The sequence below is a fragment of the Rhinatrema bivittatum genome, chromosome 16, assembly GCF_901001135.1.
Source record: "Rhinatrema bivittatum chromosome 16, aRhiBiv1.1, whole genome shotgun sequence".
NCBI classification, from domain to species: domain Eukaryota; kingdom Metazoa; phylum Chordata; class Amphibia; order Gymnophiona; family Rhinatrematidae; genus Rhinatrema; species Rhinatrema bivittatum.
In genome coordinates, this window is record NC_042630.1 from 7,052,526 (window position 1) to 7,187,514 (window position 134,989).

The window sequence follows — 134,989 nt, forward strand, 5'->3', positions numbered from 1 at the left end:
AGGCTGACGTGGTGGCATTTACTGACAACTCAGGAAAACCTGACCCAGCTGTTGTGAGCGACAGGAGCAATGCAGGAATTAAGGCATTCAATGACTTTCATTTGTTAAAATCGTTTATTTAAATACAAAAAGAGAATTTTGGACCTGATCGTAGGGGGCTCTATGGCCAGGGCGGCCATCTTGATTCAAACTGCCTACCAGCAGCTTGACCCCGCCCACCTGACCCCCTCTGGTGGCAGGGGGACTGGTAGCCATTTTGAATGAGGTGCATGCTCTCTCACACACTCACACACACATTAAATAGAGCAAAGAGAGAAAAACCTGTGTAAAATATATATTAATCAGTATGTTAACTGTATAAAATCTTTTATATCTTAGGCCTATTAAAGGGCAAACACAAGAGACTAGGTTATGAGGCCCCTTTAGCACTGTGGCAGTATAACTAAAGCTTGCACACCGTCTGCCTTGGGGGTCACTTGTTATTATGGAGGATCTGAGGTTTCCTCTTCTTTCACAGCGTTTTACTGCAGAATCTAGGAATGTGTTTGCTTTTCAACCTCTGCATTTTTGCTTTTGCCTTTCAAACTTCAGCTTTTGTCTGCGGTTTACTGGGGTCACTGCATGGGGGCGGGGAAGAGCCTGTTCCAGGGCTTGCAGGAATACACTTCTGCTTCTTATCCAGTCCACTTTCGGTTCTTCTTTTGTCTTCAGCTTTTTTTGATGATCGTACTGTACTCTGAAGTGCCTCCTACCTAGCACCACTCCCAAAGAATCTCACTGACCTCCTCCCAACTAACTCCACTCCCAAACCTCCTTCCAGCGCCTCCTGCCACTCAAGCAATCCCACCAAGCTATTCCATCTCCCACCTAGCACTATTCGAATCCCACCAACCTCCTGCCAGCTCCTCCCACCTAACGCCACTCCAATCCCACCCTACTATCCCAGAATATGCCATTAACCCCCCCCCCCCCCCACCTAATGCCAGTCCTGAAGAATCCCACCAACCTATCCCAGCACCTCCCACCTACAGCTGCTTCCAAAGAGTTAAAATAACCTCTTCCCAGCGCCTTCTGCCTTGGGCCACTCTCAAATAATCCCACTAACCTCCTCTCAGTGCCTTCTACCCAGGGCCACTCCCAAAGAATCCCACTAACCTCCTACCAGCGCCTTCTACCCAGGGCCACTCTCAAAGAATCCCACTAACCTCCTACCAGCGCCTTCTACCCAGGGCCACTCTCAAAGAATCCCACTAACCTCCTACCAGCGACTTCTACCTAGGGCCACTCCCAAAGAATCCCACCAACCTCCTGCCAGCTCCTCCCACCTAATGCCACTCCAATCCCACCCTACTATCCCAGAATATGCCATTAACCCCCCCCCCCACACACACACACACACACACACACACCTAATGCCAGTCCTGAAGAATCCCACCAGTCCACTCCCAGCACCTCCCACCTACAGCTGCTTCCAAAGAGTTAAAATAACCTCTTCCCAGCACCTTCTGCCTTGGGCCACTCTCAAATAATCCCACTAACCTCCTCCCAGCGCCTTCCACCCAGGGCCACTCTCAAAGAATCGCACTAACCTCCTCCCAGCACTTTCCACCAAGGGCCACTCTCAAAGAATCCCACTAACCTCCTACCAGTGCCTTCCACCCAGGGCCACTCTCAAATAATCCCACTAACCTCCTACCAGTGCCTTCCACCCAGGGCCACTTTCAAAGAATCCCACTAACCTCCTACCAGTGCCTTCCACCTAGGGCCACTCTCAAAGAATCCCACTAACCTCCTACCAGCACCTTCCACCCAGGGCCACTCTCAAAGAATCCCACTAACCTCCTCCCTGTGCCTTCCACCTAGGGCCACTCTCAAAGAATCCCACTAACCTCCTACCAGTGCCTTCCACCCAGGGCCACTCTCAAAGAATCCCACTAACCTCCTACCAGTGCCTTCCACCCAGGGTCACTCTCAAAGAATCCCACTAACCTCCTACCAGCGCCTTCCACCCAGGGCCACTCTCAAAGAATCCCACTAACCTCCTACCAGTGCCTTCTACCTAGGGCCACTCCCAAAGAATCCCACTAACCTCCTCCTAGTGCCTTCCACCCAGGGCCACTCTCAAAGAATCCCACTAACCTCCTACCAGTGCCTTCCACCCAGGGCCACTCTCAAAGAATCCCACTAACCTCCTCTCAGCGTATCCATTTTAATTTACCTCCTCTCTGCACTCGCTGAGATCATATCAGTGCAAAAAGTTGGAAGGTGAGGCATTGTCAGGAATAATATGGTGTGCACTTGCTACCCCGTCAGGTGGGGATGAGGGGAAATAGGTGAATACAGCTTGGGCAAGCATCATAAATTGGCATATATGACCCTGCCTCCAAATCACCACCGATAGTCATCGGTGCCCACGCATTTCCATGCTTCAAACCTCACACGCACGTAACACGCCTGGCACTTCATGTGTGAAGCCACACCACGCTATGGGAACATCTGAACTGTATTATCTGTCTCTCATGATCTTGAGGGGAATAACCCCTCTGCCCCTTCCACCACCAAATCTCTGAGACTCAATATGAGTGGACAATACGTCTTCCCCTGTGCTTCATTGTTATGAAGTTTGCATCACCGGAGCACAAAAGTGAGAATGAGGTGGGACCCATCCATTGAGGGTCCTCACCTTCAAGGGACAGTGGGCCCTTTTTTTTTTTTTTATAATGAACTCACCAGGAGACCAAGAACAGGTGTTACAGCAAAGCCTTCAGCGGAGCAGGCTGCGACCACCATTAATAAACATTGTTACATGAACAAGGCTTTGCGACGTAAGGGTCTGCAGGACACCTCTGGGAGACCCCGCCCCATATACAGAGGAGGCAGGGCCTGGGGGTCTGCACGATGTGTACAGCCATGGGGACCCTCCTCTCTGTCACCGGGCCATGGTCTGGGAGAAGCCTCCCCGGTCGTTGCAGGACGTGGCAGCTATCCCCGGGGTCTGCATAGGGAATAGATCAGTCAGGCAGGGCCTGGGGGTCACCCCCTGCAGACCCCTTCCCAGGGCACCATTTTTCTATACAGGAGGCAGGGCCTGGACTTTGCATAGCGCTGAGAGCAGATTTTATCTGGCAGCGAAATCAATAACATACGTTACTCCCTTGCCATGAGGTGAAGGCTTCTGGGCTGGGGAACTCCCTCAACAATGCGCTGTTGCCTCCGTCTCGGTTTATTTAATTGCCCCAAGAAGCCTAAGCATGCTGTCTCTGCCCCTGCCCGTCTGGCTGCGGCGGGAGGGAACGTCCATCACTGGAGGAAGCGGGAGGGCGAGCCGGGGGAGGGGGGGTGGTGGCGGCCGGCCACCAGCCTCTCGTAGCGGGCTTTGTAGGCGTCGCGCTCGCGGGCCAGCCGGGCGGCCTCCTGCTGCAGGTGCTCCAGCTGCCTGGCCAGGCGGCCCTTCTCCGTCTCCAGCACGTGGCGCTGCTGCACCCGCTTGTGGCGGCAGGACTGGGCATAGCCGCGGTTCTTCAGCGTGCGCCGCTTCTGCTTCAGCCGCAGCGCCTCCTCCTTGCTGAAGCCCCGCAGGTGGCGGTTCAGCTCCCTCACCGACATGCTGACCAGCTGCTCGTCCGAGAAGCGCTCCTCCGGGGCCAGGAGCTGAGGGGGGGGGGGGGAGGGGAAAGGAAGGGTTAAGAGCATTCCAGGCACCTCAGTCCTGCCACCCCACCCTGCACCTCAGTCCCGCCCTGCAGCTCTGCTCCCTCCGCCCTCCGCAGACAATTGGATTTGTGCATTCATTAAACCTGTAATCTTCCCCGATTTGTGGCTATAATTAACGGGATAAGAGCCCAGATTAGTGACACAGGGGCACAGGGAGGCTGAACTGGAGCCCTGTGGAGAGATTAAGGAACAGGTCCATTCGCCCTTTGTCTCTCCTGGGGCACAGGGAGGCTTTTCCGGGTCACACACATAGTGAAGGCTGGACATTAGAAATGAGGCACAGTGGGACTGCCCTGAGCTCACACACAGATTAGAACTGAGGCAAAAAGATATAAAGTTCCTCCCCCAGGATCACACACAGAGTCAGTGACAGAGCCGGGGATAAGGCACAGAGAAAAAGTAACTCCCTCAGGGTCACATACAGAAGCGAAGCAGAGCAGAACTCCCATAGGGTCAGACACAGAGTCAGTGACAGCCAGGGATTAGACACAGGGAGGCAAAAGTGACTCCCCCAGGGTCATACACAGAGTCAGTGACAGAGCTGGGGATTAGAGCTGAGGCACAGGGAGATAAAGTGACTCCCCCAGGGTCACACACAGAGTCAGTGACAGAGCCGGGGATTAGAGCTGAGGCACAAGGAGATAAAGTGACTCCCCCAGGGTCACACACAGAGAGTCAGTGACAGAGCCGGGGATTAGAGCTGAGGCACAGGGAGATAAAGTGACTCCCCCAGGATCACACACAGAGAGTCAGTGACAGAGCCAGGATTAGAGCTGAGGCACAGGGAGATAAAGTGACTTCCCCAGGGTCACACACAGAGAGTCAGTGACAGAGCCTGGGATTAGACACAGGGAGACAAAAGTGACTCCCCCAGGGTCAGACACAGAGTCAGTGACAGCCAGGGATTAGACACAGGGAGGCAAAAGTGACTCCCCCAGGGTCACACACAGAGTCAGTGACAGAGCCAGGGATTAGAGCTGAGGCACAGGGAGATAAAGTGACTCCCCCAGGGTCATGCACAGAGAGTCAGTGACAGAGCCGGGGATTAGAGCTGAGGCACAAGGAGATAAAGTGACTCCCCCAGGGTCACACACAGAGTCAGTGACAGAGCCGGGGATTAGAGCTGAGGCACAGGGAGATAAAGTGATTCCCTCAGGGTCACACACAGAGAGTCAGTGACAGAGCTGGGGATTAGAGCTGAGGCACAGAGAGATAAAGTGACTCCCCCAGGGTCACACACAGACAGTCAGTGACAGAGCCGGGGATTAGAGCTGAGGCACAGGGAGACAAAAGTGACTCCCCCAGGGTCACACACAGAGAGTCAGTGACAGAGCCAGGGATTAGGCACAGAGAAAAAGTAACTCCCTCAGGGTCACATACAGAAGCGAAGCAGAGCAGAACTCCCATAGCGTCAGACACAGAGTCAGTGACAGCCAGGGATTAGACACAGGGAGGCAAAAGTGACTCCCCCAGGGTCATACACAGAGTCAGTGACAGAGCTGGGGATTAGAGCTGAGGCACAGGGCGATAAAGTGACTCCCCCAGGGTCATGCACAGAGAGTCAGTGACAGAGCCAGGGATTAGAAATGAGGCACAGGGAGACAAAAGTGACTCCCCCAGGGTCACACAGAGAGTCAGTGACAGAGCCGGGGATTAGAGCTGAGGCACAGGGAGATAAAGTGACTCCCCCAGGGTCATGCACAGAGAGTCAGTGACAGAGCCAGGCATTAGAAATGAGGCACAGGGAGACAAAAGTGACTCCCCCAGGGTCACACAGAGAGTCAGTGACAGAGCCGGGGATTAGAGCTGAGGCACAGGGAGATAAAGTGACTCCCCCAGGGTCACACAGAGAGTCAGTGACAGAGCCGGGGATTAGAGCTGAGGCACAAGGAGATAAAGTGACTCCCCCAGGGTCACACACAGAGTCAGTGACAGAGCCGGGGATTAGAGCTGAGGCACAGGGAGATAAAGTGACTCCCCCAGGGTCACACACAGAGTCAGTGACAGAGCCAGGGATTAGAGCTGAGGCACAAGGAGATAAAGTGACTCCCCCAGGGTCACACAGAGAGTCAGTGACAGAGCCGGGGATTAGAGCTGAGGCACAGGGAGATAAAGTGACTCCCCCAGGGTCATGCACAGAGAGTCAGTGACAGAGCCAGGCATTAGAAATGAGGCACAGGGAGACAAAAGTGACTCCCCCAGGGTCACACAGAGAGTCAGTGACAGAGCCGGGGATTAGAGCTGAGGCACAGGGAGATAAAGTGACTCCCCCAGGGTCACACAGAGAGTCAGTGACAGAGCCGGGGATTAGAGCTGAGGCACAAGGAGATAAAGTGACTCCCCCAGGGTCACACACAGAGTCAGTGACAGAGCCGGGGATTAGAGCTGAGGCACAGGGAGATAAAGTGACTCCCCCAGGGTCACACACAGAGTCAGTGACAGAGCCAGGGATTAGAGCTGAGGCACAAGGAGATAAAGTGACTCCCCCAGGGTCACACACAGAGTCAGTGACAGAGCCGGGGATTAGAGCTGAGGCACAGGGAGATAAAGTGACTCCCCCAGGGTCACACACAGAGTCAGTGACAGAGCCAGGGATTAGGCACAGAGAAAAAGTAACTCCCTCAGGGTCACATACAGAAGCGAAGCAGAGCAGAACTCCCATAGGGTCAGACACAGAGTCAGTGACAGCCAGGGATTAGACACAGGGAGGCAAAAGTGACTCCCCCAGAGTCATACACAGAGTCAGTGACAGAGCCGGGGATTAGAGCTGAGGCACAGAGAGATAAAGTGACTCCCCCAGGGTCACACACAGAGTCAGTGACAGAGCCGGGGATTAGAGCTGAGGCACAGGGAGATAAAGTGACTCCCCCAGGGTCACACACAGAGAGTCAGTGTCAGAGCCGGGGATTAGAGCTGAAGCACAGGGAGATAAAGTGACTCCCCCATGGTCACACACAGAGAGTCAGTGACAGAGCCGGGGATTAGAGCTGAGGCAAAGGGAGATAAAGTGACTCCCCCATGGTCACACACAGAAAGTCAGGGACAGAGCCAGGGATTAGAGCTGAGGCACAGGGAGATAAAGTGACTCCCCCATGGTCACACACAGAGAGTCAGTGTCAGAGCCGGGGATTAGAGCTGAAGCACAGGGAGATAAAGTGACTCCCCCATGGTCACACACAGAGAGTCAGTGACAGAGCCGGGGATTAGAGCTGAGGCAAAGGGAGATAAAGTGACTCCCCCATGGTCACACACAGAAAGTCAGGGACAGAGCCAGGGATTAGAGCTGAGGCACAGGGAGATAAAGTGACTCCCCCATGGTCACACACAGAGAGTCAGTGACAGAGCCAGGGATTAGAGCTGAGGCACAGAGAGATAAAGGGACTCCCCCAGGGTCACACACAGAGAGTCAGTGACAGAGCCGGGGATTAGAGCTGAGGCACAGAGAGATAAAGTGACTCCCCCATGGTCACACACAGAGAGTCAGTGACAGAGCCAGGGATTAGAGCTAAAAAACAGGGAGATAAAGTGACTCCCCCAGGGTCACACACAGAGTCAGTGACAGAGCCGGGGATTAGAGCTGAGGCACAGAGAGATAATGTGACTCCCCCAGGGTCACACACAGAGAGTCAGTGACAGAGCCAGGGATTAGAGCTGAAGAACAGGGAAATAAAGTGACTCCCCCAGGGTCACACACAGAGTCAGTGACAGAGCCGGGGATTAGAGCTGAGGCACAGAGAGATAAAGTGACTCCCCCAGGGTCACACACAGAGAGTCAGTGACAGAGCCAGGGATTAGAGCTGAAGAACAGGGAGATAAAGTGACTCCCCTGAGGTCACACACAGAGAGTTGGGGACAGAGCCGGGGATTAGAGCTGAGGCACAGGGAGATAAAGTGACTCCCCCAGGGTCAGACACAGAGTCAGTGACAGAGCCGGGGATTACAGCTGAGAGAACGAGATAAAAGTGATTCTCCCAGAGTCACGCACAAAGTGCTAAATCCAAGGCATAGAGAGTTGAGGGGACTGCACAAGGTGATAGAGCCGGGAATTAGAGCTGAGGCACAGGGAGCTGCTCTCCTACATCCACAGACAAAGGGGTGGAACCAAGACACAAAGAGTTAAAATGAGTGCACAAAGTGATAGAGCCGGGGATTAAAGCTCATGGCCTTACTGTTTTCTGCTCTTGAACTCCCTTCTCACCTGGTGATGTCCACTCAGCTCCTCCATGCTCAGCAGGTATCCCTGGTGGGGCTGATGGGGGGGCCCCCTGTACCCCTCCAGGCCTTGCATCTGACTGCCGTGACCCAGGGCCACTGCTGTGGCGGTGTTGATGAACGCCTCCATGGCGTCTTCCGGCATCAGGCTCAGTCCCTCGGTCCCCATCTGCTGCTGGAGGGTGGCCATCCAGCAGAGCTCCTCCAGGGTGGCCTTCTGGTCACCGCTGCTGGGGTCACTGAAGGTGGGAGAGGGGGGCACGGAGCTGCAGGGCGTGGAGCTGATGGAGGCGCCCCCCCTCGCGGTGTGGCAGGGCACCCCCTCCAGGGGCTCCCGTTTCACCTCGAATTTCATGAGGTCAAAGTCGTTCACGTACTCCATGGCCAGGGGGCTGGTGGGAAGCTCCAGCAGGTGCAGGCTCATGGCATCGGGGGACCTGGGAAGCAGAAGGGAGGTTCGTCACCGCAGGGTAAATGTAGTCACGCGTGGAAGCACCGGCCCGCCATCCTTCGTACAGCGATGGCTGCTGGGTAATTAACCTTTCACGGGCTGGAAGGACTCCTGCTTTACATGGAAGTGCGAGGGTGATACGGAGCCTCCGTTAATGCGGTGCCAGCCCCGTCCGTCCACGCACCACTCACCTCCGCCAGCCGGCAGCCATCCAAACCCTTTACACAGACTGAGGATTACGGGGACCGGAGCTTCATTTATAGTGGGGTCAGATGGCAGGGCATTAAGTACCCCACCCCCCCCCCCATCACCGTCCATATGGTGCGACGTCTCACGGGGGAGGGGAGGGGGGACAGAGAGCACGTGGGACGCATTACTCTGTGACTGCACCGCAGGGAACGGGGGCAGATTCCTGCATCCGGATCAGAACAATCTTCTCACGGCGTCGGCGGCCACTCTGAACCCATGAACCCACAAAGCGGTTCTGAAAGGGGAAGGCCCCCACCTCGGCAGGTCAGAGCCGCTGGGGGTGCACTTTACCCAGTCCGCCTTACCCCTGCCCCTGCTCCTGCCTCTTTTTCCCCCACATGGGGGGGGGGGGGCAATTCTCCACAGGTAAACACCTATTTGCCCATAGGAAATGACCCCCAGTATTCTAATGTTCTTTACGCTGCTCCCCTCAACTGCTAGGAGCAGTCACAATGGCCAGAACTTCCTCAGCTCACACCAACCCTGCGGAGGGGAGCAGCAGGGGCAATAACCAGAGATACAGGAGAAAGGGGCAGGGAAGGGAGCAGCAGGGGCAATAACCAGAGATACAGGAGCTGCTGAGGGGAAAGAGAGGGGGCAAGAACCAGAGACACAGGAGAAAGGGGCAGGGAAGGGAGCAGCAGGGGCAATAACCAGAGATACAGGAGAAAGGAGCAGGGAAGGGAGCAGCAGGGGTAATAACCAGAGATACAGGAGCTGCTGAGGGGAGAGAGAGGGGTCAAGAACCAGAGATACAGGAGAAAGGGGCAGGGAAGGGAGCAGCAGGGGCAATAACCAGAGATACAGGAGCTGCTGAGGGGAGAGGGAGGGGGCAAGAACCAGAGATACAGGAGAAAGGGGCAGGGAAGGGAGCAGCAGGGGCAATAACCAGAGATACAGGAGAAAGGAGCAGGGAAGGGCACAGCAGGGGCAATAACCAGAGATACAGGAGAAAGGAGCAGGGAAGGGAGCAGCAGGGGCAATAACCAGAGATACAGGAGAAAGGGGCAGGGAAGGGAGCAGCAGGGGCAATAACCAGAGATACAGGAGCTGCTGAGGGGAGAGAGAGGGGGCAAGAACCAGAGATACAGGAGAAAGGGGCAGGGAAGGGAGCAGCAGGGGCAATAACCAGAGATACAGGAGCTGCTGAGGGGAGAGAGAGGGGGCAAGAACCAGAGATACAGGAGAAAGGGGCAGGGAAGGGAGCAGCAGGGGCAATAACCAGAGATACAGGAGAAAGGAGCAGGGAAGGGAGCAGCAGAGGCAATAACCAGAGATACAGGAGCTGCTGAGGGGAAAGAGAGGGGGCAAGAACCAGAGATACAGGAGAAAGGGGCAGGGAAGGGAGCAGCAGAGGCAATAACCAGAGATACAGGAGCTGCTGAGGGGAAAGAGAGGGGGCAAGAACCAGAGATACAGGAGAAAGCGGCAGGGAAGGGAGCAGCAGGGGCAATAACCAGAGATACAGGAGCTGCTGAGGGGAGAGAGAGGGGGCAAGAACCAGAGATACAGGAGAAAGGTGCAGGGAAGGGAGCAGCAGGGGCAATAACCAGAGATACAGGAGCTGCTGAGGGGAGAGGGGGGGGGCAAGAACCAGAGATACAGGAGAAAGGGGCAGGGAAGGGAGCAGCAGAGGCAATAACCAGAGATACAGGAGAAAGGGGCAGGGAAGGGAGCAGCAGAGGCAATAACCAGAGATACAGGAGAAAGGGGCAGGGAAGGGAGCAGCAGGGGCAATAACCAGAGATACAGGAGCTGCTGAGGGGAGAGAGAGGGGGCAAGAACCAGAGATACAGGAGAAAGGGGCAGGGAAGGGAGCAGCAGAGGCAATAACCAGAGATACAGCAGAAAGGGGCAGGGAAGGGAGCAGCAGGGGCAATAACCAGAGATACAGGAGCTGCTGAGGGGAGAGAGAGGGGGCAAGAACCAGAGACACAGGAGAAGGGGGCAGAGAGAGAGAGCAGGGCAATAACCAGAGATACCGGAACAGCTGAGGGGGGGGAGGGGATAACAGAAGGGTTAAAAGCTGTGTTAGTTTTTCTTGAATGAATCTAAAAAAAAACGAAGCACATCGGGAGCTTATAAACCTTCCACAGCGTCCGTCCGAGTGAGAAAGGGGCCACGTCTAGCTGGGGATGGAAAGAGAAACGAAGGATAAAGAAAGGTTGACAGCTGTCAGAGGGAGAGAGTGTCCTGCAGCTCTCTTCTCCTTTCTGCCCTTCCTCCTCCTCTTATATATAGATATTTTTTTTTTTTACCACTTTTGCAACTCATGTCCAAGCAGTAAGAGAGCGAGCGAGCGAGCCGGAGTCCTGGAAAGGGACTCTCCCTGCTGTAGGGCAGTGGCCACCACTTACCGTTGCATGCCCTCTCACTCTCGGCCCTCCTGTGCCGCCTCGACCAGCTCCATGGGGCCCCTGCCTCTGAGAGTCCCGCCTGGGGGTCAGGCTGTCACGAGAGCACTGACTGAGGGCAGCGCCTGGGCACTGCAGCTCCTTAAATAGCCACCCCCAGGGCGTCACGTGCCTGGCAGTGCTGAGGGCCTGACAGAGCAGTGAACCCTGCACACATATGCAGTGAATGATTAACCCGGCAGTCGGTGCCCAGGGCAAAGCTCCTCCTCTGCCTCTTACTCACTGCGTGGAAGCAGCTGGAACGGGCCCCTGCCCCCAGTTCTGTATTCTCTGGGCAGTCGCTCTTTCTGGGTCTGACCATCTCTAGGCAAGCTGCCAAAGTCACACATAGAGCAGGAGAAGGAAAGAGCTGTGACCTGCAGGAGAGACCATACCAAAGATGATTCTCAGGTTCTGGTGCTGGTCCGGATGGGCTCTGCTCAGATCCCCATTCTGGCCCGATGAGAGTGTCCCACAGACTTTGCTGCTCTTGCTGCTGTTTCTCCTTTTCCCCCAGGATTAGACGCAGTTTTTCCTGCTCCTTCTTTTGTGGGAAGTCTGTGATTTTCTCTCTCAGCTCTGGGGAACGTTCATCTTTTCTCTTTTTGAATTTTGCACAGGGCAGGGGGAAATGTATTTCTCTTTGTGGGAAGTCTGTGATTTTCTATCTCAGCTTTGGAGAATGTGCGTCTCTTCTCTCTCTGGGGTTGCACTGCATGCAGTCTCTGACTTCTTAGGGTTTCCAATTCAGTTTTTGTCTGCACGTTCCTATTTCTAATTTGTGGTCCCTTTTTCTGTATTTGGTGAGGGACTGTCCGGGCTCTGCGTGTGGGACCGAAGCGAGTGATTCTTCTAGCATGTAGCTTGCATGTAGGAATCTGTAGCTGTCCGGCTTGTTCTGTTTTCCCAGTGGGAGGTGTATCGGGGTTCTGGGGCCCAGTATAACACCTTTTCCTAGGCGGGGTTGTTGCTGTGTGAATCCTGGCAGCTGGTGCCGTTTGGGCACTGCAGGTCTGCTATGTGTTGTGGTTTTTTGCAGGATTTTGTGTGATGTCACAGGATACCTGGTAGTGGAGGGAGTTTGTGTTGCTGTGATATCAGAATTTGAATATTCCTTTTTGTATGGCAGTACCAGGCCTGAACTTACACACAAACCTACTACACCTGCATCTAGGGTGTCCAACATTTCCTGCACTCACAGGGGGTAAGGCTTGTAAACACAAGCTTATTGCCCATGCTCGCTGTGCTGTGAAGATCTTGTAGATTTGCCTGAGGGTGAGGGCTGGCATGCCACTGGCAGTATATCTGTGCCCAGGGGCGGTACTGAACCAAGTCCAACTGACTGGTAAAGAGAGATCCAGTTCTGCTCTGCATGCACTGTTAGGGGAGTTTCTGTGGATGTGCAGCGTTGCAGACGTGCAGGTGAGGGGTTTCTATCATTTGCCTTCATTCCCATAGGCAGACTTGAGGAAAGTCACTGCTTATCCATGGGAGTGGGCGACATGATCTTTGGGATCTACTGGGAACTTCCTGGAGATCAGCACTGGCAGCTGTTAGAGACAGGATGTTGGGTTTGAAGGAACTCGGTCTGACCCAGCGTGGCTCATCATGTTCCTATATAAAAGAATTGATGGGAGATGGGACTATTGAAACTGATCAAGGGTTGCTTTTCTGCACAGAAGGCCCTTAGAGATTTTCGTTCTGACATCTCTCTCTCCCACTCTCTTTTAAACTCTATGAATAGTTTGTCCCTCACATTTCTCACTCTCTCTGGCACCTCAAATATCCCAGTTCCTGGCATGGGGATCACTACCGTAGAGCCCGGCAGGTGAGAATTAATGCTAAATAAACAATGCGGGGTCTTGCAGTTGGGTTGCAAAAACCCCCAAAGAGCAGTAGATTATAAGAAATGAAGCCTGTGGCAAAACAAAAGCGAGGGTCTGGGGGTGATCATATCCGGTGACCTTAGGGTGGCCAAACTGCAAAAGCCAGAAGGATGTTTGGATAAAGAGGGAGAGGAATAGCCAGGAGGTGACATTGCCCCTGTGTAAGCCCCTGGTGCGTCCTCACTTGGAATACCATCCACACCTCTAGAGACTGCAGCTTCACAAGGAGAGAAACCAACCGGAGTCCGACTAGAGAGCGCGAGCAAAACGCTCAGCGCTCTGCACTCTACAGCATACGGGGACAGACTTACAGATCTAAACACTCACCCCCTCCAGGAAAGGGGAGATAGGATAGGGGCATTTAAATTCCTCCAGGGAAGAAAAGCAGAGGAGGGCCAGCCCCTTTCAACAGAAAGGAGGTTCTGGGATGAGGTGACAGTAAGAAGACTCGGGAGTAATCTAAGGAGATATTTATTTGCAGAAAAGGTGGTGGATGCATGGGAGAAGCCCGGGGCATCTCGGAGGGATAGGAAAGGACCGGAAAGCTGAGCAGATGCGCACAGGCAGGCTGGATGGGCCCTGCTCATGCCTGATAGCCTGCAAGCTGCTGCATCATTTCACCCTTGTGCTGGGCTGATGCGGCTGAGTTGGTAATTTTCCCAGGAGCTGAGATGGGGGGTGATTTTAGCGATTGCGTTTTCTGCCTGGAAACAGTTATGGGGAGGGGAAGGGGGGGGGGGGGGAAGGTCACGCTGAGCTGGGTTCACCGTCCCTGGCCTCCCCTGTTGTGGTTTGCGCCTGCCATGCGCTCATGGCTGTGAATGTCCCTCTTTAATCCCCTGTCAGGACACATTAGTGACACTCGCTGAGGTTTCTATGCACGAGGGAGGACCGATATCCCAGTGCTTTCAGTCTCTCTCCTTTGGGCTTTCTTAGCTGGGGGAGAGTAAGGCAAACTCGACCACTGACAGCCTACGGGGATGAACATTACGCAGGGTGAGAGGTTCACTGGGTGAAGGACCCCCTCCCACCAGTGGAAGAAAGGTGGGTGTTAGTGATGAGAGGCCGCACAAATGCACCCACGTACGGAGGGAGGGAGTCCCAGCGCCCCAATACCCCCACTCCTCTCCCTGACGGGGCCCAGCCAATCACAGGCAGCTGAAGTGATACCTGATTGCATCACACTGTGCCTGTTGTTGACAAGGGCCAATCAGGAGGCAGCTGAAATGATGCTTGTGACATCATGGTGCAGCCGTGTGCCAAGGCGAGGATACGGTGGGTGGGTCAGCCAGCCTCTTCCCTCTCACAAAGAATGGAGAGATAATCCCCACCTGCCTCACATCCTTGAGTGACCCAGATCCCTCGCCTAATCCCACGCTGGCTAACACCGCTTAGTGCAGTGATCCCTCTGCTAACCCCCGCCAGGCTGCAGCAACGACCTCACATCTACAATATGATGCCACACTTCAGGCCGTACTGCTTCTACCTTCCACTGCCTCCTTTCTATTTTTGTCAAGATATATTTAGTGATTCTCGAAAAATTGGTAAACATATTCTACTATATCCTTGATATCTACTTCCCCATGCCTTCCTCTTCAGCTGATTGCACGATATTCCTGCTTTACACATGTATTGATGTGATACCTGCATGAGACTTTGATGAAGATCTGCTCTTCAGCTGTCTGTGCTGTCTTCATGCTTTACATGTATCAGTGTGACATCTGCATGGGGCTCTGATGAAGATCTGCTCTTCAGCTGTCTGTGCTGTCTTCATGCTTTACATGTATCAGTGTGACACCTGCATGAGGCTCTGATGAGATCCACACTCTTCAGCTGTCTGTGCAGTATTCATGTTTTATGTGTATCAGTGTGACGCCTGCATGAGGCTCTGATGAAGATCCGCTCCTCAGCTGTCCGTGCTGTATTCATACTTTATGTGGATCAGTGTCATGTTTCCATGGGGCTTTCATGAAGAGCCACTCTTCCGCTGTCCATGGCATGGTAATACTTTACATGTATCACTGTGACTGCTGCATTGGTGATGGTGGGTGTCTGATGATGATCTGTCCAGTAGCACTCTACAAATTTTCTTAGATTCATAAGTGCAGGAGTTGCTAAGTAGGAGAAGCTATCAAAAAAACAAAACCCTTTATGAGCACTAAAATATCTTTGCTGGGCCTAAAATAAAACTTAAGATTGTCCTTGAGTGATTTGAGGTTTGTTTTTAGCTGCCGGCTGAAGTCCACTGCCAATCCTTAGCTGTTGTTTTGAAGAGGATGCTTTCCTGGCTCCTTCCCGCCCCCCACCTTGCCGTCTCGCTTATCTTGGCTGCTCCTGTTTTTTTCCTCCTGCAGAAGCTGAACTTCAGCCTTTCTTTGCAGAGACCAAAGATCCCCCTTGAGAGAGAGAGAGAACGGGATGTGGCCGAAGCTGAGCGAGACGGGGAAATGCCCAGTTAATCAAGGTGCACTTTGCTCTCCCTCGCTATTGTCCCAGTCCAAACTGCGCTGCTATATTTAGGAAATGGACAGTAACAGTGCGAGAGAGGGGACTTTTCATTTAAGAATTGGTCAGAGGTTTCTTATCTCTTTCCACAACAGTTTTTCTGTGGAATTTCATCCTCTGCAGATGTTGCAGGAAATTAAACCCCTAGCCAAGAGATGGCAGTGGTCTCACATTGCAGAAGAAACCGAGGGGCAGACTTTTGAGATATTTGTGCCTGATCCTTAATGTGGCAATACCCCGATACATCCCTCTCTCTAGTAAAAGGGGAACGCAGGAGAGGCCTAGATCTCTTCTGCCACCTTCTGAGCTGCCATGCAAAGTACACCCACATGGAATTGGTTCCTCGCATACACACAAAATCATGTAAAATGTGCACACACAGGACTGCTTCTTCACAGATCCACAAGCACAACCAAAGTACACACACACACACACATCATGTAACATGTACACAGGCAGGACTGCTTCCTCACAGATCCACAAGCACAACCAAAGTACACACACACAAAATCATGTAACATGTACACACGCAGGACTGCTTCCTCACAGACCCACAAGCACAACCAACGTACACACACATGTAAAATGTACACACACAGAACTGCTTCCTCACAGATCCACAAGCCCAAAGTACACACACACATCATGTAACATGTACACAGGCAGGACTGCTTCCTCACAGATTCACAAGCACAACCAAAGTACACACACATCATGTAACATGTACACAGGCAGGACTGCTTCCTCACAGACACTCAAGCACAACCAAAGTACACACATCATGTAACATGCACACAGGCAGGACTGCTTCCTCACAGACACTCAAGCACAACCAAAGTACACACACACAAAATCATGTAACATGTACACAGGCAGGACTGCTTCCTCACAGACCCACAAGCACAACCAACGTACACACACACACACACACATCATGTAACATGTACACAGGCAGGACTGCTTCCTCACAGATCCACAAGCACAACCAAAGTACACACATCATGTCACATGTACACAGGCAGGACTGCTTCCTCACAGACCCACAAGCACAACCAACGTACACACACACATGTAACATGTACACAGGCAGGACTGCTTCCTCACAGACACTCAAGCACAACCAAAGTACACACATCATGTAACATGTACACAGGCAGGACTGCTTCCTCACACTCAAGCACAACCAAAGTACACACATCATGTAACATGTACACAGGCAGGACTGCTTCCTCACAGACACTCAAGCACAACCAAAGTACACACACACAAAATCATGTAACATGTACACAGGCAGGACTGCTTCCTCACAGACCCACAAGCACAACCAAAGTACACACACACAAAATCATGTAACATGTACACAGGCAGGACTGCTTCCTCACAGACCCACAAGTACAACCAACGTACACACACACACACACACACACACACATCATGTAACATGTACACAGGCAGGACTGCTTCCTCACAGACCCACAAGCACAACCAAAGTACACACACACAAAATCATGTAACATGTACACAGGCAGGACTGCTTCCTCACAGACCCACAAGTACAACCAACGTACACACACACACACACACACACACACACATCATGTAACATGTATACAGGCAGGACTGCTTCCTCACAGATCCACAAGCACAACCAAAGTACACACATCATGTCACATGTACACAGGCAGGACTGCTTCCTCACAGACCCACAAGCACAACCAACGTACACACACATGTAACATGTACACAGGCAGGACTGCTTCCTCACAGACACTCAAGCACAACCAAAGTACACACACACAAAATCATGTAACATGTACACACGCAGGACTGCTTCCTCACAGACACTCAAGCACAACCAAAGTACACACACACAAAATCATGTAACATGTACACACGCAGGACTGCTTCCTCACAGACCCACAAGCACAACCAACGTACACACACATGTAAAATGTACACACACAGAACTGCTTCCTCACAGATCCACAAGCCCAAAGTACACACACACATCATGTAAAATGTACACACACAGGACTGCTTCCTCACAGACACACAAGCACAACCAAAGTACACACACATCATGTAACATGTACACATGCAGGACTTTCTCACAGACACACAAGCACACCTATGCAAAGAACACACACAAGATTGATTCTTCTCACACACATGCACGCACAAGACTGGTTTCTCTCTCACACACAAAAGCCCAACCGTACAAAGTACACACAAAATCATGTAAAATGCACACAAAAGACTGGTTCCTCACATACAGACAAGCAAAATATCACAGATGTGAGCCCTTGGGGCTGTGGCATGGTTGATGCAGCCTAGTAGGCGAACCTACTATTTATTTAAAATTATTTCTATCCTGCCCCTCCAGTGCTCGGGGCAGGTAACAGCATTACAAACATAAAATACTAAAAACAAAATAGAACCACACTGCACAAATGGAAAGATGCCATTAAACGGATTTCCATTCATTGCGTAATCATTAGTTTGCTGTCACGATTTTATTCCCAAGCTGGAAATCTCTTTTCAAGGCACTGCGTCTGGATACACCTATATAAGCTAACTGTTAAAAGATCATAAGTAACCAATTTTTAAATCCTTGTTAAAAAATTCGGTCTTTATTCAAAAACTTGTATAACAACATTCAATTTTACTTATGATTTAATTTTTCTTTTTGTTGTTGTATATTTTTTTTAATTATTTATGATTAAGAGACAAAGGCCTCAGAACTGGTATCAAGGGTCTGAAGACCTAAAATTGTTTATCCAGTAAGTTCAATCACTGGCCCTTTTTTTTGTCTCTTGTTTTAAATTTTATAATAAAATGCTAATAATGCAAACTATTTTCAAATGCTGTGGTATCAAATTGCTTTTATGAAGATGGTATCAAATCTCCCTTCTAAGGAAGTCACCGATATCTTAATGTAACTGATATCTTAATGTAATTAATTGGCCAATATCTTGGCCTATTGTAACGGGAATATGATACACTCTGCCATTTCGTGATGATGAAACATCTATCCAAATTGGCAATTTATATCCAAATTGTAAGCCCAAAATTTTTTTAGCCTTAGAAGATGTGTTGTAGTTTCAGAAAGATTTGTTACTGAAACTTGCCAAACATGAACTTGCTGCAATGTTTGAAAGTTTCATCTGCAAGTTAACTTGCTGCAGGGTTGAGATTTAGTCAGCAAGTTACAGCTACAAAGAATCAAGGGGGCATGTTACAAAGTCTCATTGCATGTTTCTAATGTCTCATTGTAACAAATCAATGCCCCACTTGAATTGCTGTTTTGTCAACTGATCTGTGCAGCAAAGAAGCACTTATCTGAAACTTGTAGCGTTATTCTTAGCTGTGGCAAGTCAGTGCCGTACATCACCGCCAACGTTAACGTTTCGCTTAAAGCTGCCTCAGGGCGGATTCTGTAAGTTTTCTCTCAGCTTTCAAAAGTATCGGGCTTAATCATCATTAGGCATATCCTGAAAACCCAATTGGCTGGGGGGCCTATAGGACCGGTTTGAGCACCCCTGGGCTAGAGCACGGAAATGAAGAAGAGGATTCGTGGGGATAGCCTGCACAGAGCAGCAGTTACTACCCCTAACAGAAGGCAAGGGGATTACTACCCTCAACCAATAGCCTTGATGCTTTGGAGGCGACTGCAACATCGCTCCCTGCTTCAACAGGGGAATTGGATACAGAGGACAACCAACCCTGACTTTTATGGTCTGGGGTGCCGACAAGCAGACATAAGGGGTAAAGCACAGGACAACTTCTATGGCCAAGTCCCAAAGCAAAGAACGTCGGGCAGTATTGTCTGAATTATCCAGAAGGCTCCTCACCCAGTAAAAATGTTGCTGGCAGTAATTTGTTATAGGTTTGACAGTTGCTCGGTTTTGAATGATTGTAAATATTCCTAACCTTAACATAACTGCACAGAGCGGCAGATGCAGCTGGGCAGACTGGACGGGCCATGCGGTTCCTTTCTGCCCTCACTGTGGGACGGGTTGCACGCACACACACATACTCACACACTCACGCGCACGCACACACACATCCTCAGTCTGTGTGTACTGTAGGCAATCTCTCCCACACACCCACCCTCAGTCTGCATATATTGTAGGCAATCTCTCGCACACACACGCACACTCACACGCACGCTCATCCTCAGTCTGTGTGTATTGTAGGCAATCTCTCGCACACACACGCACACTCACATGCACGCTCATCCTCAGTCTGTGTGTATTGTAGGCAATCTCTCGCACACACACACATGCACGCTCATCCTCAGTCTGTGTGTATTGTAGGCAATCTCTCGCACACACACACATGCACGCTCATCCTCAATCTGTGTGTATTGTAGGCAATCTCTCGCACACACATATGCACGCTCATCCTCAGTCTGTGTGTATTGTAGGCAATCTCTCGCACACACACACATGCACGCTCATCCTCAGTCTGTGTGTATTGTAGGCAATCTCTCACACACACACACATGCACGCTCATCCTCAGTCTGTGTGTATTGTAGGCAATCTCTCACACTCACACACATGCACGCTCATCCTCAGTCTGTGTGTATTGTAGGCAATCTCTCACACACGCACACACACGCACGCTCATCCTCAGTCTGTGTGTATTGTAGGCAATCTCACATCCCAGGGCTACAGACTGCCTCCCTGCAGAGAGAAGTTTCCAGGCTGTGCCCCCCCTCCTCTCTCTCTGATTATTAGCTTCCTGCCCATCCGTGAAACCTGTTTGTCCAGTCCCAGGCAACAGCAGACTCCAGGGAAAGAAGATCCAGAGTCACTGAGCCAAGACAGAGTCAAAGAGGCCTGGACAGAAACAGAGAGAGACCCCGAGCTGGGACCGAGACAGCGCGGCCCTAACAACATCTTTTTTTCTACAGGCACAGAGTGGGAAAAGGGACTTTTTGAATAAGATTCACAGGAGGAGGATGGGCGTTGGGCAGGAGCATGAAATCTGCTGAGCGACTGAAGAACATAAGGCGTTGGGACCAGTGAGAATACAACAGCACAGGGCTTCATTGTAAGGAGTCAAACAGAGACTGAAAGGAGCAGAAATAGGGAATCAAACTGCAAAGATTAGGGAGGGATGTGGAGCTGGGTCCAGGTGGTAAGAAGGGATGTCCTGTGTCGGGCTAAGGGTCAGAACTGCAAGTTGCCCTTTCCTCGCTCTCCTGACCTATGTCCTTGCCACGTCCAGGTGCATCCATGACACAGTCCAGGCAGGGGTCAGCGTGCTCCACCTGCCCCCATCAGGTCCAGCAACAGAACAAGGATCCGTACCCCGAGCTCGGAGGGCCCTCCCCGAGTCCCGGGCCCTCCCCATCCGCATCCGAGCTTGGTACCCACCTGCAGAGACCCTGCAGCTGAGCCTCCAGCAGAGACGCAACCTGGAAGCAGCGGTGCAGGAAGTGACCCAGATCATTGCAGGAGTGCTGGCAGGTAAGGGGGGGGTGGGCGCGGGGGGTTGAGAGGAGAGACAGAAAAAGTGTGAAGGAAAGAACTTCCTGCATCAAAACAGCAACCACCCTACCTAGGAAAATACAGCAATGCAAATAGCACACGGGGCCCTGAAATCCCATTACACCTCCTACTTGGAAACGAGAACCGCTACAGATTGCTACACAGAAACTGCACGCTAGCATAATCCCTCGCCTCAGGGGTTTTCCAAAAGAATAGAAACCTACTAGGGGCCTTCTGCAAATCATGGGGCCTACAGGTAAACTTCTGTTTCTCTCTGCCTCCGTTTCCTTCAGTGAATCCTGTGCCTGAGCCTCTGCTTCTGAGCAGGGATATAAACAAATACTGCCGCTCAGTCTGGAGGAATCCTGCTGCTGAGAACCACAACAAGTAAGTTCCCTTCCTTCCTTGGATCCTTCCCGCCTCCCGGTGGCTCCAGCTTTATAGGAGTGCAACAGCACTGAGGAGATACCCAGAGAGCCAGTTTCCAATCCCACCACTGCCGCCAGTTCTCTGACACTTGGAGAGCCAGCTTCTCAACACGGTAAATGTCAGCAGCATTTTATTTTATTCTTATGGTAATTGTGGCTCTGTGCAGGTTACTCCAGTCATTTAGCCATTAGGAATCCTCTGTTTTTCCCATGCTCTTTGGAATTCCGTTACCGTTTTTGTCCATCCATCAAACACCCTGTCCGTTGACCCCTTGTTCTACAGTTTTCCTTCCATCAAAAAAGGTTTGATTCCTGTGTATTATTTATACTTTTCAGGTATTTAAACGCCTGCATCATATCACCGCTGTCTCGCCAAAACCCACTGTTCATGTCGTTCCAGGGACTTTTCTGGATATTACTTCTCCCACTAATCCTGACGGCAGCCAGATACAAAATTAGATTAGTCTTTACCTGTGGTTGCTGGTGTCTCTCAATCTAGTGACCCTCTATAATAATGCTTGGCATGTTTCTAGCACTACTGCCCACATGCGGCACCATACAATGGTGATAGGTATTCCCAAAGAGTTTGGCAGGCAAAGCGACTTGCCCAGGGTCACAAGGAGCATCAGTGGGAGCGGGATTTGAACCCTGGTCTCCTTAGTTCTCAACCCATCACTCCCAAGCAGGGTCTCTCCCCATTTCTCCTCCCCTGGGAGGACCAGCTCTCTGGCGTAGGCTCTATGGGGATGGCAGAGAGTCACGGAGTCTCTTTCCCCACAGGTGCGGCTACCTGAACCCCAGTTACCACGGCGAGACCTGCCTGGAAATAATGGTAACTTCATTCACTTATTGTTACGGGGAGGTGAAGTTAGAAAGAGTTTGTCGGGTCTTTTTTAATGGCTTGATTTCATTGCTTGGTATAAATTTCCCAGATGAAATTATTTGCTGTTTTTGCTGTATTCTGTTTTGAGTCACTGTACGAGGAGAGCAAACAAAACTGAATACATAAATGGCATTTGATGAAGAGAAAACAAGCCCCTAGCCTTCCTGCCCTGAGCCACCCACTGATACAACGGTTGCACTACTTTAAGCAGCCGGTTTCCTTCCCTCGCAGATCCCCGATGACCACCTGGCTGGGTTCTCCATCTGGCCAGAGCACGGATCCGTCCCGCGGGAGGTCATGAAGCAGGATGGCACAGGGGTCCCAGATGCAGACTTCCTCCTCTATGTGAAGGTGGCAAACACAGAGAAGTGTAAGCAAGAGGTGAGTGAGGGGCTCGAGGTAATTGTGCGTGACATCTCTGCAAGGACAGCATCCGACTGCAGCACGAAGAGCTCCAGGATGGCTTTTCCTGGCTCCCAGGGCACTTTTCCTGCTGCCACCAAACCGCAGCTGCGGAAGAGAGAGAGCTTTCTCTGCTGGTAAGAGTTAAAAACTGCAGCCGAGGCACACAAACAGGATTTCCTGACGCGCTCTTTTCTTCTACATAACCATGAATAATGGGAGACATAAAAGAGGGAAATAAATCTCAATAGTCACGCTGGGTCCCATGTTTCACGTCTCCCGCTCCGTGTATCCCTTTCCTTTGCAGCCCTCAGTCATCGCCTATGCCTCGTACTGCCAGCTCGACACCTCAGACCGCCCTGTGGCAGGGGCCATCGTGTTCTGCCATGCCCACCTGGCCAGTGCCACCCTGGACCACCAGAACATAGTGCAGGTGAGTTTGCTGGAAAAAGGCAGCGCTCTAGGAGTGGCTTTGTCCAATTTAAGTGCAGGAGGGGGCCTGTTTGTCACTCTTGCAGCCGTACACTTGTGAGCCAGGGGCAGAGCAGACTCCGAGGGGTGACCACAGGTTTACACAACTGCAATACCCAGAGCAATCAGAAGAGGACATCATTCCACAGACACAACTGTACCATCACACTAGCACCAGTAAGCACAGTTGCAATACCCAGAACAGCCACAAGTCAGTGCCATAATTCTGGGGTTGAGAATTTTCACCTAAAGCTCCCACAAAGGAGCCAGTACTCCATAAATCCATAGCTGCAATGCTCACATCAGCCATAATGGCTCTCCACTAATGGCTACAGACAAGTGTAATAACCATGCTTCATTGCCTCTCACCCCTAATCTTTGCAGGTATCTCTGCACGAAGTGCTCCACACCCTTGGGTTCTCACGCGGCCTCTTCGATAAGTGGAAAGACTGCTCCCAGACACCTGGTGGTGAGTCCCTAGCCACCTCCCCATGCCCTGCTTTTACAGGGACCAGTTGGCTGCGATCTTCCCAGAGACACTGCATATGTAGCTCCTGACTTTCTTTCCGAGATCTGAAGTACCTGCTGTCCTCGTCACATCCTGTCTGCAGCAGGCATAGCTCTCCTATTAGTGATGTCGTCTTGCCTTTGGTAACAATGCTACGTACCTTTAGATGCGCCATGTTGTTGCATCCTGTTCATAGTCCAGAGGTCTATCCCCACCTCAGTCTTCCACAATTATTTTTGACTATTTGGATTTTAGATTTAATTAGTCACCTTTCCAAAGTTGAGATCGGGGAGAGTAACAAGCAGATAGGGAAGGTGTATCTCTGCTCCAGAGGCTTGATTTATGAAGGCTTTTTGCCTTATAAACGAGGCCCTGTTTGACCCTGAGGCAATGGAGATGAAGTGAGTTGCTCACGGCCAAAAGGAGTACGAGAGGGAGGGGTGGGATTTGGCTTCCCAGCCTGCTGCTCTAACCACTAGGCTACTCCTGACTGTTGAGCAAGACGCTCTCGCAGCCAACCCTTCACGCTCTGCTCTGTCTCTCCTGGTCAGCAGTTGGCATGAACTGCTCCTCGCGAGCGAGAGTCACCAATACAGACGAGATGGGCCAGGTCAGGATCTTCACACCAACGGTCATCCAGAAAATGGCAGCGCACCTGGGGATGCAGGAGAGACAGCTTGGGGCCCCCTTGGAGAACAAGGTGAGAGGACCAGGCCTAAAACTCAGGGGGTCACTGCAGAATGGGGAAAGTCGTTGAATCCTATTCCAGGGTGTTAAAGAGCGTTGTGGGAGCCCTGGGACAGAATTAAAGCCTTCTCTTATTGTGGCCTCAAGTCACAGAAGGGAGAAAATCCCATATCAAGTGGAGGTGGGGGGGGGTTTGATTCGAGAATGACTTCCACATTAAGCAGAATGTATGGCGATTCTCATTGAAGCCACCTTTCCCCGCTCTCTCCAGGATGCTGCTGGCCCCAGCTCGCCTTCCTCACACTGGGAGGCACGTTTAATGCAGGGCTCCCTCATGCTGGCCACCTTCGCCCCCGTGCATCTCACACAGCTGGATGACATCACATTGGCAGCTTTTGCAGACACCGGCTGGTACCAGGTGAACACCAGTGCTAGCAAGAGGCTGGTATGGGGCAGAGGTGAGAGGGCAAAGAAAGGGGAAGGGGGGGAGAAGAGTGAAACCTCAGCAGAGATTGTTAAAGGGACTCCATGCTCTCTCCTTAGGAGCAGGGCCCGTATTTGGCCTGACGACGACCTGCAAAAACAGCACCTCTGGTTATTTCTGCACCGGCAAGTGAGTGGCGGGGGGGGGTGGGCACTGCCAGAGCTCAGAGACTAAGGCTTCCCAGGAAAAGGATTCTGTCTTATCTGCCCATCAAATGCCAAGTCTGTGCAGACCCTGGAGAGAGGCTCTGTCTGTATCTGATGCCAGCTCGGCTTGGGCCCGGGGCAGACAGCTCTCTCACATGTTTTCCTAGTTAATGACTATCATCCTCTCTGCTGCCCAGACTTAAACCAACACTGGTTTTCATCCCCATCTGCCTCTCTCCCAAGCCCACTGATTCATGCGCGGGAAGGCTGTAGCCGAAGCCGCTCCATGCAAGTTACTCCAGCCTTCCTGGAAGCCAGCTGCACCCGCAATGCCAGCGGTAGGGCTGGGTGCAGGTGTCCCCAGCCTTTTTTGCAAACTTAATGCAGGCAACCATTCTCTGCCCACTGGCTTGTAATTTCCCCTTATTGGCCCTTTGAAGTTTCATGAGATCTTTGAACCCTCAGGCCTCCTCCATTTCTTCTGCCTCTTACCACTGCTTTTTCTCTGCCCCAAACCTGTTTAAATTGCCACTGCCTCTGCCCGGAGGCATTTGCTCTCAAGCAAGAAGGATTTTCTCATTTCTTTGACCTCCCCTTTTCCTTAAATTTCTGCTTTTCCCTTGCTGTCCTTTATTGGAGCCTGTCAAATATCTCACTATTTCTATCACGTCTCCTCTCTCCAGTCCTTCCTCCAGCGAGTGCATTTTCTTCTCCATAGGGTTTGTGAAAGTTTGGTAGCCCTTCTCTGAACTGCTTCCATCCTTTCAATGTCCTTAGGAAGATGCAGCCTCTGAGGCTGAGGCCGCCCCAGTGAACGATACAGAAACAATACCATCTCCTCCTGCCTGTTCTGGCTACGTGAGCACCTGACCATACTGTTAGCATTCCCCAGTCAGTGGTTACAGTGGCATCAGCTGAGATGATTACACGCAGGTCCTGTTGTTGGTTCACAGCTTCCAGGTCTTATCCTTCTTTACTGGTACATGGTTTATGGATTTTTGCTTGCCACATACAGGATTTTACTTTTTGTTTTGCACTGAAGCTCTATTTCCAAACACTAGAGCACTCCATGTGCCTATGCATTTAGGGTAAAGGGCTTAGTCTGTGCCTGCATCTCCCTCCGACTCCCAAGCACAGCATTTCCTGGGTAGAAGACCCCCGTGTCTGCCCCAGCAGTTGATGGCTAGCTCTCCCTACGCTAGCCCTGACAGTGAGTACTGCTTCCTGCAACTTAATGTTGCATATGTTGCAGCTGTAGTGTGGGATAACTCTGCTCTCCTCTCCATTCCTTGCAGTGACCTTGGCTGCCATTACTTACATATGGATAAAGGAATCTGCTCCTCCGATGACTTCCTGGATGGATGCAGAATGTATAAACCACTCACAAATGGGGTATGAAAACACTGAGGGGCAGGGGCGGATTGGCCTATCGGGGGATTGAGCATCCCCCGGTGGGCCGGTCGCGCTAGTCACGTGGTCTGCCGAGCGCGGACGTGACAGAGCCGTGCTCGGCAGACCACGTGCTATCTCCTGGGCGGTGAATCCCCGGGCCGGTCTTCATCGGGAATCCACCGCTGCTGAGGGGGGTGTAATAAACAGAAAGTCATGGGCTCGTGCTGCTCATGTCCTGTCACAGAAAGGAAAATTGCTTCTTACCTTTTAGTTTTCTTTCCTGTGGTACCACAGATCAGTCCAGACTCCTGGTTTTGTACTCCTGCCAGCAGATGGAGACAGTTTTATTGAAACTGCTATGTAACCTAGCAAGCCACCTACACTCCCTCAGTATACAGCTGTATCCAAGTAAAGATGCAAACAAAACAGCTCACTCGTTCCCCAACGAACAGAGGGATGGTGACACTTCCACCTCCGGGAAAAGACCCTGTCCCATAGCAAAGTGAAAACAGCATATAGAGACCTGCTAACAACCCTGAAATAAAAACAAAGCTAAGCGGACAACTCTTCCCCTTCATACCATGGGTTTTCTGATTGGTTAAGTACTAATTTTCCTTTCCCATATATACCCAGACCAGTCCAGACTCCTGGGATGTACCTAAGCCCACTAAACTAGGCAGGACCTGGAGAGTCGTGCCTGCAGAACACTCGCCAAATCCAGCCGCAGTCGGAACCCCAACATCCAAAAGATAGCATCTAGCAAAAGTGTGCCCTGCAAATCTCCTGCAGCACCATCTGCTGGGTCTTGGCCGAAGAGGCTACCTGCAAATGTGTGGAATGAGCCCTCAAACCTTCAGGCACTGGCCGACCCTTAGAAATATTATGCCAAACCAATATCCTGTTTGAGTCAACACGCAATTGTAGCTTTGGAAGCTTGACGCTCCTTCCGTGGACCATTCCTGAGAATGAAAAGGTGATCCAAAGTGCGAAAATCATCAGTGACTTTCAAATATCGTAATAATGCCCACCAGATGTCCAAAAGCCTCAGCTCTCTTGCATGAGGAGGAATCCAGGACCAGAAAAGCCAGTAGTTCCACCATCTGATTAATATGGAACCCCAGCACTACCTTTGGCAAAAAGAAAGGCACTGTGTGCAACGACACTCTGTCTCCGAAGACTGCAAAAACCGATCCCAGCATGACAAAGCCTGTAGCTCTGAAATTCTCCTTGCCAAACAAATGGCCACCAGAAAAACCACCTTAAGAGTTAAATCCTTCAAAGTTGCTCTCAGTGATTCAAACGGAGCAGCACAAAGCAGTAAGCACCAAATTCAGATTCCAAGACAGATATGACTTCCTTACCAGCAGCCACAAGTGCTTTGCCGCTCGAAGAAAACATATGACATCAGGATGCGCCGACAGAATAACCCTGTACTTTACTGCAGAGACAGCTGAGGGCTGCTACCTGCATCCTTAGAGAATTAAAGGCCAGCCCTCTGACCAAATCCTGCTAGAGGAAGGTCAAAATAGGCAGCACTGTGGCTTGTAATGTCTGCACATCTCTAGCCATACACCAGGACTCAAAAGACCTTCCAAAATTGCACATAAGATAAAGACGTGGAAGTCCTCCCGGTCTGCAGCAAAGTAATAATAACCGTATCAGAATAACCCCGTCGTCTTAACAGTCTCCTTTCAAATGCCAGGCCGCAAGACAAAAGTGAGTTGCCTGGTCCGAAAATATGGGGCCCTGATGATTGAATCTCAGGGGCCCATTTATGGTCTGGTTTGCAGATCTCAACATAAGACGGTGCGGCCACCATGCAGCCACTAGAATCACGTCTCCCAAACTATCCACCATATCATTTTGCCCACCAGAGGCCATGGGAGGAAGACATACAGCAGCACATTGACAGGCCATGGCAGTACCAGAGCGTCGATGCCCTCCTCACTGTGCTCTCTTTTTCAGCTGAAGAACCAAGGCGCTTTCACATTGGTCCAACACCATGCAACTCAAGAAGTCCGCCTGCACATCACCAACCCCAGCAATGTGAGACGCTGACTTTCTCTCCAAATGCTGTTCCACCCAGAGGATCAACTCTTGTACTTCCTGAGCCATCGCCCAACTCTTGGTTCCACCCGGTCGGTTGATAAAAGCCACCATTGCATTGTCTGAAAGAACCTTCACCAGACGACCTCACAATCGTGGAAGAAAAGCAAACCACACCGCTCTCGTCTCTAACCAACTGATAGACCAAGAAGCCTCTTTCTTTGACCACTGGCCCTGCGCCGCCTGATCCTGACACGTGGTGCCCCAGCCCAAAAGGGTGGCAATGGCACCCCACATTCCAGATTGGCCCAAAGAAGCCACCAGGAAAGACCATCCCTGTCTTCCCCATTGAGCAGAAATATGAAACTCTCCCGACAAAGGATTCCACCAGGAGAGAAGAGACCTCATGTCAATGCCATGGAACCCAGGACCTGCAAATAGTCCCAAAACCCTGGGCACCAAAAGCATCAGCAGGCAATTAACCTGCCCCTGAAGCTTCAGAATCCTCTCTTCAGCAAGGAACACTCTCCCCTTCCTCATGTCGAACTGCAACCCCAAACACTTCAGGGACTGAGAAGGAACGAGCTTGGCTCTTTGGAAAATTCACCACCCAACCTAGTGACTACAACCGGCACAGCACTTTTTGCACAGACTGCTGACAGAAATCGTCCAACGTTGCCCTTATAAGCCAGTCAGTCATCCAGGTACAGATGCACTACTACTCCTTCCCTTAATGCCGCCGCCACCCATCACCTTGGTGAATGTATGTGGCACTGTCACTAGACCAAAGGGAATGACTTTAAACTGAAGATGATCCCAGAGTATCATGAACCACAGAAACCTCAGGTGTACCTACCTGATGGCTATGTGCAAGCCTCTGTCAGGTCTAGAGACGCCAAGTACTCTCCTCCATGCACCGCAGCAATGACTAACCTAATGTCTCCATGTGAAACCGTGGAAGTCTAAGGGTCGCATTTACCCTCTTTAAATCCAGAATGGGACAAAAAGACACCTTCTTTGGTACCATGCAAATAGTTGGAATATCTCCCTGTTCACTATTCCTCTAATGGAACTGGTAATACGGCCCCCAGCTGCTTCAACCGATCCACTGTCCCTCACACCGTTATCTGCTTTGTGAGAGAATCGAAAGAGGAAACAAAGGTGTCTCTGATGTGATGAGCAAAATCTAAAGCGTAGCCATCTCTTACCACCTCGAGTACCCACTGGTCCATGGTAATCCTGCCCACTCCTCGAAAAATAGCAATAAACGCCTCCAACAGCCGGAACCAAAGAGTGGTAAGCCTCACTTCATTGCAAGGGCTTAGTATCCCCTGAACCGGTATTGGAATTGTCCCAGGTGGTCCTTCTGCCCCCCTCCCCCTCCCCCCAAAGGACTGCCCCCAGGACAAGGCCCTGGTAGGAACTTGCCATTGTGGATCTCCAGAACTCTTGAACTGACGAAGGCTCCTGTTGTCCCGAAACCTAGCCTGGGCGGGCACAAACTTTCTGCCCTTAGGCTTGTTCACCTCAGATTCTACTAAATGCTTAGTTATGTGCTCCTTCTCCAAACAGATTTCCTTTAAAAGGAAGTGTACAAAGCTGTAATTTAGACCAAACATCCACTAACCAATTCCGTAATCACAGCAGCTACCTAGCAGACACTGCTGACAATTTGTGAAGTCCTGACAAGATCATAAAAGGCATCAGCTCCATAAGCCACTGCAGCCTCCAGACGGTCAGCCTACTGTGCAGGAGCTCCCTCCGAAGCCTGTGACGCCTGCAACTGCTGGACCCACCACAGATGCCCTCTGCACCAGACTGCTGCACACTGCAGCCCTTATGGACAAAGCAAAAACCTTAAAAATCCTCGAGATGAAGCTCAAACTTCTGACCTTTCACATCCCTTAACGCAGCTGAGCCCTCTACCAGAAAAGTCATTTTCTTGGTGATTCAGACACTGAAACATCCTTTGGGAAGAGCCAACAACTCTAAAAGTGTCTTCTGGCAAAGGATAGGGCTTTATCCCACCAATACAAGGGTAAAAGTAGTATTTATATGACAAGGTTAAGGGTATTTCCTGTTTTTTGCCTTAAAGGATAGAGCTTTGCCATAACTCTTCCAACTCTCAACCCAGATTCAGGAGTATCCCACTCCCCATCAGCTTCTTCACTGACTTATGAAAAGGGGAATGCCTTTGCCGGCCCTTTCAGGCCATCCTCCCTTCCAAGTCAGATTCTTCCCGCATCACCTTGATTCCAAGCTCCTGGAGACTCTGCAGAATCAACAGCCAGAGCTCCTCTCTGCGAAAGACGAGCCACCTTGGGATCATCCCCTTCAGCAACAGGAACCTCCTCTAGCTCCCCAAGTCCGATGCCTCCCACAGTGGATCCTCACGAGGGAACTTCCCTGGGACATCATGCAGATCCTCAGAATCATCCATGTCACTATGCGGATCACCAGATCCTGAGGCCAAGCCCAAAACATACCAAACGTCATCAACATGCCTCCACTTAAGGGGAATAGACTTAATTCACGATTTGGATCCGTCCATGGAACGAGGCTGGGATCCGAAGAAAAGACCTGAGAATCATCCGAATCCCAATCCTGAGAGAATCCAACCCTGCGGACCCTGCATCCAGAGGGAAATCCTCCCCTTCAAAAGGCTCCTGATCCAATCCAGGACCATTCCAGCTGGGGACAGGCACGGTGAAGCACTGGGCTCCCTCAAGGCCACAGGGGACAGCCTGGCAACATCTAAGATGGCCACAGACACCCTTGTGCTGCGAAGAGAGGCCCTAGGAGCAGGCTTGGCATGACATGCCAAAGAAATGGAGCAAACCTGAGGGGAGGGCTCTGTCGATATGCCCTTCCCACCAGAGGCACACCTGGCGCAGAGATTTTGCAGATTCAGCCATGAACACGAGCCCCACAGGCATGTGGCACAGCACAGACCATGCAGTTATCACAACCAGCTTCCCTCTGTCCCAAAGATTCAGCGCCGAGAGTATCCCTCGGTGAGAGATCTGCCTGCTGCTTTACAAATACCCTCGGTAACCAGGCCTGGCTCTCCTAGCTTTGCAGAGACTCCCCAGCCAAGAAAAAGGAAATACAGAGCCACTCTATCTTCTCTTGAAATAACTTTACAAAATACTTCCCTGCTTCCTTCGTGGCATGGATAGGACTGCCAGTAGGTCACAACGCTGTCTTGTGTGGGCTAAGGGATCTGGACCTCTGGATGTCTGCCCTATGGTACTCCAAACCAGGCTAAAGGCGGCTCACCATCCCCTGCTCATCCACCTCGATCAGGGAGGTTAGACCCACCAGGCCCTCACAACTCTCCGGGAAGACTCCCCTTGAAATCTTCCTTCTATCTCTTCTTTCCTTTTTTGTTTTCATACTGCAGGTTTTGCACTATCTGCAAATACTGAAGGACTACAGGTGACACCCTAGATTATATAGCAGTGAGTCTGGACTGATCTGGGTAGTGAAGAGTTTCGGAGGATGTAGCACAGCCTCACCTTTCCCTTTTTTCTATCTCAGAGTGAGTGCTGGAAGGTGGAGAACGCTGCTAACGCTGGGCACAGCCACGGAGAGATTTATCACAGCAGCAGTCGCTGCTTCTTTTCCAGCCTCAGCCAGGGAGTAAGTGTTACCCAGGGGGGGTCCAAGCAGGCCTGGATTTGCCAATATGTACACTAGGCCTGTACCTAGAGTGGCAAAAATCTGGGGTTAACAGGCCAGCTGAAGATTTGCTGATTCCCACCTCTACTGAATCTGTCAGCATAGAACAGGTGGCAAGGGGTGAGGCTAGAAGGGACAGAAAAACTGCTCTTCTCCCTGTTAGAGCCTCCAGTGCCCCACACTCCCCACCACCCCCATCCAGAGTACAAAAAAAAAGAAAGCCACTCTGCTCCCTAATCCAGCCCCTCCCTCCCTGTGGAGGAGGTGAGCAGGGAGAGCAAAGAAGACTGTACATTAGACCTCCTGTTCCTCGACCTGGGGTGGGGGTGACAGCATCCTAAATCAGTCACTGGGTCCGAACCAGATTTCCAGTCTGATGGGGCATCAAGGGAAATTGTAGACCATTTACTTCCTTCTCTACTCATTTCAGAATTCATCCTTCATCCCAGCAACAGGGCGCTGCTACCGGCACCGCTGTACAGCCGAAAACACCTACCAGGTGCAAGTGGAGGGTTTGGCCTGGTCAGACTGCCCTGCAGGAGGATCCATCCAGGTGTGTACCTTAGGAGAGGGAGGATAGGACTTGTGATTGCCGAGGATACTACTTCCTCACCGACCCCTGTCCTCTCACCACCTGCAGGTACCTGGATATCAGGGGCTCCTCTTTTGTCCAGATGAACGGCTCTGTCTTGGTTTCCATGACATGGTGGCATCCCTGCCAGGAGAAAGGATCTTAAATGCCAGCCTAGGTTCTGCACTCGAGAATGGAGCAGCAGGGAAGAAGGTCTTCACCTTTCAGATTAATTTCCAGGGGCCAGATTTAGACAGGCCCCATTGGCAGCTTCTGACCAGTGCACTGACTGCAGCCCTGGCAGATTCGTCTGCCATCCCCAGGTGAGAGAGACAGGAAGAGAGCGCATGAGATGGGTGGGAATGAGAGAAGAGGCAGGAAGATGGGAAAGGGCTCTGCTCCCATCTCATTCTCTTCCGCCCTCTCTCCCTGCAGGTGTCACTTCCAGAGCCCAATGCTGACAGCGTCCCTCGTGTTAACTGTGGAGTTGTGGGTGTCTGTGACATGCGCTGAGCCACAAGCTGGAGTGCTTCGCCACAAACTGAACAAAACCTTTCACGGGCCCTGGCTCTACAGAGGAAGCAGCTACATCCCCGTCAGCACCAGGTCTGTACCCTTGGATTGGGGGGGGGGGGAGGGGGGGAAAGAGGATCCACATCAGATTGAACTGGACCTATCTGCAGCACACTCACATCCCTGCCAGTCTGTCTCATGTGCTCTTACTGGCCATGGCTTGTGCTATTTTGTACATCTCTTTATTCAGAGAAAGACAACAGTAAAAATATCAGAGAAAAACCCCACAGATAAATATAGTCAAGGGTTCATGTTTTTTACTTCACAAGTTCTCATATATACAAAATATGTATTACCAAGCAAGTTTTATTTTATGAATACAATAGTAATTATAATCACTGCCAACACATCCACACCCCTGCTGCTTACTGCACATCTACATAAAGTGAACAAATACAATTGTAACCTCCAGGACATCTGTTCCTGAGTACTCGTTTTGCCTTCTAATCGACTAAACCATGCATAATCCTGAGAAATCCAGTCCCCACACTTCTATAAAATATTTCAAGCTGGATCAGTTTTCTAAACTCCCTTTTCATCATCCTCAACATCCAAGATAAAAAAAGGTCAAATTCAGTGCAGTCTTCTCAATCCAACACATGAAACCTTCCTTCTTGCCAGTTCGTTTAGCAAATGTTTTTGCTTTTGCCTCTCATTGCACCCTTCACCTTCAGATGGAGCGCTCCATGGCGATGCCAAGTATTCACCCCTTGTCTGTGAAGCACTGACTTCCTATCCCATATTGTGAACTTGTTACCCAGCTTCCTTGACACTGTGGCAAATGTTTGCCTCCATTGCATTATTTATACAGTTAACCTGCTCAGATGTCTCTCCTCTTGGAGGATCCATATTTACATCCTTAAGTCTCATCTCACAGGGCCTTTACATTTTGGTAGCCTCTTTACCCCATTATCCTTCTGGAGGTACAGCCTCTGCAATTGGCCAGGTGAAGTCACCCCCATGACCTGTACAGAGAAACTGCCACCACCTTTAGTTCTGCTGAACTTCTCTCTTCCTGTGCATCCTAGCTTTCCTCTGGCTCTCACCAATGCCATGTCTCACCAATTTGCTACCTTAAAAGTCATGAACAGATGTGAAACAGAGTCCCATGCATCCTACAGATTTTTCAACTTTTAACCCTTTTATTCTTTCTTCCTTAGGTTCCTAGAGGGCCCAGGCCCCACCTCTCCAGACAGAGACATCGTCATTGTGCTGGCATCTGCCAGTGTCGCCACACTCCTGCTTGCAGCAGCTATAGGGGCCCTTCTGTATCACCAGCACAGACAAGTAGGTCACAGAGTGGGGGCAGCTCCTTGGATTCAAGCATGATACACATGGAGAAAGTACATCCACAGCTGATCCCAGCACGCTGTCCCTCTCTCAAAAGCAGGGAGAGGGGCCTGTAGCCCTGCAGATCCAGAGCAGCAGGAGGAAACAGATGAACTAGAGGGACTAGAAAGATGAAGAGCAATATACTGTGTGGAAAAAGGCACTGTGGCCATCCTATGAGATGTCTATTTTGGAAAATATTTCTATAAAAATGAACCAAACTATATGACCAAATGTATCTTTCACATTCGCTGCTGTACCGTCTATTTGAACAATTTAATTTTCAGCCAGTAACTATCCAGATTTCCTCCCTTATGGGTCTCAGTCTACCCCTCTTCTTTCCTACTGTCTTGAAGCCTTACCTGCAGTTAGGTTAGAAGCATGCATCCCTTAATACATATGCTGTATGATACGTTCCCACAAGAAATAAAGAAAGAGGTATCCTAGGAGCATAAACCCACTGCACAACAGGAGATTGAGAACAGAGGAAAATGGCATTTCTGCTCATGTATGGTATAGTTGATTCCCTTTGGCATGGTCTGGTTTCACCCCTCCATCAGATTTTTCCTGTGTTCAGTCAGAGCACCCCCCACAATGCCATTCCCTTCCTCTTCTTCCATCCATAACATCTTGAGTAATCAGTTCTGTGTCCCCTTCAGAAGGTTTGGTGGTTGGTCAGACTTTTGTCTCCCGGTCCAAAGCTCTCTTCCCATTAAGGGTCTTCCTACAGAGGGCAAAGTTCATAGAAAATTGGCTACCTGCAGTTACTCGACCCTGGCTTATTCCTTGCCAGCAGTGCCAGCTACCTTCTGGTAAAACTGGGCTACAAAACTGGGATCGGCCTCCTCCAACTGGTGCAAGAATGCATTGCGCTCATCTTCAGCCCAGTTCTGGAACCACTGGTCCCAGAGCCGCAGCTGGCACTGAAAGATGCTGGGGGGGCGGTCTGCCATGACCAGGTGCTCCAGCCCCAGCTCCAAGGAGCACACTTTCCCAGGCACGGCCTTACACACCAGATCCTGCAGGAAGCGCTCCCGCTGCGAGGCTGACCAGCCCAGGAACCAGTGGAGGACACATTTCATCTCCTGCCCCGTGACGTAGGAAAGGGGGGTGCTCCCAGGATCTGCCGGTAGCGACATGCTGCATGGGGAGGAGAAAAAAGGTTAACAAGTCAGGAGGAGGATTTAACAGCTGCCACCCAAGGCTACCTAAGTGCAGATGTATGGCCTGGAGTAAGGAGCAGCCTGCAAGCTAACAAAATACACCCGCCCTTCACCAAAGACAGCAAAAGAAAATACCCAAACATCCATCAAATCCCAACACGCAGCAATATAAGGAAGCCGGTCTGAGTAATATAATCTGAGATGATATTGTCTGAGCCTAATCTGCTGCCCCAAACCCTTCAAAAATATACAGGAAAGAAGAACATGGGACTGCTAAGCTTAGTGAATGCAGCTGCCATCCCTTTCATTTAGCGCATGAGAGAGGGAGAGAAACACTTTCCCCTCGCAAAAACTTTAACTCGAGAAGGAGGGGGGGCACCGTCCCTGCCGGAGAGATTCTGATTCATCCATCTGTCCGGCAGCGGGGGGACCGGCGGAAAGAGCCGAAGCGGGCGCGGGCACGAGAGAGAGAGAGGCCACGGAAACGGCCGAAGCCAACGTCATGGCGAGGCGGAAGGCGACGAGGCTGACATCACGCAGGAGGAAGGGGGTCCGGAGTGACGCGGCCGCAGCGGCGGCGGAGGCTGAGGCGGCGCTCCCGGAAACAGCGGCGGCGGCGGCGGGGGGGGAGGGGAGGGGCGGGAGGGGGGGGAACCAGAGAAGTCAAGAGCGGGAGCAAAGATGGCGGACCTGGAAGATGTGACCCTGGACGGACGGCCGCTGCAGTCGCTGCGCGTCACCGACCTGAAGGCCGCGCTGGAGGAGCGCGGGCTGCCCAAGAGCGGCCAGAAGAGCGCACTCGTCAAGCGCCTGAAGGGGGTGAGCCGGCGGCTCGCGCGCGCGCCTGCTTTTAAATATAACGGCTGCGGCGCGGGCGCACGCCCCCGCTCCTGCTGCGCGCGCGCACGCACGTCGACCGGTTGCAGGTGTGAATGATTGGGGGGGGGGGAAGAAGCCGGATCAGAGGCTCGCGGCCGGCCGTACTGCGCCTGCGTGCAGACCTTGCTTGTTTGTTTGTTTTAAATCCTCCCGCCCCCTCCCTCTTGGGTGCTGCTTTATAACTCACCTGCTGTCGGCGATGTTCATGTACATATTATAACTATACGTGTATGTCTGCTTTTTTTTCCGCTCGTGCTCGCTCCCCTGCCCGCCCCCCCCTGAGCTCAGGCTCCGCGCATGCGCAGTGCTGGCCGCTTCCTTGCCCGTAAATAAAGCAGTGGTGTGCGCATGTGCCATGGGAGGGGGGGTGGGGCTTTTGTCTATGCTGGGGGTGTTGGTGGGCGGGGTCTCCCTACCGGGTAAGAACTGGGCATGGACCAAGTGTAACGAAGGTGCACTTACTGTGTCAAGTGCTGGAGACACCCGGTGACCCTGGAGTGTCTGCAGAATGTGATGGGGACTTGTGGTTATTGTGTTGCGCCTGCAGACTGTGACCAGGCATGTGCGCTCCACTGGGCGTCTGCAGAATGCAGTGGGTGCACATCGGCACCCCTGGGTGTCTGCAGCCTGTCATGGTGCATGGGCACCATTAGGCATATGATGGGGACATGTGGTCACTACTGGGTGTCCGTAGCATGTAACAGACACATTATTGCAGCCTTCATGGTTTGACAGGTGTTGTCATTCTCAGATGTTTATTGTGCATTTCTGCAGGTATGTGACAGGAAGGATGTGATTATAATCAAGCCTATATGGCTCATAGATCAGTCCCTACCAGTGATTGTGCTGTGTGACATGGTTAGGTCTACTGCCAGGTGACTGTGGTGTATGGGCACACAGACAGGCCAATGCAATATCGGCATGCGTTAAATGGGCACTCATGATCCCTTAATGCGCGCTGAACCACCTCTCCCAGGTGCCCGTTTAATATTTATATCGCAATGTTATTAAGTCAGAGAAGTGAAAAAAGGAGCAGAGAAGCAGTATTTTATTTTCTGCTTTTCTGTAATTTCTTTTTGGCTTCTCAAGAATTAACGCCTGCTCGGTACAGGCGTTAATTTTTGCGGGGTTAAAATGTGTGCGTTGGGAGCATGTTTTTTTGCATTGGGGGGAAATAAGTAAAGCCTCATCAACATGAATTTATTTGCGATGAGCGCTATTACCTGTGCGCTCAATTGGACGCATGTTTTGGATGCGCTAACCCCCGTTTTACATCAGGGTTATGAATGCACATCGTGTGTTGAGCCAGCGCACGTTATTGCATTGGCCTGCTTGTTACTAGTGGGAATCTGTGGCGTGAGACCGAAGTACTTTGTGAACATCGGATGGTCTGTTGTACATGGCGGATTTATGGAGGCACCTGCAGCAGCTTCTGTGCGGTGTGATGGAGGTACATGATGAAGAGATATGGTCTCCACTAGACATTTGTGGTATGTAACAGGGACATGGTCATCAGTGGTGATCTGATGCTTGTTAAAGAGGTACCTGGTCAGTCTTAGATATCTGTAGCATGAAATGGAAGCATGCAGTCATCACTGAGTGTCTGTGGTATTTGGTGTGAGCAAATGGTCATCAGTGGAGATTAGGGGCATATAATGGAGGCACATGGTCAGTGCTGTGTGTTTGTGGCATACAGTATGGCATGTGGTCATATACAGTTGTCTGGTGCATGACAGAAGTACATGATCACTGATGATTCCCTACAGCATAGGATGGGGCATTTGGTCATTGCCAGATATCTGTGGCATGTGATGAGGACACATGGTCAACTTTGGAGGTCTGAGGTATATGATGGAGACACCTGGTAGATGCTTTGGTGTGTGACAGAGGCAGCTGATCACTAGTAGAGGGGAAGCTGACATGATCAGCATCAGGGGGGTCTGTGATATGTGATGGGGCACCGCTGGGTATTTAGTGTGTGACAGAGGCACATGGTCACTGGAAGGCGTCTGCAGCATGTGCACTGGGTGTCTATGGGGGGCAGGTTTATTTTGAGTATACCTCGACAGGAACGAACCTCTGTCATAAGCCACTATATATTGGGAATTATCGTAGACTCTCAAATTTATTGCTAATGCTCTTATTAATACTTTGCATTGTAACAAAGAGAGCCTTCTTCTGAAGTTCATAGGATGTAATATGGATAGGCAACATATTCATATGCACTTACAGGCCTATACAGTAAAAATCGCTGGAGAGCGGGCGAGTGCCCGCTGTCCAGGCGCGCACACAGGCCACTCTCTTGTGCTCGCAATAAAGTAAATTAATTTATTTAAATGAGGTGCTAGGGACACTAGCGCATCCCTAGCGCCTCTTTTTGGACAGGAGCGGCGGCTGTCAGCGGGTTTGACAGCCGACGCTCGATTTTGCCGGCGTCGGTTCTCGAGCCCGCTGACAGCCAGGGGTTCGGAAACCGGACGCCGGCAAAATTGAGCGTTCGGTTTTCAACCCGCGAGCCACAGGCCCATTTTAAATTTTTTTTTTTTTTTATTTTTTACTTTTTTTAACTTTTGGGGCCTCCGACTTAATATCATCTGTGCACTTCCCCAGCGCCGGCAGAAATTAACGCCAATCTTTGGGTAGGCGCTAATATCTTAAAGTAAAATGTGCGGCTTGGCTGCACATTTTACTTTCTGTATCGCGGGGAATACTTAATAGGGCCATCAACATGCATTTGCATGTTGTGGGCGCTATTAGGTTTGGGGGGGGTTGGATGTGCGTTTTTGACGTGCTATTATCCCTTACTGAATAAGGGGTAAAGCTAGCTTGTCAAACGTGCATCCAGTCGCGGGTTAACAATGCGCTCCGCTGGAGCGCACTGTTCTGTATCGGCCCGTTAGAGATTCTTCTTATTTATTTTATTTATTTAAAATTTTTTATATACCGACATTCATCCAGGATATCACATCGGTTCACAGTGTAACGCAAATATACGCCATACATGGCGCTTTACATGGAACAGATAAAACTTTTTAATAAACTTTACATGGAACAGATAAAAAATTTTTATATAGTAGGCACTTAATCAGGCCTGTGGCATCCAATATAATTGGGACTATTTCATGTTTTTTCTGCCACGTTTTCTTGGTCTCTGATTGCATCTCTTGGTATTTAAGTATCATCACTTTCTCTATACAATTCCCTGAATAGTTGCTGGGTACTGACACCTCTATCAGCAGTGCGGTTCTTGTGTTTTTTTTCTCCTTTATCACAGTGTTCAGTTTTCTAGCATTGATCTTCCTAGCAGTTGGAATAGGAATGTCCAAATTGATCACAACTCCTTTCTCTCTAATTCTGTTAGGGTTATGATCCCCAGTGATATAGTGTTTGCACAGTTTCCAATGGATGAGCCATGCCACCTTGTTATACCTTGTCTGTGCTGTATGACGAGGGGCAGAAGGTTACCAGTGGGGTCTATGTGTTTCGTGGGTGTACATTGTCAGCATTGGCACTAGTAGTGTGTGACAGGGACATATCTTGCTTGTGACGAGGTACATGGTCAACAGTAGAAGTCTTCAGTGTGTGATGAAGGTACCTGGCGGGTAATGGAGCACAAGGTCAACGCCAGGTGTCTGTGCTGTATGATGGAAGTATTTGATCATCGGTGGCATTCTGTGGCGTTTGATAGGAATATGATGGCAGAAGAAGATCATATGGCCCATCTAGTCTGTTCATCTGTCCAATTTATGTAGCTCTAACAATTCCCATCACTCCCTTCAGAGATCCCCCTGTATTTATCCCATGCTTTTTTGAATTCAGATACCGTTTTCATCTCTGCCACCTCCACTGAGAGGCTGTTCCATGCATTCTCTGAGGACAAGCAGGGGGGTAGTACTCAAACATGGGTGACATCATCAGATGGAGCCCCGATGCGGAAAACCTATGTCAGTGTTTCTAGAACTTTGACTAGGCACACTGAGCATGCCCTGTACCACGCGTGGTCCCTCTCCAGTCTCCTTTCTGCAGAGCTGCAAGCCTCGTGGCCTGAGTGAGGTTCATCTTAGTGCAATGGGCGCATACCACCATGATGTAGATGGTACGCCCATCTCTGTATAGCCTATAGTTGTACGCTTCATGGGGGGCCTGCTTCAATTGAAGCCTCCCTGATGGCCTCCCGCTGTGTCTTGGGACCTCAACTTGCTGTTAGCTCAGCTCATAAAAGCTCCTTTTGAACTGCTGCACACCTGTGATCTGAAGTACCTGACCTGAAAGGTCATATTTTTGGTGGTGGTCAGCGATCATGTTGCGTTGGGGAGCAGTCTGTAATTAGGGATTAACCCATGTGTGAGGACTACCATCCTGCTTGCCCTCGGAGAAAGCAGAGGTGCTTACCTGTAGCAGGTGTTCTCTGAGGAAACCCACCTGTCATCCTGCAGAACTGGGTTTCTCCTATTTTCTGTATTACTTGTAATTCTGTGTTACAAGGCTGGACATGCTCAGTGTGCTTAGTCAAAGTTCTAGAAACTTACATAAGTTTTCCACATCGGGATGATGTCGCCTTTGTGCGAGGACTGACATCCTGCTGACCTTGGAGAACACCTGCTACAGGTAAGCAACTCTGCTTTCCCTCTCTGTAAAGAAATATTTTCTAAGGTTACTCCTGTGTCTACCTCCTTTCACCCTCATCCTGTGACCCCCTTGTTCTAGAGCCTCCTTTCCATGGAAACCTTTGAGATATTTAAATATCTCTATCATATCTCACCTTTCCTCTAGGGTGTACATGTTTAGATCTGGGGTGTTTAACAGGTAGAGGTGCTCACTGACTGGAGGTACATGGCCATCTCCGAGCACCTGCAGTGTTGGGCGGAAGCTCGTGGTCCCCACCAGGTCACGGCATGCAATGAGGGGCAGACGGTGATTTCCCAGCGTGCGACTGTTGAGAGGATGAAGGTCCCTGCCAGGTGCTTTTGTGTGATGGGGGGGACCTGGCCACTGCCAGGCATCTCTGGTGTGTGATGGACACATGTAGTCTGATCTTTCCCCTAAACTCTTCAGTGTGGCAGATCTCCCTGGCATTCCAAACACATCTCGGGGGGGAAAGGCTGCTGCTATGTTTGTGCCCTTCTCCTCTGCCGTTGGACGGCTTTCATCTTGGACACTTCTCATTTCAGGCCTTGATGCTGGAGAACCTGCAGAAGCATTCAACACCTCACTCTGGGCTGCAACCCAACTCCCAGGTAAGAAAGAGGAAGATTCATTTCCCGGGCCTGCTGCCACTTTGCGAGCAGAGAGGGTGCCAGCCGTACCCTGCCCTGTACCACTCACCCATGGGAAGACAGTGCAGCTTTCTCCCCTCGGTGTCCGATGGTCCAGCTGTTCTCACTTCAGTTTAAGATGGCTTCTTTCCCCTCTTACTGCTGTGCCAGGATGCAAACGCGGTGCTATGTTCCCCCCCTGCTCACGACGACTGAGCTTCTCAGTCCGGTGGTAGGGTGATGGGAAGGTAAGGGTCGGGATGTGATTCTCAGAAGCACAGCACGACTGAGCAAGTGCCTATATGTGGCTCTTCAGAGCCATGTGAATCCAGAAGCATGCAGTATAATATCAAACAGAGACATATACAGGAATAGAAGATAAGGATAGGCCGGTACAAAGAGGAGAGCCCTTAATGTCCATCTGAATAAGGGCAGGGCCTCTGGGCTAGCAGGCAGGAGTCGAGAGGAAGTGTGTGAGGCCATGGAAGAGACAGAGCCTGGGGGGTGGAGGAGGATTGCACTTTTAGTTAATAACCCCTACTTTGAAAATAATATTTAAGTGGGAGCCAGCGCAGAGAATAGAGCAGGGGGATAAGATGAGAACGGCGAGGAAGATGGGAGAAAATGCAGGCTGTAGAGTTGTGGGGTATTGAACAGAAATGAAGGAGAGGCCTGGACCCTGAGGAACTGATGCTACTAGAGAACAGGGCGAGCATGGAACCCAATACTCTGGTCCTCCCAGAGAGCAGGACAGGCACAGAACCCAAGAATCTGCTCCTTTGAGAGAGCGGGAGGAGGATGGAAAGAGCAAGCAGGGAACCCAGAAGATCATCAGACGAGCAAGCTTGCTGGTGTTGAAAACGTTGAATTTTTTTTTTTCTCTGCCAGGTTTCTTTCCCTTCTCGTCCAAGCTTCTTCTCGTTTCTCGCTTTTGTCCTCAGTCTTCCTACTCTGTTCCTGTCATGGGCTTTTCTTTCCCCAGTGTGACCATGCACATGGCTTAGCTCCAAGCCCCTTGTACTTCCCTGGGTGGGGTGAAGGTGGGGACCCTTCCATTGGCTTGAGGGTGCTTCATCGTCCACATGTTTTCTCTTCTGCTTCCTTGCCTTATCTCCTCTGCAGCCTATGCTATGTCCCCCTCCCCACACCCCTGTTCATTGTATTTCCTTTCCTCCTTTTTTAGTTCCAATGTAAACCGACATGATGTTTGCACACTAATGCCGGTATATAAAAACCTTAAATAAATAAAATAAATAAATGTTGTCTTTCCTTCTTCCCTACAGATAGGGGAGGAGATGTGCCAGAACAGTTTCATCAAACAGTACCTGGAAAAGCAGCAAGAACTTCTGCGTCAGCGTCTGGAGAGGGAGGCCAGGGAGGCAGCGGAGATCGGAGGTGTGTAGCACTGTGTGATGGGCTCTTACTGGGAGCAGGGAAAGTACAGACATTGGCAGTCGTCCTGGATTCAGTGGAAATCGGGGGTGGGGGTGGGGGATGAGTCTGTCATCCTCACTGGGACTAGTGATGGGCAGCCAGAAAATGTTCACTTTTTTCACTTTTTAAAATGTGTTTTGTGTGTTTTTTCGTTTCAGTTTAAATTTTCGTTTTCATTTAGTACACACGAAAAAATGAAAACGAATTAAACGAATGCACATCTCTATCTGTGATACTCTCGCAGGACCTCATGCATTTGGGAAAAGAATCAGTTTTGACAGCTTGATTAGAGAGACATTCCAGTTTCCCTTAGTAGTGAGTGTGGATTATTGGTGCATTTATTTGATGCTAAATATGTACAGATTGGTAGCACCTTGTGCTTGAAATTTCTCTGCATGGTCCGAGACATGTTTTGGGGATTTGTGGGCAGTAGCTGACATTCTCATTCCTGCATGGTCTGAATTCATGCGAGGTTGAGGATTTCTGGGCAGGAGGGCTTCTTCTCCTTACGGTCCAGCGACGTGCACTGGTGAAGACTGTTGAGTAGTAATATAGTGGACGTCAGCAAGTAAGGGCCACATGGGCTACTCATTCTGCCTCTGCCTCCATTAATCTAGCTGAGGGTATGTCCCAGCTGTCAGTATTTTCAGTCCTGACTGCCTGCAGTGTTCTTGACATCACATCGCACCGCTGGCAGCAGATTCCTCTTTCTTAGCTGGGAAAGGTAGCCAGGTCAGCCTGCCCCAATTATATCTTAGAATGCACTATAGCCCTGCTGCTGCTGCTTCTTGTTAGTTGACTTTGCCTCTTCTTGGGGGCTTCGCACAGTCGTACCACCACTATGTGTAAGTTGGCTTTGTCTACTCCTCTGCTGTGCCAGGTTTCCATTATCAGTCCAAACTCGGGCGCCTCAGCCCCATCCTTCCCCACCTCTCTTCATTTCCCACCTGCGTTTCTGCCCAGGGGTGGAAGGTTCTCAAGCGCCTACAAATTGGTGGAGCCACTGCAGCCTCGAGCAGCTTTCAGCCGTACAGGAAAGGGGAGGAAGTGGGAGAGCCCCAAAAGTAGTGAAAATCTCCCAGAATAGACAAAAAAGAACAAGAAAACAAAATGAAAAGGTCAAAAAAAAAAAAAAAGAGCAGACCAGAAAAGAAATAGTTTCAAGGGAAAGAATAATTCCCTGTATGTACCCGGATCAGTCCAGACTCCTGGGTTTTGCCTCCCTGCCAGCAGATGGAGACAGAGAAAGCTTCACTGACCCTGCATCATGAACCCCGGCGCCACCTGCAGTTCCTCAGTATTGATCTGTATTTCTGCCTCCAGCAGATGGAGACAGAGAAAGCTTCACTGACCCTGCATCATGAACCCCGGCGCCACCTGCAGTTCCTCAGTATTGATCTGTATTTCTGCCTCCAGCAGATGGAGACAGAGAAAGCTTCACTGACCCTGCATCATGAACCCCGGCGCCACCTGCAGTTCCTCAGTATTGATCTGTATTTCTGCCTCCAGCAGATGGAGACAGAGAAAGCTTCACTGACCCTGCATCATGAACCCCGGCGCCACCTGCAGTTCCTCAGTATTGATCTGTATTTCTGCCTCCAGCAGATGGAGACAGAGAAAGCTTCACTGACCCTGCATCATGAACCTCGGCGCCACCTGCAGTTCCTCAGTATTGATCTGTATTTCTGCCTCCAGCAGATGGAGACAGAGAAAGCTTCACTGACCCTGCATCATGAACCCCGGCGCCACCTGCAGTTCCTCAGTATTGATCTGTATTTCTGCCTCCAGCAGATGGAGACAGAGAAAGTTTCACTGACCCTGCATCATGAATCCCGGCGCCACCTGCAGTTCCTCAGTATTGATCTGTATTTCTGCCTCCCTGCCAGCAGATGGAGACAGAGAAAGCTTCACTGACCCTGCATCATGAACCCCGGCGCCACCTGCAGTTCCTCAGTATTGATCTGTATTTCTGCCTCCCTGCCAGCAGATGGAGACAGAGAAAGCTTCACTGACCCTGCATCATGAACCCTGGCGCCACCTGCAGTTCCTCAGTATTGATCTGTATTTCTGCCTCCCTGCCAGCAGATGGAGACAGAGAAAGCTTCACTGACCCTGCATCATGAACCCCGGCGCCACCTGCAGTTCCTCAGTATTGATCTGTATTTCTGCCTCCCTGCCAGCAGACGGAGACAGAGAAAGTTTCACGGACCCTGCATCATGAACCCCGGCGCCACCTGCAGTTCCTCAGTATTGATCTGTATTTCTGCCTCCCTGCCAGCAGATGGAGACAGAGAAAGTTTCACGGACCCTGCATCATGAACCCCGGCGCCACCTGCAGTTCCTCAGTATTGATCTGTATTTCTGCCTCCAGCAGATGGTGGCTGGTGCAAAAACTTGCAGTTCTGTAGTCTGCCAAGCTCTTTTATTTTTTTCTTGTGAGCATTTCCTCCCCTCCCTGTTTGGTCGAGGTGGACGAGCTGGAGGTCAGTGACCTTTTTGTACCCTCGCTCCAGTGTGATCTGTGAGGTGCAACTCTGGTGGTCCAGATCCCTCCCCTTCATGAGGCCGCTGAGGCGTCTTTTGGCTCAGGTCAGCTGCTCCTTTTCCTTGGCCTCTTCCTCTCCTTTGTTAATTTAGGCTGGGCCGCGCTGGAGAGCTCTCTTCAGACTTAGGACAGGGGAGCTCTTTCGCGTGCTGATTAAAGTTGTTTAAAAAAGAAAAAAAAAAGAAAGAAAAGTTGAACAACAGGAGCAGCCTGAGCGGTAAGAACAGGGCTCTGACGGGCGGCTTTCCTCCTTCCCTGTCATCAGTCGGCTGCCAGGGGCAGGCTCTTTGATCTTTCCCAGTGCTCGGCGGCGCTTAGGCTCAGTGGGGGATATTTGTTCTCCCCCTGGCGAGGTCATGGTTCGCAGATCGGCATGCCGCGCGCATGGAGCAGCACCCACACATTTAAGCCTCTACGGGCTTTGTGCTGCATGCGTTTCAGGGGGTGAAGGGCCTTCAGAGCCCCCCCACCCCCCGATGACTGGGAAATGCAGGGTTCAGTGCCTGCTTGGCTGCGATTGTAAATCCGATGAGTGATAGCCCAAGCTGCGTCGGCTCTTCGGGCTCCGGTGATTGCAGGAACGGCGGCCATTTTGGGTCCATGGGCGGTTTTGCCCACGCCATCGGAGGGAGAGGGGGATTGTCCCCTGAGATTTTCCCCAGTCCACCGGGTCCAGTAGAGGGGCAGGGGAGAGCAGTGGAAGCAGTTGGTTGGGATCCGCCATCTTCGGGGGGGCGTGAGAGCTCAGGCACCACCTTTGCCAACAGCTCCTCGCTACTTTTCCCCTGAATTTATTCTGCTGTTCCACAACGCTTATTTGGTGCAGCAGGAAGGGCTGGTGAACCAGCAGACAGGGCTGGCATCCCCAGCTCTGTCCCTGGTGGCTCACGAGTTGGTGGCTGGGCGTAATCAGTCCTGGGGAATCCTGCCTTCTGGGGTTCAGCGTCTGTTGGGCCTGGTTCAGATGGATGGCGATTCCAGTGGCTCAGTTGGGTCCCTGGAGGCCCCCAGGGAGTCTGGCATCGTTGTCGGGGGATCAGGGTGCTGATCCGGATGTAGTGGTCTTGTCCCTGGAGGATGATATGGAGCCTATTCCGGTTTCAGAGGGGGACGACCCCAAGATTCTCTATTTGTTCCGGAGGGAAGAATTCGGTTCTCTGATTCCTCAGGTTCTGGGGGAGCTGGGACTACAGATCACTCAGGAAGACTCAGACATGAATGGAGCAGGTCCGGTCCTGGATGGGATTCGAGGCTCCCCCGACGGGGTTTCCTTATCATAAGTCTGTGAAAAAGATGGTGGATCAGGAATGGCGTGCTCCCAATTCTGGCTTGAGAGTGGGAAGGGCGATGTCAAAGCTTTATCCCTTGCCTGAACAGACATTAGAGCTTTTTTCTCTCTCAAAAGTGGACACAGCGGTTTCAGCAGTCACGACTACTATCCTCGTTGCTGAGGCCACAGCTTTGAAGGATGTTCAGGATCAGAAGCTGGAGATCCACCTCAAAAGGATCTTTGAAGTGTCAGCTCTGAGTCTGCAGGCTGCCATTTGCTCCAGCTTCATGCAAAGGGCATGTCTGCGCTGGATACAACAGTTTCAGGTTGGGCAGGCGAAGTCTGATGACCAGAAAAGTAGGGCGGAAAGCTTGGAGGCGTCTGTCACATACGAGCGGATGTTTTGTATGATTTGGTGAGGTCTTCGTCCTGTATTATGGGATCCGCTTTGTCAGCCAGGCAGTTATTGTGGCTGCATAACTGGTCAGCGGATATATCGTCTAAGTCAAATTGGCTTCGCTGCCTTTCAAAGGTCGTCTTTTATTTGGGGAAGACCTGGAGTAATTGGTGAAGCAACTGGATGAGAATAAGGTGCACACGTTGCTGGAGGACAGGCCTAAGAGCAAGCAGCCTTTTCTGTCACGGTTGCGTTTTCGGGAAGGCAGAAGGTTTCGTCAAATGAGAGGAGCCCCAGCGTCGCAGAAGTAATTTTCTCCTCGAGGTCAGGCCTGGGGACAGTCCTTTCATGGCGGTCGTTGGGCCTTCAGAGCTTCCACAGGAAGTGGGGCTACAGGGCCAAAATCCTCACAATGAGGTGAGGCTGGTCCACTTCGTCATTCCTTTTACAGGGGGTCATCTAGCTCGATTTTACTGGGAGTGGGACAAGGTCAATCAGGATCAGTGGGTTCTCAGTGTAATAAAAAACAGTTACGCATTAGAATTTGCGCATTCCATTCGCGACCTGTTTCTAGTCTCCCCCTGCGGGTTGTTGGAAAAGCATCAGGCGGTTCAGGAGACTTTAGACAGGTTGCAGAGCTTAGGGGCCGTGGTTCCGGTCCCTCTGGATGAATGCGGGAAAGGTTGATATTCCATTTACTTCATAGTTCCAAAGAAAGAGGGCACCTTTTGCCCCATTCTGGACTTGAATTGAGTAAATACAGCCTTAAAGGTTCCAAGATTTTGTATGGAGACCTTACAGATGGTAATTGCGACTGTGCACAATCAAGAGTTTCTGGCTTCTTTGGACTTGACGGAGGCGTACCTGCATATCCCCATTCATCAGGATCACCAGCATTATCTGAGATTTATGGTACTGGGTCAGCACTTCCAGTTTCAGGCTCTCCTTTTTGGGCTGGCCACGGCACCACGTACCTTCACCAAGGTTATGGTGGTAGTGGCGGCAGCCTTACAGCACGAGGGAGTACACCTTATCTCAACGATTGGCTCATCAGGGCAAAATCAGAGGCCAATTGTCACACCATGGTACAGAAGGTGATTTCATATTCTGGAATCTCTAGGCTGGGTGGTGAATTTGGCAAACAGCCACTTAAACCCATCTCAGACTCTTGAATATCTGGGGGCTCGGTTTGATATGAGGAAAGGCAAGGTCTTCCTGATGGAGGAGAGAGAGTGCAAGTTACAGAACCAAGTTCAGCACTTAACATTGCGTGTACCCAGAGCCTGGGATTTTTTGCAGGTTCTGAGTTTGATCGTTTCAACGCTGGAGTTGGTACCATGGGCCTTTGCACATATGAGACCACTCAGAGGGCTTTGTTGGCAAAGTGGAATCTGTTATCGGAGGCTTTTCATCAGCCTATGTCTCTAGATGCTCCTGCGCAGGACATTCTGTCTTGGTGGCTATAGACATCCAGTCTAGTGCGTGCTGTCGATCGGGAGGTCCCGGATTGGGTAATTCTTACTACCAATGCTAGTCTTTCTGGTTGGGGGGCCCAGGGCACTTGGTCGGCAGAAGAAGCTTCTTGGTCTTTCAATTGCTTAGAAACCAGAGCAGTGAGATTAGTGTTACTTGCTTTTCTACCTTTGGTTCAAGGCCACTCGGTGCGGGTCTTGTCTGACAATGCGATGACCATAGCATATATCAGTCGACAGGGAGAAACCACGAGTCAAACAGTGGCACAGGAGGCTCAGGAGTTAATTCTCTGGTGGAACAGAACCTGGTTCAGATAGCGGTATCTCATATCACAGGGGTCAAAAACATCCAAGCTGATTTTCTAAATCACAGAATGCTAAATCCAGGAGAGTGGGAATTGTCGGATTTGGCGATGCAGCTCATTCGAGAGAAGTGGGGCTGTCCCTATGTGGATCTAATGGCGACTCTTCTCAATACGAAGGCATCTTGCTTTTTCAGCCGAAGGCGAGAATACTGGGCCAAGGGAGTCAACACTCTGGTGATACCTTGGCCTTGGGGAGTACATATTCCCCCCCTTGGTCCCTGGTAGGCAAGGTCTTGCATTGGATAGAGGTTCACCCGGGGGAAGTGGGGTTGGTAGCCCTGGAGTTGTCATGTCGGCCATGGTTCACGGATCTGGTCAACTTGGCAGTGGACGGACCATTACGCTTCAGTCATCTTCCTCGCCTTCTTCGGCAGGGCCCCATATTTTCAGACAAGGCAGATTGCTTTTGCCTAGCAGCTTGGCTTTTGAGAGGTGGCATTTGAGATGAAGAGGGTACCCAGAGGCGGTCATAACTACTCTTCTGCAAGCTAGATGGACATCGACTTCGTTGTCATATGTCCGGGTCTGGAAGATCTTTGAGACATAGTGTATGACTAAAGGAATACAGGCCTTGCAGTCTTCATTGTCTCACATTTTATCTTTCCTTCAAGAGGGTTTAATCAAAGGCTTAGCCTTCAACTCTCTTAGAGTTCAGTTTGCAGCTCTGGCTTGCTTAAGAAGTAAAGTTGAAGGGTACAAGTTGTCCGCTCATCCCGACGTGGTTAGGTTCATACGAGGAGTTAAGAATTTGTGCCCTCCAGTGAGGTGAGTTTGTCCATCCTGGAATCTTAATCTTATTCTCTGAGGTTTGTGTAGGTTCCTTTTGAACCTATCTGCAGAGCGACACTTAAGGATTTGACTTTAAAGGTTGTCTTCTTAGTAGCAATTTGTTCTGCAAGGAGAATATCTGAGTTGCAGGCTTTCTCTTTCCGCGATCTATTCCTTCAAATCTCGGACTCAGGAGTGTCCTTGCAAATGGTACTATCATTTCTTCCGAAGGTAGTATCAGCTATTCATGTTAATCAGACAGTGGAGCTTCCAGCTTTTCTGGAATTGGATGCTTCTGTGCCTCATGCACGAGAACTTAGGCTGTTGGACGTCCATAGGGCTTTGCTGAGGTACCTCAAGGTCATGAATGATTTTAGGAGATCTGATCATCTTTTCATTTCATGGAGTGGTTCGAAGAAAGGTACCCAGGCTTCCAAGGCTACCATTGCAAGGTGGCTTAAGGAGGCTATTGGGTCTGCATACATTCTCAAAGGCCGTCAGGTACCGGAAGGTTTGAGGTTCACTCTACTCGGTCTCAGGCAGCTTCATGGGCGGAGGCCTAGTCGGTTTCACCACAAGAAATTTGTAGAGTGGCGACTTAGAAGTCACTGCATACTTTCGCAAGGCACTATCGTCTGGATGTAGGGGATCCAGAGTCTCGGTCGTTTGGCAAAGGCATCTTGCGAGCAGGACTCTCCAGGTCCCACCCTCAGTAGGAGCTTTAGTATATCCCAGGAGACTGGACTGATCCAGGTAGATACAGGGAAAGGAAAATTGGTTCTTTCCTGCTAATTTTCGTTCCTGTAGTACCATGGATCAGTCCAGAACCCACCCGATCTATGGAGGTGGAAAGTCATCTGCTCAACTCTAATTTTTCTTGATATAGTTTAAGATGTTTTCTAATTTTAACTGGTTGGTTATTTTTGTTATAAAGTTTTTACAAGTGTTTTTTTGCTTGGGTACAGGTCAATACTGAGGGACTGCAGGTGGCACTCTCGGTTATATAGCAGTGTCCCAAAGTTTTGTTCTCTGTCTCCATCTGCTGGCAGGGATGTATAAACCCAGGAGCCTGGACGGATCCGTGGTACTACAGGAACAAAAATTAGCAGGTAAGAACCAATTTTCCTATCTGGCAGCCACATTTCCTAAATATTTTTCCACCTCTACATACTACTGTCCTCTGTATGTGCCCCAAGAATATTTAAAATCTGTCATGGTTTATTCTCAGAGGACTGCACAACATTGGACCTTGCAGATGGGGTAATGTCAGCTTGGTCGGTGTGGTGATGGCATAGCTTTCTAGAACTTTCTTCATGCTCTGCTGAGTATGTGCAGGTTGTCCTCTGCCACAGCTGTCGCAACCGCCCCCATATTTTCACTTTTTCTGTGGAGCCCTAACAGTTTCTTTTCTCTGGTGAATGATCTCACTAAGGAATTTTATCGGTTCAACCTTCTCCAATCCTCTTAAACAGTTATTTTTGGATATTTTCTTTTTTTTGCACGGCCATGTATTGCATCAGCGCTTGTGCAGTGAGCAGTACCCATTGAGTTTTTGTTAAAAATCGAATTGTTTGATTTTGCAAGGGCTATTTTTTTCATCTCGTGTCCGTCAACGAGACGAGGCGTCTGTAACCTCATCGGCTGCCCTCGGAGCAGACGCATTACGCCTGTCGTGGATGTTTTGCCGAGGGGGTGGATGCTCAGTGCGCCTCCTGCGGTTTGCTTTCCCTGGCAGGTCCCCGGTTAACCCTCCCCTTCTCGTCTCGTTGTCTCAGATAAAGGGCTCGTGGCCTTGTCGGAGAAGGAAGATTCCGAGGAGGAGCTGCCGCGCAAGCGAGAGCGCCGATCCCCGCGGGTCCAGCAGGTGAGTCCCAGGTCTGTAGCTGCGCCGCCCTTGCCTTTGCTTGGAAGCGTTTCTCCTCCGATCCGGAGACAGGCGGAGGAATTTTCTTTTCGCCGACTTGTGTGCGAAGGGCGTGACTCTAAGGAGCTTATGAAAAATGAATCATTTATTTCCCATCTGGTAGCTTTGTAAATAGGTTTTTGGGGGTTTTTTGTTATTGAATTAAAACCCGAAATGTCGAAACTCTCTGGCTTCCCCTCCTAAGCTTACTCTCTCCTCCTTTGTGCATTTTACTTTCTTTTTGTCGTCCCTGTCGTATTTCTGGAGGAGATAAGGACCGCGCGCACTTCCCACCCCTGGGCTTTGCGCGGATCTCCAAGCAAAAGTCCAGGCGGACTTTGAAACTGTGTGGGGGGGGGGGGTGCATGGGCTGCGGGTCCCTCACACTTGTGTTTCCTGCGGGTGGGTGCATTTGAAAATGCGTCCTGCACCGGGGAATGGTGCCTTTCAGCCAAGCTGCTTTTTACCCACTGAGATCACCTGGAGCACTGCTCTCTGTATTAGCAAGTTTTATCGTAATCCTCTGCTCTTTACCACCTTTTTATTTTGCCAGACTAGAACAAAGACGCCCTCAGCTGAGGAGGAGCAAGAGCCACACCTCAGACCCCGGAGAGCCAAACTGGAGTGGGATGTCAAGCTAGCGGAGGAGGAGGAGGAAGAGGAGGAGGAGGAGGGAGAAGAGGAGGAGTGGAACGCTGTCAGGGCTCCAGCAGTGGCGAGGAAGCACAGGGATGTCAGCAGGAAAAAGCCAATGACCGGAGTCCAGCCATCACTGGCTGGCAGGTATCCATCTCCTCCCGAGCTGCTGGAAGGGGAGGACTCTGCCTCACTGGAGGCGAGGGTGCCCCCTTTACTGTCCAAGGAAACATTTGGAGATCAGTGTGCACCCTTGATCGAGAGGTCCAAGGGAAGGACATCCCCAGGAGGCAAAGTTTCACCTGTGAAAGAGAAAGCGGAAGAACTGACGCCCATACAGGGCTCTTGCTTTCACATCCTGGACAAAACAGGCCACTGGGCTCCCGTGGTGGCTTATCCTGTATCAGCTAAAGCAGGGAGGAAGCCTCCATCACCAGCTCAGCTCTACAGAACCGAGAAGAAAGAGGCCAAACCGGCACCACATTTTGAGGTCAGTGAGACAATCAAGAGACCCACATCTCCTGTCTGCAGGGCGCAAGAGAGCCTTCTGTCACTGGGCCCTGCAGTGCGAGAGCCACAGCACAAGAAACAGAGACAGGAACCCTCAGGTGATACAGTGAAAGATCCAGCACCTGAGACCCAGAGAGAGAAATTCCCAGGCCCCGTAAGGCAAGATCTAGAACCTCAGAGACAGAAACAGGAATCCCCAGGCCCTATATCACAAAATCCATCTTCTGAGACCCTGAGGCAAGAATCCCCAGGCCCTGCGGTGGCAGAGTCTGAGACGCTGAGACAGGAATTCCCAGGCCCTGCAGTGGTAGAGTCTGAGACGCTGAGACAGGAATTCCCAGGCCCTGCAGTGGTAGAGTCTGAGACGCTGAGACAGGAATCCCCGGGCCCTGCAGTGGCAGAATCTGAGAGACTGAGACAGGAATCCCCGGGCCCTGCAGTGGCAGAGTCTGAGAGACTGAGACAGGAGTCTCCGGGCCCTGCAGTGCCAGAGTCTGAGAGACTGAGACAGAAGTCTCCAGGCCCTGCAGTGCCAGAGTCTGAGAGACTGAGACAGGAGTCTCCGGGCCCTGCAGTGGCAGAATCTGAGAGACTGAGACAGGAGTCTCCGGGCCCTGCAGTGGTAGAGTCTGAGAGACTGAGACAGGAGTCTCCGGGCCCTGCAGTGGCAGAGTCTGAAAGACTGAGACAGGAATCCCCGGGCCCTGCAGTGGCAGAGTCTGAGAGACTGAGACAGGAATCCCCGGGCCCTGCAGTGGCAGAGTCTGAGAGACTGAGACAGGAATTCCCGGGCCCTGCAGTGGCAGAGTCTGAGAGACTGAGACAGGAATCCCCGGGCCCTGCAGTGGTAGAGTCTGAGAGACTGAGACAGGAGTCTCCGGGCCCTGCAGTAGCAGAATCTGAGAGACTGAGACAGGAGTCTCCGGGCCCTGCAGTGGCAGAGTCTGAGAGACTGAGACAGGAATCCCCGGGCTCTGCAGTGGCAGAGTATGAGAGACTGAGACAGGAATCCCCAGGACCTGCAGTAGCAGAGTCTGAGAGACTGAGACAGGAATTCCCAGGCCCTGCAGTGGTAGAGTCTGAGACGCTGAGACAGGAATCCCCGGGCCCTGCAGTGGCAGAGTCTGAGACGCTGAGACAGGAATCCCCGGGCCCTGCAGTGGTAGAGTCTGAGGCAATGGGACAGGAATCCCCGGGCCCTGCAGTGGCAGAGTCTGAGAGACTGAGTCAGGAGTTCCCGGGCCCTGCAATAGCAGAGTCTGAGAGAATGAGACAGGAGTCCCCGGGCCCTGCAGTAGCAGAGTCTGAGAGACTGAGACAGGAGACCCCGGGCCCTGCAGTAGCAGAGTCTGAGACGCTGAGACAGGAATTCCTGGGCCTTGCAGTGGCAGAGTCTGAGAGACTGAGACAGGAATCCCCGGGCCCTGCAGTGGCAGAGTCTGAGAGACTGAGACAGGAATCCCCGGGCCCTGCAGTGGCAGAGTCTGAGAGACTGAGACAGGAATCCCCGGGCCCTGCAGTAGCAGAGTCTGAGACACATCTGTTGAAATCCACAGGGCTTCCTCCACAAGATCCAAAGTCTGAGACTCTGATATCTGAATCTTCATGCTGTGCAGTAGCAGAGCCTCAGACACAGAAACTGGAACGCCCAGGATCGGCACCGGAAGATCCATGGGAATCATCTAGCCCTTCAATGGAGGATCCAGTGACTGTGACATGGAAACATCAATTTCCAGGCCCAGCAGTGAAAGAGCGAGAACCTGAGGCAGTGAAACAAAAATCCCCAAGCCTTGTTACATCACAAGATCCCGAGTCTGAGCCACAAAGACGGCTCTGCCCAGGTGCTCCAGGGACAGAGAATGGTACCGCGTTAGTTGTGCAGCATCCAGCTGAGCGTCCTGGAGTTTCTACGATGAGCCAGCTCCCTGCTGGAGCAGGGACAGAGTTTCATAGCACTGAGGGTGAACAGGGGAGGAGCACAGAGAGCCCAGCAGAGACTCCTCAGGGACAGAGACAGAGGGCACCTTCTCGCTCCCCTTCTTCCTCACGCCAGCGAAGGACACCCTCCTTTTCATCACGCTCCTCCTCATCGGAGTCGTCTTCCCGCTCCAGTTCTCGTTACCGATCCCGCTCCAGTTCCAGCTGGAGGTCCCGCTCTCGGTCCAGATCAGGCTCCGACTCAGCATCCCGGTCCCGCTCAAGATCCACATCATCCTCCAGGTCCAGAACAAGCAGGAGGTCACGTTCTTCATTAGGGGTCACGCTCCCGATCAGCTTCCAATAGCTGCCAAAAGGTATTGACTTCTGTCAGATATCCCAGCTCATCGTCGTCCCCCACAGCTCCGCCTCTCTTCTCCTGTTTATCCTCCCGCCTCTTTCTGTCCTCCCTCACGCCTGGGGAGGGAGTAATGGGCAGGGACACACTCACAGCAGCAGGTGCTTTGCTGAATGTGACCCTTCCTGCTATGGCAATTGAGTGGGTGGAAGTAAGAGGAGGGGGGTGGAGGTTTAAGCATTAGGGATTAAGTGAAAGCCGAAGAAAAGCATGCGATGCAGTGACCTGAAGCTCCCTCCCTTGGTCTTACTTCCAGTCCGGCAGCCCCGAGCCTCACAGAGACTCTCCCTCTGGAGGCAGAGCTGTTGTCCAAGAGCACCCGCCAGCACCCACTGAGAGCGCCCCTGAAGGCTCAGCCCCTCCCAAGCCCCCTCGCCTGCATCGGAACCGCTGGAACGTGGGGCCTGAGCAGAACACTGCCGCAGCAGCATTACCCGTCCAGCAGCAAGAGTCCCTGCAAGAGCCTTGGCAGAGACCACCAGAGCAGGTAGGAGCAGTGCAGACTGTGTGTCAGAAAGCTCTGTTGTTAAAGCTGGTATTGGTTGTGGGTGGATCCTTGGACCAGTGGCAGGTGACCACGCCCTCGGGGGAAATCCCGAGAGGGACCACTGGTCAGGCTTAGTGTAGGAGACAGACACACACTAGTTCTTTTATTAGACAATATAGTAAACCACCAAAGGTGGCAGTAGTGAGCTGGAAGCGCCCGGTTGGGCTGTAGTCCCTCAGGTATTGGAACAGCGATCCCAGGGTGGCTGAGCTGTAGAGAAACTTAAGAAAGTGAGTAGGCAGTATATGCAGAGTTCTGGAACAAGTCCTTGATGCTAACACTCACACAATAGTCTCTTAAGGCAGCCCAGGAGATGGTATGCATTAGGCCCTCGAGGAGTGAGTACCTGGTCCCAGGGAAATCTCTGAGAGATAGATGGAAACTCACAATGTTGTAAGCAGCGATGACTTCTTAGCAGAAGTGGTATTCAGGAGCAAATCCGGGACGTGGGCCCTCGAGGAGCGAGTACCAGTTCCGGACTGCAACCTGAAAAGAAAAAGAGAGAGCGAGGCCCCCGAGGAGCGGGTACCTCTAATGAAGTCCGAGGAGGCAGAGTAGCTGGGTTTGTGGAAAGCGAATCCCATCCGCAGCCACCAGGAGGAAGCGAACCCTTGCTAATTCGTTTTGTTAGAGAAAACTGAGACCTTAAATATCTGGAGCTGGTGACGTCATCTCAGGGGGACGCCCCTGAGGTTCGCGCCAATGCTGGTACATCAGTCGGGCCGCGCATGCGCGCGCCCTTAGGCATCTGGTCAACATGGCGGCTTGCAGCATCGAACCAGTCCGGGAACGCCAGAGGAGGATGGCCTAGAGACGCCACAGCAGCTAGCCTTCCATCAACCCCGAAGGAAATCGCCAACGAGGTAAGGTGGGCGGAGCAGAGACGTCGTTCAGCAACGGACACAACAGTACCCCCCTTCAAAGGGCATTCTCCTCTTCGGGTACCAGGTTTAAGTTTTGAAGGATGCGCAAGATGGAATCGACGAAGCATCACTTATCCATGATAATGATCTGAGGCTCCCAAGTGTGTACTTTGGGGCCGAACCCTTCCCATCTTAGCAGGTATTCAAAAATCTTGCCTCTATTACGAACATCCAGTATCTCTTGAATTTTATCTCAAGTCGTCTTCTGCATAGATGACAGGTGGATCTTGAAATTTGAAGACAATTCGCTGAGAATGAGCAGTTTCAGATGAAAGTAGAATGCGTTATGGAAATTGACCAGGTGGTAGCTTCAGACGGTAGGTGACTATGCCAAAATGATGAAGAACTGGGAATGGACCCACGCAGTGAGGAGCAATCTGAAAGGAGAGTAGATGAATCAGAGGTGCTTGGTTGATAACCAGACCTTGTCTCCTGGCTTGAAGACTGGAGCCTGCGCAAGGAGCACATAGTAGTACTTCTTAGCATGGTCACTCGCTTAAATGAGCATATCCTTGATCTGAAGCCATAGTCTATGGAAATTATCAGCAGTGGTAAAGCTGCTGGGGACGTCACTGAAACTTCAGTGGAAGTGGCGATGTAGAGAACGTCCAAAAATCACTTCAAAGATGACAGTCCATTATATATAGCTGGATGAGAATTGATGGTGTTGCCAGCAGATACGGACTGGGTAGTTACCAAGAGTATCTTCTTCGGGTCTTATATGTGCTGCGGCTCATCAGGCACATCCTTCGAATGGAAAAGCGTAACAGAGATACTCTAAGGTATAGGATCCGTGAATACGGTATAGATGTTGAGTGCCTTCGAGCCACGGTGAACATTGAAGGCGTAAGAATATCAGCAGCAATGGAAAGGGCTGCTGGAGACGTCATAGCGTTCTTCAATAGAAATGGCGGTGTTGAGAAACATCCAAAGCCCACTTCAAGTTGTAGTGCAATAGTGGATCTTCTGAATTGGCGAGAGGACTCTTCAGATATTCCACTAGCGTTTGAGGAATAAAGTTGCCTCCTTTCCCTGAGTCCATCAGGGCAGGAGTCTGAACCAAACCCGGTCCGCAGGTCAAAGAGACTGGGAAAGAATGCGGAGGAGAAGATGCGGTAAGGCCCAAGAACAGTCCTCTTACAGGACTTAGGCCCATCCGTTTCCCGGATGAATGGAGCATGTAGAGACATCATGGCCAGGCTGACCTCAATACATGCAGAAGCCATGCTACTTCCGAAATCGTCTCTCTTTAGAAGTCAAATGTCCACGACCAAGTTACATCGGTTCATCTTTAACAGCAGCAGAAATTATTGGAACCTTACGAGGTGCAGGTATAGAGCTAGCCTGATTCAACCCAGATAACATCCTAGGCCGGAGTTCCTTCACCTTGTCCCGGAGCCGATGATCGATCCGAGTAGCCAAGGCTACTAATTCGTCCAGCGAGTCAGGTGTTTCATGAGCAGCCAGCTCGTCTTTTAACCGGATATCCAGGCCTCTGCAAAAGAGAGTCTTGAGACATTTGGGGTCCCAGCAAAGTTCTGCCGCAAGAGTTTTAAACTCTATGGCAAATTCAGCCAATGATCTGTTGCCTTGCTTCAAATCCACTAAAGCAAAACCGGCTACAGAATTTCGAGCAGGGTCATAAAAAATGGATTTAAATAAGTCCATAAATCCTTCTATGTCCTGCAAAATAGGGTCCTTGCGCTCCCACAAAGTAGATGCCCAAGACAAGGCCCTACCATCCAAGTAAGAAAGTTATGATAGTTATTATGGTTACTCTCCACGCTCTCCTCCTAACTTCATTCCATTATCTTTCCCTTAGTCTTTACTCGCTCCCAGCCCACTTCTTCTTCCCCTTTTCTTGCCTGTTCCCCGCTCCTCGTTCAATGTAATTTTCCTTTCTTTGAGTTAATTGTAAACCGGCGTGATGTGTTCTACGAATGTCGGCACATTAAAAGTTCATAAATAAATAAATGTAGGTAGTCTTGGAGAGAGCAGTAGGAAATAAAGATGGTTGTAAGGTAAAGTGCATGCAGCACTGGTTTAAAAAGCCCCGAGTCTTCTGTATCTCTCCAGAGAAACGGATCGGAGCCGCCAGTGGTACAGCAGTCTTTAAAGTTACCTCCTGTAACTGACTTTCATGGTTAGAAGCAGTACTTTGAACTTTCTGTGTCTGTAGCTGGTGAAAAGCTGAAGTAAGTTTTTCCAAGGCTTCCTGTTGTTCCGCAATGCGCTGAGCCAGGCCTGGTATAGCCTGCAGAGCATTGAGTTGTGCTGGATCCATGTAGTTACCCGAACTCTGGAGTCAAGCCGAACCCTGTAGTCAAGCTGGATCCTAGGTTAACCGGAACCTTGGAGACAAGCCGGATCCTAGGGGTTAAGCCGGAACCCTGGAATTAAGCCGGAATCATGTAGTCAAGCCAGAACCCTGGAATTAAACCGGAATCATGTAGTCAAGCCGGATCCCTGGAATTAAGCCGGAATCATGTAGTCAAGCCGGATCCCTGGAGTTTGCTGGAACCTTGGAGACAAGCTGGATCCATGGAGTTAGCAATCTGTCAGAAAGCTCTGTTAAAGCTTTTATTAGCAATCTGTAGTTATTTAGAATAGTTGTGGGTGGATCCTTGGACCAGTGGCAGGTGATCACGCCCTCGGGGGAAATCCCGAGAGGGACCACTGGTCAGGCTTAGTGTAGGAGACAGACCACACTAGTTCTTTTATTAGACAATATAGTAAACCACCAGAGGTGGCAGTAGTGAGCTGGAAATGCCCGGCTGGGCTGTAGTCCCTCAGGTATTGGAACAGCGATCCCAGGGTGGCTGAGCTGTAGAGAAACTAAGAAAGTGAGTAGGCAAAGCATGCGGCGTTCAGGAACAAGTCCTTGATGGTAACACTCACACAATAGTCTCTTAAGGCAGCCCAGGAGATGGTATGCATTAGGCCCTCGAGGAGCGAGTACCTGGACCCAGGGAAAGCTCTGAGAGAGAGAAGAAAACTCACAATGTTGTAAGCAGCGATGACTTCTTAGCAGAAGTGGTATTCAGGAGCAAATCCGGGACGTGAGCCCTCGAGGAGCGAGTACCAGTTCCGGACTGCGACCTGAAAAGAAAAAGAGAGAGCGAGGCCCCCGAGGAGCGGGTACCTCTAGTGAATTCAGAGGAGGCAGAGTAGCTGGGTTTGCGGAGAGCGAATCCCATCCACAGCGACCAGGAGGAAGCGAACCCTTGCTAACTCGTTTTGTTAGCGAAAACTGAGACCTTAAATATCTGGAGCTGGTGACGTCATCTCAGGGGGACGCCCCTGAGGTTCGCGCCAACACTGGTACATCAGTTGGGCCGCGTGCTCGCCCTTAGGCATCTGGTCGAGCCGGTCCGGGAACGCTGGAGGAGGACGGCCTGGAGACCCCGCAGCAGCTAGCCTTCCATCAACCCCGAAGGGAGTCGCCAACGAGGTAAGGTGGGCAGAGCAGAGGCGTCGGACAGCGACGGACACAACACTGTGCTCCCTCCTCAGCTCAGATAAATACCTGGCAGTGATGGGAAGGGAGAGCTGCTGGAGATGAGGCATCAAAGAGGGTACTGTGTGAGCGTGGGGAAGTTTCCGAGGGTGATTGAAGGAAGCTTCGGAGGGAAGAGGGACAGAAGACTGTGATGGTGGAGCTTCTGAGGGAATGTGAGTGTGAAATAGCAATAGATGAGCTCTAAGGGTAGGTGAGCATAGCTCAGAAATGGAGGAGCTTCCAAAGGAAGTGAATGTGAGACAGCGGTGGAGGAGCTCCTGAGGGCAGGCAGGCTAGAAACTGCGATGGCGTTGCTTCTCAAGAAAGGGAGGTTAGACAACGATGGAGGAGCTTCTGAGGGAAGGTGAACCTGAGGTAGCGGTGGAGGAGCTCTTAAGGGAAGGAGGGCAAGAAGCACTGATGGGGGAGCTTTTGAAGCAGTGGAGGTGGCCGGTTGTTTTCCAGAGCACATGTGCTGCAGTTCCCTATACGTAGCCAGATCAGTCCAGACTCCTGGGTTTTGCCTCCCTTCCAGTAGATGGAAAGAGAAAGTTTCTCAGCCATTGGCAGATAACCCGGCGTAGCACCTGCAACCCCTCAGTATTTCTCTGTCTCCAGCAGATGCAGGAAGTGCAAAACCTGCAATTCTGAACCTTAAAAAAAAATTAGAAAGGAAGAGAAAGTCATAGGAGTCTGTTCTCCTTCGGCACTCTCTCAGGAGGTTGGCAGGTCCTGGTGGGACCATAAGAACACAAGAAATTGCCATGCTGGGTCAGACCAAGGGTCCATCAAGCCCAGCATCCTGTTTCCAACAGAGGCCAATCCAGGCCACAAGAACCTGGCAATTACCCAAACACTAAGAAGATCCCATGCTACTGATACAATTAATAGCAGTGGCTATTCCCTAAGTCAACTTAATTAATAGCAGGTAATGGACTTCTCCTCCAAGAACTTATCCAAACCTTTTTTGAACCCAGCTACACTAACTGCACTAACCACATCCTCTGGCAACAAATTCCAGAGCTTTGTTGTGCATTGAGTGAAAAAGAACTTTCTCCGATTAGTCTTAAATGTGCTACTTGCTAACTTCATGGAGTGCCCCCTAGTCTTTCTATTATCTGAAAGTGTAAATAACCGATTCACATCTACCCGTTCTAGACCTCTCATGATCTTAAAGACCTCTGTCCTGCCATCCCTCCCAGTCGCAGAGTTAGACGAGCAGGGGTTGGGGACTCCAGCTTGCTCTTTGGACCATTTTGGAGGTGAAAGCTGTTGGTCCAGTTCCCTCACCTTCTTGGAGCTCGGGAGAAGCCTGGAGCATTCTTCAGATAAGACGGTTCACTTTTCTGTTTTTATCTTCTGTACTTTATAAAGTTTATAAAAAATAAAAAGTTAGTCAGAGAACGGACAGTGAAGCGAAGCAGGCAGCATTCGGCCTCTCTTTGCTCTCCCCAGTGCCAGTGGTGCAGGGAGGTGGCTTGAGGGGTAGGTTTGTCGTTTTTTTCCTCCGTCACACCCTGTCGTCTGTTTCTCGCTTGCCTGAGCGTTGCTGCGTGGTTGGCACGGTGCTTAGTGATGCGAGGTGTGCCGAGTGTGGTGAAGTCTCCACCCGTCTCGGGCTGGCTGCTGTTCCCGGTGCCAACCCTGGCAGGGAGGGTATGTTGGGTGGGACTGCGGCAGCGTCTTCTGTGCAGAGCCGGTCTGGAGGTCCGAAAGCTGTGCTGCAGGAGGCTGAGGACTGGTTCCCGCTGAGCACGGGAAAGGCGGCCATTTTGCAGACTTTTGCAGCTCAAATGCAGCGAGCAGCGGGGGGAGAGGATCTCCCACCCGCACTGTCACCGGCCAAAATCAGCCCCATTGAGGCCCGGGGGCCCATGCAGAGCAGTCGAAGAAGGATTCTGATTCTCTGGCAGAGGATTCAGAGACCTTTGCTCCTTTTTCTCCAGAGTTTGTTGTTCTAATGCATAAGGCGTTTCTGGCATGTCAGGCTGCAGCCCAGCCCTCTCGCAAGCACAAGGCAGCGGGCTCCCCACCCAAGAAGAGGGCTAAGGGGCCCCGGGGGCCATGAGGATTTGGAGGATCCGTGCCCAGTTGGCGGTGGGGGCCACTGGCGATGCTTCCTCTGAAGAATCGTGAGAAGGGATTGTCCCTAGGTGTTGGCTCTCCAGACTGTGATCCAGAGCAGAGCGTCCAGGGTCCAGTCGAGGAGCCAGATTTTTTCTCAGCGTTGGAAGGTGATGATCCCAAGGTGCTTCGCCTCTTTCAGAAGGAAGAGCTGGGATCCCTGATTCCGCATGTCCTGGCAGAGCTAGGCTTAGCAGTCCCTCAAGAGAATACTGACCAGGAGGAGGTGGACCCGGGCTTGCGGGGTCTGGCCAAGACATTCCCTTTTCATAGCTTGGTGAAGCAGTTGGTGGTCAGGGAATGGGATACTCCAGAGACTGGCCTCAAGGTGAGCAGGGCTATGGACAAGCTGTATCCGCTGCCCGAGGACACTCTGGACCTCTTGCGAGTTCCGAAGGTGGATGCTGCTGTCTCGGAGGTCACGAAGAAGATGACCATTCCTGTTGCCAGAGCTGCAGCGCTGAAGGATGTGCAGGATAGGAAGCTTGAGGTGCACTTAAAAAAGATATGTGAGGTGTCGGCGCTGGGCATACGAGCTGCGGTTTGCAGTAGTTTTATGCTTCATGTGTCGCTGCGATGGGTGCAAGCGGACAGGGATTTATCTCCCTCGGAGTCTCAGCAGGCGGAGCATCTGGAGGCCACAGTCGCTTATGATGTGGACGCCTTGTATGATCTCATCCGAACTTCTTCCAGAACGATGATGTCCACAGTCTCGGCGAGGAGAATTCTTTGGTTGCAGAATTGGTCAACAGACGTTTCCACAAAGACACAGCTTGGAGCCTTGCCGTTTAAAGGCAAGCTCCTTTTTGGGAAGGATCTGGAGCAGCTTATAAAGCTCTTGGGTGAGAATAAGGTGCACAAGTTGCCTGAGGACAAGCCCAAGGGGCCCAAGGTTTCTTTCCCAGTGCGCTCTCGGTACTGGGCTCAGAGGTGTTTTTGGCAAAGCAGAGTTCCGGCAGCGGGGCAAAGGCAAGCCTCGGGGAGGTCACAGTCCTGGAACCTGTCCTTTCGAATCTGTAGAGCAGGCAGGGATGGCCCAGCCTGGAGGAGCTAAGCCTGCACAATGAAGGGAGGTGGGCTCACTCCTCAGTCCCTGTAATAGAGGGTTGTCTTACACAATTTTACGAGGAGTGGGCCAAGATCACGTCAGACCGGTGGGTTCTAAGCTTGATAGAACACGGTTACACTTTAGAGTTTGCTCGGCCCCTCAGAAGTCTGTTTATGATGTCTCCCTGTGCATCAGCAGGAAAGAAGCGGAAGGTGTGTCAGACTCTCGACCGCCTGTGAATGTTAGGAGCCATCATTCCCATTCCGCTGCATGAGCGAGGGAAGGGACATTATTCCATTTATTTTGTGGTTCCCAAAAAGGAAGGGACGTTTTGTCCACTTCTCAATGTGCAAAAAGTGAATCGGGCTCTCAAGGTTCTTCGGTTTCACATGGAAATGTTGCAGTCTGTCATCACGGCGGTGCGAAGAGGGGAGTTTTTGGCTTCCTTGGATCTGACGGAAGCGTATCTGCATATTGGGATCCGTCCGGACCATCAAAGGTTCCTATGTTCATGATCCTAGAAGAGCATTTTTAATTTTGCACCCTTCCGTTCTATTTAGAGACAGTGCCGCGGACCTTCACCAAGGTTATGGTGATGGTAGCGGTGGCCCTACAGAAGGAGGGCATGGTGTGCACCCGTAACTCGACAATTGGCTGATTCTGGCGAAGTGGCACGACCTTTACATGCAGGCAGTGGAATTGGTGTTGCACCGCTTGAGTTCGTTGGGATGGATAGTGAACTTTTTCCAAGAGTCACCTCCTACCCTCACACGTCTTGAGTTTTCTGGGCGTGCAATTCGATACCCGCATTGGGAAGGTGTTTCTCACAGAGCAGCAGATGATCAAGTTACAGTCCCAAGTTTCGAGTCTGTTGCAGGCTCGGGTGCCCAAGGTCTGGGATTACTTACAGGTTCTCAGCTCCATGGCGTCTACCTTGGAATTCGTCCCTTGGTCATTTGCTCATATGAGACCTCTTCAGCAAGCATTATTGTCACGATGGGATCCGGTATTGGAGCAGTTTCATCTCCCTCTACCACTTACCAGTTCAACCAGGTCCAGTCTGTCATGGTGGCTGTCTTCCCACCATTGGGGCCATGGAATGGACCTGGAGTTGCCGCAGTGGATAGTGGTTACTACCGATGCCAGTCTGTCCAGTTGGGGAGCAGTGTGTCAATCTTAGTCAGTCCAAGGACAATGGTCGCTGGAGGAGGCATCGTGGTCCATCAATCGTCTGGAGATGAGAGCGGTAAGGCTAGCCCTCCAGGCATTCCTACTTCTGTTGAGCAATCGCCTGGTCCAGTCTTGTCCACCAATGCCACAATGGTGGCTTACATCAACCGTCAGGGTGGTATCAAGAGTCAAGCGGTGGCTCAGGAAGCGGAAATGCTGATGGCTTGAACGGAACAGAATCTATCCTCGATAGCGGCACCTCACATTGCGGGGTCTGACAATGTTCAAGCCAATTTTCTCAGCCGTCACTGGTTGGATCCTGGAGAATGGGAGTTGTTGGAGGAAGCAATGACTCTCATTACCCGCAGGTGGGGCGTTCTGCATATGGATCTAATGGCAACTCAGTGGAATGCCAAAGCTCCTTGATTCTTCAGTCGCAGAAGAGCGCGAGGAGTGGAGGGAGTTGATGCCCTGGTTCTCCCTTGGCCAAGCGACATTCTGATATACGTGTTACCGCCATGGCCTCTGGTTGGTAAGGTACTTAGGAGAATAGAGATCTATCTGGGCCAGGTGATCCTGGTGGCTCCAGAGTGGCCCCGGAGGCCTTGGTTCGCGCTTCTGGTCAATCCAGCAGTGGACAGTTCACTTTGTCTGGGGCATCTTCCAAACTTACTACGTCAGGGGTCCATATTTTCAGATCAGGCAGTTTGCTTTTGTGTAGCAGCTTTGCTTTCGAGAGGCGGCATTTAAGAAAGAAAGGATATCCTGAGGACGTTATTACTACACTATTGCAGACTCGAAAGACTTCCACTTCCTTGGCGAATATCCAGATGTGAAGGGTTTTCGAGTCTTGGTACTCTGATCAAAGGATTAATCCTCATCAGGCATCAGTGGCTCAGATTTTGACTTTTCTACAGAAAGGATTAACTAAAGGCTTGTCAGTATACCTGAGAGTACAGGTTTTGACCCTGGGGGGGGTTTCGAGGCAAGGTTCACAGGAAGCCCCTGGCGGCGCATCCGGATGTTGTCCATTTTCTCAGGGGGATCAAGAACTTACGGCCGCCTGTTTGTCCATCTTGGAACCTTAATTTGGTCCTCAAGGGCACCGTTTGAGCCTCTTAAGGGGGGCTACCATAAAGGATCGTACTTTGAAGGTAATGTTCTTGGTGGCGATTTGTTCAGCTAGAAGAATATCTGAACTTCAAGCTTTGTCATGCAGGGAGCCTTTCTTAGGCATCTCAGATTCCGGGGTATCGTTGAGAAAGGTTCCGTGGTTTCAGCGTTCCACTTAGGACAGTCAGTGGAGCTCCTGGCCTTTCCAAACCTGGAGGTTAGTGCGCCTCATGCCGCAGAATTAAGGTGTTTGGATGTCAGAAGGGCTTTGTTGATGTGCTTAAAAGTCACTAACAGTTTCAGGTTGTCAGATCACCTTTTTGTATTATGGAGTAGTTCGAAAAAGGGTCAGAAGGCACCTAAAGCGCCAATTGCACGCTGGTTGAAAGAAGCTATTGGTTCCGCCTACATATGTCACGGTCATCCTATCCCGGAGGGGTTAAGGGCTCATTCTGCCCGTTCCCAGGTGGCCTCCTGGGCAGAATGTCAACTAGTACCGCCACAAGAGATTTGCAGGGCGGCTACTTGGAAGCCTCTGCAAACCTTTGCCAGGCATTACCGATTAAACGTCCAAATCTTGGACGTTGATAATTTCGGTGCAAGTGTACTTCGAGCTGGACTCTCACAGTCCCACCCCGGTTAGGGAAGCTTAGGTACATCCCAGGAGTCTGGACTGATCTGGATATGTACAGGGAAAGGAGAATTGGTTCTTACCTGCTAATTTTCGATCCTGTAGTACCACGGATCAGTCCAGAGTCCTGCCTGGTGGAGGAAAGAGTCTTTGGAGAGTCTGCTCAATCTCTCGTTTTCTCTTTGTTGTCTGAGGAATAGTACAGGTATCTGATCGCTACTTCAAGTTTCATTACTGTCTATTGTTGTAAATTGTTTTTCTCTTTCCTCTGCTCGTTGGGGGGATATTGTTGCTTAAATTTGTTGCAAGGGTTCCTGTCTTAGCTTGGGTACATAGTAATACTGAGGGACTGCCAGGTTATGTGCCAGTGACAGTAAAACTTTCTCTGTCTCCATCTGCTGGAAGGGAGGCAAAACCCAACCTGGACTGATCTGTGGTACTACAGGAACAAAAGTCAGCAGGTAAGAACCAATTTTCCTTTACTAGGCAGCCTTAGGATAGATTCCCAGTACTTAGTAGACGCTTTGCCACACCAGCAGCTTTTCTCTATTCTTGCAGAAGCGAGACTCGGAAATAACTCTTGCCTTGTGCTGTGTGTTTGTGTCACTGTTTTCCCTGACAGGAGGGCTGTGTACTGCACCCGGACTCTGAACAAGAGGCAGCAGCAGTGGAGGTAGTGGCGCCTCAGGCCGGTGGCGCTGCTGGAATTGCCAGAGTCCCCATGGCACAGAAAGTGCATGAACATGAGCCAAGAAAGAGCAGAGATAACGTGTAAGTGATCAGATAGGAGATGAGGAGCAGCTACAGTCAAAGCAAAGCACTCCACTAGCGGGGAGCAGGACAACATGTAAGTGGCCAGAGAGGAGCGACGTGAGCCACAGCTCTTTCTGCTAGCACTAGATTGACCTGGTAAAGGCTTCTGCAAAAAAAGCTGAGAAGGGAAGTTCTAGGCTGAAGGCAAGTGGCACTGGCAAAGGAAAGGGTTCTGGAATATAAAGGCTGTAGGCATTATCGGGTGATAGGATTCTAGGGAAAAAAAGCGGTATTGGGAGACGATAAGCTGTTAGAACACAGGTTAAGATTGTTGGGGTGGTCAGAAGATTCTGGAAGAAAATCTGGTAGGGTTAAATGAGTTTCGGATTAGATTGTGGAGAAGAATATTCCAGAATAAAGTACAGGAGTGCTGAAAAAGACAGAATATAGTTTTGAAATGTGGATGAGGAGCGGGTTTTACAACAGACTGGGTGCCTCGAGGAGAACGGGCTTCCAGAATATAGACTGGGAGTGCAGTTTAGAATATAGTCTGGGAGTACTGCAAAGTTCTAACATATGGACTAGGATCGCTGAGGTGGAGTGAATTTTAGTATATTGCTCAGGAGCACTAAGGTAGAAAGGGATTTGGAATATTTACTAGGAATGCTAGGGTTGGAAAGGTTCTGCAATATTTTCCACAAGTATTGAGACGGAGAGATTCCTGGAATATTGTCTAGGAGCACTGGATTGGGAAAGACTCTGGAATTTTCTTTGGAAGCTCTGGGGCGTAGAGAGTACTAGAATATTGTCTAGGAGTGTGAGGGTTTTCGAATATTTGGGCATGCTGGGTTGGAGAGGGTTCTGCAATATTATCTCGGAGCATTGGTATGAAGAGAGTTCTAGAATATCTGGGAGCGCTAGGATGGATAGAGTTCTGTAACATCTGAGAACGCTGGGGTGGAGAGAGTTTTGGAATATAACTGGGAGCGCTGGGGCTGGAGAGTGTTATTGAATATTACCTGGGACTGCTGGGGTGGAGAATCTTCTGGAATATTACCTGGGAGAACTGTGGTGGAGAGTGTTCTGGAATATTATCTGGTAGAGCTGAGATAGAGGGGATTCTGGAATATTATCTGGGAGCGCTGGGGTCGAGAGTGCTCTGGAATATTATCCGAGAGCGCTAGGATGGAAAGAGTTATGGAATATCTGGGAATGCTGGGGTAGACAGAGTTCTGGAATATCTAGGAGCGCTGAGGTGGATAGAGTTCTAGAATATCAGAGCGCTGGGATGGAGACGGTTCTGGAATATCTGGGAGCGCTGGACAGTTTTGGAATATCTGGGAGCGCTGGGGCTGGAGAGTGTTATTGAATATTACCTGGGACTGCTGGGGTGGAAAATCTTCTGGAATATTACCTGGGAGAACTGCGGTGGAGAGTGTTCTGGAATATTATCTGGTAGAGCTGAGATAGAGAGGATTCTGGAATATTATCTGGGAGCGCTGGGGTCGAGAGTGCTCTGGAATATTATCTGGGAGCGCTAGGATGGATAGAGTTCTGTAACATCTGAGAACGCTGGGGTGGAGAGAGTTTTGGAATATAACTGGGAGCGCTGGGGCTGGAGAGTGTTATTGAATATTACCTGGGACTGCTGGGGTGGAGAATCTTCTGGAATATTACCTGGGAGAACTGTGGTGGAGAGTGTTCTGGAATATTATCTGGTAGAGCTGAGATAGAGGGGATTCTGGAATATTATCTGGGAGCGCTGGGGTCGAGAGTGCTCTGGAATATTATCCGAGAGCGCTAGGATGGAAAGAGTTATGGAATATCTGGGAATGCTGGGGTAGACAGAGTTCTGGAATATCTAGGAGCGCTGAGGTGGATAGAGTTCTAGAATATCAGAGCGCTGGGATGGAGACGGTTCTGGAATATCTGGGAGCGCTGGACAGTTTTGGAATATCTGGGAGCGCTGGGGCTGGAGAGTGTTATTGAATATTACCTGGGACTGCTGGGGTGGAAAATCTTCTGGAATATTACCTGGGAGAACTGCGGTGGAGAGTGTTCTGGAATATTATCTGGTAGAGCTGAGATAGAGAGGATTCTGGAATATTATCTGGGAGCGCTGGGGTCGAGAGTGCTCTGGAATATTATCTGAGAGCGCTAGGATGGAAAGAGTTCTGGAATATCTGGGAGCGCTGAGGTGGATATCTGAGAGTGCTGGGATGGAGACGGTTCTGGAATATCTGGAAGTGCTGGAGAGTTATGGAATATTATCTGGGAGCGTTGGAATGGAAAGAGTTCTGTAATATCTGGGAGCACTGGGGCTGGAGACTTCTGGAATGGGAACGCTGGGGCTGGAGAGAGTTCTAGAATATTATCTGGAAGCACTGGAATGCAAATAGTTCTGGGGTGGAGAGAGCTCTGGAATATCTGGGATTGCTGGGGCTGGAGAGGGCTCTGGAATATTATCTGGAATCACTGGGGCTGGAGAGGATCCTGGAATATTATCTGGTAGAGCTGGGATGGAGAGGGATCTAGAATATTATCTGGGAGTGCTAGGATGGAGAGAGCTCTGGAATATCTGGGAGTGCTGGGGCTGGAGAGGGCTCGAATATTATCTGGGAGTGCTGGGATAGAGAGGGCTCTGGAATATTATCTGAGAACGCTGGGATGGAGAGGGCTGTGGAATATTATCTGGGAGCGCTGGGATGGAGAGGGCTCTGGAATATCTGGGAGCACTGGGGCTGGAGAGGGCTCTGGAGTATTATCTGGGAGTGCTGGGATGGAGAGGGCTCTGGAATATTATCTGGGAGCGCTGGGATGGAGAGGGCTCTGGAATATTATCTGGGAATGCAGGGATGGAGAGGGCTCTGGAATATTATCTGGGAACGCTGGGATGGAAAGGGCTCTGGAGTATTATCTGAGAGCGCTGGGATGGAGAGGGCTCTGGAATATTATCTGGGAGCACTGGGGCCGGAGAGAGTCCTGGAATATTATCTGGGAACGCTGGGATGGAGAGGGCTCTGGAATATTATCTGGGAGCACTGGGGCTGGAGAGAGTCCTGGAGTATTATCTGGGAATGCTGGGATAGAGAGGGCTCTGGAGTATTATCTGAGAGCACTGGGATGGAGAGGGCTCTGGAATATTATCTGGGAGCGCTGGGATGGAGAGGGCTCTAGAATATTATCTGGGAGCACTGGGGCTGGAGAGAGTCCTGGAGTATTATCTGAGAGCGCTGGGATAGAAAGGGCTCTGGAGTATTATCTGGGAGCGCTGGGATGGAGAGGGCTCTGGAATATTATCTGGGAGCACTGGGGCTAGAGAGAGTCCTGGAGTATTATCTGGGAATGCTGGGATGGAGAGGGCTCTGGAATATTATCTGGGAATGCTGGGATGGAGAGGGCTCTGGAATATTATCTGGGAGCACTGGGGCTGGAGAGAGTCCTGGAGTATTATCTGAGAGCGGTGGGATAGAAAGGGCTCTGGAGTATTATCTGGGAGTGCTGCGCTGGGATGGAGAGGGCTCTGGAATACTGTCCACTGGGGAGGTGAGAATTTTGATCAAAGGCTGAGAATCCTTGGGAAGGAAGCTTTGTATAAATTAAACTTTGAGGCACAGTAGTCGATGTGGATGAGACCATTACACCTCATGAAGAAATGTCTTCAGGCATAATTGATGCTGTTCCAGGGAGAAGTAGGTAAGGTACACTTGGATTGGGACCGTGTAAGCCCTTTCCACAGGAGGCAGCATGTTTGCAGAAATTTGATTCCAGTGGTACTGCAACAATTAAAACTGGCCTTCGTCTCCGTGGGTCGGAAATGCAGTGACGAGGTTTAAAGATCTCCAAGGACAAGCGGGATAACAGTTTCCACGTCAGCAGCAGCAGCCCAGGACAGAGCATCTTTCTGAGAGCTCCTTAAATACTCAAACTGAGTATGTACAGGACATCTAACATCATCATCATTGCTGGGGCCTCCTCTGATTTCTGTGATTACCTTAGGTTTGGGCTTTCTCGCCTCTATTAACCCTTGTAGTGTCCCTAATTAGGCTGTTTTATCACAGACCTCTATTTGACTGTGTGCTTTGTTTTGGTGCGGATCACAGTACGCCTGCTTGTAGTAGCTGTCAAAAGATGTTTCCCAAGGTATTGAGGCTCCAGAAAGATTGACAGGGACGCATCTTAAATTTAACCTCGAAATCTGACCCTTCTGCATTGGCCTCTGAGACTGCAGCCATCAATGGACCTAGGGGTTTCATTGTCCACTGGGAGTCTCTTGACATCAGATAAGCATCATTACAGTGTTTGCAAAGGGTTCGGCGGCATTAACACCAACATCGAGTGAAGGCCTGCTTAAAGCATCAGCATCATTCTCCACTGCTACCAGGTAGATGGTGAGCTCAGTGTCCCTATGTTTGATCTCAAGTACCTCAGTGTCCCTAAGGACGTACAGGTGAGGAGAATGTGGAAACTCTTCTCTCTGTACTATCAGATAACAAGAAAGTGCTCGGGAAGGCTCCAGGAGTAAAATAGCCTTTGCTCCCACACCAATCAATAGTGCTTGAATATACTGTCAAAAAGATATAGAAATCACTCTTCAGTGCTTCTGGGAAAGAATTCTCAGGCACTTGAACGTTTTGGGATGAAATTTTATTAGATTGCTCTGCTCTGTACCCACACAGCTTCGTATCATATCTTCATGGTTGAGTACATGTATTCAGTATTAGAGGGTCAAGGACATTTCCTACCTCAAGAAAAACTGGAGAATTTTGTTTTCTTAATGGACTCAGGAGAAGAACATGGAAAGCACATGGTCAGATCAACCTATGATGCTTTCAATACAAGATCGAAAGTCTCTGCTCATTGCTACATGCATCAGACTTCAAAAGAAATGTGCACGATAGGCTTGCAGACATGCCCTGAAGTGGAGACAGTGAGGCGATGGCTCCAATTAAAGAGCCATTGTATAATGCTTTAGTCCATGGGTTCTCAATCCAGTCCTCCGAACACACCTGGCCAGTCAGGTTTGCAGGATATCCACAATGAATATGCATGAGACAGATCTGCATACAATAGAGGCAAAGCATGAAAATATATCTCTTGCATATTCATTGTAGATATTCTGAAAACCTGACAGGCTTTAGATACTGACTTCACCCACTTCTGATTCACAAGGAGAAATACGTAAAAAGACACTTCTGTCCTCTGACAAGGCCTTTTTCATCATTCTTTTTGCTTCCGTCAGCAGCAGGGTCCTTGACCTCATCCTAGAGGTTGTAGAGACCCTAAGCCCCAACTGTCTTGCAACAATGTTTGACTGGATCCAAGTTACCTAGCCAGTATCCCAGTTTGCATTCCAAAGGATCTCCCTATCGGGCAGGCTGAGCTTCTTCACAAACCATTGGCCAAGTGTAACATCAGACAGCTGGGTTCTTCAGATTGTACGAGAAGTTACAAAAGGAAAATTGGTTCTTACCTGCTAATTTTTGTTCCTGTAATATCACAGATCAGTCCAGACTCCTGGGTTTTGCCTCCTTGCCAGCAGATGGAGACAGAGAAATTTTCACTGACCCTGTACAGAGCGCCACCTGCAGTCCCTCAGTATTGACCTGTACCCAGGCCAAGATGACAGCAACCATAAATTTCTAAGCAAACTCCCTCCCCTCCAGGGAGCCGGAAGAAGGTGAAGTTGCCCAAAAAGATAATGGAAAATTTGTTTCCCAAATTTAACATAAGCGATCGGCGTTGAAAACCTCCAATAATTCATAGAAACATACACTATATACATGCACTATATACAAAAGTACGACCAGTGGTCTCCCCCCAGTAAATGGGCGGGTTTCTGTATGTACCCACATCAGTCCAGGCTCCTAAGCTCCCCTTAACTCGGGTGGGACCTGGACGTAGAACACTCTTACCAAAGCACATGGAAGCTGGAGCCCCAACATCCCAACAATAATGCCTAGCAAAAGTGGGCAATGATTTCCCAGTAGCTGCACAGCAAATTTCATGCAGAGATACTTGTTGTGACTCAGTCCAAGAAGTTGCCTGAGAATGCATCAATTCTAGATTCAGATTCCAAGACAGACAAATCTTACACACCTGAGGACGCAAGTTCTTAGCTCCCCAGAAACTTTCTGTAGAAAAGCCAAAATATGCGACTGTACTCCATCAACAGCAGACCAGAACTTGAAGATCCTCCAAATTTGTACATACATCAAGCATGTAGAAGGTCGCCTAGCCTGCAATAAGGTGGACAGAACCGCTTCGGAATATCTCCTCCATTTCAGTCATCTCCTCTCAGAATTGAAGCCGTGAGACAGAAGTGAGCTGCCTGACCCGAAAATATTGGGCCCTGGTGGAAAAGAGGTGACCGATGTCTGAACCTCAGGGTCTCATCTATGGCCAAGTTGATCAGATCTGGGAAACATGGTCGATGTGGCCACGCTGGAACTACCAGGATCACGTTGTCCAGATGTTTTTCTATATCTGCCATAACCCCTTCAGAGGCCACAGATGGAAGACAAAGAAGAATCCCTCAAGTCCAAGGCAGCACCAGAGCTCAGATTCATTCTGTACCTTGTTCTGTTCAGGGGCTGTAAAACTGTGATGCCTTGGTGTTCTCTTTGGTCAGGATACCCTCATCTTCCGTGAATGAGACATATCGCTACCTCTGACATCTCCCATTCCCTGGGGTTTAACTTGCTCTGACTGAGAAAATCCAACTGAATGTTATTCATTCCGGCAATGTGAGACACTGCCAACCACTCCAAGTGCTGCTCGGCCCAAAGAAACAACTCCTGAGCTTCTCGAGCCACTGCCTGATTCTTGGTTCCGCTTTGATAGTTGATGTAGGCCACTGTCATCATATTGTGGTGGTTGCATAACTTTGGCAGACGGGCAAACAACGCGAAATGTACCACTCATCTCAATTGATAAGACTATGAGGCCTCCTGTTTCGCTCACTAGCTGTGCGCCAACTGATCCTGCCACACCGCCCTCCATCCGGAGAGGCTTGCATCAGTGGTGGCTGTTTCCCAATTCAGAACCTCTAGTTCCACATGTCATTCGAGACTGGTGCGAGTAAGCCACCTTGAAAGACAGTCCCTGGCTTCCCCCTCTAACGGAAGCGGAAGATGAAATTCTTCCAAAAATGGATTCCAGCGGGAGAGAAGAGCCCCCTGCAGAGGCCACATATCCGCGAACCCTAAATTTAATCATGATAGGATGTGTGTGCAGAACCATCCTAAGTTCCTACCCAAGGCTGTGTCGGATTTCCATCTTAACCAGTCCATTATTCTTCCATCAATATTTTCCCAAGCAACGTATCCAGAAAGATGAACAAGCCCTGCAAATCTTGGATTGCAAAAGAGCATTAGCCTTTCCTCTGGCGTGGACTAAATCGTTTTATTTCTTTCAACCAAAACAGATCTGGGATTGCGGTAGCCAAATAAATACTGTCTAATTGGATAGCAGATTGCATCTCCTTCCGTCTGAGCAGGTCTAACTCTGGAAGGTCATGTTGAAGTCCACAATGTTAGAGCTCTCGCCATGGCTGGGGTCCCACCTGAGATCAGCCTCCATGGAGGAGATCTGGAAGGCTGCAATGTGGCGTTTAAGCTATGCATTTAATTTGCATTGTTTGGACAATGACTCCCAACGCGATAGGAGGTTTGGTAAATTTACTTTGCAAGGGTTTTTTTGAGGAGTAGAACCCAACTCCATCTCCACCGGGGCCCATGTATATTTGTTTGGATTGCCTTCCAAAAAAATGTTAACATTCATATTAGGTTTCTCATGACCAAAAGCATGTTGCTTGCCTCTTGGCAGCCTTATATTTTTCCCTATTTTGTGTTAGGGGCATCCCTTAGCTAGGAATTCCCATCCTGCTTGTCCTTGGAGAAAGCAACATTGCTTACATGTAACAGGTGTTCTCTGAGGACAGCAGAATAACAGTCCACTCATCCCACCCGCCTCCCTAGAAGTTGATTTTCTACCAGTGCTAGTATACAGGACCGAGAGGATCTGGGGTAACAACGATGATGCCAGACGGCCTGCACATGCTGAGTTTGAGCATTAAGAAGCTTTGAGAAAAGTACTTTGTATTGTGTCATTCATGATGTCGCCCGTATGTGTAGACTCTTATCCTGCCCTCCTCGGAGAACACCCATTACAGGTAAGCAACTTTTGCCTTACAGGCTTCCACATTCTGCTTCCAAAATCTCAGCTTCATATGGTACAGTGGTCATTTGCAGTAGTATTCATAAAGCTATCCATGGTACGATCTTTGGCATGTTGTTCTACCTCGCTCAGGCAGAGGTAGAACAACACTGGGACAAATTAAAAGGAGCTATTGCAAAGGTAAGAAATCTACAAGTTAGAAAAGTAAACAAGAGTGAGAGGAAAAAGAAACCGATCTGGTTCTCAAAGGAGGTGGCTGAAATAACGGCAAAAAGAACAGCGTTCAAGAAGTATAAAGGATCCAAAAGAGAGGAACACAGGGAAGAGGGAGACGAAGAAACCAGAAAAGCAAAAGGTCAAGCAGAGGAAAGGACTGCCAAAGAAGTAAAGCGAGGTGACAACATTTTTCTGATATATCGGAGAAAGAAGGGAGGCCCAAAGTGAAATAGTGAAATAGAAAGCTGACAAGGAGCACTGTGTGCAGAGAGACAAAGAAATGGTAAATATTAAACAAATATTTCAGTTTGGGATTCACAAAAGGAAACCCTGGAGAAGGACTGTTGCTAGTTGCGAAGATCAAAGTTTGTATATATGGGGTAGATGAAATCTGCTTACAGAAGGGAATGTATAGGAAGAGCTAGGAAAACAAGGCCATGGTGATGGGTGAGCTACATCCAGGATGCTGAGGGAGCTTAGAGATGAGCTGGCGGGTCCGCTGGAAAAGAGAGTGATGCCGAGAGATTGGAGGAGAGCGGTGGTGATCCCGCTTCCCAAGAGTGGGAGCAGAGAAGAAACTGGAAGCTACAGGCCAGTTAGCCTCACCTCGGTGGTGGGAAAAGTAATGGATGCGCTGCTGAAGGAAAGGAGAGTGAACTATCTATAATCTGGTGGGTTGCTGGACCCAAGGCAGCATGGATTCATTAGGGGAAGGTCCTGATGACAAATCTGATTTGTTTTTTTTTTGATTGGGCGACTAAAGGATTGGATCAAGGAAGATCACTAGATGTGATTTACTTGGGTTTCAGGAAATCTTTTGACTATAATACCGTGAAGGAGGCTCGTGAATTAAATGAAAATCTTGGGACTCAGTGCCAAAGTGGTGGAGTGGACTACAAACTGGTTCACTGATAGGAGATAGCATGCAATGGTAAATGGAACCTACTCTAAAGAGAGAAGCATCATAAGTGGAGTGCCACATGGATCGGTTTTGGAACTGTTTCTGTTTAATATCTTTGTGAGTGACATTGCGGACGGGATAGAAGGTAAAGTTTGTATATTATCGGATGATGCTAAGACCTGCAATAGAGCGAACATGCCTGAAGGAGTAGAGAGAATGAAAAGTGATTTAAGAAAACTGGAAGAGTGATCGAGGATTTGGCAGCTGGGGTTCAATGCCAAGAAGTGCAGTCATGAATCTGGGGTGCGGTAATCCAAAAGGGCTGTATGTGATGGGGGGTGAAGGGCTATTGTGCACGGATTGGGAGAAGGACCTTGGGGTAATAGTGTCTGATGATCTGAAAGCGGGAAAGCAATGTGACAAGGCGATAGCTAAAGCCAGAAGAATGCTGGGCTGCATAGAGAGAGGAGAAGGAGGTAATAATGGCCTTGTACAGATCCTTGATGAGGCCTCACCTGGAGTACTGTGTTTAGTTCTGGAGATCGAATCTGAAAAAGAATAAAGACAGGACCGAGGTTGTCCAGAGAAGAGCGACCAAAATGGTGTGTGGGGTCTGTATCGGAAGACTTATGAGGAGAGGCTGAAGGATCTGAATATGCACACCCTGGAAGAGAGGAGGTGCAGGGGAGATACGATACAGATCTTCAGATGCCAGAATGGTTTTAATGATGCATGTTCCTAAAATCTTTTCTGGAAGAAAGCAAACAGTAGAACTAGGGGTCATGATAATGAAACTTCAAGGGGGATGACTTAGAACCAACGTCAGGAAATATTTCTTCACGGAGACGATGGTGATGTCTGGAATGCTCTTCTGGAGGATGTGGTGAAGATAAAAGCAGTAAACTAATTCAAAAAGGCATGGGATAAACCCTGTGGATCCCTAAATGCTAGCGTTGGAAATTAAGAAAAGAGTGCATGGGGGATAACCAGCATGGAGCGGCAGCTACTTCCTCTGACAGAAGGCATGGGGATTACTACTTTTAACCAATTAGCTTACATGATTCGGCTGCAACCTCAGCATCTCTCTTTGCTTCGATGGCAGGAGGAGAAAAGGGGAATTTAATTCAGACAACAACCTACGCTGGGCCCTGAATTTTATGGTCTAGGGTACTGATGTGCAGACATTGTGGAAGAAAGAGCAGGACTGCTTCTAGGCCAAGTCCAAAAGCAAAGCACGTTCAAGCAGCAGCATTCTATGACGTCTCAGGACGGCTGCTCACTCTGTAAAAATGTTGCTAGCAATAATTTTGTTGTGGGTTTGACAGTTTCTTGGCTTTGATTTTTAATATTACTACCCTTAACAGAAGGCATGGGGTAACCTGCATGGACCAGCAGTTACTACCCTTAACAGAATCATGGGGGTAACCTGCACGGGGTGGCAGTTACTACCTTAAGAAGCTTGCTGGGCAAACTGGATGGACCGTTTGGTCTTATTCTGCCATCATTATGTATGTATGTTTTGGCATGGAGGGATTTGGTGAAGCAGGTAGGGATGATTGTACCGTCTAAGGGTGTACAATGTGGTTTTATTGGTGAAACAATTTTCAAAGTGCACTTATTGCAGAAGTCCACGTTTACACTTGATATAACCCACACATGGTTTTGCTTTCTTTTCCCATGTGTATATCCCATGGTGTGCAGTCAGGCCCAAGGCAACATCTGGATGATATGGCTCAGAGAGGTCATCCTATGGGCCAGAATTCTCTCCAGAACCATACTTAGGCCATCCTCGCCCCCCAGCGCTGGTCAGCACTGTACCCGCTGAGCACATGAGGTTGGTGTCTGGGAAGGAGGAGCACTCCACAGGCCTAGCAATCTCTTTCCACTACATCCTTTGTAGGCGTCGCCTTCTCAAGGTAACATGGTGGAGTCTCCTGTCAATGATGACATAGAAGTTTCCAGCAACTGCCTTTGTTTAAGCTTATTTATGGGTTTGCTGATGAAACATAAGACCAATCCTTGATCTGCAGATGAGACCAAGAGTGATGCAGGTGAAACCTGCAGTTGGAGTTGGTCTTTTTTCTCTTTTCTTATGTGCTTGTATTTGCTTGGTTTCCAAGCTTTAGGTAAGCGACAGTGATACTTCCATCTGACCCTGTCCAAAGCCAGTCCTCCCAGTTGTTGAGGTCTACCTTGCACATTTTAAGGTTGTGGTCGACGGTATCCTTGAACCTAAGGCATGGTCTTCCTTGTGATTTGTGTCCACTTTTCAGCTGGCCACAAAGCCCAGCTTTGGGAATTCTGGTATCCTCCGTCCTTATGTCGTGGCCTGTTCACAGTTTTCTATCCAGTCCTCCCCTTTTTCATAGCAACAGAGTGAAAGGACAGCAAATAAAGACCACAATTGGCCCATCGTGTATGCTCAGTTGTCTTCCTCACTTGCTCTCCACCACTGTGGGCAGACGAGCTCACAGATTCCCATTGCCCAAACAAACACTGGGTTCCCCCATTTCCTCAACCTGCTCCTCTGTATCTGTCCAAATTGTGCTCCTTCTGGCTGCTTCGTGGTTTTCCCAATTTTGTTGGAAGCCTAACGCAGCTTTACCTCTGATGCAAGGGATGTAAGCAACATGACTGGGCTACCTCTGGCAGTCAGCGGTTATATCCTTTAAGAATGCATGAAGGCAGGAACAAGAAATAGCTTCTTGAAAGTGCCGTTCTTCTGTGCAACATTGATGCCTTGGGTCACTCATCTCTGAACCTGCTCAGATCACTGCAGGGGGACAGAGGGTGGACAGGGCTTGGGCTGGAAGTCACAGAGCAATAGCAGGTCCCTCTGGTCTCTGCCCATCCTTCCCTTTCCACTCTGTGCCAGGTTTTAATGAATTCCTCTTCTTGCTTGCCTCCGCTGCCACCTCTGGGAGGCTATCATGAACACGCACACACCAGGATTTTCAGAAACACCTTGGAGGTATCCAGGCTATCAGAAGCAACCAGCGTAGACATGAGGACATTTCTGTTTCCGTCTCATTCCAGAGGAACTGAAGCATCAAAAGATACTGAAACTCTTCCTGTCTTAGTGTATTGTATTTACTGTGCCAAGGAGAAAGGCTGCAGAGAGGTATCAGAAGGACAAAGGCCAGAGAAAGTAAGGTAGAAAGCCCGTAAGGAAGGTAAGAGACCGGTTGTTGAGGTGCCGCTGTTCCTGTGTCCCCAGTTCTTGTCTTAGTGACAGCTCTCCTGGCCCAGTCTGCCTCAGGAGTGCTTCCTGCTGGGGTCTTCCTGTCAGCATTGAAGGGAGGGCGGGGAGAAGGAGCTTGGCCCCAATCTGCCCCTTTGCAAGATTCAAAAATCTTTAGAAAGATCCTGTAAGCTAAGAACTGAAGACTCCAAGGTTTACATGTGCGAAAGATACGTTTGAGCTGCTTTCATTAGAGAATGGGACAAAAGAAGAATTGAATTACTATATACAAATAACCGGACAGAATGAAAGCATGCTTGGGATGGACACAGAGGGCAGCAATAGGGACCAGGGATGTCATCGGGGATGGTGGGGAACCTGAGCCTTGAATTAAGCACGGGAACTTGTTTGATCGTTACCAATATTCCCTATAAGCGCTCACGGGACAAGGGAACTAGAGCGGCATTTCAAAGAGCACAGCGCACAGATTTGTACACTGCGTTGCACACGAGGACGTTCTGCACACACAGCCCACACAGATTCAGAGGGAACATTGGTCATTACCCAAAATGAAGCAAAGAGGGAAGTTGACCACCCTAAACACCCCGGTTAAGGAACAATTATCTTGCATGTGGTCAAGCTTGTATGGCTGATCCTTAGCCAAAGCAGTGAACACAGAAACAGCCAGGCAAGTGGGGTGGGTCTGCCTGTCCTTCCCTACCATCACCTATAGCAGTCCTGGAGGGGCCGCAAGCTGGTCAGGTTTTTCAAGATGCCTCTGATGAATATGGATGAGATAGATTGCATGTGCTGCCTTCATTATATGCAAATCTATCTCATTTATATTCATTGGCGATGTTCTGACAACCAGACTGGTTTGTGGCCCTCCACCATTGCAGTTTGACACCCAGATGTACAGAGTGGACAACTCTGGTCCTCTGGTTTTCAGAATATCCATAATGAGTATGTTTGAGAGACGTTTGCATGCACCATTTCTACTGTAAGCAGGTATATTCCCTGCATATTCATGGTAGATATCCTGAAAATCAGACCTCTTTATGGCACTCAAGGACCTGTGTTGACTTGCCCAATGTTATGTTACAGATCAGCAGACCCTACGGGTCCTTCCCCAAGGGTAACAAATCAACAAAAGGGGGAAATCGATATCTCCATCTCCATAGGAAGAGGTTTGTTATGCAAAAGTGGTGAAATTATGGAGTCTTTTGGCAGTGATGACAATCATGGCTAAGTGGAAGCCATGGACTACACCAATACAACCAGAATCTAGAAATAGTCCTGGAATTAATTACAGATGCACAGCTGGTTTATTAGCCTTCATCTGAATCACTGTGTTGAGATCATTTTTAAGACAGCAGAAGATGGTTGGCCTGGATGGATCTCTAGTTATCTTTCCGCCTGCTCAACCAACTGACCGTTTACCGGCCTCCTTGCTTTTATTTATCAACATTTGATATTCTGCCTCTTCCCAAAGTTGGTTTCAAGGTGGATTACAATAAATTTAAATGAACAGACATTAGAATAGTTTACGTCAAATCAGAATTTGCAATTAATGCAGCACTGAGATCCATATGTGAATCATTTCAAGAGTCCTTCATTGAGGGTTCAGGAATTTGGTCCTTTGTTGAAGGTTCAGGACGTTGGGGAAGGCCTTGCTGAAAAGCCACGCCTTAGCTTTTTTCCTGAACTTAAGGTAGCATGGCTCCAGGCACAGGATTTGTGAGACTTTGTTCCACATTTTTTAGTGGGTAACAGCTGTAAGCAGCAGCCAGGGGAAGCTCCGGTGAACACCAACAATCACTATAACCTTTGTTCCCAGACTACTCTGATTATTATCAGATAAGAGCTTACTATTAGAGGTTTGAGTACATGGAGGTTAAATAATTTATTGAAGGTCGTTTAGTGAATTCATGACCAGAGTGGGATTGGGAACTGGGTCTGTAGATGTCACAGTGAGTTGGTGGCCAGTGGTGGAATAAGCAGTCAAGTCTCCAGTTGTCACAGCAGAACCTTTGGAGATAGAAGAGGGAACCCCACCATCAAAAGAAGAGGGGGATCTACTGAGAAAGAAAGGGAAAACCACCATAAAGAAGAGAAAGAAAAGAGACTAACAGGTTGGATGGATGGAAACAAGCATTCTTAAGTGGAGAGTCCATGACTGACTCAGTCTGAGAGTCTGCGGAGTGCTGGTTGAAATTGAGGACCTTGGTTGGAATATGGGATATGGCACTACATAGTGCTTTAGGGAGTGTTGACCACTGAAAGAGAGATGTTTCCAGCCTGAGAAACACCCACAGCAGACAGAGGGTAACCATCGAGGGAGGAGAATATCAGAGACACCGAAGAAAAAGACCCATAGTCAAGCGAGACCAACTGCCGAGAGACAAGACCCACTACCGAGTCAGAGAATGAAGACAAGCAGCCAAGACCATTGCAGCAAGAAAGGGAGCATGAGCATTCATTCCTCTGGTGAGATGGCATCAATAAGGGCAAAATCTGGCATTGCACAGTGAAAGCAGAAGAGCTGCTGTTTGTAAAGGAAACATGTCTCAGCTATCCTGCCTCTTACCTACACGGTATTCTCTGCAATTCCAACCCTGTCCACTCTCAAAAACAAACAAACAAGAATTGGTTAGAATTGTAAATGAATATTTGTATTGTTTTGTACTAAGGTGAGCAGTAGTGCAGTTTGTTGCTCTCTCTGCCGAGTCAGGCGTCTGCCCCATATGTGTGTAGAAATGGGATATTCCAAAATCCCAGTCTTTCATCCTTCTAACGGGAACCAAAATGAGGAGCTGTTGCAGTACAGTCATAGGAAGTACAAAGGGTGCTGTGTGTACCGTAGTATCAGCTCTTGTCCTCTCTCACTCACTTCCTGGGTTCATCTGTCTTTTGATCTCAGCCTCTTTCTCACTCTCTGGTTCATTGATAAGTTGTATGTGTATAACATCTGCCAGTGCATAATGTCTGCAGGCTGAAGTGGGGTCCTGTGCTCTGCAGGCCACAGTTTCTGTGCATGCGGGTCACTCACGCCCCATGCTGTGTGTAATGTCAATGTGTGTGTGCAGGTGCTCACTCCCCACTCTGTAATGTCTGCACATTCAAGCCGCTTTCTCCTGACTCTTTGCGTAAGGTCTGTGTGCTTCTAGCCACTCCCTACTTTGTATATGCAGGCTGCTCAATGTCTGTGTGAAAGCCACTCATTCCCAAAGCTGTGTGTGTACAGGCTGCTCACTCCCCAAGCTGTGTATGTATAATGTCTATGCATGCAGGCCACATACTTCTCACTCTGTGTCCAAACTATTCACTCTCCACTCTTAATCTGGTAATGCTAGTGTGCAGGCCACTCATACCATACTCTTTCTGCGCTCTACTGACCTGTCACTCCCTACTCTATGCATGCAGGCTGCCTTCTCCCCACTGTGTATACAAGCCACTCACTTCCCATTTTCTGTATAATGTCTGCTGTCTGCTCACTTCCTAAGCTGTGTGCATAATGCTGTGCATGTAGGCCGCTCATTCCCTTCTCTGTAACGTGTGTGTGTGAAGACCACTTACTTCCTACTCTGTATAATGTGTGTGTTTGTATGTATGTGTAAAGGCCACTCATTCCTTACTCTACAACGTGTGTGAAGACCACTCGCTCCCCCGCTCTGTCTGTGTAATGTGTGTGGGTGTGTGCAGGCCTCTTACTCCCCATTCTTTGTAATGTCTGGGCTGTTCCAACCACTCACTCCCTACTCAGTGTGCACGGATCACTCACTGACCACGCTGTGTAAAAGAAAATTGGTTCTTACCTGATAATTTTCGTTCCTGTAGTACCGCGGATCAGTCCAGACTCCTGGGTTTTGCCCCCCCCTCTAGCAGATGGAGACAGTTTACCAAACAAAACTCTGCCTTATATAGAATGGTGCCATCTACAGTATGCCAAAACAGAATGGATCACAAAAACCTCCAAACTAACTATATACAGTAACCTAACAACCGCAAGCAGGCTCATCAACCCCCAAATGGATACAGAACCCGTGCTATTCAATTGATCTGCCTAGAAAATAACAATATACAGTGCGGATTCTCCATTCTCCTTAAACAACAAATGGGTGGGACTCTGGACTGATCCGTGGTACTACAGGAACGAAAATTATCAGGTAAGAACCAATTGTCTTTTCCCTATACGTACCCGGATCAGTCCAGACTCCTGGGATGTACCAGAGCTAACTTCACTTGGGATGGGATCCGGAGAGGCCCGCTCTGAGCACCCTTCTCCAAATCCTCCCATTCCTCTAGCCCGAACATCCAGACGATGTCTGGCAAAAGTATGTAGGGACTTCCACGTAGTTGCTCTGCAAATCTCAACTGGGGAAATCTGATGACATTCCGCCCAGGATGCAACCTGCGAACGAGTAGAATGAGCCCGAAGACCCATTGGCAAGGATCTACCTTCAACAAATACACAGAATTTATGGTCTCCTTCAGCCAACGAGCTATGGTAGTCTTCAAAGCCACGTTACCCCTTCGTGGACCACAGTACAAAAAGGTGATCCTATACTCGAAACCCATTGATAACCTCCAGGTAGTGCAGTAAAGCCCTACGAACATCGAGCTTCCGCAAATCCCTATAAAATGGATCCGATCTATCCAAGTCTGGAAAAGACGGAAGCTCTACCGACTGATTTAGATGGAAGGAGGACACCACCTTAGGAAGGAATGAGGGCACTGTACATAGAGAAACCCCAAAATCCGAAATTCTCAAAAAGGGTTCCCTACATGATAGAGCCTGAAGCTCAGACAGCCTGCGCGCAGACGCAATAGCTACCAAGAACACTACCTTCAAAGTAAGGTCCTTCACGGTCACCCTGCGCAACGGCTCAAAAGGTGCCCCGCACAAAACCTTCAGAACCACATTCAGATTCCATGAAGGACAGGGCTGTTGTCCCGGCCGACGCAAATGCTTTGCCCTCCCGAAGGAAATGAGAGACATCAGGATGATTCGGTAAGGATGTTGCATGAAGGTTACCACGTAACGAACCTAACGCTGCTACCTGCACGCGCAAGGAACTACACGACAACCCCTTTGCCAATCCAGCCTGAAGAAAATTCAAAATATCCAGGACATCTGTCCGAGTGGGAACAATATCTCTAGCGAGACACCAGGCTTCAAAGACCTTCCAGACCAGCACATAAGATAGAGAAGTAGAAACCTTACGGGAGCGCAAAAGCGTAGTCACTACAGCATCAGAGTATCCCCTGGATTTCAGACATCTCCTCTCAAAAGCCATGCCGCTAGGCAAAAGCGTTCAACCTGGTTGAAACAAATGGGTTCCTGATGTAGTAGATTCGGCATGTCCGGGAACTGTAATGGAGCCGCTACGGCTAGATTCACTAAATCCGCAAACCAGGGATGCCTTGGCCACTTGGGAGCTATCAGAACTACCTCCGTCGGATGCAACTCTATTTGGCGAAGGATCCTGCCTATGAGCGGCCAAGGTGGGAACACATAAAGCAGAACCTCTGTCGGCCAGGGAAGCGCGAGAGCATCCACGCCTTCCACTCCCATCTCCCTGCGACGAGCAAAGAACGAGGAGCCTTGGCATTCTTGAACATTGCCATGAGATTCATGCCCGGAGTGCCCCACTGGGCACAAATGATTTGAAAGGCGTCATCCGCTAGTTCCCATTCTCCTGGGCCTAGATGATTGCGACTGAGGAAGTCCGCCTGGACATTCTCCACTCCGGCAATGTGAGAAGCAGCTATACAGGTTAAATTCTGCTCTGCCCCTGAAATCAATAGACGAGCTTCTAATGCCACCGGTTGCCTCCTGGTTCTTCCCTGACGGTTGATATAAGCCACAGTGGTCGAGGTCATGGATCCTAACAATTGCAGGTAATCCCAGACCCTCAGAACTCGCTTGGATAACAAGGCACGCACCTGTAGCTGCAGCTTACACATCTGTTCCTCCGTGAGGGACACAGTCCCTAGCCGGTTGTCGAATAAAGCTCCCAAAAACTCCAGTGACTGGGAAGGTACAAACCGGCTTTTGGACTTGTTGACTATCCAGCCGAGAGACCTCAGCAATTGAAGAACCCGTGAATCGCCTGCTGGCATAGTAATTCCAATTTCGCGCGAATCAGCCAATCGTCCAGGTACGGATGTACAAAAAAGCCTTCTCTGCGCAATTGTACTGCTACCACCACCATAATCTTGGTGAATGTCCTGGGAGCGGTGGCAAGACCGAATGGCAGCGCCTAAAATTGATAATGCTGGCCCAATACGGAGAACCTCAGAAACCACTGGTGATCGGCCCGGATCCCGATGTGCAGATATGCCTCTGTGAGATCTAGGGAAGCAAGGAACACTCCCTGTCGGACCGACGCTATTACGGATCATAGCAACCATACAGAACCGAGGAATTCGTAGACATCTGTTGACCCTTTTCAAGTCGAGTATGGGCCGGAAAGTTCCCTCTCTTTTGGGCACCACGAAGTAAATGGAATACTGACCTCTTCGAAGCTCCGCTGACAGTACCGGAACAATGGCGCCGAGTTCGAAAAGACGCTGTAGAGTCTCCTTTACTGCCCGGCGTTTTGTTGCAAAATCGCAAGGGGAGACCAGAAATCGCTGGTGGGGTCGGCGTTCAAAATCTAACGCGTAACCGTGTCTTATCACAGTTAGGACCCACTGATCCGACGTGATTTTGGCCCACTCCTCATAAAATAGAGACAATCTGCCTCCCACCACTGGAACCGAGGAATGGACCGACCGCACATCATTGGGAGGGCTTGCCGCTTGGCACATTCTGACTGGAGCCAGGTCTCCCGAAATGTCTGCCTCAAAAGGATTGAGAATTTGCTTGCTGCCTGCTGGCATTGTGCCGAAAGGACGAAGGACTCCCTGGAAGTCCGAGGCCCCCGAGCTCCTCGAAATCAAGACCTGGAAGTAAAGGACCCTCTTGACTTCGGTCTATCTTCTGGCAACTGATGCACCTTATTCTCGCCTAAGGACTGAATCAGATCCTACAGTTCTTTCCCGAATAGTAGCTTGCCCTTAAATGGCAAAGTTCCCAGCTGCGATTTTGAGGAATCATCCGCTGCCCAGTTGCGAAGCCACAACAAATGCCTCGCTGACATGGCCGATACCATGGCTCTGGCCAATGTGCGAAGCAAATCATAAAAGACATCCGCACTGTAGACAATCACAGCCTCAAGTCGTCCTGCCTGGAGCGCCTTCTGTTGTGAAAACGACTCGGCTAGCAGCTGTTGTACCCAACGAAGGCCGGCGTGCAAAGAGAAATTACTGCACATTGCTGTGCGGATACCTTGAAGATCTTCTTGAGCTGAACCTCCAGCTTGTGATCCTGCACGTCCTTAAGAGCCGTCACCCCTGTAACCAGGATGGTAATCATCTTCGTGACCGCAGCCACCGCTGCGTCCACTTTAGGAACTCTTAACAGTTCCAAGGCCTCCTCCAGCAGTGGGTAAAGCTTGTCCATTGCCTTTGCCACTTTAAGACCCAAATCCGGGGTGTCCCATTCCTTGAAGAGTAAATCTGTCACCGAAAAGTGGAAAGGGAAAGCTGACGGCGGACCCCTCAGGCCTAACACTACTGGGTCTGTAGCCCCTAACCTAGACTCTTCTTGGGGCAGCTGGATACCTAATTCTCCAAGGATAGCCGGAATCAGTGGACCCAGTTCCTCTCTCCTAAAAAGATGAACAACCTTCGGGTCGTTGCCATCTGCCCCATGGGATCCCCGCAGACCTCCCTGCAGGTGTTCAGCATCCCCCTCAACCCCCCTCGGGGGCTGGGCGGGCAAATCTTGGTTGTCCTGGTCATCTGAGTCGGAAGAGGTATCCGGATCCGCCACCGGAGTCCATGCGCTAAAAGGCACTGTCCCCCCGAGGGACCCGGGTCCTGGTCGGACTTGGCTCGCTTCCGGGGTCCGGGCAGGGAGTCATGACTCTTCCGGACCTTAAAGGCCTTATGCATAAACAAAACATAATCCGATGAAAAAGAAGAATCAGAGGATATATCATCCCCATCACCATCTGGGTCCACAGCGATAGGCAAGGCCGGTTCCGCAGGTTTGTCCCCCTCAGGGACCTTGCGCTGCGGTGACAAGTGTGGTGGAGGGTCCTCCTCCCCGAGCGCCATCTATGCCATGGAGGCCACCGGTACAATCAGAGCCAAGATGGCGCCCGCTCCCTCAGACACTGACCCTATTGCATCCAAAATGGCGCTGCAGCTCCCCAAAAGCGCCTGCCACTGTTTGGACCTGAAGAAAGACCCTACTCTGAGTCATGGAGGCACCCTCTCCCCCCTGAAGACAATTCGCGCGACAAGCGCAGCACCATGGCCCAGTGCGGCATGCTGCAACTAAACAAACACCCCTGATTCCTGTAGAAAACGGAGCGCAAAGAGCCCCCAACACAATCAGCGAGAAGGGAGAGTCGAGCCGTGAAGTTAAAACAAACGGGGGAGTGAGCTGGGCTCCCCGGTATCACCCCCAGTGACCTCCACAAGCTGGCAATCGGGGCTCTCCACCCAGTACCTCAGCTGCCTCTGGAACCAGGGGGGGATGGTCCCCTCAGGACCTCACAACCCCCGGGAGGCTAAGGTGAACTCTGCAGTCCCTAGCACGCCAGTGGCTCTTGGTGCTGTCTTTTTTTTTAATTACCTAACTGCCCTGTCTCAAAATACCAACTGGGCTCTAGCACAGACTGTAGGTTTTGCACCTCCTCCACCTGCTGGAGACAGAAGAATACTGCCAGCCTGTAGGTGACACCATCCTAGATAAGGCAGAGTTTTGTTTGGTAAATTTGTCTCCATCTGCTACAGGGGTGGCAAAACCCAGGAGTCTGGACTGGTCCGGTGTGTACAGGGACTATCTGTTATCTACAAGCCACACTCTCCTCACTCCTTGTATAATGTCTGGGCTTTCCAGGCCACTCACTCCCCAGATTGTATGTGTAATGTTTGGGTGTGCAGGCTGCTTACTTCCCATTCCATGGATACAAGCCACTCACCCCACTCTTTTGTGTAATGTCTGTGCTTTACAGGCCACTCACTCTCCAAGTTGTGCATGCAGGCTGCACACTCCCCACGCTTTTTGTGTGCTACAAGCACTAGTCTAGAGTGTGTATGCAGGCTGCTCACTTCAGAGTCTGTGTGCAGGCTGATCCCTTCCTGCTCTCTGTACAGAATGCATCTCTTTAATTTATTTGAATATTTACAATTTTTTTTTTCTGATTTCCATTACAACAGTCACAGTGTGCTATCCTGCCTGCTCCCCTTTGACATATGATCTCCTTCTGAATAAGAGACCACAGCCGAACATAAAATGTGCCCTGCTGGGTCACACTAAAGGTCCATCAAGCCCAGCACCCTGTCTGCCACGGTGGCTCACAAAGCCAAAGAGTAGCTCCATTTCTGGTTGTACATCACCAGGGGACAAGCAGTGGCTTATGGCCTTTTCCTCTAGGAACTTGTCCAAACCCCTTTTCATGGCAGGTATACGCGATGCCTCGGCCACATCCCCCAGCAACAAATGCCACAGCTTGGTGGTGCACCGAGTGGAAAAAAAAATACTTTTGCTGCTTTTTAGTTTGTGGAGTGCCGCGCCCCCCCCCCCCCCCGGCTTATTTATTTATTTACCTACCTACCTGTGCCAACTCCCTCGCTAAGCATTCCAAATGTTAATTCTACAAACCCCCTTACCTGCCGACCCTCGCAATCTCCATGTGTGTGTAAATATATATATTTATATATACATACATATAGTGCTAATGTCAGTGCCTGATGGGCCGCTCCTATCTGTCACTATGTGTGGATCCTCCACCTGGCAGAACAGGCCGAGCCAGTCCTGGTTTTGCCCCAGGGCACGCTGGGACGTGTAGTTCTCGGGGTACAGAATCAGGACTGGCCAGGCCTGCCCGCTAGGCCACGGGAGGTTCCCATGGCAGCAGCAGCAGCCGTCGCGCTCTGGAAGCTTCTGTGCGGCACCGAGCGGGCGAGGAAGGGGTTAAGCGCGTGCGCCTGTCACCCGAGCTCCCGCTCTCTCTCCCCCCCCCCCCCTCCCCGCTCTCTCCGCAGTCGCCCCCTCCTCCGCGGAGGCTGCTGGGTAAGTTTCAAGATGGCCGCGCTGCATGTCTCCAGCCCAGGCTCCCGCAGCGGCGGCGGTGGCGGCAGTCAGTGAGCGGCAGGAGCGGGCGAACGGGCAGGGAGAGGCCGCGGCCCCTCCCCCTTCCCGCGCGGGAGGGGGGCTTTCCGTTTCCCCCGCCTTCCCTGCCACCGGGCTGTATGGGAAATGCTTTCGGAAAACAAAGACTGGTGAGACCTCTCTCCTTCCTTCCTTCCCTCCCCCCCTCCCTTGGGGCGGCCTCCCGCGCTCGCCTCTCCTCCTTTTGTCTGGCTGCTCCTTCCTCTGATTTATTTAAATCTCAAATGCACTCCCCCCGATCTAGAGTGATCCTGTTCTCCTGTGATGCTTCTGCGGTGGCGTTTTGGGGAGGGGAGATTCCTCGGGCCTGGGACACAGGAAGTGCCTCCTTGAGCCTCTGGATCTGGCGAAGTGTGCTTGCAAGTTCCCGGGCCGTCCCCTTCCTGGATAGGAGGCCTCGAAGCCTCCCTCCCCTAACACACCGCCTTTCATGTACACACGGAGGCCTGGATCCGCGGGCAGGCGGCATGTGCCGAGCTGTAAATCGGGAGTCCTGAGATCCTGTTCCACGGGGAGGGAGATGGGGGGGGGATCTATGTGAGTGACCTGTAAATCAGGACTCCTGAGATCCTGATCCACAAGGAGTAAGATAGTGGGGATCTGTGTGTGTGACAGATCCTGATCTACAGGGAGTAAGATAGTGGGGATCTGTGTGTGTGACAGATCCTGATCTACAGGGAGTGAGTTGGGGGATCTGTGTGAGTGACCTGTAAATCAGGACCCCTGAGATCCTGATCCACAAGGAGTAAGATAGTGGGGATCTGTGTGTGTGACAGATCCTGATCTACAGGGAGTGAGTTGGGGGATCTGTGTGAGTGACCTGTAAATCAGGACCCCTGAGATCCTGATCCACAAGGAGTAAGATAGTGGGGATCTGTGTGTGTGTGTGACAGATCCTGATCTACAGGGAGTGAGTTGGGGGATCTATGTGAGTGACCTGTAAATCAGGAGTCCTGAGTTCCTGAGCCACAGGTAATGAGATAGCGGGGATCTGTGTGTGTGACAGATCCTGATCCAGAGGGAGTGAGATGGGGATCTATGTGAGTGACCTGTAAATCAGGACTCCTGAGATCCTGATCCACAAGGAGTAAGATAGTGGGGATCTGTGTGTGTGACAGATCCTGACCTACAGGGAGTGAGATGGGGATCTATGTGACAGATCCTGATCCACATGGAGTGATCTGGGGGATCTGTGTGAGTGACCTGTAAATCAGGACTCCTGAGATCCTGATCCACAAGGAGTAAGATAGTGGGGATCTGTGTGTGTGACAGATCCTGATCTACAGGGAGTGAGATGGGGATCTATGTGACAGATCCTGATCCACATGGAGTGATCGGGGGGATCTGTGTGAGTGACCTGTAAATCAGGACTCCTGAGATCCTGATCCACAAGGAGTAAGATAGTGGGGATCTGTGTGTGTGACAGATCCTGATCTACAGGGAGTGAGATGGGGATCTATGTGACAGATCCTGATCCACATGGAGTGACCTAGGGGATCTGTGTGAGTGACCTGTAAATCAGGACTCCTGAGATCCTGATCCACAGGTAATGAGATAGCGGGGATCTGTGTATGTGACAGATCCCGATCCACAGGGCGTGAGATGGGGGGGATCTGTGTGAGTGACCTGTAAATCAGGAGTCCTGAGTTCCTGAGCCACAGGGAATGAGACAGATCCTGATCCACAGGGAGTGAGATATGGGGGGGGATCTGTGTGAGTGACCTGTAAATCAGGACTCCTTGAGATTCTGATCCACAGGGAGTAAGATGGGGGATCTGTGTGTGTGACAGATCCTGATCCACAGGGAGTGAGAGAGTGGAGATCTGTGTGTGTGACAGATCCTGATCCACAGGGAGTGAGAGAGTGGAGATCTGTGTGTGTGACAGATCCTGATCCACAGGGAATGAGAGAGTGGAGATCTGTGTGTGTGACAGATCCTGATCCACAGGGAGTGAGAGAGTGGAGATCTGTGTGTGTGACAGATCCTGATCCACAGGGAGTGAGAGAGTGGAGATCTGTGTGTGTGACAGATCCTGATCCACAGGGAGTGAGAGAGCTGAGATCTGTGTGTGTGACAGATCCTGATCCACAGGGAGTGAGAGAGTGGAGATCTGTGTGTGTGACAGATCCTGATCCACAGGGCGTGAGAGTGGGGATCTGTGTGTGTGACAGATCCTGATCCACAGGGAGTGAGAGAGTGGAGATCTGTGTGTGTGTGTGTGTGTGTGATACCTGTAAATCAGAAATCCTAGAGTCCTGAGGGGGAGAGCTGTGTGTGTTGGGTATTCATTTTAAATTGGGCGTTCTGGGACTCTCATCCCAGGGGGAGGGGAGGTTTGGATCCTTGATCCCCAGGGAGGAAAAAGGAGGATCTCTGTGTGTGGCTTGTAAATCAGAGGAGTCCTGGGAACCTGGTCCCTGGGAGGGAGGAGAGAAGAAGAGAGCTGTGTGTGATTTGTAAATTGGGCAACCCTAGGACTCTGGTCCCCAGGGGGTGGGGGAGAAAGAGAAGAAGCTTTGTATGCGAGTTATAAATTAGACTTCCTACCATCTTGATGATCTGGGGGAGAGCAGCAGAGCTGGGATCTGTAACAAAGTCAAGAGAGAGGGAGGCTAGCAGAAGCGGGTTGGAGGAGATCTGTATTGGCAAGAAGTTGGAAGAAGGGCAGAGTACAAGAGCAGCAGGTTGGTTTTGAAGGGAGGAGATAATTCATGTCAGATGGTCGATATGTGTGTACAATTTTTCGTACATATAATTGGAATCTGCTATGAACGTGTTAAATAATTTACAGAATATTATCCTGTGTGTTTCTAACATCTAACTCCCCCCACCCAGCAGTGTAGAGAAAGAAGCGGCCATGGATACGGAGGAAAGCAGGCCGGAAGCAGAGGGAGCCTCCGAGACTGAACTGCGGGACACTGTAGCCTCTGATCCCAATGAGGAGAGAACGGAGGCCGCCCCTCCTTCCGAGGAGGATGAGAAAAAAGAGGTAAGGTGACTCTCTCTCAGGGCCCCACATGTTTATAATTCCCCCTCCTTCATTTCTGTGAACTGGAGGAACTGGCCACCCGTCACCACTTATTCTGAGCACCAGGGGGGAGGGTTGAGCAGTGGGGAGAGGAGCTAGGGGTTGATGTGTTGGGGGTGCTAGAAGTGGGGTACACAGTGGGGGGGTGGAAACACTTTTTGTCATTAATCCTAGTTGAGAGGTGGTAGTTTGGTGAAGAGGAGAGGATGTCCCAGTGGGTTTTGCCATTTGTCATAAGACAGGAGGGGTAAATGTGATGGTGGAGGCCAGGGCATGGCTTGATCTGCCAGGGAAACTTTGCTGGCTCCAGAGGGAGCGGGGGCTGCCCATGTGTCTTCACCCCTGGCCCCAGGAGAACTGATAGTCCTGCCAGATTCTGAAGCGAGGTCAGAGAGATGTGCTGATCTCCTGCACTCCCACCGGGTTCACAGAGAATGTTACAAGCAGTTTGAGCCATTCCAGACACCCAGGAATATGTCATCTGCTGATATTGAGCAAAGGGCTTTTCCTGTACATACCCAGATCAGTCCAGGCTCCTGGGTTTTGCCTCCCTGCCAGCAGATGGAGACAGCGAAAGTTTTACTGACACTTAACCTCTTGTGCCACCTGCAGCTCTTCAGTATTTCTCTGTCTCCAACAGATGGGAGATGGTGCAGAATCTGCAGCTCTGAAGTTGTTAGGATTTTTTTCTTTTGAGCCTTCCTCCCGGGGGGTTTTGGATCCTGGTGGGTCCGTTCCTGTCTGGTTGAGGCAGACGAGCCGGGGGTTGGTGACCCTTTAGTAAGCTCGGTTCAGGCGCCCATGGAGTGTAAATCCGGTGGTTCAGATCCCTCCCCTTCACGAGGCTGCTCCTCAGCTGCAGGCTCGGGGGCAGATTCTCCTTTTTGAAGCTGAGTTCCTTTTTTTTTTTTTTTTTTCCCAGGGTTGCTAGCTTTATAAAGTTTACAAAAAAAACCAAAAACGTGCTGAGTGGTGATTTCTCCTCCTCAGCGGCTCAAGTTACTGTTCAGGGTTTTTTTCAGGACCGTGGTCAGCGTGCAGTGGGGCGCGGGTCGGCCTGCCGCATGGTCGGAGCCGATCCGCCTGCCGCATGGGTCGGAGCAGTGCGAAACGCCTGCAGTTGTTTTCCCTGCTGCATTTGGAGGCTTGTCAAACAGCGTGGCAGAGGGATGATCCCTTCCCCCTCAGCGCGGGAGCGGCGGCCATTTTGAATTATTTTTTGGCTGTTACCCCACTTCTGTCCCCGATCCTCACTGGCCTTGAAGGGGTTCAGAGTGACTCTGATCAGGCTGAGGAGCCCAGCGCAGCTTGGCCTGTGCAGCTTCAGCCTTTTTTGGCTGATTTGTGCTTTTGCTGCATGAGGCCTATTTGGCAAGCCAGCAGACGCATCTGCCCACTCGCAAGTGTGGTGGTCGGTTAGAGGGGCAAATGAGAGATCCAGTGGCGACTCTGATCCCTGCAGTCCCGGAGGGGGAGGATTCGGATGGTGCCGATGCTTCCCCGGTGGGGACGGGGACCCCGGGATTTCCAGTGTCTGAGGGCAACGACCCTAAGGTTGTACGTTTGTTCTGTAAGGAGGTGTTAGGCCCACTGATTCCTCAGGTGCTTCAGGAGCTGGGTCTTAACATGCCACGGTGGGATTCAGATCTCGAAGGTGCGGATCCGGTTCTCGATGGTTTAAGGGGACCACCAAGCTCTTTTCCTTATCACAAGCCTGTGCGGAACTTGTGGAGAGGGAGTGGAATACTCCCGAGGCCGGTTTGAAGGTGGGAAGAGCTGTGAGGAAGCTCTATCCCTTACCTGAGCAAATGCTGGAGCTCTTAGCGCCGCCTAAGGTGGATGCGGCAGTCTCTGCGGTCACTAAAAAGACGACTATTGCAGTTGCGGGATCCGCAGTGCTGAAAGATCTTCAGGATCGTACGGTAGAAGTCCTCCTGAAGAGGATTTTTAAGGTGTCTTCAGGCTGCCATTTTATGCAGAGGGCCTGTTTGCGCTGGTTCAGCAGCTTCAGGATCCCAGACAAGCTCGGGTGCTGATGCCAACAGGGCGGAGCGTTTAGAGGTGGCGGTGGCATATGGGGCGGATGCTTTATATGACTTGGTGAGAACGTCCTCTCGGATTATGGTAGCCGCTGTTTCCGCTCGGAGATTGCTGTGGTTGTGCAACTGGCCGGCGGATGTGTCCTGCAAGGCTCAACTAGCGTCCTTACCTTTTAAAGGGAAGCTCTTGTTTGGTGAGGATTTGGAGCAGCTGATAAAAAGTTTAGGGGAAAATACACTGCATGGGTTGCTTGAGGACAAGCCTAAGGGTGAGCAGCTCTTTCAGGTGAGGTCTCTCAGGCAGTCCCATCCAATCAGAGGTTTTTCGGTACCGCAAAAACAGTTCTCGGCTCGGGACCATGCTTGGGGTCGGTCCTTTGGTGGGGGTAGAAGACCCTTCCGTGATACCGGCACCAGTAGTGCAGCGGGAGTTAAATCATCCCAATGAGGCGGGGCTGGTCCACGCCATCGTTCCTTCTATAGAGGGCCGACTAATGCAGTTTTACGGGGCGTGGACCAAGATCGCTCCGGATCATTGGGTCCTCACGGTGATAAGAGACTGTATGCATTAGAGTTTGCAAAGCCCATTCGAGAGTTGTTTCTGGTTTCCCAATGCGGGTCATTCAGCAAGCAGCTCGCAGTTTGGGAAACTGCGTCGGTTGCAGCAGTTCGGGGTGGTGGTTCCCATCCCTCGAGTTGAGCAGTAGACGAGAAGATATTCCATTTACTTTGTCTTCTCAAAGAAAAAAGGCACTTTCTGGACTTAAAGAAGGTGAATGCTGCACTCAGGGCTCCATGTTTTTGCATGAATACCCTCAAATCTGTTATTGCAGTGGTTCGCATGGGCGAGTTTTGGCGTCACTGGATCTGACAGAGGTCTAACTTCATATTCCCATTTGCTGGGATCATCAGATTTCTGTGGTTTCTGGTTCTCGGTCACCATTTCCAGTTTCAGGCTCTTCCCTTCAGGTTGGCCACGGCGCCTCGCACTTTCACCAAGGTGATGGGGGTGGTTGGGCAGTGTTGCATTGGGAAGGTATTTTGGTGCATCCTTATCTGGCTGACTGGCTGATCAGGGCAAAATCTGAGGCTCTTTGTCATCAGTTGGTGCAGAAGTTGGTCCACTTGCTCGAATCGCTCGGTTGGGTGGTAAACCTGACAAAAAGTCACTTGGTTCTTCGCGTATCTAGGTGCCCAATTCAATACGCAGCAGGGCAAAGTCTTCTCGATGGTGGAGTGGGCTCAGAAGCTGCAGAGGCTGATTCGGCGTTTGCTGTCCATGCTGGTTCCCAGGGTGTGGGATTATTTGCAGGTTCTGGGTTCAATGGCTTCTACCCTAGAACTGGTCCCGTGGGGGTTTGCGCATATGAGACCTTTGCAGGAGGCTCTTTTGGCGTGCTGGGATCCGCTCTCGGAGGATTGTTTTTGTTACCCTGCCTCTCGAGGGTGGCTGCTGGATTGGTGTGCCTTTGGAGTTCCCGATTGGGTAGTGTTTGCTACGGATGCCAATCTTTCTGGTTGGGGTGCTGTTTGTCAGCACCAATCCACTCATGGTTTTGGGACAGACGAGTAGCCCTGATCGATCAGTTGGTTGGAGACCAGGGCGGTGCGACTGGTTGTACGGGCCTTCCTGCCTCTGATCAGCGGTCGGTCTGTAAGGGTGCTGCTCGACAATGCGACTACGGTAGCTTATATCAATCATCAGGGCGGGACCAAGAGTCGAGCGGTGGCCCAGGAGGCTCAGGAGTTGATTCAGTGGGCGGAGCAACATTTGGAGTGCATAGCGGCTTCACACATAGCAGGTGTGGAAAACATGCAAGTGGATTTTCTGAGTCGCAAGATGTTGGATCCTGGAGAATGGGAGCTATCTGAGATAGCAATGCAGCTCATCCGGGAGAGAAGGGGGGATCCTCATGTAGATCTAATGGCGACTCGTCAAAATGATGAAGCATTTCGGTTTTTCAGTTGGAGACGAGAGTTCGGGGCTGAGAGCGTAGATGCTCTGGTGGTGCCCTGGCCTCGGGGAGTGCTGCTTTATGATTTCCCTCCATGACCCCTAGTGGGAAAGGTGTTGCATCGAATAGAGAAACACCAAGGCGAGGTGGTCTTGGTGGCTCCGGAGTGGATCTGGTCAATCTAACCGTGGACAGGCCGATTTGGTCACATTTCGGGTCTTCTTCGCCAACGGCTCATATTTTCAGACCAGGCTGCTCACTTTTGTCTAGCAGCCTGGCTTTTGTAAGGCATTTGAGGCACAAGGGCTATCCCGAGGCAGTGGTGACGGCACTCTTGCAGGCTAGAAGAAAGTCTACTTCTCTCTCGTATGTCAGGATCTGGAAGGTTTTCGAGACCTGGCGTGATGCTCGTGGAGTGTGACCTCTGGAAACTTTGGTGGTGGATATCTGGTACTTTCTGCAGGAAGGTTTAGTTAAAAGCTTGGCGCTAGAGTCTCTTGAGGTTCAGGTGGCGGCTTTATGTACACTTAGGGGAAGATTGAAGATGCTGCTTTGTCGACTCATGTGCGTTTTTTGCGGGGTGTGAAGAATTTACGTCCTCTGGTGCAGAGTGTGTCCACCCTGGAGTCTTAATCTAGTCCTTAAGGGTTTGTGAGGGGCGCCCTCTTAAGGATTTGACTCTCAAAGCCATGTTTCTGGTGGCCATTTGTTCAGCTAGGAGAGTTTCTGAGTCACAGGCCTTGTCTTGCTGTGATCCGTTTCTAAGGATTTCTGACTTGGGTGTGTCCCTGCGTGTATGGTACCTTCTTTTTCACTGAAGGTCATTTCCACTGTTCACGTGAATCAGACAATGGAGCTTCCAGCTTTTCCAGAGGTGGATGCTTCTGCTCCTCACGTGAGGGAGCTTAGGTTGTTGGATGTCCGCAGGTGGTGTTAAGGTATCTGAAGGTAACTAATGATTTTCAAAGGTCGGACCGTATTTTGTCCTCTGGAGTGGTCCGAGGCAAGGTCTTCAGGCTTCGAAGGCTACCATTGCATGATGGCTGAAGGAAGCTATTGGGTTGGCCTACATGTGCAAGGGTTGACCGGTTCCTAAGGGGTTATGTGCTCATTCGACGCGCTCTCAAGCTGCTTTGTGGGCGGAGGCCCAGTTAGTTTCTCTGCAAGAGATTTGCAAGACGGTGACTTGGAAGTTGTTGCATACCTTAGCGAGGCATTATCGTCTGGATGTGGGTGATCCATCCTTCAGCGAGAGTGTTCTACGAGCGGGACTCTCCACGTCCCACCCGATGTAGGGAGCTTTGGTACACCCCAGGAGTCTGGACTGATCTGGGTACGTACAGGGAAAGGAACATTGGCTCTTATCTGCTAATTTTCATTCCTGTAGTACCACAGATCAGTCCAGACCCCGCCCGATTTGTGGAGGAGTAGAGTCGTCCAATTAGTCTATTTTCTAGCTGTATATAATGCAGGCTGTTTAAAAAGAGAAAACAGAGAACTTGAAAACGTATACAAGTTAAGAGTAGTTGATGTTTGGAAGTTTTTTTGAAGTTTCTTTCTTAAGCTTTGATACAGTTCAATACTGAGGAGCTGCAGGTGGCACACGTGGTTAAGTGGCAGCGACAGTAAAACTTTCTCTGTCTCCATCTGCTGGCAGGGAGGCAAAACCCAGGAGTCTGGACTGATCTGTGGTACAGCAGGAACGAAGATTAGCAGGGAAGAAGCAGTTTTCCTTTTTAAAAACCTGGCCCCAAACTGATTGACAGATGGGATGGTTCAACACTGCTACAAAATGGGAGTCGTAAAAACAGTTCCCTTCTATATTTTCCAGTTTTAGAGGGATTGGCATTGGATGGCCTGATCTGGGCATAGCAGGTGTGGGCCAGTGAAGGCGCACCCTCCTGTCAGCCTCCCACCAGGCCAGGGCAGGTCGCCCACTTCTTTCCCAGGGCAGATGGAGGCAGTGCCTCTCTCACAGAGGCTAGCGCCACTCACCTGGGGGCAGGTGCCAGCATCCCCACAGTCTGAGAGCCAGCAAAGGATCCCCGCCAGAGCCTGGATGGTGGCAGGCGTAGAACAGAAAGATGTTAGCACGGGAGGGTGTCTTTAAGATTGTGACTCCCCACAGCAAGAGTCTTGCTGGGAAGGTTTGCCGTTCTGCGACTCTCGGGACAGACCTGCTCCCTCCCCTGGCCACACGCAGTTACTGCAGTGCGGGGGGCCTGTGAGCCCACCTCCCCCCCGCCTCCTAATCCGGTCGCCGGCCACTGCCTCCGCTTCCCTTGTAATTCTGGGCTGGGAGCCGCAGGAGGGGCAGGGTGGGAGTGTCAGGGCCCCTCTCCTACATCCGCAGCAGTTTAGAAGTACCAGGGGACCTGTGGGGATGGGAGGGAGGGAGGGGCGGGCAGTCTAACAAGGTGCTTCCTCCCGCTCTCATGTCCCCTTTTTCCACGAGCTGCAATTTGTGTGTGCTATTCCTCCCATGTTAGACACCTGTAAACACGCCCCAAAGGCACCATCCTGCTCCAATTCCTGGCGGACTTCCTACTACCGTGACCCAGGGCTGCCCAATCAGAGCCGAGTTTAACTGCGCAGGCCCAAGGGTGGGCATGGCCACCGCTATTATCTGCTCAATGTGGAAAGAGAGATGCGAGCGAGAGGGAAGAGGGTGTGCCAGAAGCAGCCAAAGCCAGGCACCCCTCTCTACACACCAGAGCCATCGAGAGGAGCTAAAAGCTCAAGGACTTTGTGACCGTGGCCGGAGAACGTTACCCGGCAGGCCTGGGACAATGTGGGGTTTCCCCATCACAGACAGGCCCGGGGAACTTTGAATCCCCACTCTAGAACATTTTGCAAAGGATAAAAGAAATCTGCAGAGATTCCCTGAGCTCCAAACCCCGTCGGGATGGCAGGGATGCAGCCGCATCTCCTGCTGGCGCTCATCGGCAGAGAGAGACTGGTGAGCAAGAAGGAAGCGACGCCTCGGACACTGCTGGCGGCTCAGCTTCTCCCAACGCTTCCCGGCCGGGAGGAAAAGGTAATAGAAAAGAAAGCCGAGGTGGAAGCACCGTTCCCTTCCCGTCCGTGACCTGAACCAAAGAATGGTGACGAGAAGCTGAGTGCGAGGAGGGGAAGTGTGAGGAAGCCATTCTGGAGCGAGAGCTGGCAGATAGAGAGGAGCTGCCACCATGGACTGTAATGTAGGGGGGCGGGGGCTCCCCGAGTCGTCAACAAGGACTTTAAAAACGGGGAGCGACCACCTTTCCTTACCAGCTGATGGCCAGAGGCTCCCCCCACCTCCCTGACTTTCCTGACCTGAGCCAACGCACTTCCTTCCTTCCTTCCTTCACCATGGACTCATGAAAATCTTGGGATTGCCACCACATTTCAACTGTAAGAACTGTGCTGAGTGCATCTGTCACTACCTGGTCCACTGCCAACGCCAAAACCACCAAAGCGTGATGCTGTTCTGGACCTCTTGTGCTCTCGAAGGCCGCTGCTGTTACCTCCACTCCCCAATGAACTGTTCTGAATGCGCTCAGCTCATCCGCCGCTGGCCATGGACTGCTGTCATTGCTTCCCTGTGCTGGCGAATTGAGGCCTTGCTTGCCCTGTTGTCTGCCGCTAGCATCAGATGCCCTCCAGCACCCGGCCAAATTCCACGCTCGCCATGGACTGAGTGCCACAAAACACCAAATACACCACCCAACCCAACCCAACCCCACCACACAAGCCCATCTAGCAGTGAGGGCTGTCTCTGATTGGACCAGCTGTTGCCTAGATACAGCACACACTGAGGTGCGATGGGGCGAGCGGAAGACCCGGTGTCAGAGGGTATCCGGAACCTTTGTCATTCTTTCTCTGTTTCTTCTTCTTTCATTTAGCACTTTCTCTGCTGTTAATGTTTTATTGTTTGTTTGCCTGCAAGTAAGACACCCCACTGCCTCGCATGCATGCACCCCCGCCACACTAATCCACTGCCATCCCACACAGACACATGCACCCATCTCCACGGCCTCAAATTCACGCATTCAGTGCCACCTCCACCTCGTGCACGCACAACTAACACTGCCTCACATCCCTGCCACATGCACGAGCCTGACCCTGTGAATGTGAGGATGCATCCCCAACACACGCATCTGGTGCCACCCTATGCACGCGAGGACATGCCCCTGCCACACAATCCGGTGCCAACCTATACACGCGAGGACATGCCCCTGCCACACAACCCGGTGCCAACCTATGCACGCGAGGACATGCCCCTGCCACACAATCCGGTGCCACCCTATGCACGCGAGGACACGCATCCGGTGCCAACCTATGCATGCGAGGACATGCCCCGCCACACAATCTGGTGCCACCCTATGCACGCGAGGACATGCCCCTGCCACACAATCTGGTGCCACCCTATGCACGCGAGGACACGCATCCGGTGCCACCTCCACCTCGTGCACGCACAACTAACACTGCCTCACATGCACGAGCCTGACCCTGTGAATGTGAGGACGCATCCCCAACACACGCATCTGCTACCACCCTATGCACGCGAGGACATGCCCCTGCCACACAATCTGGTGCCACCCTAAGCACGCGAGGACATGCCCCTGCCACACAATCTGGTGCCACCCTATGCACGCGAGGACACGCATCCGGTGCCAACCTATGCATGCGAGGACATGCCCCTGCCACATAATCTGGTGCCACCCTATGCACGCGAGGACATGCCCCTGCCACACAATCCGGTGCCAACCTATGCATGCGAGGACATGCCCCTGCCACACAATCTGGTGCCACCCTAAGCACGCGAGGACATGCCCCTGCCACACAATCTGGTGCCACCCTATGCACGCGAGGACTTGCCCCTGCCACACAATCTGGTGCCACCCTATGCACGCGAGGACACGCATCCGGTGCCAACCTATGCATGCGAGGACATGCCCCTGCCACACAATCTGGTGCCACCCTATGCACGCGAGGACATGCCCCTGCCACACAATCCGGTGCCAACCTATGCATGCGAGGACATGCCCCGCCACACAATCTGGTGCCACCCTAAGCACGCGAGGACATGCCCCTGCCACACAATCTGGTGCCACCCTATGCACGCGAGGACTTGCCCCTGCCACACAATCTGGTGCCACCCTATGCACGCGAGGACACGCATCCGGTGCCAACCTATGCATGCGAGGACATGCCCCTGCCACATAATCTGGTGCCACCCTATGCACGCGAGGACATGACCCTGCCACACAATCTGGTGCCAACCTATGCACGCGAGGACATGCCCCTGCCACACAATCCGGTGCCACCCTATGCACGCGAGGACACGCATCCGGTGCCACCCTAAGCACGCGAGGACATGCCCCTGCCACACAATCTGGTGCCACCCTATGCACGCGAGGACTTGCCCCTGCCACACAATCTGGTGCCACCCTATGCACGCGAGGACACGCATCCGGTGCCAACCTATGCATGCGAGGACATGCCCCTGCCACACAATCTGGTGCCATCCTATGCACGCGAGGACACGTATCCGGTGCCAACCTATGCACGCGAGGACATGCCCCTGCCACACAATCTGGTGCCACCCTATGCACGCGAGGACACGCATCCTGTACCACCCTGTGTACATGTGGACAAGCCCCTGCCACATACCATCCTGTGCAGGTATGGACACGCATCCTGTGCCATCCTGCGCGTACTCCTAGCCACATGACACCTAATACTCGTCCCTTCCCCCCATGCACACCTTCCATTACCCACATGCCCACGCCTGCCCTCACGTATGCATGTCACACACATGCACCTCATGCATGCATAAGCCTATTTCCTATCCAGCAAGGAGACCCAACTCTGTGTCCGAGACATAGACAGATGTACTGCTTCAGCATTGCAACCCAGGGCTGCCACAGAGACCCCCCTCATGTGCGCACACATTGCGCCAGTCTGTAGACTGCCCCACATATGTGATGTCTCTTGCTTAATATCAGCGTATTATTATTTCTGATATGGAAAAATTGGTTATAGTGGTTGCCCCATTAGAGGCTTAAGTTGATTATTTGCAGACTTACTGATAGAATTAGGTGGTTGTAACACCCCTGGGCACAGAGGGAGCCTGACATTGTCACTTCACAGGCATTAGATGGGTATAACACTCCCAGGCACAGAGGGAGCCTGACATTGTCACTTCACAGGCATTAGATGGGTATAACACCCCTGGGCACAGAGGGAGCCTGACATTGTCACTTCACAGGCATTAGATGGGTATAACACCCCTGGGCACAGAGGGAGCCTGACATTGTCACTTCACAGGCGTTAGATGGGTATAACACTCCCGGGCACAGAGGGAGCCTGACATTGTCACTTCACAGGCATTAGATGGGTATAACACTCCCGGGCACAGAGGGAGCCTGACATTGTCACTTCACAGGCATTAGATGGGTATAAAACTCCCAGGCACAGAGGGAGCCTGACATTGTCACTTCACAGGCATTAGATGGGTATAACACTCCCGGGCACAGAGGGAGCCTGACATTGTCACTTCACAGGCATTAGATGGGTATAACACCCCTGGGCACAGAGGGAGCCTGACATTGTCACTTCACAGGCATTAGATGGTTATAACACTCCCGGGCACAGAGGGAGCCTGACATTGTCACTTCACAGACGTTAGATGGGTATAACACTCCCGGGCACAGAGGGAGCCTGACATTGTCACTTCACAGGCATTAGATGGGTATAACACTCCCGGGCACAGAGGGAGCCTGACATTGTCACTTCACAGGCATTAGATGGGTGTAACACCCCTGGGCACAGAGGGAGCCTGACATTGTCACTTCACAGGCGTTAGATGGGTATAACACTCCCGGGCACAGAGGGAGCCTGACATTGTCACTTCACAGGCGTTAGATGGGTATAACACTCCCGGGCACAGAGGGAGCCTGACATTGTCACTTCACAGGCATTAGATGGGTATAACACTCCCGGCACAGAGGGAGCCTGACATTGTCACTTCACAGGCGTTAGATGGGTATAACACTCCTGGGCACAGAGGGAGCCTGACATTGTCACTTCACAGGCGTTAGATGGGTATAACACTCCCGGGCACAGAGGGAGCCTGACATTGTCACTTCACTGGCATTAGATGGGTATAACACTCCCGGGCACAGAGGGAGCCTGACATTGTCACTTCACAGGCATTAGATGGGTATAACACTCCCGGGCACAGAGGGAGCCTGACATTGTCACTTCACAGGCATTAGATGGGTATAACACTCCCGGGCACAGAGGGAGCCTGACATTGTCACTTCACAGGCATTAGATGGGTATAACACTCCTGGGCACAGAGGGAGCCTGACATTGTCACTTCACAGGCATTAGATGGGTATAACACTCCCGGGCACAGAGGGAGCCTGACATTGTCACTTCACAGGCATTAGATGGGTATAACACTCCCGGGCACAGAGGGAGCTTGACATTGTCACTTCACAGGCATTAGATGGGTATAACACTCCCGGGCACAGAGGGAGCCTGACATTGTCACTTCACAGGCATTAGATGGGTATAACACTCCCGGGCACAGAGGGAGCCTGACATTGTCACTTCACAGGCATTAGATGGGTATAACACTCCCGGGCACAGAGGGAGCCTGACATTGTCACTTCACAGGCATTAGATGGGTGTAACACCCCTGGGCACAGAGGGAGCCTGACATTGTCACTTCACAGGCGTTAGATGGGTATAACACTCCCGGGCACAGAGGGAGCCTGACATTGTCACTTCACAGGCGTTAGATGGGTATAACACTCCCGGGCACAGAGGGAGCCTGACATTGTCACTTCACAGGCATTAGATGGGTATAACACTCCCGGGCACAGAGGGAGCCTGACATTGTCACTTCACAGGCGTTAGATGGGAATAACACTCCCGGGCACAGAGGGAGCCTGACATTGTCACTTCACAGGCATTAGATGGGTATAACACTCCTGGGCACAGAGGGAGCCTGACATTGTCACTTCACAGGCATTAGATGGGTATAACACTCCTGGGCACAGAGGGAGCCTGACATTGTCACTTCACAGGCGTTAGATGGGTATAACACTCCCGGGCACAGAGGGAGCCTGACATTGTCACTTCACTGGCATTAGATGGGTATAACACTCCTGGGCACAGAGGGAGCCTGACATTGTCACTTCACAGGCATTAGATGGGTATAACACTCCCGGGCACAGAGGGAGCCTGACATTGTCACTTCACAGGCATTAGATGGGTATAACACTCCCGGGCACAGAGGGAGCCTGACATTGTCACTTCACAGGCATTAGATGGGTGTAACACTCCTGGGCACAGAGGGAGCCTGACATTGTCACTTCACAGGCATTAGATGGGTATAACACTCCCGGGCACAGAGGGAGCCTGACATTGTCACTTCACAGGCATTAGATGGGTGTAACACTCCCGGGCACAGAGGGAGCTTGACATTGTCACTTCACAGGCATTAGATGGGTATAACACTCCCGGGCACAGAGGGAGCCTGACATTGTCACTTCACAGGCGTTAGATGGGTATAACACTCCCGGGCACAGAGGGAGCCTGACATTGTCACTTCACAGGCATTAGATGGGTGTAACACTCCCCGGCACAGAGGGAGCTTGACATTGTCACTTCACAGGCATTAGATGGGTATAACACTCCCGGGCACAGAGGGAGCCTGACATTGTCACTTCACAGGCATTAGATGGGTATAACACTCCCGGGCACAGAGGGAGCTTGACATTGTCACTTCACAGGCATTAGATGGGCATTGTCACTTCACAGGCATTAGATGGGAATAACACTCCCGGGCACAGAGGGAGCCTGACATTGTCACTTCACAGGCGTTAGATGGGCATTGTCACTTCACAGGCATTAGATGGGTATAACACTCCCGGGCACAGAGGGAGCCTGACATTGTCACTTCACAGGCATTAGATGGGTATAACACTCCCGGGCACAGAGGGAGCCTGACATTGTCACTTCACAGGCGTTAGATGGGTATAACACTCCCGGGCACAGAGGGAGCCTGACATTGTCACTTCACAGGCATTAGATGGGTATAACACTCCCGGGCACAGAGGGAGCCTGACATTGTCACTTCACAGGCGTTAGATGGGAATAACACTCCCGGGCACAGAGGGAGCCTGACATTGTCACTTCACAGGCGTTAGATGGGTATAACACTCCCGGGCACAGAGGGAGCCTGACATTGTCACTTCACAGGCATTAGATGGGTATAACACCCCTGGGCACAGAGGGAGCCTGACATTGTCACTTCACAGGCATTAGATGGGTATAACACTCCCGGGCACAGAGGGAGCCTGACATTGTCACTTCACAGGCATTAGATGGGAATAACACTCCCGGGCACAGAGGGAGCCTGACATTGTCACTTTATGACATTAGCTGGATAAAATGCCCTTAGGCAGAGCTTGACCCTATTACTTCATAGGCATTAAATGGATGTAACGTCCCCAGACATAGGCAGTCTTTATACTCATAGATTTACAAAGATACAGCTGGGCCTCTAAGTAGAATGCTGGGCTACCTAAATTGTATAAATACAAAGAGGACAGGTTTTCATTCGGTATCGGGTGACCAAAGCTTCATGTGAATAACTTATCTACCTGGCATGGTAAGATATGGGCTGTCTTACCTTGAATATCAGCCAAGTGCATTTAATTTCAGTATCCCTGCCTCCAAACCCGGACATCTGCGCTTAGCTGTCTAAATCTGCTTATACGCCCACCTTGTTTCTTTGGGAATGTCTGAGTTGTGGGGTCCCGCTGTACACATGAGCTGCTCCACAGGGCCTGAGAGACAGAGTGGAGGGAGACTTTAAGAACATGCCATACTGGGTCAGACCAAGGGTCCATCAAGCCCAGCATCCTGTTTCCAACAGTGGCCAATCCAGGCCATAAGAACCTGGCAAGTACCCAAAAACTAAGTCTATCCCATGTAACCGTTGCTAGTAATAGCAGTGGCTATTTTCTAAAGTCAACTTAATTAATAGCAGGTAATGGACTTCTCCTCCAAGAACTTATCCAATCCTTTTTTAAACCCAGCTACATTAACTGCACTAACCACATCCTCTGGCAACAAATTCCAGAGTTTAATTGTGCGTTGAGTGAAAAAGAACTTTCTCTGATTAGTTTTAAATGTGCCCCATGCTAACTTCATGGAATGCCCCCTAGTCCTTCTATTATATGAAAGAGTAAATAACCGAGTCACATCTACCCGTTCTAGACCTCTCATGATTTTAAACACTTCTATCATATCCCCCCTCAGCCGTCTCTTCTCCAAGCTGAAAAGTCCTAACCTCTTTAGTCTTTCCTCATAGGGGAGCTGTTCCATTCCCCTTATCATTTTGGTCGCCCTTCTCTGTACCTTCTCCATCGCAATTATATCTTTTTTGAGATGCGGCGACCAGAATTGTACACAGTATTCCAGGTGCGGTCTCACCTTTAACATGGAGGTTCTCACTACTGGTGTTCAGGCCCAGCCTAGGGCAGAAGCCTGAGCATCCCGTGACAGGCTGATTCCCCATTTTCAAAAAATCATTTTTAGATAGGGGACCATATTTAGAATGAATGAAAAGCTTTTGTTTGAAATCTGTTCTCTGCTAGTTTCTCTTCCTATGTCTCTTACTCACAGTGAGTCAATTACAGTGGCTGACCTTGTGCCCGCACTGTGGGCTGTATATTTTTCTTTCCCTTTCTCCTCTCTTACAGAGTACCACCCTGAAGGCTTTAAAAAGGAAGATCTCCGTGGTTTGTAAGTAATCCTTCAAATAGCTAAGAAAACCCACTCAGAGGCTAAAGGTCTGCATTACGCCTCTTGGCGTAATTTTTATGTTTCAATGTAAACCGATGTGATCTGTATTTTAATACAGGAACACCGGTATTTTATACAGGAAATTTTTATACAGGAAATAAATATATTTTTATATACCGGTGTTCCTGTATTTTAATACAGGAACACCGGTATATAAAAATCTATAAATAAATAAATAAATTATAACAGTGCAGTGGTGTGTAAGGATAGTAAAATTGGTTCTTACCAGCTAATTTTCGTTCCTGTAGTACCACAGATCAGTCCAGACTCCTGGGTTTTTGCTTCCTTCCAGCAGATGGAGACAGCGAAAGTTTCGCAGCCACTGACACACAACCTGGCTTAGCCCCTGCAGTCCCTCAGTATTACTATGTACCCAAGCTGATACTGAAAAAACAATTTCAATCAAATTATGAATACAATATCCCCTGAACGAGCAGAGGAAAGGAGAATCAAACTGTTAACAATGATACAAATTTAAGGCAAGAGAAAAATAACCTGTGCATTCTTCAGATAACAAAAAGACCAGACAGAACGAGCGGACTCTCAAATGCGCACACACTTCAGGTTGGGACTCTGGACTGATCTGTGGTACTACAGGAACGAAAATTAGCAGGTACGAACCAATTTTCCTTTCCCTGTACGTACCCAGATCAGTCCAGACTCCTGGGATGTACTAAAGCTTCCCTAACCAGGATGGGACTGTGAGAGTCCCGCTCGAAAGACGCCCTCTCCGAAACCAGCAACTTCTGGAGCTTGGACATCCAATCTATAGTATCTGGCAAAGGTATGCAAAGACTTCCAAGTTGCCGCTCGGCAAATCTCCTGTGGAGACACTAGCTGACACTCTGCCCAGGAGACCACCTGGGACTGAGTTGAATTATCCCTTAACCCCTCCGGGACAGGACAGTCGCAACAAATGTAAGCGAAACCAATAGACTCCTTCAACCAACGTGCAATTGTGGCCTTCAAAGCTTTTTGACCCTTTTTTGCCGCACAAAGAGGTGATCCGACATCCTAAAACTGTTGGGTCACCTCCAAGTACCGCAATGAGGCACGCCAGACATCCAAACACCTTAATTCTGAAGCATGAGGTGAACCCGACTCTATATTCTGAAAACCCGGAAGCTCCACTGATTGATTCAAGTGGAATGCCGAAACCACCTTAGGCAGAAAAGACAGAACAGTCCTCAACGAGACCCCCAAATCCAAGATCTGCAAGAAAGGCTTCCCGCAGAACAAGGCTTAAATTTCCGAAACTCTTCTGGCCAAAAAAATAGCCACCGAGAAAACCACCTTCAAAGTGAGATCTTTAATGGTAGCCCTTCTAAGGGGCTCAAACGGTGCTGCACACAAGTCCTTGAGGACCAAATTAAGGCTCCAAGACGCACAAACAACACGAGTAGGAGAGCGCAAATGCTTTGCTCCCCTAAGAAAGCACACCACATCCGGATGCGCCACCAGGGGGCTCCCATGCACTTTGCCCAAAAACTGGCCAGGGCAGAGACTTGTACTCTCAAGGAGTTGAATTATAAACCCTTAGCCAGACCATTCTGCAAGAAAGCCAAAGGCTGCAACAATGAGGCTCGCTGAGGGTCAATTTCTTTATGAGCGCACCAAGACTTGAAAACCCTTCACACACTAGCATAAGCCAAAGAGGTAGAGGACTTATGAGCTTGCAAAAAGTGGTGATAACATCTTCCGGATATCCCTTTTTCCTTAAACGTTGCCGCTCAAAAGCCAAGACGCTAGACAAAAGCGATCCGCCTAATCGAAAAATACGGGACCTTGACGAAGCAGGTTTGGAAGATGACCCAGCCTCAACGGACCGTCCACCGCTAGATTGACCAGGTCCGGAGTCCAACACTCTACATTGGCTTCCTGTTCAGTCAGGAATATATTATAAAGTTCTAACTATTACAAAGAACAACATTAACCTAAACAATAACGATCTACTAGGAATAACATTTAAACCTCACATCCCCCGATGAACTCTCAGATCACAGAACAAAGGCCTCCTAGAAAATTCTGAATTTAAGAGGCTCTCATCTAACTCTTACCTATAGATAGTGATCTGAATCACCAGCCCAAAACTATGGAATTCCATGCCAGAACTTTGAACACTAACTGATAAAAAGAAATTCAAAAGCGACTTAAAAACTTGGCTATTCAAAAATGACTTCTACTTGACTGATACACCCAGTTCCCTATGACTCAGATAATTCTTGAACAATATCCCCCCCCAACCCTTTATTCCCACTCTGTTTCTATGTTAGAAGTCTACCTTTTGTATTACTTCCGTTTCCATGAATGTCTTTCCTCCTTGAAATACTCATTTTATTTAAGAATGTTTTACCTGTAAACAGTTATGAACTAGTGACTCTCACATGGAATGACAGTATATCAAACATTTAAATAAAAATGTAAATAAATAAATAAAATAAGGCCTTCGAGGCCATTCTGGAGTCACACATACATCAGAACATTGCTTGGCCAAGGAAGAACCAGGGCATCAACCCCTTCCGCTCCTCGCTGTCTCCTGCAACTGAAGAATCGATGAGCTTTGGCATTCTGCTGGGTTGCCATTGGATCCATATGAGGAACACCCCATCTGTGAGTAATGAGACTTATTGCTTCTTCCGATAGCTCCCATTCCACGGAATCTAATTGCTGATGACTGAGAAAATTGGCTTGCACATTGTCGGACCCCGCAATGTGTGAAGCCACTATCCTTCCTAGATGCTGCTCTGCCCAAGACATAAGCATTTCCGCTTCCTGAGCCACTGCTCGACTCTTGATCCCTCATTGGCGGTTGATATAGGCTACTTTTGTTGCATTATCAGACAGGATCCTGATGAGCAACCACGTAAAAGAGGTAAATACTCCTGGAGGGCTAACCGCACCGCCCTTGTCTCAAGACGATTGATGGACCACAACGCTTCCTCCGACAACCATTGCCCTTGGACTGACTGGGACTCACACACTGCTCTCCAGCTGAAGAGGCTGGCATCCATAGTCACTACCATCCACTGTGGAACCTCCAAGTCCACACCACAGCCCAGATGACTGCGTGAAAGCCACCAAGACAGACTGGACCTTGCTGAGTCAGTAAGTGGAAGATGAAACTGCTCCGATACTGGATTCCAGCGGGATAGTAACACCTGCTGAAGTGGTCTCATAGGAGCAAACGCCCAGGGCACAAGTTCCAAGGTAAATGCCATGGAGCAAGGACTTGCAAGTAATCCCAGACTCTGGGGACCTAGGTCTTCAAGAGACTCCAAACTTGAGACTGCAACTTGAGCATATGCCCCTCTGGTAGAAAAACCTTCCCCACTCGGGTATCGAAACATGCTCCTAGAAAATTCTAAACTTGCGAGGGGAGAAGCTGGCTCTTGGATAGGTTCACTACCCAACCCAATGATTGCAAGTGGCGCATCACCACCTCCACAGCTTGCCTGCATAGGTCCTGCGACTTTGCCTGCTTAGGTGCTGCAACTTCACCTGAACCAGCCAATCATCCAGATATGGGTGCACCAGAAGGCCCTCCCTCCTGAGGGCTGTCACCACCAGCATCATCACCTTGGTGAAGGTCTGTGGAGCTGTCACTAAACTGAACGGAGAGCGAAAAATTGAAAATGGTCTCCTAGGATCATGAACCTGAAAAATCTCTGATGGTCCGAACGGATCAAGATGTGCAGATACTTTTCCATCAGATCCAAGGACACCAGGAACTCTCCTGTCCATACCATTATGATTATGGACTGCAAAGTTTCCATCCAAAACCGCGGAACTTTGAGAGCTAGATTCACCTTCTTTAAGACCAGAATTGGATGACATGCGCTGTCTTTTTTCGGGGACCATAAAATAGATGGAATAACGTCCCCTCCCCTGCTTGTGTGGAGGAACGGGACCTAAGGCCCCTAACATATGCAGGCGCTTGAGAGTTTCGCACGACTAGTTCTTTTTTTTTTTTTTTTTTTTGCCAAACCGTAGGGAGACCTCGTAGAGACTCCTGAGCAGCCGAGCAAATTGTAAAGCGTAACCTTTTTCTATCATGCTTAGGACCCATCAGTCCAAAGTTGTCTTGGCCCACTCCTCGTAAAAATGCATGAGGCAACCTATCATCGGGACAGAGGAGTGGGCCAGCCTCACTTCATTGTGTAGACTTGTTGCCGCCAGGACCCTGGCTGATGACCTCTACGGGCCCGTAAGGACTGGTTCCAGGACTGCAACCTCCCCGAGGCCTGTCTCTGTCCTGTAGCTGGAGCTCTGCTATGCCAGAAACGCCTTTAGCCATGAAACCGAGAGCGTACTGGAAGAGATCCCTTGAGCTTGTCTTCCGGCAATTTGTGAACCTTATTTTCACCCAAAAGCTTTATCAGCTGCTCCAGGTCTTCACCGAAGAGGAGCTTGCCCTCGAATGGCAGCTCATCAAGCTGAGCTTTGGAGGAGACATCAGCCGACCAATTCCTCAACCAAAGTAGTTATTGTCCTGGACGAACTACGAATAACGTCATATAAGACATCCGTGCCAGTAAGCGACTGCGGCCTCAAGATGCTCCGCCCGCATCTGTTCTCCTGAAGCTGCTGCACCCACCACAAAGCCACCTGAAGCACAAAACTACTGCAGACAGCCGCCCGGATGCCCACTGCCGATACCTCAAAAATCTTCTTAAGGTGCTCTTCTAGCTTTTTGTCCTGTAGATCCATCAGAGCCACGGTCCCCACCACTGGGTTCATCATTTTCTTGGTAACCGCAAAGAAGGAGGCATCCACCTTCGGGACCTGCAGGAGCTGCAGAGTTTCCTCAGGCAACGGATACAGCTTATCCATAGCCTGGCTCACCTTAAGGCCAGTCTCTGGAGTATCCCACTCCCTGACCACCAACTGTTTCATGGACTTGTGAAATGGAAAAGTCTTGGCCAGAGCCCGGAAGCCCGCCATGACCAGATCCACATTCTTGTGGTCCGATTCCTCTTTAGGAGTCACTATACCTTTTGATTTTGTCCCGGAAGAGGATTCAACTGTCCTGTGCTTGCGAGAGGGCCACCCCACGGCCTAGCAGGCCAGAAAAGCCTTATGCATTAAAATCACAAATTCTGGTGAAAAAGGAGAGAAACTCTCAGAACCTTCTCCAGAAGGTCTGAGTCCTCCCCCGTCTGCCCTCCGCGGACTCCCCCGGGCCTTTATGGGACTTAAACTGGGTGAAGAAAGAGCAGGCGGGAGATCCCGTCCCCCCCGCTGCAAGCTGAGACTTAGCCACAAAAGTCTCCAAAATGGCCGCCGTTCCTGCGCTCAGTAGGAACGGATCGTCAGCCTCGCACTGTGCTGCTTTTGGCCCCCTAAGCCGACTCATCGAGGAAGCTGCCGCAGACCCTCCCGACGTGCCCTCCCCTGCTGAGAGGCACCGGGAGCAGCGGCCGTCCCAAACAGGGAAAAAAACCACCAGGAGCTAAAAACAAGAAGAGAAGTCCCCCGAGCTGCCTCCCTGCACCACCGGCGCCGGGGAGAAAGAGATAAGGCTTCAAGGTTTGATTTTTGTTATTTTTCAAACAAAACTTTACAATAATAAACAGCAAGACACAAAGGCAATAGAAGAAAAGAGACAGCCTTATCTGAAGCTTGGCAGAGGCTTTTTCCCTGAACTCCAGGAGGTGAGGGAACTGAACCACCGGCTTTCAACCTGTGGCATGGCAGTTGGAGCAATTGTGGGTCTCCAAACTCTGCTCGTCTGCCCCTACAACCAGGAGGGATGGTCCCACCAGGACCTGCCAACCTCCTAGGAGGGAAATCCTCTTGGAAGAAATCTTTTTTCCCTATTTTTATTTTTTTTTAATGAGGTACAGAACTGTAGATTTTGCACCTCCTCCATCTGCTGGAGACTGAGAAATACTGAGGAGCTGTGGGTGCTACACCAGGTTATGTGCCGGTGGTTGTGAAAATTTCTCTGTCTCCATCTTCTAGAAGGGAGGCAAAACCCAGGAGTCTGGACTGATCTGGCTATGTACAGGGAACGCGCTGTGCTCAAGCACTGGGAGTATGAATCCTGGCACTAATGCACTAGGGGGTGTGGATCATGCTGTGAGAGTGAATCTTGGTGCTAGCGAAGTGGAGTGGGGGAGACTGGATCCTGTTGAGCTCACGAACTGGGAGTGTGAATCTTGGCACTAGTGCGCTGGGGTGTGTGGATCATGCTGTGAGATGATTCCTTGTGCTAGTGTAGCAGGGTGTGGATCACGCTGCATTCAGGGGCTGGGAGTGTGAATTCTGACGCTAGTGCACTGGGGGGTATGGATCACACTGTGTTCAGGGACTGGAAGAGTGAATCCTAGTGCTAATGCAATGGGTGTGAGGATCTCGCTATCCTCAGAGGCTGAAAGCATGAGTCCAGGCAATAGTGCACTGGGGTGTGTGGATTATGCTGCGTTCAAGGGTTGAAAGAGTGAATCCTGGTGCTAATGCAGTGGGGTGTGAGGATCTCTGTCCTCAGACGCTGAGTGTGTGAATCGAGGCACTAGTGTACTGAGGTGTGTGGATCATGCTGTGAGATGATTTCCTGTGCTAGTGCAGCAGGGTGTGGATCACACTGCATTCAGGGGCTGGGAGTGTGAATTCTGACGCTAGTGCACTGGGGGGTATGGATCACACTGTGTTCAGGGACTGGAAGAGTGAATCCTAGTGCTAATGCAATGGGTGTGAGGATCTCGCTATCCTCAGAGGCTGAGTGGGAATCCAGGCACTAGGGCAGTGGGGTGTGGATCTCGCTGCAGTCAGGAGCTGGGAGTGTGAGTGCAGGCAGTAGTGTACTGGGGTATGTGGATCCTGCTGTGAGGATTCCTGGCGCTAGTGCACTGTGTGTTTGGATCTCACTGACCTCAGAGGCTGGAAGAGAGAATCCAGGCACTAGGGCAGTGGGGTGTGGATCTCGCTGCAGTCAGGAGCTGGGAGTGTGAGTGCAGGCAGTAGTGTACTGGGTATGTGGATCCTGCTGTGAGGATTCCTGGCGCTAGTGCACTGTGTGTTTGGATCTCACTGACCTCAGAGGCTGGAAGAGAGAATCCAGGCACTAGGGCAGTGGGGTGTGGATCTTGCTGCAGTCAGGAGCTGGGAGTGTGAGTGCAGGCAGTAGTGTACTGGGGTATGTGGATCCTGCTGTGAGATGATTCCTGGCGCTAGTGCAGTGGGGTGTGAGGCTCACACATCAGAGAATAAAGGTAGGATCTGTCTCATTTCATTTTAACTGGCTACTAAACTTGTGTATGCAGCTGCCAACAAAGGAGCCAACCAGCAAAGCGCCTGCACAGCGGCGGGCAATAGTGACAGTGAGGCAGGGCATCCCACTCGCAAGCGGCGCTGGGGAGCCAGCACAGCCACCACTCAGAAGAAACCCTCGATCAGCATTACCACGGAGTCGCTGAAGGTGGGTTTGGCGGGTGTGCTGGGACCACCGAGGCGCTGGGACGGGAGAGCAGGGGCAGCACGCTGACAGCCTCTTTCTGTTTGTGGCAGAGTCTTATCCCCGACATTAAACCACTGGCAGGGCAGGAGGCAGTGGTGGATCTGCATGCGGACGAAGTGCACATGTCCGAGGACGAGAGCGAGAGGAACGGGGGGGAGAGCCCTCACGACAAGGGGCTGAAGATCTGCAGAACAGTCACACAGGTTTGGAAAGGGGACAGGGGGAGAGGCCGAGAGGGTTCAGCCTGGAGCTGGGGGAGGGTCAGACCGCCCAGGGTGGAAGAGGGTCGGGGTGTGTGGGTGTTGACAAGGTTTCACCTTCTCCCCTGCATGTGTCTCCCAGGTTGTCCCAGCAGAAGCTCAGGAGAATGGGCAGGGGGAGGAGGAAGAGAAGGAGCAGGAGGAAGAGCCGCTGCCAGCGCCGCAGACCCCAGAAGTGGTTGTTGTAGAGCCGGAGCCCCCTCCTCCCGTGGAGCCGGAAGTGAAGAAAGGTTCCTGGCCGCGGCCCGTTTTTATTTTCTCGGTGCTTTCTGCTTTCTCCCTGACTCAATCTGAGTTTCTTGTTCTTTTCTTCTCTTTCACTCAGTGACGCTGAGCGACACATTGCTGCGCAGGTCCATCAGCAGGCAGAAGTCGGGGGTGTCTATCACCATCGATGATCCCGTGCGCACCAGCAAGGTCCCATCGCCACCGCGCGGCAAAGTTACCCCCATCGTTCACATTTGCAACCTGGTGAGTGGGTGCGCTGGCAGGACCGAGCTGTCCCCGTTGGATAGAGGGGGCTTTCGGACTGGGGCTGGCTTGCTGATGAGATGCCGAACCTCGCTCTCAAGTGCCCACCTCCTCACTCTCTCCCTCAGGTACGACCTTTCACCCTGGGCCAGCTCAAGGAGCTGCTGAGCCGCACGGGGACTCTCGTCGAAGAAAACTTCTGGATTGATAAAATCAAATCCCACTGCTACGTCACGGTAAGAGGACGGGGAGGGCAGCCAGCCCGGGACCTGTCGGGAAGCCCTAGCGGTTCCCAAGCGCTGGAATCGCATCTGAGAGGGAGGTTTGGTGACCCCAGGCCAGGGTGTGACTTTTCATTATTCCCCTCATGTGATTTCTCTCCCTGTACAGTATTCCACGGTGGAAGAAGCCCTTGCCACCCGCAATGCTCTCCATGGGGTCAAGTGGCCACAATCTAACCCCAAGTTTCTTTCTGCAGACTTTGCAGAGCAAGATGAGGTAAGAAAGCAAATAGCCCGATGAAGGGGCACAAGAAGTAATAAGGTCTCTGGGGTCAGTGCTGCTGGGGGAGGTGGGGGGCAGGTCCGAACGTGGCACTGCTGAGGGAGGTCGGGGGTCAGAGGGCATACGGCTGGGACGCTTTTCCGATGCCTTGCTCTCTGCTTCAGCTGGATTTCCACCGAGGTCTGTTGGTGAATCGGCCACAGGAACTGAAGCCGGAGGAAGCTGCGCGCCTGCACGGGCCTCATCCTCCTCACGTGCACCACCACGCCCCTTCGCTGCGGGCCGAGCACCGGGAGCAGGAGAGGACGGTGCGGGAGCAATGGGCCGAGAGGGAAAGGGAGATGCAGCGGCGAGAGCGCACCCGTGCCGAGCGGGAGTGGGACCGCGACAAGATCCGGGAGAGCGGAAGGTCCCGCTCGCGGTCCCGGGACCGGCGCAGGAAGGAGCGCGCCAAGTCCAAGGACAAGAAGAGCGAAAGAAAAAGCGAGAAGAAAGGTGAGCAGAAGCCCTTCTCCAGCACGGGCCGCGGCCCCTGGCTAGATTTGTCTTTTTCCAGACCTGATCTCTGCGTTTCTTCCCTCTGCAGAGAAAGTCCTGGAGGAGCCTCCTGCCAAACTCCTGGATGACCTCTTCCGCAAGACCAAGGCTGCCCCCTGTATATACTGGCTCCCCCTGACCGACGAGCAGGTGAGAGGCAGGCTGCTGCGTGGCTGCTCGGCGGAGGCGGCATTCGTCTCGCTCCCCTAACGGGGGGGGGGAGGCAGTTTCAGCCATTGCAGAACAGCAACACCCGTTGGCCGGACTCCAGCCCTGACGCATGCATTCACCGATGCTCTGCAGGGACCTGAACTAAACGGGACGGGGAGTCTATAAAATGTGCACAGGCACATTCCCAGCCCTGCCCCCTCACCGGGTCGCCCATTTCACTTCCAGAACGTGTTGGTGAGCAGGCGGAGAGCCCACTGAACTCTGCTGTCCCTCCTAACGTCTCTCTCTCTTCTCCCCTCCCCCCAAATCACTGCAGAGTGCCAGGAGGGTAACCGAGCGAGCAGAGCGGGCCAAAGAGCGAGAGAAGCGACGCAAGGAACAGGAGGACCAGGAGGAGGAGGAGGAGCGCAAGGGGCGAGCCAAGGAACGGGAGAAGGAGGCCGAGCGGGAACGTAACCGGGAGAAGAGACGGGAGCAGAGCCGGGAGCGGGGCCGAGACCGGGAGCGCCGGGACACGAAGCGTCACAGCCGCAGCGCCAGCCGCAGCGCGACGGCCCGGGATCGAGGAGGGCGGCGGTGAGGTGGGGAGCTGCGGGGGCTCCGTGGCATCCCTGCCCGGCAGGGGCTACAATTTCCATGAACCTTGTATCGCTCAGGACTGTCTTAGCAGGAGTGCGGTGCAGAAAGGGACAGCCCCGTTTCCACATTCTGCTCACCCAAGGCAGCTTGCACCTTTCCTGGTTTTGGGGGCTGTTTGCGATGGGCCCTGTGAGAGGACAGCAACACAGAAGGGGAAAAACCGAACCAACTCCTCTTCATATCACCATGTAACCTTTTTATTTTATTTTATCTTTTTTTTTTATGATGCCGTGGTCTATGGAGAGAAAATAAACTTCAGACTTAGTTTTAGCTGCCTGACTCTTGTCATGTTTGTGAACGGGCTGATGAAGGGGGGGAGGTTGGGGATGTGTGAAAGCATCAAATGTTGCTCTCCCTGCTCCCAACCAGAGAGCAAGCAGCATCTTCCTTCACATTCCTGCACATCTGCCCTGCCAAGAACTGAGCCCCCTTTGTCTCCTCTGCCTCTGTTCCCTGGGTTGGAAGATCAGTCGCTTCCTTATCCTGCCGTACCTGCCCATGCAAAGTGGGTTATGTCTCCCTGCCAGCCGGCAGAGACGGAGAACTACAAGATTATCGTGATATCACTCAATAGTGCTGCAGCAAACCTTGTCTGTGCTTCTGTGCCTCCACCAGGTGCAGTGTTAGAAGGACTCCTAGTTGACTGCCCTTCGGAGGTCCCAGTAGAGCACAGGACTGTGACCCATTGATTTCTTCTCACCTGTCTTGGCCTCCTCTGATATTGTGCACTCTAAACCTCCCTGGTTTAAGGGATCCTTGCATTGAGTAAGAAAGCTGATCAAGTTAGAAAATCAGGGAAAGGATCCAAGGCATGGACTAGCCTAAATTATGGTGGCTGCTGCGGCTGTTCTGAAATAGCCCCAGGGCAAGGGAAACCTGGAGGGACAAAGAAAGTGCCGTATGGGTGGAGCTGCTGCTGGACCACGGCAAGATTCCCTAGTATGGGAGACGACAAAGATATTGGTGGAAGGGGGGGATGTTAAAGCTCAGCCTATGGTGATGGTGGGAGCCTAGGCAACCTTTTGGCAGGAGATGCTATGTTAGGCGCAGAGCGAGTGCAAGCAAAGGAGAGTGGAGCACAATTTTCCTCAACCTTCCGCAAAAGACTTGAGAGGCTGCAAGGAAATTCCCTAAATGGGTGATTCCAGAGGGCGGCAGACTCACCAGGTTTTATTTAGAGAGAACCTACAATACAACAGCGTAGTGCCTGCCGGATGATATATTCAAGATGGCTGTGCTCTGGAATCGGCCTTTCCTATTTCAGATGCCTTCTTTGCCTCCCCTTGTCGGTTGGAGGCTTTGCCTTGCAAAGTTTGCTGCAAGTGAGAGCCGTATTTCTGGTTCCAGGTGCGGAGTCGCTCCATTTACTTTGTGGTTCTAATGAAAAAAGACACAGGCCCATTCTGGAACTCAAAAAGGTCAACTGATATCTCAAGATGCCTCACTTTCATATGGAGGCATTGCAGCCAGTCATAATGGAGGCGAGAGAAAGTTTTTCTCTCTTCCCTAGATCTGATAGAGGTTTATTTGCACATTCCCATCAGAAGAGAGCATTAGAGTTCTTCCATTCAGGCTGTCCAGTGCACCGCAAACCTCCGTCGTCATGGTGGTATTGATGACCTTTTATGCTCAGTGGGTATACCGGGACCCTTTTATTTGGACACCTGGCTTATCAGAGCCAAGTTGGAACAAGAGAATTAGTTTTGCAATCGCTAGATTGGATAGTGCATTTTTCAAAGAGCAGATTGCATCTCTCTCAAGCCTTGGAGCATCTGGAAACAATATTTGACACTGCATGGGTAAAGGGTTTTTTTGTTGTTGTTTTTTTGGTAAATTATGACTTTATTAACAAGTACCACAAGTCAGGGCAAACAATTAACATCAGCAGGACCAGCAACATATATCCAACATTGCTATCCTCATCAACCTTGAACAATATCCCACTGGATATGTGCAACATCCCATGGTTATTTTTGTTGTTATACCTCCCTCCCAGAATCCTTCCATCCCTCCGTCTCTTCCTCAGTTGAAGCGTATCTTCATCACAAAATGCATCATCAAACAAACTGGAGCTCAGATATAAGGCTGAAGCTGTATGATATTTTGTGAACCGCTTAGATCTACGCCCATTGTATAGGCGGTACATAAAAGAATTTAAATAAATAAATGGCCGTCAGCCGTTGTTATGGTATTATCCAGCTCTGCTTCCATTGGATGAATCTAGCCAATGTTCAAAGGGAGACCATATATGAGAAAATGTATTCAAAGTATCATGTCTTATGGCCGTCAGTTTTTCCAAATAATGAACCACCTTTAATTTCTGACACACCACGGACCATGTCGATACTATATTCATTCTCCATCTTGAGGCTAACGTGTATCTAGCAGCTAAGGCTATGTGCTGTAAGACTGCACTAAGAATTAGATAAACTGGGAACACGCATTCTCAACAGCCAAAGCTTAGGGTCCACTGGAACATCACAATGCAATATCTCTTTAGACATACTGAATACCGGTACCTCTTCCCAAAATTTGATAGCCAATGGACAAGACCACCAAATATGCCAAAATGATCCCAACTGGCCGCACATATGCCAACACAGCCATCCAGTGGGTGCAAAGCTTGCTAGGCAAGCGGCACGTCTGAAGGCAGCTGTGGCATATGCGCCCTATGATCTATTTTGCACATCAGCCGGGATTATGGTGTCAGTGGTATAAGCTCAGGGGGGGATTGGGCATCCCCCGGTGGGCCAGTCGCTCCAGTTCTGTGGTCTGCCGTGCGCAGCTGTGACAGAGCCGCGCTCGGCAGACAACATGATGTGTCCTGGGCGGCGAATACCCGGGCCACTCGTCCTCGGGAATCCGCCGCTGTATAAGCTAGACGTTTTCTTTGGTTAGCAATTTGTCAATGGACGTCTGTTCCAAGTCCCAGCTCGGTGATCTCTTTAGGGGGAGGTTAGTGTGTGGCTGGGATCTGGAGCACCTACTAAACCTTTTGGGGGAGTCCAAAGGACTAAAGTTGCCTGAAGATAAGTCGAAGAGAGGGTGTTGCTCCTCCAGCAGGGGGGTTTTCTCATCCCAGAAGCAAGGATCAGGACAGCAGCAGTCCTTTCGGAGGGGGCTGCTTAATTCCACTCGGGATAACTCCAGTCAACAGCTCGGAGGCAGCAAGGCCGCACAATGAAGGGAGGTTGATCCACTCTTCTCAAAAAAAAAAACAAAAAGGGTGGTCGGAGGGAGATTGGCCCTTTGTTAGGAGGAGTGGACCAAGCTCTTTGGATTTTATTTTATTTTATTTATTTAGGTTTTTTATATACTGGCATTCATGATACAATCACATCATGCTGGTTTACATCTGAAACAGGGGTGCACAATAACTTCAAACTTTAACTTAAGTGCAGAGAAGAATAGTTACACATAACAGGGCATAATGAACTGGGCGAAGAGAAAATGAGGAGAATAACGTCAGTAAGGAAAATTATACATTCCTGGAGCTAGGATAACTGAGCTAGATATGAAGAGAGATTAAGTAGGGACCGGGAATGCTTGCTTAAAGAGCCAGGTCTTAAGTTTTTTCCTGAAGGTTGGGAGGCATGGCTCCTGTCTAAGATCTGGGGGGATGGAGTTCCATAAGTGGGGACCGGCTGTTGAGAGGGCTCGATCCCTTGAAGTGATGTGTTTGGTGGTTTTGCTGGATGGGACCTGGAGTGATCCTTTGTATGCGTCTCTTGTTGGTCTTGAGGAGTTATGTAATCGGAGCGGGATGTGTAGGTCAATAGGAGCATGTTGGTGGATGTTTTTGTAAATAATGTAGATGGACTTGTAGATGATTCTGAAATGTATTGGCAGCCAATGGAGATGTTTTAGGATTGGAGTGATGTGGTCTCTCCTCCTGGTGTTTGTTAGAATTCATGCTGCCGCATTTTGTACCATCTGAAGCGCTTTGATGTAGGAGGAAGGGAGACCAAGAAAGATTGAATTACAATAATCTAACTTTGAGAAGATAATTGCTTGAAGAATTGTTCTGAAATCTTGAGTGTGGAAGAGGGGTCTAATCCTTTTCAGTACTTGGAGTTTGTGGAAACAGTCTTTTGTAGTTCTGTTGATTGAAGCTTTCAGATTCATGCGATTGTCGATAATCACTCCTAAGTCTCTCACTTGTGTGGTAGGTGGAATGGTATGCTGAGTAGAGGTGGTATAGCTATTCTCAGGAGATATGAGTAGGAGTTCAGTCTTGGAGGAGTTTAAAACTAGGTTTAGACTAGAGAGGAGGTGTTTGATTTCTTGTAAGCAGATTTCCCAGTGATCCAGTGCTTTCGAATAGGTATCTTTAATGGGGATCAATATCTGAATATCATCTGCGTAGAGGAAATGTAGAGGATGAATGGGTACTCTACGTGATAACTGGCGGCTTCATCTGAAAAGACTCATGAGTTCCCCTTCCACGTTGTGAGTGAAGAGAAATGCCGTGCATTCCACGCTAGGAGCATCTGCAGGATATGGAGGCAATGGTGACTGTGCCTCCAGAGGAATGGGGGAAAGGCAGATATTCAATCAATTTTGGAATATAAAAACCAGAAGACACTACAGCCCACTCTGGATCTGAAAATCAGTGTGGTGTTCCGGGTGCTTCGTTGTTGCATGGAAACATTGAAATCAGTAAAGTGGAGTTTCTGGGTTCAGACTGACAAAGGCTTCTCAGGACATCAGCAGCTTCCTCAGTTGGCCCTAGGCAAGCATTTTTAGTTCCAGGAGCTCTACAGTTAGGATTGGCGACTGCTCCTTGGACCATTCTCCAAGGTGATGGTGGTGGTAGCCGTGGTGGTAGTTGCGACCCTGTTCTTGGTACAGCTCCTCGAGGCAAAGTCAGAAGACACCATTCCTTGCCATGGGTGATGCAGAAGTTGTGGTCTCTGGGCTGGGTGGTGAACCTATCGTAGAGCAGCCTTATTTCCTTCCAATCCCTGGAGAATCTGGGGGTGAGGTTTAAGACCAGGTAAGGTGGGTGAAGCCTGCATAAAAGTGAATGGGGGTTATTAATTTTATAGTGAGGAGAGGAACTAGACGGGGATGTTCACTCTCCCCATTATTGTTTGCATTGAGCGTAGAACCATTTGCTGAATGGATTCGGATGTGCATGGAATTAAATTAGGTAACATATCTCTATGCCAATGACATTATATTCACTCTCACTAATCCAGAGATGTCTTTGGCAGAAATGAAGGCGTTTTGGAAAGTCTTGGGCTTGAAAGTAAGAATGGATAAGTTGGAGATCTTGCAGATTTATCTTTCAGATCAGGACAAACGGGTTGAAATGGGCAAAACGTCATATTCGCTATCTAGGGGTAGATGTGAGTTCTGACCGGGGCGAGCTGGTGCATATCGAAGAGGATTTGGATATTTGGGATAGTCGCTCATCATGGCTGGGGAGAACGCATTGCCCAAATTATGCTGCGTATCTCAGACAATTCCTTGTTTAATTTCTCTGGTTGTACGTAAAGATTGGCAAAGGAAAATGTTTGCCCTCATTTGGAAAAAGAGCCCCCCACAGGTGCCTAAATCTGTTTTGTTTCTGAGTTCCAAATATTCGTGGAGAAGTAGCTATGAACCAGGGAGACGCCCAGCGTTCAAATCTTCCCGGCTCGGGCAAGTCACTCTACTCTCTGTTGCCTTAGGTACCAACTTAGATTATGAGCCCTGTGGGGACAGGGAAATAACTACAGTCAAAAGCCAAAAAGCAGAATATCAAAACCAGATAAATAAAATGGCTTCTCAACTGCAACCTACTGTGGATTGTCCTGGGCCAGAAACTAGGAAAGAGTGAGCTTACGCTCCAGTGCTTCCTTGTAAGACGCTATTCCTAACACTCCTTCCTTTTTTATCCTTTGATCTTTGTGGGTTTACCTTTTGCCTCTTTGTAGTAACCGAATTCTGATTTGCTCGAGCATTATCAGTGCTGTCTGCTGCCTTGTGACCCCCATTCATGTCCGCATCACTGGAGGCTCCCACATTACATAGGATCTGAACAGGAAAGGTTCTGGCTGCACTCACATCCTCTCACCCAGTGGCCTGTATAAGGAGCCATGGCGTGTGTAGAGTTGGCCATCCTCGGCTGTAGCCTCTCAGTTTAGGGAAGCATTGACCCTCCCTTTCAGAAAGTGGTTCTACGATTGATGCACGTGTCACAGGGTACCTGCAGTAGGGAACGATATCCTTCCTTTTCTTTGCCTGCTGGTGCTATATCAGTGGCCCCTCCTGTTTCTTTTCCCGTGGTTAAGTCCATATTTTCTCTATGCCACTGGTGATTTCACATTTGCATTTTGTGCACCTGAGATTCGGCAGGAGCGGTTTCTGGTACACAAGTCAGTACCAGACGTAGCCATGTAGGTACCGCCATGCCATACGTGCAGGAGGGTGGCACTTTCCAGCCCTGTCCTGCACCACAAAATGTCTACTGCCCTGTTTCCTCAGCTGCCTCAGCCTCTTCGTCCTGCCTGCAGTCTGACTTTGCATGTGCCCTGTCTCTGGTCTCTTCTCCTTTACCTGCTTTTCTCTCTCTGCACCTCCTTGCTGTTGCCTTTAGTAGCCAATTTAAAAAGATCCTGCTCGTGCTTTTATTGATTTAGATTAATGCTTATGACATTCAGAGTGGTTTACAGCACATTAGAATAGCAGTAAATAGAGATTAATTGCAGCTTTACACCAAGAAAGGTGTATTCTGCTGCTACAGTGGCTGGCTCCGTCCCCCTGACAGCCTCCAGGCCTTGACGGATGCCCCGGCACATTCCCTCTCAGAGCATCTCTGTCTTGCAGGAATCCTAATCTTTTAGAGGCACTCCTAAGGTCCTCTGATCACTGCTGCCCTTCCCGGCATCCTTTCTAAGATGGGGGTGACCAGAACTGCACCCAGTATTCAGGATGTGGGCAGGCACCAAGGATGTGAGAGTGTTTTGTTCTGTTAGGAAAGGATTTAGAAAACGGCTATGCAATTTACATCGGGCCAGCTCTGCCTCTGTGTTACTGCGCTCAGCCTGTGTGCACGGCCCAGAATACAGCACGGGGAGCTCCAGCCAGCGAGGAGGTGATGCCCCCAGACCAATTCTCCTTGTGTGTCCCAGCTGCAGCCAGCAGGGGGCAGGCTGGCACTGCAAGAAGCTGCTGTGGGATCCTCCATACTCCGATGTGCCTGAGACTGAGCGCTCGTCCAGGTATTATCGCACAGTAGTGAGCTCCCTGGAGTGGGGACCGTCTTCTAGGTGTCTGTGTGCATCATTTAGGTAGCACTACCTACATGATTACTCGTGGTAGAGAGCAGTGCAAATGTTCCCACATTGATATTAGCAGGTATCGCGGGATGGGATGCGGCTACCTGTGCCGGTACACAGGTAGTCGTGTGGTGAATGCTGTGCAATGCAGATCTTATTGTAGGAGGAGTATTATTTATCGCTCAGTAGAATACCTTTGGGGGGGTTTTTTTGTTTCCTTATCTTCTTTCTACCCATTTTCGTGTCTTGATGGTTGAGTGGCCCAGCAGAGTCTCGCTGTAAATGAAAGCAGAAAAAGACCACGTTGGTGATTCTTCAGGGGGAGTAGATAGCTTCCTTTAAGAATGCCCAGGGGGCCCTCCCCTCCACCCGATCCCTCGGGTAGGCTCCAGCCGGTCCTGCCCTGGCTTAGCTTCTGAATCTGGGTCCTGCAGCCGCCAGGAGTGGGTGTGGAAGGCAGGCCTGAGGGGAGAAGGTCGGGCTGTGTTTTGTGTTGGTAAATTCACTGTAACATGGGACAAGCCTGGGCTGCGCCTGCTGAAAGGCCCGAGTGAGCCGTTACAGAAGAAAAGCCACGCGTGGGACGGGGCAGCAGATCCGCAGCGGCCGGGCCTCCTGCCCGGTGGCCGTGATGCACCTTTCCCCCCTTTCCTCAGTAGTTTCGGAGGGGGGGCGAGTTCCCTTCGGGGATAGTAAGGGGGAGCTGCCACCTCGCTGCCGGTTTGTGCTGAGTTTTCTCCACTCTCGGCTCTGCGGCTATCAACGCTTCTTCTGAAGCTTCAGCACAGCTTTTCGGTGGCAGGGGTCATCCCCACGGAGAGCTCGCTGTTCGCCGGTTCCCTGACTCAGTCTTGGAAGCATGGGGCAGGGCTTTTCTTTTTTTTAAAGCCGTCTCTGGATCCGGATGCATTAGTGAATAATCGCCCAGTTTCCAACATTCCTCTTCCGGACTCAATAATTGAACGGGCAGTGCTGGGCCGGGCCAACTTCAGAAGTATCAGTCAGGCTCCCAGGGCACACGGCGGGGCAGAAACCTCTTGCTACCCCTGAGGGAGGAACTCATTCGTGTGGGGGCGCAGGGAAAGCCCCCTGTGCCGATGCTGCTGGGCCTTGCACCTGGGGGGGTGCATCACGGTGATTTTGCCCTGCAGGGCTCCCCAGGTGGCTCTTCAGTTGTTTGATGTCTTCCTCAGCCCCTTGGCGAGCGTGATACCGGCACAGAGATGGATCATCCGGCTTTCCTACCCGCTGGATACTGATGTTAGCATTTCAGAGCAGATCAACCTTGCTTGGACAGCTGTTTGGGCTTCAGACAAGCATTTAAAAGTGAGTTTGGATACATTTGGGGGTGGGGGAATACAAACAGGAGCCAATGGCTCTGAAATGATGTGTGTAAGTCGGGTGTTTATTCAGAGAACAATCTCAATCTGCAGTCGTCTGGCTCTAGTCTGGCTTTTTGGAGCACCGAACCTCATTCCTTTAAGGCTTCAGATTCCTGCCCGTGGGCCTTGCCGTGGTCCAGAACATGGCGGCCCACGTGGCGATCTGGTGCAGTCCCAGGGATCATATCCCCCCCCCCCCCCCCCATTGCTTACCTACTGCGAGTCGTGCCAAATCATGAAGCCCGTTGCTTAATCTTGGCCTCCAGGGACCTGCTCCCTCTGCTGTGAGGATGAAAAGTTGTTCCTTCCTTCATGGAAAGGGTTGAAGTTGCCTATGGCTAGTGACTGGGCTCTCTGGTTTAAGTTGTTGCCTTTTGTTAAGTGGCCTTTTACACCGGGTTTGCTATGGTTGCCCGTTCATTTAGGTCCGTAAGCAGGGTGGTAAGACATTAGCATTCTTTATTTGAATCGTGCAATCTTTTGATATTTAGCAAGGATGCTTTTTGGTTTCGGTGAATTAATATCCTGTCATTAGTTATTTTTCATTTACCGCAGATTCATTTTTATTCTGCATATGTTGTATTACTCTGTTGAGCAGATCACATTATCAATTGCTTGTCCTGATTTAACCTAGGCTTCTACTATACATGTTGAATATTTTTTTTCATTTTATCTTGTTTTTGTATTTTTTTGGCTTGATTTTTTTTTTTTTTTTTTTAGGATGATGTTAATAAGCGATGCTTTTGTATTATTTTTGTTGATTTGCATTATTTTCTGTTTGTGTTTGTCTGAGGCCAACGCTGTACCTCGTCCGCGGTGCCTAAGTGACAGGATGAGAAATCAAATCTTTCACATAAATAAATACCATATGTTACAATGCAGGCACTCGTACACAGGTGCTGATCTCTTTCTCCTCTTACATCAGAAGAGGACATAGTAGAGGTGGCCCCCATCTCCCTGTGCCTGAGTTTCAGGGGTTTGTTTGTTTTTCTTTTCAGACCAGGACAAGGAAAGAGAGCTGAGTGTAAGCACAGGGGTCTCGGCTCCCCTGGACACGGAGAATCCTAGTCAGGAGGAAGAGAAGGCGAGCAGCCTGTCCAACGCAAGTGAAATATGATGTGCGGAAGGGAAAAGGGAGGCAGACTTTAGCCTCTGGCTGAGAACCAACAAAACTGGTGTCGCGGAAGGGCCTTAAGGCTGAGACCCAACCAACTCATGTCGCCATGCAGGACCTTGGAGAAAAGGGAAGCTTGTGAAAAGAAGCAACATCTGAGGATTTGAGGCAGTGGAAAGGGGGGGGGGAATGCAGTGACTGGCAAGAGAGCAGCAGTGTGTGACTGCAGAGACCACGGTTAGAAAATCTGAAAGCTGAGAAATGTGGAAGTGGCAGGAGCACACGGGGTCTTCCTCAGAGCTTGTGTGTGGGGAAGTGGGGGACCTTGCTCTCTCTTCGTGGCGGAGGAGAAGGGGGATTGTATGTGTGTACATGTCAGCGCGTATGTGCTGGAGAAGAGAAGAAAAAGGAGAATAGTTGGAGCGAGCAGGGCCGCGGACGGATTTATCTGCAAACCCTCGTCCAGGGTCTTTTCCCAGTCCAGCCCACCACTTTTCAAGAGGTTCCTCGGCGTTTTGGGGGCTGGGAATCGGTGATTCACTGGTGGAGGCAAGGGTTGGTCTCCTTTTTCTGTCCCATCTGGGGACCGTGCCCCTTACCTGCCTTTCTAGGAACCCCAAATCCCACCGTGCATCAGCCACTCTGTTTCGCCACCCTGGCTTCTTACGTAAATAAGAGGTGCTCTAGCACAGTGTTTGGAAAACCAGCTGCGCAGCATGGAAGAGGACTAGGGGACAGAGTTTGGAGGCCTGGATAGAATAAGATGTGTAAAAAATGTACACTGACCAGCGGTACACATTTCCTATATTCACCTGCTAAAAAAAAAAAAAGAGTTAATGCCCAATACAGTAAGCTAGAGGTGCACTACCACAGCGGGGATTAAAGAAGTAAACCAGCAGCATGAAAATGTGCAAAGACACGCTTAGCAGGCGTATAAGTACATAAGTGCCAAACTGGGTCAGACCAAGGGTCCAGCATCCTGTGTCCAACAGAGGTCTAATCACAAAAACCATGATCTGTGTACATAAGCACCGAGTAACTAACCCTGGTACCATGCACACCAGGTTCAGCTCCAGAGACCAGCACTGGCCCCAAATCAGGAGCTACATTTCCAGCGTTAACTCCATGGCCTTCTCTGCATGGGGGAGTAATAGCAAACACTGCACGGGATTTGCACGGAGGAGCACTCTAAGCTATTTAAATCAGCAGGAAAGCTGTATGCACCTTATTACAGCAGAGGAGAACAAAGCACTGAGAAGAGAGATGCTCTGAAGTCATTCCATCCACTCATATCTGAGGGCCAGAGAGCCTGTCCCACAAACTGTGTCCCAAAGAGCTTTAAAGGCACGGACACAGAGCCTTTCATACAAACTGCATCCCAAAGCGCTTTATAGACACAGACACAGAGCCTTTCATACAAACTGCATCCCAAAGCACTTTATAGACACAGAGCCTTTCATACAAACTGTATCCCAAAGCGCTTTATAGAGAGAGACACAGAGCCTTTCATACAAACTGCATCCCAAAGCACTTTATAGACACAGACACAGAGCCTTTCATACAAACTGCATCCCAAAGCACTTTATAGACACGGACACAGAGCCTTTCATACAAACTGTATCCCAAAGCACTTTATAGACACGGACACAGAGCCTTTCATACAAACTGCATCCCAAAGTGCTTTATAGACACAGACACTGAGCCTTTCATACAAACTGTATCCCAAAGCGCTTTAAGACACAGACACAGAGCCTTTCATACAATCTGTATCCCAAAGTGCTTTATAGACACAGACGCAGAGCCTTTCATACAATCTGTATCCCAAAGCGCTTTATAGACACAGACATAGAGCCTTTCATACAAACTGCATCCCAAAGTGCTTTATAGACACAGACACAGAGCCTTTCATACAAACTGTATCCCAAAGCGCTTTATAGACACAGACACAGAGCCTTTCATACAAACTGTATCCCAAAGTGCTTTATAGACACAGACACAGAGCCTTTCATACAAACTGCATCCCAAAGTGCTTTATAGACATAGACACTGAGCCTTTCATACAAACTGTATCCCAAAGCGCTTTATAGACACTGACACAGAGCCTTTCATACAAACTGTATCCCAAAGAGTTTTATAGACACAGACACAGAGCCTTTCATACAAACTGTATCCCAAAGCGCTTTATAGGCACAGACACAGAGCCTTTCATACAAACTGCATCCTAAAGTGCTTTATAGACACAGACACTGAGCCTTTCATACAAACTGTATCCCAAAGCGCTTTATAGACACAGACACAGAGCCTTTCATACAAACTGCATCCCAAAGTGCTTTATAGACACAGACACTGAGCCTTTCATACAAACTGTATCCCAAAGCGCTTTATAGAGAGACACAGAGCCTTTCATACAAACTGTATCCCAAAATGCTTTATAGACACAGAACCAGAGCCTTTCATACAAACTGTATCCCAAAGCGCTTTATAGAGAGAGACACAGAGCCTTTCATACAAACTGTATCCCAAAATGCTTTATAGACACAGACACTGAGCCTTTCATACAAACTGTATCCCAAAGAGCTTTATAGACACAGACACAGAGCCTTTCATAGAAACTGTATCCCAAAGAGCTTTATAGACACAGACCCAGAGCCTTTCATACAAACTGCATCCCAAAGCGCTTTATAGACACAGACCCAGAGCCTTTCATAGAAACTGTATCTCAATAGTGCTTTGGGACCTGGACTGAGAGTGAAGGAGGAAAGAACGTGAGAAGGGGACCAGAGAGGGAGAAAGAGCAAATGCTTTAGTCCTTCTCTCTCAGACACACACTCCCTTCTCTCTCTCCCACCCTCCTCCTCTCTTACATGCACTTCCCCCTTCCTCAGGGCATACTTTCTCTCTCCTTATTTCCCTTTCTCCCCTGCACCCTTTCCCTCTGTCTCCTGAGAAATATCGGGGCTATCTCTGCTTAGTGATGGGAGCACATTCTGCGGCTTGTGAAAATCTGTTACCCAGCAGCAGTAAAGGCAACTGTGCAGAGAGGGGACTCCACCAGGACTAATTCACAGCTGTTAGCCCAGGCTGCACAGACATCGTCTCTTCATCCTCCCAGAGCCTCTTCCTGAGAGGCAGAGAAAAGCTGAAGTCGTCTCTCTGCACTGTTGGTGCTGCTTCTTTTTCTCTCCCGCTATTGGATTCTCTGTCTGCTGCACTGTCTGCCCGACGCTGCTCTTCTCTTCTCTTTCTTTCTCTCTCTCTGTCTCTCTGGCCAGGGTTCTCTCCCCATTCTCTCTCCCTGCTTTCGCAGCAGTTAGTGGTGGTCTAGGTTGGAAGAGGAGAAGAGATGTTCGTGTGTGAGCACAGGGGGGGTCTCTTCTTTCATCCTCTCCAGAGAGAGTGTGCGTGAGAGAGTGCGGATGTGTGTGTGTGTGAGATGAGTCAGGCTTCCTAAATTTTCCCTCTCCTTTGCCGGAGAATCCTCAGTTGTCTCTTGCCCGTGCCTGTGGCTTCCTGCAGGAACAGAGCCTCACGCTTTCAGGTAAGGACAACCTTCCCTACCATAAGTCATCCTCCCACCCACCCGGGCACACCCACCCAGGGGCTCTTCTCGTTCACTGCCTGCTTTCAGGGGATGTCAGGGAGTGATGGATATAGGGATTGCGGAGGGTGCTGGCTGGCGGATATTGAAGGCGTTGGTGTGGGATGCCAGGGAGGAGCTGCTGGGTTGGGGTGGACAAATGGGAATGACAGCTATGGCGGCTGTCAGAGAGCAAAGCACAGAGGGGCTCTTGGGATGGGATGGACATTGGGGATGTGCAGGAGCAAAGGATAGAGGGAATGTCAGTGATGTTCAGATGAGATGGATATTGAGGGCAGGTTATAGCAATGGACAGAGGGGACGTCAGAGGGGAAGGACCAGGGATGTTGAGATGAACTTTGTGGGTGTGGAGGAATGATTGAGAGAGGACGTTGTGCTGGGATGGAGAGTTGGGGTACGATGGACAGAGGGGATCTCGAGGAGCAGTGATGGACAGAGAGATATTGCATGGTCTCAGAGAGCAATAAAAAGTGTGTGGCTGGATTTCACAGGTGGAATTCAGAGAACAGAGCTGAGCTGTGAGATGACTGAAAGTATTTTCAGTGGCCCAGGAGTCGCTCGGCACATAAGAGTTTGTGCGCATTGCTATGATTATATGTGACTGTGCCTGTTAGCATCTATGTGTAAGGGACCTGTTTCTATAGGTATAAACACCTGCTCCTCCTTGCACATGGATACGTATGCCTGTTAGTATGGATATGTGCATGTCAATGTCTTATTTGTATATATTGTATGTAGACTGCTTGTTTATGCCCGCATGTCTGGTTTAAAATTGAGTTTTATGGATTCTCCGTGTACATTTGAACTTAAGTCACTACGTGTTTTGGGTATCCGTGACTGTGCTAACATGCACTCCACATGGACGTGTCTGTGAGTGCATAGCACTGCTAATACATGTGTTTACATGGGTTCTCCTGTGTACACGGCACATTGCTCATGAGTGTGCCTATGTGTATATGTGACGCTCTTAGCATGTGTCTGCTCAAGTGGAAGTGCCAACAGGTGCCTTGGTCCCAGTGCTGTCCCGGCGTGCACAATTGACACTGCAAACAGGTCTGTTCACATGCTTGTGCCTATGGGCAAATGCACATCCACATGCATGTAGAGAGAAGACATCAGTGGATGGTGCAAAGGTATTGTTTGAGCACCCCAGGGAAAAGGGAGATGGTGAATGCCCACTTCCCCCCTCCCTTTTCTCACTGGAGGGTAAACAAATCCCCAGTGTATTGGAAATAACCTCTGCGTTGCTCCTGTGGAGAGACGCATTCACACCAACGCTGTCTCCACACTGCTCCTGTGGAGAGAGACCATCACTCTGGAGTCGTCTCTGGTTCTCCAGGGTGGGGGGAGACGGGATGAAGGAGAGCATTAGGAGATTAGGGATCTCAGACAGGGATGATCCCAGCCCCAATCACAATCGGAGAACAAAAATTCCTATCACAGATCCTTAGAATTATATCCCTAGCTTCTGTTCTATATAATATTCTGCTGCGTGTGAAACCAAAGCAAAGAGACATGCAGAGGTGATAAAAGACAATAAAATTATTTGATACAATCAGTGGACCAGTGATTGTGAAATAGCTTGGTGCAATTGATGGAGCAGTGGCTGTAGGATGGTTTGGTGGAAAGTGAACCTGTGATGATTTTGTGGAATCGGTGGACCAGTGACCATGGAATGGCTTGGTGCAATTGATGGAGCAGTGGCTGTAGGATGGTTTGGTACAGAGGGTGGAGCAGTGACCATAGGATGGTTTGGTACAGAGGGTGGAGCAGTGACCATAGGATGGTTTGGTGGAACAGTGAACCTGTGATGATTTTGTGGAATCGGTGGACCAGTGACCGTGGAATGGTTTGGTGCAATTGGTGGAGCAGTGACCATAGGATGGTTTGGTGGAAAGTGAACCTGTGATGATTTTGTGGAATCGGTGGACCAGTGACCGTGGAATGGCTTGGTGCAATTGATGGAGCAGTGGCTGTAGGATGGTTTGGTACAGAGGGTGGAGCAGTGACCATAGGATGGTTTGGTGGAACAGTGAACCTGTGATGATTTTGTGCAATCGATGGACCAGTGACCGTGGAATGGCTTGGTGCAATTAATGGAGCAGTGGCTGTAGGATGGTTTGGTACAGAGGGTGGAGCAGTGACCATAGGATGGTTTGGTACAGAGGGTGGAGCAGTGGCCATAGGATGGTTTGGTGGAACAGTGAACCTGTGATGATTTTGTGCAATCGGTGGACCAGTGACCGTGGAATGGTTTGGTGCAATTGGTGGATCAGTGACTATGGAATGTTTAGAGCAAACATTGAAGCAGAGCCTGGGGGATCGGTAGACGCTGTGGTACAGTGAGCATGCGATGATTTGGTGCAAGTTGTGGTGTAATGACTGGGGGAGGGGGATGTATTATTGACCAGGCGATATGATGAGTGAGTAACACAGGATGAGGGGTCGTGGTATTGTACAGTGCATTAGGCGTTGACTGGGTGGGGAGAGAGTAATGGTTTAGTAGAGCGGGTGCAGCTGTGAATAGTGTGATACAGTGCCTTGAGGAAAGGGAATGGGCCATGGTTTGGTGCAGTTCACTTCCCTCCTCAGGAGACGCCATGTCCCGCTCTGTGGTGAGATCAGCACCAGGCTGGTGTTAGACCGTCCAGACAGAGCTTCCCTCGCCCACCTGCACACTGCTCGCACTTTAATTTCAGGGGGATCAGCCCCTCTACCTCCTCTCCCATCCTCAATCCCATGCAGCCCCCCTACCCCCCAGGTTCTCAATCCTGCGGGGACGCAAAGCCTACTAGGGCTGACCCCACAAACCATGCTTTCAAAACCAGAATTGACAGAGTTATTTAAAACTTGGCTTGGAACCTGTGAGCCGTTTTGCTTCCAAAATCGAGGCAATCAGAATCCAGAGGCAGTCACCAGCCCATGACTGATAGAAAGTGAGTACCCTGGCAGCTCACAGAGCTGGGGGATATAATCCTCCCACTCTCCACCCACCGGCAAATCCACCCTCCTCTCCAAGAGGCCCAGAAGAGAGCCAACAGCTACCACAGGGCAGCAACGCGCTCTCCCTCCGCTGGACCTCAGCCCAGATGCAGCACCTGATTGATTCGTTTGATTCCCTGCCGGGCCAATCTGACAAAAATCAAATCGCGCCCAATCGTCTGACTCCCACCGGTTAACTGCAGCATCATTCAAACTTAGCTGCGTATTCATCTCCTGTTTAAGCGTGCCAAGCACAATTTAACTTCAGAGATAAACCAGGGACAAGGCTGATTTAATTAAAGATTTAACCCGACATAAAGTGCGGAGGCAGACGTTAACAGGAGTTATTTACACAAGTAATGCACAAATGGAGACCGTTCAGAGAAACAAGCAGGTGCCGAGGCCTGCTGGATTAAAAGCCGGGAGGCGTAGCTGGATGGGGAGGGAGCGGAGTCCCTGCCGAGGCGCGCGGTCTGACCCTGTGCTTCCTTTCCGAAGGCGCGCCGAGGGCTGCGCGCTGGCTGGGGGTGTCACCAAGAGCCCGCGGACCTTGTGTCCGCTTTTTTTTTTTTTTTTGGCGGGTGAAATTTAAATGGAAAGTGCCCGGCGTGGACTTGAAGGCTATAATCTTCCGCGGGCGACTTTCCTGTCCCCTCGGCGCAGCTGAAAATACCCGCGCCACGCAAGACCGCACGTCCGTTGGGCCGGACGGAGGTGAGGGAGGGGGTCATTTTCTCAGGGTCTCTATTTCCCCAGGTAGAAAC

General features: G+C 50.5%; 4 protein-coding genes across 8 annotated transcripts; 2 read left to right on the top strand and 2 right to left on the bottom strand.

Moving 5' to 3' along the window:
• Positions 1-319: 319 nt before the first annotated feature.
• NRL (neural retina leucine zipper) lies at positions 320-11,118 on the bottom strand. 2 transcript variants are annotated; one of them, XR_003853021.1, is made up of 4 exons: positions 10,984-11,118; positions 7,913-8,363; positions 2,190-3,651; positions 320-2,139 (listed from the first exon to the last, which is right to left on the bottom strand). XR_003853021.1 is itself a non-coding variant. In XM_029580581.1 (3 exons), exons 1-3 carry the CDS (start codon positions 10,989-10,991, stop codon positions 3,301-3,303), a joined length of 810 nt encoding a protein of 269 aa, XP_029436441.1. In that variant the 5' UTR covers positions 10,992-11,118; the 3' UTR covers positions 320-3,300. The 2 variants fall into 2 exon arrangements, 1 of the variants encoding a protein (XP_029436441.1); XM_029580581.1 differs by having other exon boundaries at positions 320-3,651.
• A 9,067-nt stretch (positions 11,119-20,185) lies between these two features.
• LMLN2 (leishmanolysin like peptidase 2) lies at positions 20,186-34,534 on the top strand. 3 transcript variants are annotated; one of them, XM_029580303.1, is made up of 15 exons: positions 20,186-20,885; positions 21,200-21,293; positions 22,115-22,166; positions 22,449-22,598; positions 22,927-23,052; positions 23,475-23,559; positions 24,150-24,298; positions 24,557-24,743; positions 24,829-24,898; positions 26,211-26,307; positions 31,894-31,995; positions 32,465-32,587; positions 32,675-32,928; positions 33,041-33,211; positions 34,339-34,534. In XM_029580303.1, the coding sequence occupies exons 1-15, from the start codon at positions 20,564-20,566 to the stop codon at positions 34,505-34,507; spliced, it is 2,151 nt and encodes a 716-aa protein (XP_029436163.1). In that variant the 5' UTR covers positions 20,186-20,563; the 3' UTR covers positions 34,508-34,534. The 3 variants fall into 3 exon arrangements, with proteins under 3 accessions (XP_029436163.1, XP_029436164.1, XP_029436165.1); XM_029580304.1 differs by having other exon boundaries at positions 24,153-24,298; XM_029580305.1 differs by lacking the exons at positions 20,186-20,885; positions 21,200-21,293 and adding an exon at positions 21,315-21,447.
• C16H14orf119 (chromosome 16 C14orf119 homolog) lies at positions 33,414-36,549 on the bottom strand. Of its 2 annotated transcripts, none has more exons than XM_029580307.1 (2): positions 36,415-36,549; positions 33,414-35,647 (listed from the first exon to the last, which is right to left on the bottom strand). In XM_029580307.1, exon 2 carries the CDS (start codon positions 35,644-35,646, stop codon positions 35,287-35,289), a length of 360 nt encoding a protein of 119 aa, XP_029436167.1. In that variant the 5' UTR covers position 35,647; positions 36,415-36,549; the 3' UTR covers positions 33,414-35,286. The 2 variants fall into 2 exon arrangements, with proteins under 2 accessions (XP_029436167.1, XP_029436166.1); XM_029580306.1 differs by having other exon boundaries at positions 36,361-36,491.
• On the top strand, positions 36,307-118,154 carry ACIN1 (apoptotic chromatin condensation inducer 1). Its single transcript, XM_029581417.1, has 18 exons — positions 36,307-36,489; positions 41,721-41,786; positions 43,088-43,199; positions 51,831-51,919; positions 52,512-55,385; positions 55,696-55,926; positions 67,117-67,265; positions 92,791-92,944; positions 107,744-107,786; positions 115,109-115,263; positions 115,353-115,505; positions 115,645-115,792; positions 115,888-116,033; positions 116,162-116,269; positions 116,424-116,531; positions 116,702-117,032; positions 117,124-117,224; positions 117,562-118,154. Exons 1-18 carry the CDS (start codon positions 36,352-36,354, stop codon positions 117,823-117,825), a joined length of 5,370 nt encoding a protein of 1,789 aa, XP_029437277.1. The 5' UTR covers positions 36,307-36,351; the 3' UTR covers positions 117,826-118,154.
• The last annotated feature ends 16,835 nt before the right edge of the window (positions 118,155-134,989 follow it).

Bases quoted from the DNA above. Each gene is read 5' to 3' on its own strand.
- LMLN2 (XM_029580303.1), top strand. From the start codon at position 20,564: ATGTCCTGTGTCGGGCTAAGGGTCAGAACTGCAAGTTGCCCTTTCCTC. The intron at 21,294-22,114 runs GTAAGTTCCCTT...CTTTCCCCACAG, and splicing joins GCTGCTGAGAACCACAACAA to GTGCGGCTACCTGAACCCCA. The intron at 24,744-24,828 runs GTGAGAGGGCAA...CTCTCTCCTTAG, and splicing joins GAGGCTGGTATGGGGCAGAG to GAGCAGGGCCCGTATTTGGC.
- ACIN1 (XM_029581417.1), top strand. From the start codon at position 36,352: ATGGCGGACCTGGAAGATGTGACCCTGGACGGACGGCCGCTGCAGTCG. The intron at 55,386-55,695 runs TAGCTGCCAAAA...TCTTACTTCCAG, and splicing joins CGCTCCCGATCAGCTTCCAA to TCCGGCAGCCCCGAGCCTCA. The intron at 117,033-117,123 runs GTGAGCAGAAGC...TTCCCTCTGCAG, and splicing joins AAGAAAAAGCGAGAAGAAAG to AGAAAGTCCTGGAGGAGCCT.
- C16H14orf119 (XM_029580307.1), bottom strand. From the start codon at position 35,646: ATGTCGCTACCGGCAGATCCTGGGAGCACCCCCCTTTCCTACGTCACG.
- NRL (XM_029580581.1), bottom strand. The intron at 3,652-7,912 runs GTGAGAAGGGAG...CCCCCCCCTCAG, and splicing joins AGCTGAGTGGACATCACCAG to CTCCTGGCCCCGGAGGAGCG.